The sequence below is a fragment of the Eschscholzia californica genome, unplaced genomic scaffold (genome assembly GCF_041429995.1).
Source record: "Eschscholzia californica isolate CP2 unplaced genomic scaffold, dmEscCali1.0.p SCAF_2, whole genome shotgun sequence".
Taxonomy (NCBI): Eukaryota; Viridiplantae; Streptophyta; class Magnoliopsida; order Ranunculales; family Papaveraceae; genus Eschscholzia; species Eschscholzia californica.
The window spans coordinates 48,473,803-48,603,018 of NW_028238309.1; the positions used below are offsets into that span (position 1 = coordinate 48,473,803).

General features: G+C 35.4%; 7 protein-coding genes, 3 long non-coding RNA genes and 1 pseudogene across 20 annotated transcripts in view; 4 read left to right on the plus strand and 7 right to left on the minus strand.

Annotated features, from left to right (window-relative positions):
* The window catches only part of HDA08 (histone deacetylase 8), a 7,648-nt gene extending 379 nt beyond the window's left edge, over positions 1-7,269 (minus strand). Inside the window, exons 1-6 of one of the 6 annotated variants that reach the window (XM_086660328.1) lie at positions 7,216-7,269; positions 6,681-7,085; positions 5,837-6,417; positions 4,600-4,909; positions 346-701; positions 1-253 (exon numbers count right to left, since the gene is read on the minus strand). The exon at positions 1-253 is cut by the window's left edge and continues 379 nt beyond it. In XM_086660328.1, the coding sequence (XP_086516454.1) occupies positions 1-253; positions 346-701; positions 4,600-4,909; positions 5,837-6,417; positions 6,681-6,963 (1,783 nt within the window). In that variant the 5' untranslated portion in view covers positions 6,964-7,085; positions 7,216-7,269. Of the gene's footprint in view, positions 254-345; positions 723-4,599; positions 4,910-5,836; positions 6,418-6,680 lie in introns of all 6 variants that reach the window. The other 5 variants (XM_086660326.1, XM_086660329.1, XM_086660331.1 and 2 more) reach the window with 5 other exon arrangements.
* Positions 7,270-15,907: 8,638 nt separating this feature from the next.
* On the minus strand, positions 15,908-18,574 carry LOC147558601 (aluminum-activated malate transporter 2-like). The gene is made up of 5 exons (XM_086660332.1): positions 18,209-18,574; positions 17,836-17,976; positions 17,335-17,747; positions 16,734-16,880; positions 15,908-16,599 (listed from the first exon to the last, which is right to left on the minus strand). Exons 1-5 carry the CDS (start codon positions 18,510-18,512, stop codon positions 16,057-16,059), a joined length of 1,548 nt encoding a protein of 515 aa, XP_086516458.1. The 5' UTR covers positions 18,513-18,574; the 3' UTR covers positions 15,908-16,056.
* An 18,948-nt stretch (positions 18,575-37,522) lies between these two features.
* Positions 37,523-38,982, plus strand: LOC147558602 (uncharacterized). The gene is made up of 2 exons (XR_015234419.1): positions 37,523-38,863; positions 38,903-38,982. It is a non-coding gene; the product is annotated as an uncharacterized LOC147558602 (long non-coding RNA).
* A 4,405-nt stretch (positions 38,983-43,387) lies between these two features.
* LOC147558603 (aluminum-activated malate transporter 8-like) lies at positions 43,388-46,502 on the minus strand. Its single transcript, XM_086657562.1, has 6 exons — positions 45,923-46,502; positions 45,652-45,792; positions 45,148-45,420; positions 44,794-44,930; positions 44,521-44,664; positions 43,388-44,173 (listed from the first exon to the last, which is right to left on the minus strand). The coding sequence occupies exons 1-6, from the start codon at positions 46,206-46,208 to the stop codon at positions 43,643-43,645; spliced, it is 1,512 nt and encodes a 503-aa protein (XP_086513688.1). The 5' UTR covers positions 46,209-46,502; the 3' UTR covers positions 43,388-43,642.
* Positions 46,503-64,637: 18,135 nt separating this feature from the next.
* On the minus strand, positions 64,638-66,494 carry LOC147558604 (uncharacterized). Its single transcript, XR_015233504.1, has 2 exons — positions 66,411-66,494; positions 64,638-64,986 (listed from the first exon to the last, which is right to left on the minus strand). It is a non-coding gene; the product is annotated as an uncharacterized LOC147558604 (long non-coding RNA).
* A 5,967-nt stretch (positions 66,495-72,461) lies between these two features.
* Positions 72,462-74,666, plus strand: LOC147558605 (F-box protein At4g19940-like). Its single transcript, XM_086657563.1, has 2 exons — positions 72,462-72,644; positions 72,750-74,666. Exons 1-2 carry the CDS (start codon positions 72,615-72,617, stop codon positions 74,322-74,324), a joined length of 1,605 nt encoding a protein of 534 aa, XP_086513689.1. The 5' UTR covers positions 72,462-72,614; the 3' UTR covers positions 74,325-74,666.
* Positions 74,667-82,019: 7,353 nt separating this feature from the next.
* LOC147558606 (uncharacterized) lies at positions 82,020-84,084 on the minus strand (annotated as a pseudogene).
* Positions 84,085-89,002: 4,918 nt separating this feature from the next.
* LOC147558607 (BEL1-like homeodomain protein 1) lies at positions 89,003-93,142 on the plus strand. Of its 4 annotated transcripts, none has more exons than XM_086660355.1 (6): positions 89,003-89,302; positions 89,695-90,832; positions 90,929-91,305; positions 91,747-91,807; positions 91,900-92,449; positions 92,543-93,142. In XM_086660355.1, the coding sequence occupies exons 2-6, from the start codon at positions 89,936-89,938 to the stop codon at positions 92,734-92,736; spliced, it is 2,079 nt and encodes a 692-aa protein (XP_086516481.1). In that variant the 5' UTR covers positions 89,003-89,302; positions 89,695-89,935; the 3' UTR covers positions 92,737-93,142. The 4 variants fall into 4 exon arrangements, with proteins under 4 accessions (XP_086516481.1, XP_086516482.1, XP_086516479.1 ...); XM_086660356.1 differs by having other exon boundaries at positions 89,003-89,134; XM_086660353.1 differs by having other exon boundaries at positions 91,900-93,142.
* LOC147558608 (BTB/POZ domain-containing protein) lies at positions 89,754-96,847 on the minus strand. 3 transcript variants are annotated; one of them, XM_086660357.1, is made up of 4 exons: positions 96,780-96,847; positions 95,703-95,764; positions 94,006-95,306; positions 89,754-91,551 (listed from the first exon to the last, which is right to left on the minus strand). In XM_086660357.1, the coding sequence occupies exons 2-3, from the start codon at positions 95,742-95,744 to the stop codon at positions 94,044-94,046; spliced, it is 1,305 nt and encodes a 434-aa protein (XP_086516483.1). In that variant the 5' UTR covers positions 95,745-95,764; positions 96,780-96,847; the 3' UTR covers positions 89,754-91,551; positions 94,006-94,043. The 3 variants fall into 3 exon arrangements, with proteins under 3 accessions (XP_086516483.1, XP_086516485.1, XP_086516484.1); XM_086660359.1 differs by having other exon boundaries at positions 95,545-95,764; positions 96,780-96,831; XM_086660358.1 differs by lacking the exon at positions 89,754-91,551 and having other exon boundaries at positions 93,836-95,306; positions 95,545-95,764; positions 96,780-96,831.
* Positions 96,848-97,720: 873 nt separating this feature from the next.
* On the plus strand, positions 97,721-99,828 carry LOC147558609 (uncharacterized). Its single transcript, XR_015233505.1, has 4 exons — positions 97,721-97,823; positions 97,935-98,324; positions 98,427-98,833; positions 99,596-99,828. It is a non-coding gene; the product is annotated as an uncharacterized LOC147558609 (long non-coding RNA).
* Positions 99,829-109,939: 10,111 nt separating this feature from the next.
* On the minus strand, positions 109,940-111,628 carry LOC147558610 (E3 ubiquitin-protein ligase PUB22-like). Its single transcript, XM_086660351.1, has one exon. The coding sequence runs from the start codon at positions 111,362-111,364 to the stop codon at positions 110,135-110,137; it is 1,230 nt and encodes a 409-aa protein (XP_086516477.1). The 5' UTR covers positions 111,365-111,628; the 3' UTR covers positions 109,940-110,134.
* Positions 111,629-129,216: the final 17,588 nt, after the last annotated feature.

Genomic DNA, 129,216 nt, shown 5'->3' on the forward strand with positions numbered 1-129,216 from the left:
TAAGCGTGCCCCTTGCATGTATCTGCACCCGCACCCCGTGATCTTCAACCGCTTCATCGAACTCGTCTATTTTCACCTTCAACTTGCCTTTGAACTCTTCAGCAAGACGACCTCGCTCCTCGGCAAGACGAGTCTGCTCATCAGCAAGGCGAGATTTCTCCTCAACGAGGAGATGTTCTGCGTAGTATTTTTGCTTCCACTCGACAATTTGTTGGTCTTGAAGATCTCTAGCATGACCCATGCCAGACAAAGCCTGCAACGGAAGCACATAAAAACACAACGTTAGATAACAAATCAATACGAGGAATGCTGAACACACCTAAGTAAGAAAGAAGGAATACAAACCCGATAAGCCTGGGTCATAGACCAGTCCATGGTCCCGCCATACCCCATCTCCGTAAAGCTTGGCCTGTCCTTCTCCATGAGCAAGTGAGGGACAACCTGTGGCACGAAAGAAGGATCGCGAAGCACTGACGATGATGAAGGCACCTCAAAATGCACCACAATGTTACTGCTACCCGTCGAGGGAGCCGCGGTCATAGGCAGCGGCTCAACACTTGCAACAGAAGGGGAAGAAGCGACAGAAGGCCTGAGACGGATATGTAGAGGATGAGGAGGCGACACTGCCGTACCTGCGACAGCTGCTCCTCTAGCAACAGCAACCTCGGACATACGATATCTCTTCTTCGGCATAACGTCCTCTGAAGGAAAGTAAGCCCATACTGCTTTAAAAACACCAAAGGCAAGAAAACGAAACAACGAAATGCAAGGAAAGTAAGCCCATACCGCTTTAAAAACACCTATGTAAGGCAGGAAACGACAAAACTCACGGAACACCAACGAGCAAACAATAAACACCACTCACTAGCAAGTCTCCATCCCAGAGGCATCCACGACACATCACGCCCATCAAACAAGCTGGGGCCCTTTGCAAAGAAGTATCATTCGTACCATCGCCTCTCGCTGGTAGGCAAGCCTGTCATCACATGGGTCCTACCATCTCAGATGCGAAACTGATACCGACCCTTATCAAGTTTCAGGAGGTCGAATGCAGATACATCCTCTCCATGCAATATCTTACCCGACCCAGCCAACTGGTCGAGATATAACAGAACCCTTCAAGCATTGGGCATCAACTGGGATGGGTGAATCTCGAACCGTCCAACAATGTCATACACCCAGGTAGGGATTGGGAGCCGGAAACCACTTTCGAAGCTATGCTCGTATAGGGCAAACCCAACCTGGTATATCACCGTCTACCAATTCAGACGACCTAGGTGCTCTAAGCTTCACATCTTTAGGTATCTTGTATTTCTTCCTGATTTTCTTCAAACAAGTGTCGGTAATAGTAGATGGAGGGTTTATCAACACCACAGGCCGCCCAACAGGAATACGCGAACTAACTTCGTCTTGTGTTGAAGCCCCAGCGTACCCACTAGAAGAGTCGTCTACCCGTTCGTCCATCCTACGGAGCACACGTCTGAGTAAGAATAAGGTACTCCTACCAAGGATCTAGCCTAGCCCTCGCGGTTGCGGTAGAAGGTCCCACCCTAGCTAACATGGCAACTACAAACCTAACATGATTTTACCCTGTTGTTACACATTTTCTGCCTAGCGTGATTCTACCCCGCCACTACACATTTTCTGCCATGGATATGTTAAGTTCACTACAATAACATGGCATGCAGAGAACATAATTTGGCTGAATCCTACGCCTACTACAAGAGTAAAACAAGGCAAGCATATAGCTACCCTAGCCCACATAGTTATGGTAAGAAATCTCTACCCTAGCTTACATGGCTACTACAAGCCTAGCATGATTCTACCCCGTCGTTACACATTTTCTAGCATGCATATGTCAAGTTCACTATACTAACATGGCAAGCAAGAAACATAATTTGGTGGAACCCCACACTACCATAAGATCAAAATGTGGAAAAAATGCTACAATTGTTGTTGGGAAAGATCGAAATATAAGTATTTTTGCCAACATACGAAGAACGCGAAGACCACCGAAGAAAAATTCGAAGATTACCTCAAGATCTTCAAGTTTCTCTCTCTAAGCTTTCTTCTCCAAAAAATCCTCTCCAAAGGCCACTCTAACAAGCACACTCAAATGACAAGGGTCCAAGACCCCTCATCCCCTTATACATGAGTCCCAAAGTGACTTAAGCGGATCACGTCGTCCGACACATTTCATCGCCACACAGCTCGCCTTCAACCTTCAAAAATATTATGGGCAAGCAACCACCGGAGGAAGCAAAACTTGGCAGAACAATCTTACCCGTGACCAAGCCAAAAATCAAGGTCGGATGAACACCGTCGGTTGTGGCGCTGCCGAATCAACTTATTCGTCGATTTGAGCCAAGAATTCGGGAGCAGAACTTCAGGTAACTCTGATAAATTTACGTACATAATACACATATACGTATATGTATGTACATATATATATATGTATGATAAAAAAAAATATAAGGGGGAGACTGCCTGGGACAGGGCAGGACGCGACTGTCCTGCGCGTCCCAGCAGGGCAAGACGCTCCTGCCCTGCGCATCCAGAAGGGCAGGACGCTCCTGCCCACGCGTCCTAGCCCGGCGAGCCGTTCCTCTTCAGCCCGGTCGACCGGGCGATCTCCCTCCCGACTTGCCACGTCCCGAACGTGGCCAACGCTCTGGCATCCGTCTCTCTCTCTCTAAATTACGAGTCTCCTTGACTCGCTACCCACCAGTTATGGTACCGCTCCATCCGACTCATGTCAAAACGCTTCGGCGTGCCACACGGGAAAACGAAACAACGATACAAAGCCTCTGGACGCGATTCCAATGGTTCCAGCTATAACTACTCCCTAAGTCAGCCACTCACTAACTCAGGGAGTGGGGGACAAACTGTATTAGCAAAAAATAGCATCGGGCCTTCCTTATGCGCCCACCCTCGTGTAACATGAGAGGAGTGCCTTCAGTAGCCTCTATGGTCTAGCAAGGAAGCCCACCGAAATCCCAACACGCCTCGCAAGCCCAGAAAATCTAAGCAGGCTTACACAAGCCCAAGCTCTTGGCATGCCAAGATATGGCTGCCATGACGATCCACCCACACTCCAGCTAGTTTTGCGTACACGTGGCCAAGTTGTTAGAGATTGAGTCAGTCCAATCCTAGCATTCTGCTACACGTTGGAGTCATGGTAGAAAACCGAGTCTTGCGCTACTTTAAAGAAGTAGTGGACCATTTCTACTGCCAACGAACAGGCTAGGGCAACGGGTATCGTAAGGCTACCCTTCCCTCTCAAGAGATCAACGACTACGGAGGCAGTCTAGTGCGATCCTACTATTGCGGATCTAACAAACCTGCGCCCCAAGAGCGGTTACTATCCTCTACACTCTATAAATAGGGGAATCCTCACTCTTGGAAGGGGTTCGGATTCTGACTAAAAATCACCAAGCGCTCTAGAAACTTTATTCTGATCGTTTTATTCATCCTCTACTAAACTCCGGCTACGAATCACCTACTCCGAGGAACCCCTGATCTAAGCTAGTCTAAAGCAAAGGTTCCGGCTAGAAACATCCACGAAACCACATCATAACTTGCTAGAGGTCCTCGTTTCTCTCATACCTCGTTAGTCTACCCTTCTGTAAGCAGGAATCTACCCTTCTGTAAGCAGAGATCTACCATTCCGCAAGCAGAATCCTACTCTTCCATAACTAGAAGCCCACTCTGCTGATCAAGTAGTCCAGAAGCTACCACAACTCATCATTCCGTCGAACCGAGCTCTGGCTACTCTACGAGTCGTGCCACCCCGACGTTACAACGACACTAACGTCATTAGTAACTCTATCTTCGATCTATTTACTTTATTTTATCGAACTAAGTTAATGACTTGACCGTCGGAGGGTCCTTGGCCGACACCATCCTGCCCGACGTTTGCCCACCTAACGATCCCTCTAACCGTGTGACTTTACACCCGTCCACACACCTGGTTGTCCAAGTGATGAACAATGTTGACATAAACTCCAAAATCCTTGACGTCCCAAATTCGATTACCAGAAGATGTGCAATCCAAGGTTATTGAATTTGGTTATTAAAGGTATAAATAATAATAAGTTTGTTGGGCTTTAGGTTCTTTAGTATGTTTGTTGGGCTTTAGGCCCCTTTAACTATTGGTTTAACTTAGGCGGTTATCGTGCTTCTTACATCTTGATGATGTATTAATGCCTTGTAATGACTAACGCAGATCGTAGTTGATTTCTCAAAAAAAAAGTATGAAATGGAAGCTTTATTTGAAAAAGAAGAGAGAGACAAATGAAAAAGAAGAGAGTGAAAAAAGGGGGGACGACAAGATATTAAGTTTTTAGCTTTTTTTTAAAGAAATAATTCCATTTTGGTCCTTGGGGGGGCCAAATCGAACTGTGGGCACTTCTGGGGCCAAAACGGCGAGTTGGTCACAAATTGGGGGCAAAAACGGAATTAAGCCTAAAAGTAATAGAGGGCAAAGAGTGATACTATTGATAATTATACACCAAAAAAGAACTTCTTTCTGATTTTCAAGATATACTAATGTAAGTTCACATTCAACTCAAGCTAGCTGAAAGAGATTAAGTATCTAACCTCTTAACTTCTCTTGATTAAATAATGTAGCAGAGCTTTTCCAGTATTCCTTGATGGAATCAACAACTTTGATCGTCAATGCCTCGTCTTCAGGATAATAAGCAACAGGATCAGATAACAGAGAAACAGGAAGACCGAGAGTACCTTCCAATGTAGCATGAAGACAGTAAGCTGAATAAGTTATATGATATCCACCTTCTTGGACAATTAGTATTCTTCCGTTGCTATACTTATCAGCCAATCTTCGCACTACTCGTCCAATTTCTCGATAACCCTCCATTGTCAAACATTGCCTTCCATTTGGATCGAACTGAAAAGAGGATTCAGAGTTTATTTCAGATAATGCAGCCTTCCTTCGTCATCATTAATGCAAATAACATGGATACAAATATAAAATATACACATAAAAGTTTTTCATACTCGAGTTGAGTAACTACAAATTTTAGCCCCATAAAATCACAAACAAAATGGAAACTTGAATCAGAAAGCTCCCCATGTAAATGAGAACTTGGATGTTTGAAATTATTAATGTTTCTGGGTTCCTAACTCTTCGTTTGTTAAAGCTCTTTGTCTTTTCTCTTTTTGTTTCCAATAATAAGGGAATTTGTAATTATTTGTCTAAGTTTGAGAAAACGTTTTTCCGCCTCAAGGCAGTTTGCTCCAAAAAGCAAGATGCTGCCTTGAGGCATACACTTCGATGAATGAAGGCGTATACTAATTCTTCTAGAAGAAAAAAGTGATACATATTTAAATGGAAGATAACGTAATATAGTCTTTTCACTATGCTACAAGCCTACAATAATATAAAGACCTAGGTGTCTAACAAGCTTCTAGTTTATGTCTTTGAATATAGATGTGTATGCCTCAAGATGAAAACAGACCAAATTGCCTTGAGGCGTACACATCTACCAAATTTTAAAACATGCCATATAATATGTATGCGTGAAATGACCATAATTATATGAAGAATTTGACATGAACTTATGCGTACGTCAGTGAAGGCGGGTTAATGGCACACTACCTTAGTTGCCTAGTATTTTCCACTATCACTACATAAGGTTCGATACTTCTATGTACAAGTAACATGGTGGCATATACATGAAGGAAGCTTCCTTCTCTATCTCCGTGAACAGATTAGACCTTTTTTCACTAGAAAGAACTACAAGTTTTCTCCTTCAACTATTGGTTCACATAAACTTCAATTATAGTAACAACGGCGAAAAAAAGATAAACTTACAGCACTAGAATCTTGCCCAACAACCAAAACCATCATAGAAGGCTCAAACTTTTCAACAGCTGGAGCAACCAATTCATTCATCGCATACATGTAACCTCGATCACCTGTCCCATTCGGCAAAGGTATATTCAAATTAAACCCAATCCCTCTTCCTTCACCAAGTTCATCAATAGATCCATCTTGTGGATGAGATGAACCCCAAGAACCATGATTCATATGAAGGGAAATAGTAAGAACATTATCCGAACGATAATATCCTTCCGCTGTTCCATTACCATAATGAACATCAATATCGATAACTACAACCCTTTCACAGCCAGAATCCAAAGCCAAATTTATAGCCAAACCAGCATTATTAAGGAAGCAATACCCATCAGCTCTAGTTGGCTGGGCATGATGACCAGGAGGCCTAACTAACGCGTAAGCAATCTTTCCATTTCCATCTAATATGTGTTTCATGGCTTTTAGGGTAGTACCAGCAGCAAGAAGAGAAGCATCCCATGAGCCAGGGTTTAAGATAGTTCCAGCACAAAGTTTCTTTCCACCAGCTTTATCAGCTTCAATAAGTTCATTAATGTACTCTGTGATCCAATTCAACAAACAATCTTAGGGTAAATGAAATGAAATTCAACATTAAGCCCAAATCCCCTTAATCAGCAAATGAAATTGTACCAGCCCAAATCTTTGAAAGATAAACAAATTAACTAAGATGCATACTTTCTTTCTATACCTTAAATTTAACAACTAGCTAGGGTACAATTGATATGAACTAGTTACATATTTTCAGGTTAAGGAAATGGATTGTTCAAGTTGATTGAAGTGAAATTATAGAATAAAAATTTACCTGGAGTGTGGAAGGAGAGTAATTCAGGGATAAGAGCTAATCTTCCTGAATGCCAAGAGATGTAAGGAGAAATTGGGCCTTTTTTAAGGATTGAAACCATATTTTTTACCCTATCTGAATTTTCTGGATGTTTTTCAAGGATTTCAAGGAAGCCTGGATCCATCAAGGTATCGAAGACACCAGTTCCAGTGTCATGGTTGAGCATGCCTTCGTGCCAGAAGACATGGATGAGTTTAGTGGGTGAAGACGAAGTAGAAGGAGAAGAAGATGAAGAAGAATCCATAGATTAGTTAGAAATAAAAAAAATCTAGGGTTTTATGCTTGCCACTTTTAACTTGAAGTAACTGGAGCTCTATTCTGACTTCTTATGAGCATATCACATGTAGAAAGAACTGTGCTAGACTGCTAGCTTCTTCTTTTTTTGTTGAAATTGCTAGACTGCTAGCTAGGCTCCTTGACTTAGGTGTAAATAAGAATCCATAGATTAGGTGTTAAAGCTCCAAATGTGTCGGTTGTTTTGATTCATTAGTGGTACAAGTAGCTCTTGAGAGACTCCCTTGGTGACTCTCTCCTAGTAAGACTAGGAGTTTTGTGATCTTTTCACTTTACAAAAAAGACCAAAATGGCTCTTTGTCTTATTCACCAGGTAGGAAGGGAAGTCACACAGGGCCACAGGGGTCACCAAACAGATATTTTTATTGTTTTTGGTTTGGATTGGCATTAACTTCTACAAAGAGCAAAAAATTGAGAAAGCCATAAGTAGTTGGTATTCGGTCCATGTAACTATGTAAGTAAGAAAACTTCGCTTGGAATAGTTGATTCACAGTTGTTGCCACAAAGTAGAAACTGGATTCTTAGTTCTAATGGGGCGTACACTTTCTGGTCGTGAAGTTTCGAAGGCGCCTCTTTTAAGTGTTATTGACATCCCCTAGATCTCAGAAAAATGGTCAAAAGCGCCCCCTTTCAAAATAGGTTCTCTACATTTTGTTGAACTTAAAATCGGTAGAGTCGAGCCGATTTGGTTATAAAATCGGCTCAAGTCCACTGATTCTAAAGACCTAAAAAACTATTGAATACGACTCAGATCGGTGAACTCGGACCAAACTTTGTTACAAATTTCAGCTCCAGTCTACCGAATTCAACTCCAATTTCAACTTAAAAACATTGGTGTTGAATTCGATAGACATTGAGTCGAATTTTGTAACACATTAAAAGGACATCCTTAATTGCTTTAACTTGATATTATAGACACTAAAACGCTTCCGACTTCACTAGAATGCTTCTTTTTTCAAAAATTCTAGACAAACTAGAATATTTTTAAATTACAATTTTATCCAAACACACTTGGAATTACTGAATTCAGAAGAGTGGAACAGATAGACTTAAAATAACTTTTTGAGATGAATTTGGTCATATATATAAGGAAAGAACATGAATAGGTTTTGTGTGAGGAAAACCATGAACCTCCCTTGAATATTATAGTGTTAACAGTTTACATAAATATGTAATTGACATAGATAGATATACATAAGAGAGGAAAGAAAATACATAAAGTAAGAAATAGTATATACAATATATTGGAATATATTGGAAAATTTCAAGTGTAATCTCATCTAAAATCCTTAGTCAATTATTTCACGAATCTGATTATTATTACCGTTATTACCCTCTCGTAAATTGAGCTTTGGGGAGACGCAAAGGTTCAATTTGGGACAAAGCTCCAAGAACTGGAAACAAGATAAACTTTTTATTAAAATATCAGCAAACTGATCATGAGATGGGACAAGCTGAAACTTCACTGATCCGACTGCCACCTTTTCTCGAATAAAGTGGTATCCAAGCAATGTGCTTAGAACGACCATGAAACACCGGGTTGGCAGTCATGAGGACGACACTTTTATTGTCATAATATATACGAATAGGAATAGATAGACGATACCCAATTCCTGAAGAATGTAACCAATCCAAGTTAAGTCAGCAGTAGTGGAGGCAAGGGTCCGATATTCAACTTTGGTGCTAGAACGAGAAACCGTACGTTGCTTACGAGCACTCCAGGTGAGAAGATTTCGACCAAGAAAAATGGATAACCCAAATGTAGAACGACGTGTGTCCGGGCAATGCCCAATCAGCATCAAAGTAAGCATGGAGAAAATTAGAGGGAGAGTCCGCAAAGAACTGTAAACCCATGTGAATCGTCCCCTTAACATTACGCAAAATGCGTTTAACAGCCTGAAAGTGGTCAATTGTGGGAGCATGCATAAACTAACACGCCACATTGGCCGCATCAGCCAAATCTGGACAGGTCAACATAAGATACTGAAGAGAACCGACCACCTTACAATATAGAGTAGGATCCGAAAAAACAACACCATGTCCTGACAACTGAATGCCTGTAGTCATAGGGGTAGAAGCTGGTTTGACACCCAAAAAATAGTTTGAGTAAGTAAAAGACCATCCTTATTAGAAGTTACTTCAATACCCAAAAAATAATGTAGAGTTCCCATATTCTTCATATCAAACTCAGTAGACAGTTGAGAAATAATAGTATCAATAGTTGAAGAATCAGTTACCGGGAGTATAATATCATCAACATAAAGCAACAAATAAATTATACCCACTGGAGTCGTACGAATAAAAAGAGACGTATCAGACTTACTAACACGAAAACCAATACAGAGTAGGTAAGAGCTGAACCTGTCATACTATGCCCGAGGAGCCTGTTGTAAACCATAAAGAGCCTTGTGAAGACAAAAAACATACGATGGATAGGAAGTATCAACAAAGCCATAAGGTTGGGCCATGTAAACCTCCTCGGCCAGATCCCTATGAAGAGAGGCATTCTTCACATCTAACTAAAGAATGGACCATCCACGAGAAACCGCGATAGATAAAATTATCTAAATAGTCGTAGGTTTGACCACAGGGCTGAAAGTCTCATCAAAATCAAGTCTAGGTTTCTGGGTAAAACCTTAAGCAACCAAACGGGCATTATACCTGTCAATAGTGCCGTCAGGTTTGAGTTTGGTGCGAAAAACCCAATAGAACCAATGATGTTTATAGAGGGGTCAGGAGGCACCAAAGACCAAGTACATTGTTTCATAAAAGCTTCCATTTCTACTCCCATAGCACGTTGCCAATGTATTGATTTACTAGCCATATGATATCTCCGTGATTCCGTGATAGTAGACAAGGTAACATAAAAGCTGGAACCAGAAGAACCAAAAGTATCAGAATCACGGGGATAAATTGGGTACCGAGAATATACCGAAGAGGGAGTCGTGTCAACTAGTATAGCATCACGCATGATTGAGTCCATCAACCTGTAACCTTGAGGACCACACTCCGAGATGGAATCTATGAAACCGTCGGAGCAACCCCTCCCGTAATCAAATCCGTCAGAGAACGCATGAGAACCGAAGTAATACTTGTCAAAGAGCGAGTATCCGATACTTGTCAAATAGTCGAGACTGATGGCACCTCCCCAGTCGGTGCAAGAACAGAGGTCACTAATGGACTGACAGGGGTATCATCTAGACGAATTGTGGTAACTAAAGGTGCCTTGGAGGCAGAATCGTCCACCAGATTGGAAATGGAATTGGCTTCAGTGCTAGGGGTAGTGGGGGAAGACGAGACAAACATTAAGGGACGAGTGTCAAGAAAGCTAACTAGATCAGCAGATAAAGACACAAAATTGGACGATTTAAACGGGTAAATAGTTTCATCAAAGATAATAAAGCGAGAGATAAATACCTTCTTGGTTTTGTAGGATCTAAGCATTTGAAACCCTTATGAAATTGACTGTAACCGATAAACACACATGGAAAGCTACGAGGTGAAAGTTTGTTAGAAGCGTAAGGTCGCAAATAAGGGAAACATAGACATCCAAACGAACGCAACATGGAATAGGAAGGTGGCCATACCGTATAGAGTGGAGAAGGGAAAAGCATCCTGGAGCACTACCGTAGGCATTTGATTAATGAGAAAATTTGTTGTTTGAAAAGCTTCAACCCAATAAATAGCAGGTAACCCACCATGAAATGAAAGACTCGGTCCGGTTTCAGTTACATGACGTTGTTGACGCTCTACACAAGCATTTCGAGCAGGTGTATAAGGGCAAGAAATACGTCTGTCAATGCCATTTGCGTTTAAAAGAATTAAAAGTTGGGTATTCTGAAATTCTCCTCCTCCATCTAGTTGAAGAGTTTTAATTTTATAGTCAAATTGATTTTCTACTAGAGATTTAAATTTCACAAAGACTTGAAAAAAAAAATCAGATTTAGCACAAAGTGGATAAAACCAAAAAAATCGGCGGTAAACATCAACAAAAAGCACATAAAATTTAAAACCATGAGAATTAAGAATAGGGTAAGGACCCCATAAATCAATGTGCACAAGAGAAAGTGGAGAAGAAGCTCGTTTATTATTCAAAGTAAATAGAAGTCTATGACTTTTACTCATATTACAAGAAATGCAAGTAGAAGACATAGAATTTTTGGAGACAGACTAAATTAAATTATCCTTAATTAAAATATCTAATACCCTAGAAGACACGTGACTAAGCCGACTTTCCATATAGCAAGTGGTGCTTTGACGGAGACTTAAGTAGAACTAAAAAGTGAGTGAGCTTCATCCAAGATAAACAAATTTCCCTGCCTACTGTCGGTGCCCAGAATCCCTCCTTTCTCCTGCAAAATAACAAAATCATGTTTTGAAAATAGAACAAAACAATGAAGATCATCGACAAGTTTGCCTACAGATAATAAATTTTTAGTAACAGAAGGGACATGAATGAGTCAGGTAAGGTGAGGGCACCATGAGGTGTGAGAAGAAAAAGGGGACCTTTATGTCGAATGGTGAGAGGCGAATCATCACCGATGTAAACTTTATTGGAACCAGAATATGGAGTTAAGTGAGAAAAGTTACGGAACCTAGCGTCATATGACTGGAGGCACCACTATCGACGTACCAAGACGGATCAGGCGGATTAGTGATGACGATAGATTGAAGAGAATCGACAGCAACTTGAATAGATTCATCATCAACAACATCGCTTTCTCGGCGAGGTGATAGAGACAGTCATGAGGGCGACGACGAGATGAGTCACGGGTCCGATGAGGAGAGGGTTCACGGTGCGGTCGTCGTGGTGAATAATGATCACGACGAAGAAGAGAGTCTCTTTGTTGACATCGTGGTGGTCGACCAGTAAGCAAGAAGCATCGATCGACAGAATGGGCATGCTTCTTACACCATTGACAAACAAATTAAACGTCGGTGTTGACCGAGAAGGTTGTTTATCATGGGGAGGGGGAGACCGAGAGGAACGATCATACCGAGAGGAACGATCATACCGAGAGGAACGATCATACCGAGAGGAACATTGTGGAGACTGATATTGGCGATGACCTGAATGGTGGGTAGAGACATAAGCACCTTCAGTAATAGGAGGAACAACCCGAAAGGATTTAATAACACCCTCTTGAGCCTGAAGCATAGGTAAAACATCTTTAAAAGTCGGAAGAGGTGGTTTAGAGAGAATGGATCCGGCTAAAGTTTCATAATCCAGACCGAGACGTTTCAAGAACCAGTATACTTTCTCAGCTTCAGAAATATGATTCCCGTGGTGGCTAAAGTTTCACATGAAACCTATAGTTACGAGCATAATCTGATATAGATGCATTACCTAGTTTAATAAATTGAATTTGTTCTTTGAGCTAAAGAGAGTGCGTGATGCACGGACTAGCATAGGCTTGATTGAGCTGAGCCCAGACATCAGTCGCTCGGGTTAAGCCTATAATATTTGTCATTGCCTCTTTGTAGAGAGAGCTATAGATGATCGAAAAAACAAGGCGATCTGTAGTTAACCAAGATTCATAGAGAGGATTAACAGTTAACGAACCTGTAGGGAAAACAAGTGTCGGTTCAGGTGGAGAGACCGTATTATCAAGATGATGAACTAGACGTTGACTTTCCAATAAAGATAAAACCTGAGGACACCATAGCAAAAAAAAAAATTTCTGAATCAAGTTTTAAGTTGATCATACAGCTGGTGTCGAGGGAGATAAAATAGCACTTGAAATAGAAGAATCTGGTAAAGATTCCATAGCGAACAAACTCAATAATAAAACCTTGTGAATATATTAACCTTGATATGAATCGGATAAAGAAAAATAGCTCCAAAAAAGAAGAAGAAGACCTCGGTAAAGAAGAACCGGACAATATAATAGCGATCTCGGTTGGTGATAACCGGAAAAAAAATCAACAAGGATCGAACTCGTTAGAGACTCTGGATACCGTAAAAGAATATGAATAAGTTTTGTGTGAGGAAAACCATGAATTTCCCTTGTATATTTAGATTGTTAACAGTTTACATAAATATATAATTGACATAGACAGATATACATAAGAGAGGAAAGAAAATACATAAAGTAAGAAATAGTATATACAATATATTGGAAAATATCAAGTCCAATCTCATCCAAAATCCTTAGTCAATTATTTCCGAATCTGATTATTATTTTTGTTATTATATAAGAATCAAATAGATACTTTCATCAGGGACACATCTCTTGGGGTTTCAGGGGCATATCTCTTGAAAATTTAAAATGTGACTTTTCACTTAATTTTAGAAGATTTTGGCCAACTGCATTGAGGAGTGTCAGATTTTGGCTCAAAATATTGGAGGGAATGTGAACCCTTGGATTACCATCACAACAGATCCACCAAGAACTAGCTTATCGACTGATGGGTTCGGCTTTGACGAAGAAGAGGAAGAACCTCTTGATGATGAAGAACTTATTCCTGATGAAGATGAGGAAGATAAGTATTTGAACATTTTGTGTTGAATGCTTGTGTTTGGGAAGAACAAAGAGGAAAACGTCTTTTATAGGAAAGAAAAAGACGATTTGACTGGGAAAAATGTAAGGGCAAAATGGGAAGCGAAAAACAGACGGTAACAGTTTGTGGACGGAAAGGTAGATTAAGGGGCCATCTTGGCATTTTTGGTACTTTAGGGGGGCCACGCGGGAAGCTGGTCATACTTTTGGGGGCCAATCGGGAAATAAACCTAAAATTTTATACTTTCTACCGTTAGACATACCCAAAGTTTGAGAAGCGAAAAAAAATTTGAAGTTAAATTTGTGACAAAAACACAATAATCAATGACGTCAACTCTTTTGTCTTACCAAGTAATTGAAACGAAATATGTTAGACATACCACGATAACTTCGCTAAGAAGTGGGGGAGATGCCTATGGTGGAGGTTGAAGTGATAATAGATAAAAAAATAGAAAAAGAAAGACAAAAAAGGAAAAGAGAAGAGAGGAAATACAAAAATAATGGGAGGCGAAAAGAAAGTCTAGACACAATTGAGTACCAAAACGGCAGTTGGTTAAGTAATGAGGGTAAAATCAGGACTTTGTTATAAATTGAGGGCCAAAACAAGATTATTCTTTATCAAAACCTCAGCACAAAAATACATAAAAGAAGCTAAGGAGGGGATTTGAACCCCTTCCCTCAAGTGCGTTAGGTAGAATTTTTTCTTGGCAGACTACCTCCTATAGCTATCAATACCGTGGTGCGGACCTTATAAGATCATACTCAGACTATGGTCTGGGTTAGTCTACACATAGTTCCCCCTGCCGTCAATAACAATACCACCACCATAAATATGGAACCTATAGTCTTCAATGGTGATGGCGTCACTGAAAGTGAAGTTGTGGGTTACTGGTGCTAAAGTAGTAGTTACAATTATGGTCGTTCCGGATAGAAGTCATCCTAACAACCATAATTCTAACCATCATTCCAACTACTACTTTAGCATCAGTAGCCCACTGCTTCATGCCTTAATGGCTCTTGATTCTAAGGGTCCAAGCATTATGTTCTTGTATTCTTGATTCTCAGTCAACACCCAAAACTCATATACCAATTCAGGTACCAATTCTATAAAAGATTACTTCTTTTATTCTTTTATTACATTCAACTCAAGTTTCAATAGACAATTTGGTTAATTGAACAAGATTTATTATAGTTTAATCTTGTCTTTTGATCAATTGCAGAAAAAAGATAAGAAGATGACTGGGTATTAAGCGATATTGATTTCAAATCAGAAAAGAAGAAGAAGAAACAGAGGAGATCTCCATCAAAGAAATGGAGTATACCTCTTTTAGTTGCAGAAGTGGTGGTTGGGTTTATTTTCTTGTTAATATGTTTTTTTTTCAGTAATTATGATTGTGATTAATCCCCAGAATAATGGAAAATATTATATTAAGGTACTAAATAAACTAGATTACAGATTACCCATTTGATGAATTTGGGTTTCCTGATAATTTTGCTTCAAGAATTTCTTGATGTATGTTAAGTGTAAGTAAATTGATTCACAATATAAAGGCGAAACTATTTTTGATGTACTAAAAGTGTTGCGAATGATACAAATGTTGCCAATAAGAATACTTATCACTACACATTTATGTCAACTTTTTGCAATTTTGGCACGGAATGTTGAAATTTGGTAAAAGCGTGACAAAATTATTACTTAGTTTTGTCTTTGACGGAAGGTCTTGACCGTTTGGAAATGTTCTTCTTCAATGGTTGTGTGTGACTATTAGTGCATGAACGTTGCTATCAATGAAGGGAAAGGGAAGCCTTTACCGCGGTTAGGTTCCACGACGACTCCAGTAATATATAATTAGAGTAGGTGAACGATATTTTTAATATTCACTCCGTTCATTTTTTTTGTTTTACTAAGAGATTTCGTACTTTAGTCGATAACTATAACTGTTTAGACTAGACAAATAAATGTACTTTGTCTTTCTTAAAAAGTAGATTTTCTTGGTCTGCGAATAACGTTGATAAACAATAACCTTGATTCAAAGCCTTTCATGTGCTAATACCATTATTCCATGTTATTATATGAAGTTTAGACTATACATATATTCATTTCTTTATGCTCAGCCACTGCGTTATAACTGTAAAGTTCATTTTAGCTTGGTGAACATGTGTGTCAGTTTAAGAAACCAATGTTCGAAATTTTACTGTATTTAAAAAAGATCGTTATAACCGTTTTCGTATATTAGTTTGGGTTATGAGGAACCATGGAAAAAACCATATAACTATCTCCAATATGGAACATTATAAACAACTAGTATAAATTTTGTGCACAGATAGTCCCACATAGAAAAGAGAATCTCATAACCAAAAATAGCTAGAACCTCTCATCTTACAGACAACTAATTTTCAGTTCAGAATCCCTCAATCACAAAAAGTTATATTTTCTTTTGGACTTGATTACACCACTCACAAAAGTTCACACCTTCATAAAATTCTACATAATCTTCTTTGATCATTTGTAGTGTAACAAATTTTAGTAACATATCTTTAACTCAAACAAGATCATCTAAACTTTCACTTTCACCCATAGCTGTAGCCAACATAGAAACTGTAATTAAAGCATCGGTTGCATCGATATCAGCTTGATTTTGTTTTATCGTTCCTCGTCGGAGTAACTGTGGCCCGAATGATCTTTCCCGTTGTGGTTTTATGTTTTCTCTACGAAGTAATCGTCGTTTTGGTTTCTCGGGCGAGTTTAGGGGTGCAAGATCATAACCTTCAAATTTAGCTAAGCAGGCAAGCTCATTAACAGATTCAGCGATATTTTCTATGAAAGCTATAGTTTCGATTAGAAGAGATGTAACTGTAGCAGCTGGTATAACGTCTTCTAAGATGTTACTGTTTTCTAAAGTAACGGTTCTTAGGGCTGTTTTTAAGTTGTGGGCAGCCGTTTTCGAGTTGGTGATGTGTGTTAAAACTGTGCTTGGGTATGTCATGTTAGTGATCGATGTCGAAAGTCCATGCAATGCCATTCCACATTCGATGCTAATCTCCATACATGCTTCTCGAATTATCTTCTTGAATTCGGATGGTGCCTGCAGTAAAAGTAAGATCGCATTTAGTTATTTCTCTCGCTATTTCCATCATATAAGTTAGGAATTGTTTGTTCACATAGAACTCATACTAGACTAGCGAATACAAATAAGTTAGGGTTTATTATGAAACGTACTTGAATTTGTGGCGAGGTGATGCAGTTGTTAAGAGCTTCCAATCGGTAGGCGCATTGCCTAGTAAGTGTTCCAACTTTGAGATAATGTTTCCATGGATGACCAAACCTAAAGCTGCCATGAGGTGGTTCCCATCTCGCAAAATTGGCCTGCAAACATATATATTACTTAATTAGAAATTTATATTTTTCGTCTCGATTAAAAATCATTTTACTAAAAGAATGGGCCTTGCCAGTTTGCACATGCAAAATATTGTAATTTATTAACCCTAGAAATGATGCTAGTAGCAAAAAGATATTAAAAATCATTTGCCACAAATGGGATGTTTTTTCTATAATGGTACGGAAATTCACCCTAATTCAGTAACCGAGTAAAAACGAGGTAAAATAATATTTTCATTGTTCTATACCACGTGTTTGTGATTTGAATATGTGGTATAAACAATGTCATATGACTAAATAAATTTACTAAATATTTTCGGGTAGGACTCGAAGTAGTGTCTTTAGTGGAACTACCGGATCGTTGTTAAACTAGATGAACAACAACCCATGTTTCTTCTAGATCCAAATTTATCGAATAAATACTTTTCGAGATTGTACTCACCAATGATTCTTCAGCTGCCTTAGAATTAAGAACAGCTCTATATGCATGAAGAAATGATTCATCTCTGGTGCCAGAAACCACATCATTACTCTGACTCTCATTTTCCACTATCTCTTTCCCAAAATATTCTTCTCCGAATCCTTGTAGAAACTTTGAAAGTTTTTCAATGTTGTTGGCAATATGTTTGTGTAGATCTTGACCAGCCCATACAGGGAATACAAATATAGATATTAGCACACATGAGATGCAACCTATTATAATTGTTGATACTCTTTGATGAGCTAACTCTATGATTTTGTCTACTCGATATCCCGATACTGATACTAAACTAAATGTTAGTATAAATATCAACACCCCGTAATCATATCGTGCTTTGATGCCTGGAAAGAACCGAGAGAACGAAGCAGTGGTCGCTGCAACAAAAAAAATGCAAGAAAAAATAAGCCCTTAGCTTATACAAAGAAAATGAAGCAGGGTAACACAAAAACTAAAGATTTATACCTAAAAGGAAGACAAAGAACCAAAGAATCACAGGATGTCCTTTATCCCCAGCTAAAATAGCCAAGTGATGAGCACCAAGCCCTAACGCACCGGCTAATAATGTTGCTGCTGCTCTATTAAACCCTTTTCCAAGGGTGGCTCCTACAAAAAGGAACAAACATTATTGAAGCAACAACTCCATTTTGTTTAAGAATGAAACAAGATTCTATGAACTTCATTAAACAAATAAGATTAATAATTAAAGCGAACACTTTCGGTTTTTAATTTCTAGTATTGTTCGGAAGAATTTTTTACTGATATATATCTTGTTGCTACGTCAGAATCAAAGCTAAACCTGGTATTAGTATTTACGAAGATGGTTGATCAAACTTACCTACACTAAATTCGAAGACGACCACGACAGTTAAGATAGCCCACATAGTAGAGGAACCAAGACCACCATAGATAGGTTTAAAGTAATATAGAAGAGTAACAAGAGAGAGTGTGAATCCTACTTTGAGTGAATGAATTACCCTTCTTGGATCATCTTTCCCTAACTTTATTGTCTTTCTTGTAATTTCTACTATCTTGTCAATGAATCTACCAGGCAAAGCCACAAGCCACCACCACACACGTTTGAACAACCCATCATTATTGTTATTCTCTCTGTTCATCACTGACTCATGATCAATATCCATTGTAATAAGAGCTCCAGAGAGAGAGAGAGAGAGAGATGGGAAGTGAAGAAAATATATGTAATGGGATTGGGAGACTGATGTCTGTGAAGATATATATAGAAGTGAAAGTGGGTAGGAAAGTACAAGGAAAGAGAAACTATACTTTAATTAATATATACCATTAAATTTTGTTCTTGAAATGAGATGTATGAAAACAAGCCAATGGGGATAGAGAGTTTCTTTCTCTATGTTCCAAATATGGGACAAATTAATGGGTCACCTGTAAAGTGAATATTTGAAAGTAGAAAAGATGTACTGTCTTTCACTTAGCCTTGTTTGTTTTCATGTGCCAGTTGGGACAGTGACCATGGTTGGGTTAGGTTAGGTTTGGTTGGTATATTGGGTGGGCTTGGGCTGGAATGACAAAATGACAATTGTGGTTTTGTGGGCCTTAGTTTGATTAGTGATATCTTGACCTTTCTTTTGACTTATCGGTATATTTATTTTTCTCATCGAAATAGATAGAAGTCTTTATCGACACGTTATTATTTTTGTTTACGTTGCCATTACGCAAGTTCAGAATCTTAAGATTAATATGTTTTTGCATCATACCCTACTCTTTTCAAGAGTTCCATTTCATTTTGATAGTTAGGACAAGTTATCAATAAAATATGAGCTTGGGAAATCGAAAATGTAATGCACTTTGAGAAAACATTTTTTTAATGAGTAAGCCAACACTGTAACCACTAATAAAGCTCTTCTAAACCACCTCCAATAAGAATTAAAATATTCTTATTCTTTAACTACCAATTGTTATTAGGTAAGATAGATTTTCTTAGTGAAGTGTTAGAATAGTTTTATATGGGAAAGGGTGATGTAATAAGTAAAATTATAATTTCTAGGTCTTTCCTACTCCTTGTCAATTGAATTGAGTTGGGTGACAACAAATTTAACATGTATGGTATCATATTTGCGTCCACATGTAATAGGTTTAAATGTCACACGTGTTCCACGCCACAAAAAAAAACGTTAGATTCAAAAGAATGTCACACGATTCTATATGGCAAAACAGTAATCTAATAATCAAGAATATTATGTCTAGGCCCCCTCAACTTATTAACAATTGATTTAGAACAAAAAAAAAGCTTTAAACGTACACAATATATAGTAAACAAATATTTTAACAATGCTCTAAATTATTAAAAGAAATTATGTAGGAGTATCTTTTTCTTCAACAAAGTTCTAATCTAATCTCGTCCAACAAAAAAAAAAAAAAAAAATCTCGTCCAAGACACTTTACATGTTACGATTAAAACCGTAAGAACATCTGCAATGCAAGACTCAACTTGAAAAACTCTAAGTACACCAAGCTACTGACTCGTGTAGTATCATAGAAACCGACTCAACGACTGACTCGTGTAGTTGGCTAAGACTCACTCGACCGAGTTCACCGAGCTACTCACTGTATCGAGAGTTCGGCCAACGATCGACTTGGGCTCCTCCCGAGCCCGAAACAACCCCAAAGTAACCCGGTTATCGTCTGAGTCCGATTGCATAATTATGAAGATAATTTCATATTTAAATCCAACATTGAAATCCAACATTGGGTGAATGATAATGTAGGGAGCTTTTTCAACAGCAAAAAAAGAGAAACACCAATTGGACCATTCAGATAAGTTAAAAGAAAACAAACATTACCTACAACACAACATTCTATTGTGCACATGCCAAATCCTGCAATTAGGGGTGGCAATGGGTACCCTTTTACCCGAGAACCGAACCGACCCCGAGTCTTAATGGGTAGGTACTGGGTATAGGTTTTAGATCCATTAAGGAAATCGGGTCTTAAATGGGTATACCCGAAAGGACCCGACTAAGAGGCGGGTCCTTATCGGGTATATCCGTCGGGTACCCGACGGGTAATGGGTACCCGAGATAATACGAAAAAATACCCTAGATTATATAGTATTCTTGTACGTCAGGGTTTTTCTCACCAAGTTACCAACTCACCAAGTTATGAAATTTCTCAAATCCTCTTTTCCTTGGTTGAAAACTAATTTATAAAACACAAAAGTGAGCGAGTTAATATAACATAAAGGTTCATTTCTTCTTTCTTGATTCCCCTAATCTCTAATCTCTTATACTCATCAACTATTGTACCCGAGATATTTTCTTATTTAAGGATCTATGTCGTTTATGATATTTCTTTTCACTAGATTCATGCAAATTCTTCTACTTTAAGAAATATTTGATATACTTTTGTGAATACCCAATGGGTACCCGATACCCGATGGGTACCCGAGAATTTTAAAGGTTCCGGTTCTGGATCCTTTGATTGAGGTACCGGTACCGGAACCGTCAAGAACCGAAACCGTTACGATTTATAGGTTCCGGTTCTGGATAGTTAAATACCCGAACCGGAACCGACCCGTTGACACCCCTACCTGCAATACAATAATTCACCAAACGCGGAGGAATCAGGTGAGTCTATTTGGTTACTCTACATTGACTTAGATCTATTGATTTTGACCTATTTCAACGACAATTCCACATATGCAACGTGACTGAGTTCAATATTATACTGCCGAATCGTCTGAGTGCTACCAGGCAGATCTGCATTGACTGTTGAGCTTGACAATGATCTGACTCATTTGGATTAAGCTTTCGTCTGTTCATATAGATATCTTTTGATTCATGTAGAATAAGAACAAAAATTCCTTAATTTAGTATTTAATACTTTATATTTTTTATGATTCGTATCTCGAAAATGTTTGATTTATTCATTGAGAGCTCCCCCAAGACTATACAGATCTAGCTACCATGTGTTGGATTTTTTTTTGTTGAAGTATACCATGTGTTGGGTTGTTCAATTAAAAAGCTTCTGGAAAATGTGACTTATAATTATAAGTAGACTTTATAATAGAGAAATGTACATATATCAAATAATTGGTGGGGCTAGAGGAAGTTCAAAAAAATGTGGAAAAAAGTTTATAATATAATAATACAAAAATAGGTATTCTCAAACAGATTAAAAATTTTGACAAAATTTATCAATGGAGTAGTTTAAATTTCTCGAGAACTCTTTTTCTTTTTGCAATGGTAAGCGAGATTTAAGGGCCCCCTTCAACGAAACAAAACCAAGATCACTTACAAGCATTGCAACCCAAAGGAGCAACAATCAAACAAAACTACAAAGAATTGAAGAAATCAAGTAGCCTTAGGCCAATGTCTTCGGAATTTCTGGAGAACTCATTATCAAGTAATACAACGGTATCTTAACAAATAAAAAAAGTAATACAACAGTGATGGTATGTCCGGTCAATTCTCGGCTGAATCCTGACGAGGTGACGTGGACGGTCCAGATTTAGAGATAGAAGAGAGTTTTTCATTTTTTCTCTCTAAATTTGGCCCGATCACGTCACCCGGTCGGGATTCAACTGGGAGACTAGTCGGGCATACCATCATTTTTGTAAGTAATAACATCTATAATAATGGAGATAACTGAAGAATTCTTTTTAATTAATTCAATGGAGTCAACTATCAAGTGAGATTTTTTTTTCTACATGAAACTCAAGAAAAACTCATTATATTAAGTAACACCACTCTCTTCACCAAAAAAAAGTAACAACATTCCAATTGGATACTCGAGAAAAAATCTAAAAATTTTTGTTTGTAGTTTCAATTGAGATTCTCTTTTCTATGGGGCAAAATAGAGATCGTCTATATTTTTGTTTCTCCAAGATTTCTAAAATAACTCTATTTCATGCACATGTTATTTCTAATTTAATATGAAAAAATAATATGAAAAAATAGTTATGAAAGAAGGTTCCCTATATGTAAATTTAAACTACTAACTATCATATATTTTTTGTTGTATTTACTCTCCCAGCTATATGTTTTACTAAATTCACTACAAAAATCCGGCCCTTTTGTAACGCCTATTTGTAACGGCTATTAGTTTGCCGTTATAAAAATTGGCTTATATATAACGGCTCCTCCCTTAGGTAGCCGTTATAAAAAATCCAATTGAGTTGGCGCGGAAGTTGGCGCGTACATTTTTGTTATTGTAACGGCTTTTGTAAAATAACGCCGTTATAAAAAAGTTGTAACAGTACAACCCTGGGACTTTGTGTTATAACGGAGACCGAGCCGTTACAATATCGTGTAGTTGTAACGGCCTTTCTATTTTCTGGCCGTTATAACATCTTTAAGCCCTAATTTCTAAAATCAGGAACTGTTCCCTCTCTTTCCCGTTCGTTTTTGCAGAGAGGGAGAGAAAGCGAGAGAGAGAAAGAACAACTGCAAGGAGGAATCGATCCCACCACACCAGCAAGGAGGAGTGAGAGCAAGGATTTCTCGTGAGTTTTTTCTGCCGATTCTGGTGAGTTTGAACTATCTCTCTCAAGAATTTCTGCAGGGCAACTAGGGTTTTATAATAAATAGATTAGATCTTAAATTCAATGAATAACTTGAATTTATTCTCTTAGAAATCCCCTTTTAGTTCAATGAATAGCTTTAATTTAAATTCAAGATTATTCTCTTGATTTTTAGGGATTTTTATTAGGGTGACTTCTACAAGACACCACACTAGCAAGGAGCAGGGGGTTTGGTCTCTCTCGCTCTCTCATCTTTACTTCATCACTTCTTCGTAAAGTCCGATTTTTTTTATCTTACTTGCTTAAATATTGCTGGTAAGGGTTTTCAAGTCAATGGTATCTAAAATTTCTTATGTTCCTTCTTTATTTTATAACAGCAAGGAGGAGTCGAGCAAACAAAGTGAAGTGAGCAAAGAGTACCATGGGTTAACTTTAATCTCCACTAGGGTTTTGAGTTTCTTCCGCTACTTCGCTCATTCGGAACCCTAGGGGTTCTCTTCTTCTTTTAGCTTCCGAGAGTTCAGCCTCAGTTTATCTATTTTGCAGGGGCTCCGAGCTTTATCAGGTGCGTTATCAACGCCTCGTTTGATCTTATTTAGAGGTTTTATTAGCATTTTACATCAGGGTTTGGATTATGTTTGATGTAAGTTTAATTATGTTCACAATCTATATTCCGATATCAGTTTTAACAATGTACTCCTTACCCATTTCAGAATATGTTTTATTCAACTTTTTTGTTCTTATTCCTTAGGTATTCGAGATTGTTCAACAGGCACATGATGTTCCGTTCAGATCTTATTTTGAGGTAACACATTGTCACAAATGGTTTTTTATCTTTTTCTTTCATATCTAGCTTTCATTTTCAGGTTCCATCTCCTTGCTTGACATATACAAATACGAGTAACGTTGATAAGTCATGCTTTGAGGTTTATTCTTTTTCATTCTGCTCAACGTTCTCCATTTTTTAGCATCTACGCTAACGCAATGATCTGCACTTGTAGGTTCAGAAAATTCAGTCTTTGACACCAAATATTGGGGTTGTATACAGATTGCGTTTATGTACTTGTATTTATTTGTTAAGAAAGTTTACTTTAAAATCCTTATGTTATTGACGAACTAGTAAAGCCTATATCACACTAAACATAACTATTATTGGTAATCTTGCTCTCCTCTGCAGTGGTATGGGGCCTGATTCCAGAGTTTTGGTACGACAAAGTAGGAAGCAGGCGCAACAATACCACATATTATACAAAGTACTATGCTACTCCCTATGGAGTTTATTTTTCCTTTAGTATGATGTTTAAGTCTCTGAGTACACTTGCCATTATTTACTTTGTACGTGTTATCTGCTTGTCAATTTTACATCATTGGTGTTCTGGTCTTTGCAGGAGTTCACTCAATCTGGGCAATGAATAATCATTTCCTCATCTTTGTGATAACAAAATTTCATCAACCGATATAAACTAAGGTATCCAAGTTATTTGCGTTTTTACCGGCATACGTCCTTAGATTCTTGTGCTTCCTAGATTTGTAGATAGTAGTATTTTGATTCGTTGTTACCTAAAAGTAGACGCTAAATTTGGTTACAAATACTTCAAGACTGTCAAATGTCTCCTTTATCTTGTGAAGAGAAGGCAAATAATCTGAATTTGAACTTTCCATAGCAACTCAACTATGTAGAAGAAACTAATGACCAAGGCTGCAACACCCTTGCATATAACACAAGTAGTGAATGTAATCCCTCTCTGATGTCAAAGATTTGTCTTGAAAAATGTAAATAAAAAAACTAGTAACTAAACATTGAAATGCAAGAAAACAAGACTTTTTCGATAGAGATCTTCAAATGTTGGATATAATTACCCTTAGATACTTTTACTCCATCTTAATGTCACCCACTTTTATATGTTGTAATTGATTCTCTTTTGATTCATCTACATTTATGCTATTATGAAGATTTTGATATGTATTCATCTCGCAGGTAGTTAAGAGAGGCAAAGAGAACAGCGGAATCCAATAGTGGAAGATGAATACAATGGAAACCATGTAGTTTCAATGGTTACTTTAGGTTAAAAACTTAATGTTTTCTATATATATGTATATGTTTGGTTTGGAAGTGATGAACTTGAAACTTGTATTAAGAGTAATCAATCAATGGAATGTGTTTTGTTTGATTTATTGTGTTGCTTTGAGTTTTCCTTTTTGGCTTTTGGATTTTCAAATAAGGACAGCAGTAAGAGCTGCAAAGAAGAATTTTGGTGTAGCCTGATTTTTTTTTTTCAGTTCAGTTATTTGTAACGGCCAATAGGATACTAGCCGCTACAAATGGTCATGAACATTGGCACCCAGTAAACTTTTTTGTAACGGCCTATGTACTAAAGGCCGTTACAAATGATCTTTTATAGCGGCCTATAGCCGTTACAAATGTATTAGCAACGGGGTTTGTTGTAACGGCTTAAATTTTTTTTATAACGGTTTTAAGCCGTTACAAAAGGCTATTTGTAACGGTTTTTCAGGCATTTATAACGGCTTCAACCGTTACAAATGTGACGTATTTTTGTAGTGATTGTATCTTTTCGTTGATAACAAAAAATATTAATAAAACAAAGCAATATGATCCAAGACCACAATTGATTCAAATTAATATGATTTCGTTATCGGGTGACGTTAGCTAAAAGAAATCTACTTCACTCGTAAAACGAAGGGGGGACCTAGTTTACGTAAAACTAGTTCATTTAAATCATTTAACTGGTCTTTCATCTTTTGGTGCAGTGGTTGGCCACTCCCTCTCAAGCCCACGAGGTCGTGAGATCGAGTCTCAGTGGAAGTAGTTTATCATCGAGAGTTATCCCATGTAAGTTAGGCAATAAATAAAGTATGTAGGAATAGATAGACTTTCAGGCCCCTGGGATGGCCCTAAGGACCTTTATATGACATTTAGGACCCCAAATGTCTTAATTGGCAGTTATAGTGCTAATCCAACTTCATGATGTATTACATATTATAATCATGATTTATCAATGTCATTCAAATGTAATGACTCTTTGAATCCAATCTAGAAAAAATTAGTTAAACTAACTTTTCAATCGTGTATAGTTAATATAAAAATTATTAGCTACTATTCTTTTCAAATACTGAACAAACAATGTAATTTAGGTAATAATTCAAGTAGGTAGGAATAGATGGGCTTTCATGCCCCATAGGATGACCCTAAGCGTTTTTATACGAAATTTAGGACCCAAGATGTCTTAGTTGGCGATTATATTGCTAATTCAAATTCATGATGTATTACATGCTATAATCATGACATGGCATATCAATGCCATTCATATGTCGTGACTCTTTGAATCCAATCTAAAAAGAAATCATTTAACTAACTTTTCAATCGTGTATTGTTAACATAAAAATCATTAGCTACTTTTCATTTCAAATACTAAACAAACAATGTAATTTAGGCAATAAATAAAGTAGGTAGGAATAGATGGGCTTTCAGGCCCCTTAGGATGGCCTAAGGGTCTTTATATGGCCTTTAAAACCCAATATGTCTTAATTGCCGGTTATAATGTTAATCCAAATTCATGATGTATTGCATATTATAATCATGACGTATCAATCCCATTCAAATCAATGACATTCACATGTAATGCCTCTTTGAATTCAATTTAAGAAAAAAAAAAATCACTTAACTAACTTTTCAATCGTGTATAATTAATATAAGAATCATTAGCTACAGTTCTTTTCAAATACTGAACGAATTTGACCTTATCATAATTTTCGTGAAAATAGTCTAATATGTGGAGTGATTCATCTATACTAAGTTATACATTATAATGTATCTACGTTATCTACATCACCTTTCAACTGTCACATGAAAATTAACGTAGTAACAATTTTCTCAATTGGACATCTCACCCAAAAACACAAATTAAAGAAGAAGAAGATATTAGTGAAAGAGAAAGACTACCCTATCCTAGTGGGGTGGCTCAGATTTTGGAGGTCCGGTGCGAAGTTTTAACCGAGATCTTTCATAGAAAATGAGAACGGAAAAAGTATATAATACGACGTATTAGATGAACATTCAAATAATTTAACAGGAAAAAAAATATATTTATAAAAAATTATTAACGCTAAGTACATGATGCCAATAAGAATATATATGAAGTATAGTCGATGTACTTTTAAATCCAAGAACACAATTTAACTGAATATTTACAAGACGCAGTTACATGATTAAAGAAGTATTTATATAGCAAAACTATGATTTCGAAAATCCGATTCAACAAGTAAACTAATAATTTTTGCGTAAGAAACTAGTTGCAGAATAAATTAGTTGAAAGTATACACAATTAGAAAAAATACGTACAACCAAATCAGATTTAGTAGCTAAAATAGAGCATTTTAGTAGTTAAAATTGAGAAAAAGAAACGAAATAAAGAGAGGATCAAAGAGAAATAGAGAGATTAGGAGAGAAAATAAACGAAATGATAGAGACAAAAAGAAAAGAAAATATAAAGAAGCAAATAATAAAGAGATTAAAGGTGTTTAGAACATCTACTAGACCATAAATTCATAAGAATGGGCTTATATATCGGGCTGGAGCGCCCTTAGATATTTGAAAGTCTATAAAAACATTATAAAAATATTATCTAATGTTGTTGTTAGAAGGATTCAAACACAGGACCTATTGAGCACGCGATTAAGTTCAGTACCAACTCACCCCCTGGCTTTTTTAGTTTATTCTAACAACACTTATCAATATGTAGATATTACACAAAATCATCAAAAGTGGGGCCCTGGAAAGAGGGGGACTCCATGCGACGGCATAAAGCCTAACTAACATTCAAGACATAAAGCGTGAATAAGTAAATGCGTGAGAGAGAAAATAAATCAAGCAGACATGGATCCTAGTATGACCCCTGACCTAGAAGATCTAATCTCCTTTGATTTCTTGTTGTTTCACCTTTTAGTTCGCCTAGATCGCCATCTTTGAACCTCCATTAATTTCTCTCACTCGAATCAGGATCCCACCCTTAAGCTTGTTCAATAGACTTATAGACCCCAAACTCTAATTACAAGACTCAAAAGATGCGCAGATCGTATAAACTGGAAATTAAAATTAATTCAACTTGCACCCATCCGTGCTTAAAACAAGAATGAAAGAAATAACTTTCTATGGCCATACTAGTTCCCGCATTCACATCACATGCATTCATATAATATTTAAGGCTAACAATTATATATGCATGATAATCCGGAAGATACTTTTGTCGACATCTCTATGTCACATACTCACATTACGGACCTTAAGTCTATATTTGAAGAATTCGACGAATGGTGCGTTTCGGTTGTATCTTTTATGATTTCCAAAATCAAGTTTAAGAAAAACTCTGTTTGGGCCTTCGGAGGGCCCGGGTCAATTTCGGAAAAAATTAGTAGGGTTCTTAATGTTTCCAAAATCAATTTTAAGAAAAATCAGTTTCGGGCCTTCGGATGGCCCGAGACAATTTCGGTTAAATTTGGGTAGAACCGGGAGAAAAATTTGACTTCGTCGAAAACTCCCACTCGGGTCAAGACCCGAAAAACGAACCCATAACCCGAGACATATCTCGGAATGGCCCAGAACAAGCCTTGGAGAAGGCACGAGACTTTCTCGGCCCAAACCCATGAGCTTGTCTCGGCCAAGGCCAAGGACATGCATTGGAACGGGTCAAGCATGTCTCGGCCATGGGCCATCATTATCTAGCCCGTGCTAAGTGCACTTTGGCCTGGGCCAAACATGCTCTGGCCCAAGGGGCTGGGACACGACCCTGGACGCTTCCTGGTTGATGCCCAGACGCGACCTAGTCTGACCGGGACAACAACCTTGAAGTTATAGAAACTTCTAAAACGTCAAGTTGCCTTTTTTTTCTTTTAGCTTCTGAAGCTTTTGTTCTCTTCTTTTAGAAACTTCCGACAAGCTCAAATTTGATTATCAAAAACTTTTAAAATCATGAAAAAACCACAACTCTTCAAACTTTTAGGAATTTCTAAAACTCTATTTTTGATTTTCAACAACTTCTAAAATCATGAAAATCACAACTTTTGAAACTTCTAAAATTCCAATTTTGAATATCAAACGATTTCTAAAATCAATGAGATCAACTCTTTTGAAAACTCTTTTCAATACCGAAATCAATCAATATCGAATCTTTTGAAACTCTTTTCAATCATCAACTTTGAAATCAATTTAAAAACTTTTAAATTGCATTCAAAATCATTCAAATTGAAGTCTGCAACACTTTTAGACATAACTATCTATCTAATTAATCATGTATTAGTCCAAAACTTAACAAAAATTAGCTATTTGCAAGAGCTCTGACGCCACTTTAGGGTTGTAGTGTCTCTTAGTGTTCTAAGCGGAATCTCAGACATCTCATGTCTAACATTAGTAGGTCCCAAAATCACCATGCATAAGCTAATAACTAAGTAAGAGTTTTAGGATTACCTTAATCGTTAAATTTCCCTCCAACCTTTCCAATCGAATGTGAAGACCAAGAGCTCCAAGTGTTGCTCCTCTACTCAAGACACCCGAATGATCAATTTGATCTCTCACCTTTTTGCTAGCTATAACTCTAATGGTGGTTTGATTAGAAGAACTCCTTCTTTATGACTAGTTAGATAGCTTGGGAATTAGCTCTCTCTCTTTCTCTACTTGATGTTGTAGAATAAGAAAACTTCGTGAGAAATTTCACACCTTATTCATGTCCCTAAGAGACCTTATATAGAGTCCTAAGTGAGATTTCAACCCTAATTAGGTTTCCTAAAAGTCCATTTTGAATAAGATTAAGGGAATAGTCAAAAAATCATTAGTTGTGGCCGTCCAAATCAAGCCCAACTGGGGAGATCTAACCACCCCATTTAGGGGAACCGACCAGCCAAGGTCGGTCCCAATCCAGGCCTTAAATCATCACTTTTAAGCCCCAGCCCAAAATATCTTCTTTCGGGCCTTTTGTGTTATCTTTGCCTAAACTTCGTTTAGTCCTATGAGACATGTTTATGGGGCTCTCCCATGATTATATGTCTCATCCCATTAGTCATATCATCCAATCAAACTTCGAAGTCAGCTGCAAATTACTTCATAATTCGACGATCGTAGTTGGTTTCTAGCTAAATACTACGACCTTTAAATCGTCCGGACTTGGTGATCTTCTTCATCAATTGTCATCCGACAAATTGCTCGCATTGCATCTTTGGTCGAAGGACATCTCCTTCAATTGCTCGCCAGAATACAATTTAGTTTGTTGAAAATAATGACTGTTGAGAAAACAAAAGTTGATGAGAGAGAAAAGGGAAAAAACAGATCAAACTTGTACCTTTTTTTTTCCTGAAAAGACTTCGAGAATCCATTAAGAACCAGATCTAATAAAACATATGTAAAGGTGCACAAAATTAATTTTAAGTTACAAAACTCAAATCTATTAAGAACCAAAAACGATTTGGTTGTGTCATCTTCAAACCTAGGAAAATCAAAATCATAGTTGAACATGTTTTAGTTGTTTTAGTTTGAAGATGAACCTGTTTACTCCCATGGGAGAAAACATGCGAAAATCAAATCTTGAAACAGAAAATAAACATTGTTGGAGAAGAAGACGAACTATGATTTCCGTTGGAGAAAGAAAACGTGATTTTCTGGACAGAGAAGATGGGTTAGCTAATGAGGAGAAACCTAAAGGCTTCTTTTGGGCAATGGGATATTTATAAAGGGATAAAATAGGATTTTCCGAAAACAAATAGAGTTATTTTAAGCAAATCACCTGAGGGTGGTCGATCCGTGAAAGGGGGGGGCATCACCGGTAAGGGGTAAAGAAGTATAGAGAAGAAAACCGGCAAGGGAGGCCGCCTGCTAAGACTAAAATCCATTTTGATTTTGGTTATAAGCTTGGGTCCAAAAGCATTTTTACAATTTTATTTTAGACTATCCACCCATGGCCCCGAGTCTTATCTAGTGTTTTGGTAAATAAGAAGAGTATAAAGTCTACAACATCATAAGCATAAAGATCACTTCTATTGCTTGTACAAGTGTTGTACACTATTTTAGACACAACAAAAATATTGAGAAGTCTTCAAATGTCTACGGAGCTAAATTGTCTTTAAAGGTTTGTGATATTGTGTTTCACACCAATTTCAAGCATCAGAGAACATTTTAGGGGTCCACGGGTTTTAGGCCCGAAATAAAATTTAAAAAGGGGTTAAGGTCCAATCTTCTCAGAAAATAGGATTTTAGTCATTTTCTCATTTGGAAGAAACATTGTTGATACATAATGTGTTATGTATGACTCGTATAAAAAAAATGAAATAAAGTATGAAACTTTAACAATAAATAACATGTTATTTATGAAACAAAACAAGAATCAATAAACAGAAAAACACTGTAACTTTGACATCTAGACATACTTTAACTATACTAAATGTGTTTTGTTGTAGAAATATTCTTAATTAATACTAAATAACGTGTATATTGCGAAACAAGTAGTAAGTTTGAAATCAATCGAAAAAATTTGAAGAAAAAAAGGAGAATTTTGAAGATTGGTTTTCAAAAGTAAGGTTTTTCTTATATAAAAGGTTATAATGAGTATTATGATTAAATAGAAATGATAGAGATCTGTTTTTTCTATAGATTTTGGTCAATTTGGACTAAATGTCCATTATAATTATTATTTTAGCTTAAAATTCTATATTAATATTAAGGTGGACTAATTGTGTGTTTAGGTGTAGATTTTTGGACCAAAAACCGAAAAATTAACATTTTAAATGTCATAAAATACCTCAGACTGGGAGACACTTCTAGTGACCCAAACCAATGCCTCAGGCCAATGTTTTGATCAACTCCCCTCTAAAATTTCTGCTTTTTGGATGTTGCAATTCACTGTAGGAGATTTTTTTATACACTTGCCATTTTTATCAGCCACATTCTCAGCTCTTTTGACTTGAACCAAGAGGTCTCATCAGAGTAAGAGAATCTTATAGGCACCTAACATAGCCCACTCGTGGTTATATGGGGACCCTTTTACGATGTGCATGTGGCCATCTTGTTTGTGTAATTGTCCTTTGATTGTGGTGCACAACATCTTATTAGTGCCACCCATTTGGCTGGCCTCAATAAAATCGGTTTCACCCAAGTAATTGTAACTCCAGTAATCACAGAGTTGAAATAGGTGTTTTGTGTAGTAGAAGCGATTCGACCCAACAGATTTGTTAGTATTGATATTAGGGTTTAGTCGACTTTGCGATTTTATAGTTTCAAAGATTAGACCTCCTGCTGCATATTGTGGAAAATTTAGAGAGAGATAGAGGGTTCAAAGATTACCCAACTTCAGAAGTTTCAACAATTTATCACACAGAGAATCAAACTTAGAGCATCTCCAATGCAAAACTCAATCTTACAAGAGTGCCACATAGGATTTTCTGAGTTTTTCTTAAAAAATCATCTCCAATGCAAAACTCAATTAAGATCTCAAAGATGTGTCGAGAGGGTAGAATATAGATGTCTCAAGAGGATACTATAGAAATAGAGTGTCCTCTTGAGATATCTCTAATTGTCCAACTCATCAATATTTAAATTTCAACCAATTGAAATCAAGTCTTCGTATATTTCTAAAATAACTAATTTTTTTTTTAAAATAAATGTGTCACGTAAGTAAAAGAAACCAAGTTTAGAATTTTGCATTGGAGACGTACAAAATTTGAGGGTCTCTATTTTCGCCACCTATGAGTGAGGATCTCAATTAGAACTCCACAAACATGACAAATAGAGATTTTTTTTGAATTTTGCCTTAGAGATGCTCTTAGAGAGAAAAATAATGTTTGTGATTTTAAGATTTGTAGATCAAAGTGTTTCACGCTCTTCTGAAATCGGTTTAAACACACCAATTTTGAGTTAAGGAGATGAGGATGAAAGTGCTTGTTTTGAGGGTGAGCTTAATGAGATACGTGAGTAATAATGGATAGAGATCATAAACCATTACTCGTTGTCTTCGAGTTTTATTCATTCCGTTTTATTCAAATGTAACAAATCATCCCATAGTACAATTATGAAGATCATATATATATATATATATATATATATATATATATATATATATATATTTGTGGATGTAGGTCGAGATTAATATAATAAATCCATTGTTAGTATCTGACAAGTTTCAATTTTAATCCTGATTCAAGCTTCCACAATTTTTCCATAATTTGTTGTGATTTATATCATTGTTTCAATCATTGTTGTTAAACGATAATAGAGTTGCCAGAAGAACAAGTGTTGTCAAAGAACAATGACGAATATTTTTTTCCAAAGGAGGTTAAAAAGAGCCAATTTGATTTTCAAGCCATTTTCGAGGACGCTCGTCTGTGTTCAAAGCCATTTTCTAAGACGCTCGTCTTAGTTCAAATTGAGCCAAACCGAGCTTTTTGACACTGCATATGATCCGTGCTCCAACTTGTAGGATGGCAGTAGGAGAAATCCCACAATCAAAACAAGTCCAAGATATTTGACAATGTTTAAAGATATAAATTCATACATTGAGTTGGGTCTTAGAGTTTAATTCATTCAACTACTTTCCTAGATCAGTAACTAGACAATCCTAATTCACTCTATAAATTGAGTTAGCTAGGTCCTCCTAGAGTTTAATTCACTCAACTATTGTACAAAGTAACAGACATCTAATAATTTACAGTTATGGAGTTTAATATAATAAACTCATTATTGATTTCTCTATAGACAGTGACGTGGCTGAGATTTTGGAGGGCAGGTACAAAATTTTAACTGGAGCCCTCATAGAAAATGAGAACGGAAAAAGTATATACGTACGACGTATTAGATAAATATTCAAATAATTTAACTGAAAATCAGATTCAACAAGTAAAACTAATAATTTTTGCGTAAGAAACTAGTTGCAGAGGAAATTAATTGGAAGACAAAAAAGTATACACAATTAGAAGAAAAAAAAAACATACAACCCAATTGCATTTTAGTAGCTAAAATAGAGCATTTTATAGTTAAGATAGAGAGAAAGGAAACGAAAACAAAGAGAGGATCAAAGAGAAATAGAGAGATTAAGAGATTAAAGAAACGAAATGATAGACACAAAAAAACAGAAAATATAAAGAAGCAACGAAATGAAGAGATTAAAGGTGCATTTAGAACATCTACTAGACCATAACTCATAAGAATGGGCCTTATATGTTGGGTTGGGACGCCCTTAGATATTTGAATTCTACAAAAACATTTTAAGATTATGATCTTATGTTGTGGGTAAAAGGATTCAAACACAGATCCTATTGGACACGCGACCAAGTTCAGTACCAACTCGCCCACTGGATCTTTAACTAACAACACCTATCTATACGTAGATATTACACAACATTACTAAAAATGGAGCCCTAAAAAGGGGGGGGGGGGGGCGGGGGGGGCATCGACTGCACCCCCTCTTCCACGCTCCTATATATATATGTCGAGATTATAAACAAGATCTTCGACTGAACTATGTTGAATATTGGTGTCCATTATTTTCCGTTCATTTCTCTCGTTCTCACCTAATAGCAAAACTTAACAACTTTTTAACAACGTATTCGGGGTGCCAGTAAAATAATCTTCTACCAGGGCAGATATGACTGAAACAAAAACTTTACAAAGGCGACCCGTTCAAAACTAACAAATGCTTTAGAAGGAAAAGAGTCCTCATAATGAAAATTGAGCTGATCGGCCACTATAAAAGTTAATTAAGATAATATATGTAAGTGGTTGATTTAACTCTTTGGGTCTGACATAGCCATCTTCAGAACATGCACATACCTTAATTAGAGATTTAGAGTATACATACAATCAGGGGCGGAGCCAGGATTTGGTTCTACCTAGGGCTAGCTTAAAATTTGCATATTGAATTTGTATTCAAATGTATTAGTGCTTGCAAAAGATAACGACGTTTTTTATTCAAATACAATTGCTTTGTACGCTTATTCATTTTATGATAATATTTTCTTATTTTTCTACTAATAGACATACCTAGGATTTGAGAAGCGGAGAAAATTTTTTGAAGTTAGATTCGAGATAAACAAAAAAAAAGATATAAAATATTATGTCTTACCAAGTAAAAACAAAATATGATAAATATACTACGCTACTCGTATACAACGACGAAAAATCCGAGAAAGAAGACTCTACATTTGGCCGTAGCAACTAAGAGAAAAAAGGAAAGTGAAGGAAGACGAAGAGATAAATACGAAGTATACGAGAGAGAATTATAAAGTATACGAGAGAGAAAGATAAGAGAAAATAAAAATGAAAGAAGAAAAGAAATTAAATACAAAAGATATAGGGCCCAAAAAGAAAGTTTTTGACTAAACCGAGTGCCGAAACGATAGTTACATTTGAGTTAAGGGCTAAATCAGAACTCTGTTATGAATTGGGGACCAAAACTGAATTATTCCTTTCCAAGAGAAAGGAAAAAACATTTGGAAAATCACACTGTGAGTGGATTCGAACCCATGATCATGTGTGTGTAAGGGACTAACTTTAACCAGCTGGGCTAAATCCCACTAATGTTGGCCTTGTGGGCTGAAACTATTAGTAGCTAACCCAGGCTATAGCCTGGGTTAGTCTACATATAGCTCCGCCCCTGCATACAATCTTCATTTATGTTATATTATTTGATCAACTGTTCATTCATGCATGTTTCTTTTTAGCTGAAATTGAGAGAGAGAGAGAGAGAGAGAGAGAGAGAGAGAGAGAGAGAGAGAGGGAGATAGAGTGATATCACAGTTCACCTTTCAGCTTTATGATCACTGATCACAACTTTTTGCTAATCTTGATCAGTGTATGACTTCAGCTTACTTATATTGTCACTTCATGCACTTGAATGTTCATTTTTTTTTCTTTTAAAAAGGTTCCAAAATTGCAACTTGGTGTAACTGAATATTCTCCAAAACACATGTTGGACGAGTAGCATCCCTCCATAACACTTTTACTACTTTTAATACTTTAATCGAAACAAAAAAGGCGGTCTATTAGAATAGCCATATAGTCGTACATCGTACCATTGTTAAAATTTATCTTTTGTTAAACTCTTTATAAAGATCTTATGTAATTGTTGAGAATATCAAGTCAATTCAATACAATTTTCTTTTCTTTCATGGTACAAAGGTTTGGGTTTTTAGGGATAATTAATCAATTATTGTCTTTCGCTTAGCTGGCGGCAGTGGTCTCATTAATGACAACCGTCGGCCAGACTTTCGCTGGAAGTTAATTTATGTTTTTAGTTTAGTTTTTATCTCTAAAGGAGACAGTATTTGTGCTAAAAATACTTAAGTGCTCAAATGAGACAGCAGAAATCTGATAACTCATATAGCATATTTGCTAAAAGTAACATAACTGCTAAAGATGGAATGATACGAAATAGATATCTCTAAAAATAAGAAAATTATTCAGATCTTCACATAAATTGAGTTAGAATTCTAACTAGCAACTTATGTAATATTATATGTATGTGATTGATACTAGCAAATGGATAGCAATTAGCTTGGTGAGTAGGTTAAATTGTGTGGCTCTCACAATTGATGTGTGGGGAGTGTAATTTTTATAAGTTAAAAGTAAAAGAGTGCTAATACTTGGTACAGTTGTAAACTCATCACATGCATGCATGAGCCATGATGTAAGAAACTTTTCAGATTGATTTGGGGTAAGTAGGTGGATCATGGTTATATTCCATAGTCCTTACCAAAACTTTCCATTTTTGCATATTTAGCAAGTTACTTTAACATTGTCCAAACAAACTTATAATAGTTACATACAAGTTACTTTAACATTGTCCAAACAAACTTATAATAGTTACATATTAAGATTTTGTTCGATTGTGTTGCCTTGACCCCAATCGTGTATTTTCTTAGGGTGAAATTCTTCATTTCACAGAACAATTGTTGTGTGTCTACGTGTCTTTTTCCTGTTAACTTATTTTGTCATTTTTTAAATTCAAGATCTATGACAAGCCATCGTGACCACACGAATATAATTGTTGCATAACCTTGTTTTCATTCAATGTATCAATTCTGAATTAGTATGAAATTTATTTATCTATAAGTTATTTCAATATGCAAGAAGAACGAGAGATCATGCACACATTTATATTTCTAATTTCCAATAAATTTGTTAGTGTAAAACATATGCATTGCTAGAAAAACTTGATTTGACATCCAACTAAAAAATAAACAAAATGCCAACAACTGGTAGTCCAGTTGGTTAGTGCATTTCTCTGCAATGCAGAGGTCCCAAGTTATTATAAAAATATATTATGTAATAAATTTTTCGGGCTTTAGGCCTCTTTCATCTTGTTGGGCTTTAGGCTTCTTACATCTTGTTGGGTTTTTAGGCCTCTTTCATCTTGTTGGGTTTTTAGGCCTCTTTCATTTCTTAGTTTAACTTAAGTAGTTATCGAACTTATCACAGCTTTGTGATGTACCTTGTGATGACTAACGTAGAACGTAGTCGATTTCTCAAAAAAATAAAAATAAATAAAAATAAAACTTTAACTTTGACACGATTCATCATATGAAAGTTCTAAGAGTCCCCCGTAAGTGGTAAAAGCACCTCTTTCAAGGCAAGTTTGAGAAGGAGCTTGTGAAGAAAGTAGGTGTAAGAAAAGAGAAATTGTATTGATTTGTATTGATATTCATAGTTATTACATAAGATCATTATAAGGAGTAGTACAAGAGAAAAGTTTAAGCAATTGAACAATGTGGGACTATATTGAACAATATTTCTAACATTCCCCCTCAAACGAATGACTTTTGCTAGTGAAAAATTCATGAGTTTGCTAAACAAATTTGTAGATTTTGACTTGATGGAGGCATCATTGTGAGGTTGCTATGTTGTTGTTTGTTGTTGATTTTGCTTTTCTTCACTTGAAGAAAAGTTGGCACCATTGCCAGGTTTTGATGTTGATGTTGTTGATGTTGTTGATTTTGCTTTTCTCCATATGAAGAAAAGTTGGCACCATTGCCAGGTTTTGATGTTGATGTTGTTGATTTTGCTTTTCTCCATATGAAGAAAAGTTGGCACCATTGCCAGGTATTGACAATTACTAATCATTGCCCGGTTGACAATTACTAACCATTGCCCGGTTGACAATTACTAACCATTGTCCGGTTTTGGAGATCTTCCTACCTTGGTTTTTAATAGCCCTCACACATGATTATTACTCCAACATCATCAATCCAATTCAAGTTTTTGATCTACTTGATTTTATGTGTTGTTGAACATAAACACTAGCAAGCATTCGATCTTGACCTTCCCACTTCTATTCTTCATTTATACTCTTTCTCATGTCTCCTCTTCTTTTGATCTTATAGAAAATATAATGGAACCAAGTAGCTTACTAAAGTAACGAACATTTGAGAGTTCTCATCTTGGATATAAGAAGTATGAGCAAATCAATTTAAGAGAATTAACTCTTTTGCCATAAAGGAACCCACAAACATGTTTTCAAAAACATCAAAAGAAAACCATCTTTGAGAATAAGCATGATTTCTTTCATACATTCTATCAAACACTTCATGTGCATCATATTGTAAATCAAGATTTTGGAGAACTATAAGTATAGTTTCAAGATAAACATGGGGTATATAACTATTCTAACAAAGAAATCCATGAATTCTTTTCCCCCTCTCTAATAGCTTTCCAATTTCTCTCAAAATATAACTTCATGGACCATGGATACACATAGATTTGATGTTGGGGAAGACTTGACATTTGAAATGCTTGAGATCGTTGAAGAGTATATCATGTGATTTCTTCAACAAATCACTCTTCTTTGGATCTTTCATCTTCTTGTTAATCTTCATCATCTTCAAATACTATTGAGAAAAGTATTGAAGAATGATTAGATCTTAACACTAGAAGAGAACTACTCTTATTTGAAAGGAAAAAAAAAAACACTAAACTTGAACTAAAAATCGATAAAAGTCCGGCGGACGGTAGCCATTAATGGGACTACCGCCGCCGGCTAGCGGAAGACTATAAACGACTAACCCAAGAAAGAAACCTAGAAGCTCTTATACCATGTAAGAAAAGAGAAATTGTATTGATTTGTATTGATATTCATAGTTATTACATAAGATCATTATAAGGACTAGTACAAGAGAAAAGTTTAAGCAATTGAACAATGTGAGACTATATTGAACTATATTTCTAACAGTAGGCTTCTCCGACACTTGCGAGAGCGCTTTTGAAACTTCACATTCATCATATTAAGTTTCAAATTTGTTTCCCCAATAGAATTTGTCTTTGTATAAAAGTTGTTGGATCTCAATTTTATTGTATAAAAGTTGTCGGGTAGCTATGTAAATGTATTTTTAAAGCTTAAAGGTGAAAAAAAGTTAGGGAAAATGAAAATAAAAGAAAAAGAGGATGAGTTAAAAGGTAGAGAAATGTCGGTTATAAATCCAAGTGTTGTTATAGTTACTCGACAATTTACAACTAGCATAGTATATTCTTGTCCCTCCAAGAGAGAAATACTAATATTCCTTAGAATCTTTCGATTATTCAAAAGTAATTATATATTCGAGACACTTCTTCCATTTGCACGTGCCACATGATAAGCTAATCCTGTTAAGTAGTCATATGGTTGACTCAATCTAATTATAATTTAATTAATTCATCTTTAGGAGGAAGAGATTGTGTCAATAAATTATTCATTATCGTTTTCTTGATCATAACCTAAATTTGAGCCTTACATCCGAAAGAAAGCGATATATTTGTTAAATGTGTTACAAACTCTTCTAGAGTATTATTGATCATTATATGTGTTCAGGACGAATTACTCTAGTAGTTAGCCAGCGCACTTTGTATTTGTGCATTATGAGTATGTAAAGGACACTTCAAAGGCTCTTAGGATTTCATCACCTCAAAAATTTGGCAAGAAGCCTTTCTTAGAACACAAAACATGTTCATTGTGTGGAGGACCCCGAATAGAAAATCAAGCAAAAACATCAAACTTACGGCAAGACTTGTTGAACCACTTTTATGACAGGGAGATGTTAGAGTGCCCAGTTTTTAGCCCATTAAAATGTCCAGCTGATGTGGAATTACTAAAAGACAAGGTTTTTTCAAAGTTTGACTACGGTGAGGACCGCTTTTATTTCCAAATGAGGAAATTTGGGAATTTTAATGGGCAAAATTGCTGAGCACTCTATCATTTCCCTTTATGACATCCTCCGCTGTTTTTGCAAAGATGCACCTAACTTACACCAAATATTTGCAGAAAAAAAAGAAAAAGAAAACTTAGAACAAGTAAATCACACTTGCAATGAGTCACACAAAAATAGTTTCTCTTATAGAGAATATGTATGTTATGTTAAGTGTGTGGTCATCTCATTCAAAACTAATTGACAATGAGCGGAGAGGAGCAGAGGACCTAGACATTATATTTTCGAGTACTAGATTACCCTTCTCCTACGTGTCCCCTTATGTGTGGTATTCTTTGAGCCTAGCACGTTTTTTTTTTCTTTTCAGATGAGGTGGAGCAGGTGTGGCTTATTAACCTTATTATGTGTGGCTATATATTTGATACCATGTTAAGTTTGTTGTCAACCAATTCAAAACCAATTGACAATGCGAGAGGAGATGACCTAAACATTATATTTTTGGTTACTAGATTACTCTTCTCCCATGTGAGATTGTTCTCACATTAACCACTAGAACTTGAAGGGATACTTTCCGGATAAAATTACAATAGTGGTTAGAGGAGTATTTTGGTTTGAACTGATGCGTGTGGTTGGTATGCAAACTACTTCACCAATATTGGACTAAAAATTACCAAAGGAGGTTCAATACTAAACACATTTCAATTTGAGGGAAGTCCCAATATCGCTATATTGTCGCAGTGTTTAAATAATCAATTAGAGAGGAGAAACACCATCTTTTTTTGAAGGCTAACAACAACTCCAATCCAAGGTGGCTGAGACCCAAAATTCAAGATAGTCTCACCCTCTTGGGTCCAACTTGGGGCGATTGGGGCTCATCTGAAGTTCAGGTCCAAATAAGCCCTTAGTCGACTCTTAATGAAAAGTCGATTAAGGGCTTCTCCCCACATGACCGTTGGGGTTCCAACGGTCATGTTGGGCGATTGGGGCTCATCTGAAGTTCAGGTCCAAATAAGCCCTTAGTCGACTCTTAATGAAAAGTCGATTAAGGGCTTCTCCCCACATGACCGTTGGGGTTCCAACGGTCATGTGGGGATTCCCCGTAGCCGTTGGATTTGCTCCAACGGCTAGATCTTCTAAACTTGCCCGTTGGAGCAAATCCAACGGCCAAAATTGAGTCAAGCCTCTATAAATAGGGGTTCAATCTGTACTCAACTTACACTCTCAGATTCTCTCTATAATTTTTCTCATTCGCTCTCATTTTCTGTCTATGATTCTCATAATTTTCTCATTCTCTCTCATTTTATCTATGTCTTTATATAATGGATCCCCAAGATGTGCCAACCGAGGAAGGGTTTATGAAATTGATGTCTCATAATCTCGTCTATTGATTTAGAAAATAATGATACCGAGGAAACATCACCACACATTCCTTTAATATTTGATAAAACTTTTGTTGATTCTTATGACACGACTACAACCAAAATAGCTCCACGGATACCGTATGCACAAGATGAAGATATTTATTTGTTAAAGAAAATTCTAAGTGTACACATTTTTGGGACAAAATCCTCAACTTGATGAGTCACATGGGTAAAAGAACGGTATAGATTAAAGTCAAACTTTGAAAAAACTGTCTTTTATTGAAAGTGAGTCATTAAGTCAAGGATTTTGTCATTGTAGCACGACCCGTTAAGTTTGTTGTTATTTGAATATCACATATGATGCGGTGACGCCGTGACGGGAAGAAATAAAAAATATAAAGGTTTTTTAAAAAAACCATCTGATGAATATAATGCAAAAGCAATCCGAGAGTGTACATCAAGGAGTTGTAAACCTTGGTTCAACGAGATAAACTTTGAATGTCAAAGATTTATTTCTATTTTGAGGATAGTAAATAAAATACATAAAAGCTAGAAAAATGATTTTGATCGGGTAAATTATTCAAACATTTCATCTCTTTATTTCTATGTTTTTTTACTTCATAATATAAACTTATAAGTTTTGTTTCTTTTAGTTCGAAAGAGCACTTCAGGCGTTTACAAAAACAACAAAGGAAAAGCCTTCAGATTCGAACATGTTTACAAAATTTTGATGACACACAACAAGTGGATGCCGAAATATTGCCAGGCGAGACAATATCCGGCAAAAGAGATTCTAGTTCCAATCCGAACGCTGGAAATCCTTTTCGGATCCATCAGAGGGGAGACTAATTTTTCGTAAACAAGCCAAAGCAAATGCAAGAGTTGGAGAAAATTCTACAAAATCTACTTCTAAAGATAAAGAAATCATCTTCTTAAAAAAAAAAGCAAAGAAATCAGTGGTTCTTCCAAAGCTTTAGTTGATGGGTATTGAGAAGGGAGAGACGAAGAAGCACATCGGAGAACAATTACAATGGATGAAGTTGTGGAATTACAACGGACTGCACGAGTACAACAGGAACCTCTACTGGTTGAACAAGAAAACCTACGAGTACTACAAGACAAGAACCACAAAATGAAATAAACTAGAGATCAATATGGTGTGAACTTTCAACGAAGATGGTAGCTGGAGATGCTTATATGGCTGGTCTTCCACGAGACCCAAGAAACCCCTTCTAGTTATCTTTAGTCAGTTGTAATCATTGTTGTTTATTTGTACTCAAGTAAATTTAAATTTTTAATCAAATATTTGTAATCATATTCAATTAATTGGTTGGGTACAAAAAGTGGTAAATTAAAAATCTGAACATTTGAAAATAAAAAATCAAAGATAGTTCACACCAACTGTCCCTCTTTATCTGAAGAAGCCGGGTGATTTTTCAAATCTGTTCGAGAGAGCTCGATCGAAAGAGCATGAAAGAGCTCAGGAGGGCGATCGGTCTGAGTTTCAAGTGCTCGCTTAGCTTAGATGGTTCATTATAATGCACAGATGCTCCATGCTTAAACGGATTGGTATTAAAAATGCATGTCATAGGGATGAGAGGAAGAACATGTAGCTAAGCAAGAAGTGCCTTTCAAGGCTCGCCCCCCTCCCGAAAGGAGGCCTAAGCTGTGCGGGAAAAGCCCAAAGCCAATCCCAGGGAACAGTGTTCCGCACATGTACAAGATCGCACCCGTTTTTCGCACACCTACAAAAAACTCACACACACGTTTGACACAGGCATAATTTTTAGGCCTAAGCCCCTCATGGATTGGAGTTGATTTTTTTGAGGTTGAACCCCTTAATTTAATTTTAGACAGAAAAAATGGTTTTTTAGGCCTAACCCCCTCTTGTGTTAGTTGCTCTAAAGAGGAATAGTCTTTAGGTATAAAAAATAAAGATGGTATATATGATATGGATAAGCCATGGGATTTTTGGAGAATTCAGAATAAATAAGACATAATTTGGTTTTTAATTTAGATCAATAGCTACTATTTCATTACAACAATGAAGAGTAAACTAGTAATTCTTACAGTCAACTAACCAAAAAGAAAACTAAGAAACCTGTACATTGATCATTGATACTTAATTTCCCTCTAAATCTTCTCACTTGCTTCCCCTAATTTTGGATATTTGAGTTAAAACACCAAAATTAACTAATTAATTGATTTAGTTAATTAGTATTATCATCATTCTCTTTAGTAATATTTATTAAACCTCCAGGTCATGTCTTCCCTTCATTGGCAATTCCTTATTTTCATTTTCGGTCAACAACGGCACCGGAGCCGATAAATGATCACCTGTTTCAGATAATACAGTAATACAAACATGGGGAGGACTATCTTCTCCGATAGAGTCGAAAACCGGATTAATTGATCCACGATGAAGTAATTGAGGCTTCTCAGGTGAAACAGTTGGATCAATCTTCTGGAATTTTGCTTGATTTGCAAGTTCATTTACAGCATTTGCAATTTTCTCAGTGTACCCAACAATCTCAACTAGTAATGAAGCCACGGTAGCCGCGGATATGACATGTAAGAGGTCAGTGTTCTCGAACAAAGCGGTTTTCAGGACGGTTTTCAGTTCATCTTGGGCGGTTTTCGAGAACTCGACGTGGGTTTCAGCTAGTTTTGGGTGTGTCATTTTTCTAATTCCGGTAGCTAATTCTCTTAAAGCTTTGCCTGATTCCATACTCATCTTTGTACATGCTTCTTGAATTTCCTTTTTGAATTCTGGTGGTGCCTGTAGTAATTATAATGTAAACCACATTAGTTAATCATTCAAGTGATTAGAAAAGAATACTACTGCAAGATTAGTGGAAAAGAGTCATTAGAGTATCTTTTTTGCTAATCCCCATCAGCTGATGGGATCTAACCTTTTAGTTAAAGGGACCATGACGTTTAGCTAATTAAGTTACTTTTCTTTAATTTAATCACTTTCTTTTTATAACTTTTTAATGGTTTTGTTTACAAAAAGAAACCACTTATGTAATCGTGGAAGGAACCTAATTAATTAATCAATATTTTGAATTTAGCAATAGAAGTGGGAGGAATTATATAGATAGGAGAGAGGGAGAGATTGTGTCGTACTTGGGTATCTGACTGAATGCAGCTATTGAGAGCTTCGACTTGGTAGGCACATTGTCGAGTTAAAACACCAATCTTCAAATATTGTTTCCATGGATGACAAAACCTGAAACCCCCGTGACATGGTTCCCATCTAGCAAAATTAGCCTGCAAAATTTAATTAAGATTAGTTACTTGATAGTTGAGATAATACATTATGTTAACTAGGAAAACTTCTCTTGCCTAACCAACTAAGCAACAAAACAAACAAAAATTGATGTGAAAGATTGCCCTCACCAATGATTCCTCGGTGGTCTTAGAATTGAGAACACTTTTATATCCTATGAGAAAAGACTTGTCATGGTCTTCTTTAGTTACATTTGAAGTGGGACCCTCTCCTTCCCCTTCTTGTCCAAAATATTCTCCACTAAATCCTACAAAAACATATATAAAATGTCTTTATTGATTTAGTACATTTTTTTTTTGTTTGTTGCAATATTTCGATTTAGTACATTTTTTTTTTTTTGTTGAAATATTTCGATTTAGTACATGTTAAGGCAATAACAAAAACCCTAAAAATATTTAGAACTAAGTTAGTAGAGCATTCCTTCAACAAAAAAAGTTAGTAAAGCATTAAATTATTTATATTACCTTCTAAGAAATCTGCAAGTTTTTCCAAGTTCAATGCAATTAGTTTGTGAAGATCTTCACCAGCCCAAACAGGACACACGAAAATTGAGATAATCACACAAGATGCCCCTCCCACAAGTATAGTCGATATACGTTGTTGAGCAAATACTAATATCTTCTCTATTCTGTAACCCGAAACTGAGACTAAGCTAAATGTCAATATGAATATCATCACTCCGTAATCATATCTGGCTTTTATCCCAGGAAAAAATCTTGAAAATGTTAATGTTGTCGCTGCATAATCATTAACAAGATATGTCAATAATATTTGATTAATTTGCTATCCAACATTGTAAATTATAAGTTACCATAATATATATATATGATTAATTTGCTATAACATTTGATTACTATAATATATATATATATATATATATATATATATATATATATATATTATGTTTGAATCATGCATGCATTTTGATTAATACTTGATTTTTCTATTGAAATAATGAGATGAAGTACCAAGTATGAAAACAAAGACACCAAGGAGAATGGGTTCTCCTCTCTCTCCCGCTAGATTTGCCAAGTGATTAGCTCCAACTCCTAAAGCACCAGCCAAGAATGTTGCAATTCCTCTATTTATACCCTTACCCAAGGTTGCTCCTGCAATTATTCAAATGTTAATGACTTAATGGACATAATATATATATATATATATATATATATATATATATATTATGCATGCAAAACCATGCATGCATACATATATGTATTAAGATTGATGATAACTTACCAACACTAAATTCGAAGACGACGACAACAGTTAAAACAGCCCAAATAGCAGCATCACCAAAACCATCATAGAGTGGTCTGAAATAGTAAAAGAGAGAAACCAAGGAAAGAGCTAAACCCACTTTAAGTGAATGAATTATTCTTCTTGGGTCATCTTTTCCTAACTTCTTTGCCTTGTTAAAAATGTCTAATATTTTCGAAATGAACCTTTTAGGTAAACCCATTATCCACCACCAACCTCTAGCAATAACCCCAACTTTCTCATGACTTGATGATCCAATTTCCATTGCTTAATTAGACAACACCTAATGGGTATATATAAAGCAATTAATCTTGAATTCACTAATGAATAAAAGAAGTATTTAGCTTAGCTAGAGTGTAATTACTTCAAATTAAGTTCCTAGCTAGCTAGAGGAGTGTCTTAATTATGAAGTGCTTATTGAAGTGATAAGTAGTAGAGAGATGGATGATTACTAGAGAGAGAAAGATTGAGAGTTAGGAGGAAGGTATATATAAGGGAGGGAAGGGAATGATAGAGAGAGAGAGAGAGAAGACAAGAGATGGTTGGGGTGAACATGCATTTGGAAGGAGTAGCACCGGCCTGAATTTATAAGGTGAAGAGGTGGAAAATGAAAATAATATTATAATAGACACGTAAGATGGTGCTTATAGTACGATGATCACTTTTTGAGATTTTTCCTCTCTCTCTTCTTTCTCTCTCTCTCTCTCTCTCACTCATCAAGTAAACCACCATGAGTGGGTAACAATTTCCTACCCAAGAGGAAAATAGGTAGTAACAAAGTAATCACTGTAAAGTTAAAAAAGACATGTTTCAGCTGTATCCCACTCTTTACTCTCCCAATTCTACTTTCCTCAGTGGGTAAATGTTTTTGGGATCTCCATTATTTCTGAAATTGGGTTGACTCTGTTCCTAACCTAGTTTGAGGACAAGTGTGGTCCAGTGTTGGGCTGGGAGGAAATCGGAAAGTCCGACATGTTCGGCCGATATCCTTTCATGGATGCGCGAAGCTGATGATAGGTAACACCTACCAGCCCATTACATGTTAGTTTGTGTATTAGAGGTTACCTAGATTTTGCTCAAGCCCGAAATGATCTGAGCACAAACCAAACTATCCAATTCTACGTATATTTCTTCTTATCTGTTTTGTCTTTCAATCTATTTGAATAGGGAAATAACAAGTGTACAAAAAATTTTGACTTAATTTGTAACATGCTGATACATCCAGGTAAAATAACAAGTCAAAACGTAGTAAGACTTTGAATTCTATTGTTTTTTAGTGAACTTAGCTCACCCGGGTAAAATAAAAATTCAAATAGTAATAAGACTTTGAATTCTTTGGTCTTTCAGTGAACTTGAATGACCCTGGTAAAAGAACAATTCAAATCGTAGTAAGACTTTGAATTCTTTTGTATTTCAGTGAACATGAGTCAGCGAGTGAAAAATTAAATCAAAATATTTTGTACACATACAACTCCAGATTTGAATATATGTATTTTTATATAAGATAAGTTGTTTTTTATGTGGTTCAACAAAAAAAATATTGTTTTTTTATGTTAACATTTAATTCCATGAAAGATAATTTTGGCGATGATATTTCATTTAAAGAAAGAATCAAAGTTTAATATTCTTAACCATCCAATTTGTCTTGTAGCATTTTAACCAAGTACTTTTGTTCCTCCTTTTGCTAAGTTGTAGTTCACATATAATATTTTGGAAGTGGTAAATAAAGAAGTACAAGAATTAAGTTAAGAACATTATGAAAGATAATTAGCAAAGGTGTAAACTAACTTTCTTTTACTTCATTTTATGGGTATTTATCAATTTTTTTCTTATTTTTTAAAATAAACCCTATATCCAAAACCGGACAAACAATTGTTTTGTAGGCGTGGGCTGAGGATGAAAGATTTTTAGAAACCTTTTCGAGTGAGCTCGAATACCCTAACTTAAAAAAAGTACCCAACCGTCCCCACGATCCACTACTTGTGGGTGTCCGTACCTGTCTGATTTCCACATTTAAACCTCAACCCAGTTGCTTTGCTCAAGGGGGTAATTTATTAAAGAAGACCTAACTCTGTAATTCACTTCAAAAACAGGAGATTAATTTTACAAGAGCTAGGTTGGCATCTGATAGGCTCAACTACCTTACAAAAACTACCATGTTAGGCCTGTAGAGAGATGGAATCAGTTGCCACAAGTGAGGGGGCATGTGAGAAAATTAGTCCTACATAGAAAGAAGAGTATTCCCATGTAACTAATGGGGTAGGTAAGTCCTCTCTACTCAGTGCCGTTTGACTGCTGTTATAACTAAAAGTCGCGGAAGCTATCGAACCTATCCTAGAAATTGATCCGATTATGAAGATTAACCGAAAAGCTAAGCCAAAATCAAATATGCAAGCAGAATTTAACGAGGTTCGGCTTTAAAGCCTACGTCCTCGGGCGAACAAGAAATCTTTATTGAAGGATAGATGAAGACGACTAACACAACCCGTAAGTTCGTCCCAAGATGGTACCGTATAGAATTAAACCGCCTACAGCCACAAGCAAACCACCATCCAATTTGTCCACCGACAATTGACTCCCACAACTGCCGTAATAAGATATCTTCTAGAACTTCTCATTTTAATGGACTAAATTATGAGAATTAATCACTTTCGGAAAATTTGGTATGTTCTGAATATGAATCTTTTTAAATATAATTTTTCAATACAAAACAACATATCATGTCACTCATACACACTAAATAGAGTATCCCAATACTTCTTTTATCTCCAAGTCACTTTCATTTTAACAAACTTTAACATTAAGTATCTCATCAACATCAAAAGAGTCTATGACCTAAAAGCCAAATAACTATTTGATTTAAAAAAAAAGTAAGTACAATTTCTTTTTGCTAGTGATAGTAAAAAAAAATCCATTAAACTTTTAAAGTCTAAGGGGTGATCTTAAGGACTTTTTTTTATGATTTTTGGTGAATAAATAGTAACTTTTAAAGGGTAAATTAAATTCAAATTAGAAGAATATAATAAGGGCAAAAACCAAGCTGACTAGCTCTTACTTATCCCACCACACAAAATTAACAATTAAGGAAGAGGACATGCTGACACAGATCAATACTATTTAGAAAGTCTACCCTTAATTTCTTTATTACTTCTCTTTTAGCTTTTTTTTCCTTACTAACATGAAATGTAAAAAGAAAAGTAGAAATGCAAAATTTATTCCTTATCAGATCTCATCTTACCCCTCTCATGATTTACCTTTTTAGGGTTTACATACTAAACATATAAATTAACAGACTTGGCACCAACTAACTCATGTCAACAGCATAAGTACATACTGAGAGTGACTAGGATTTGAGTCAACCATTTTTTTAATATTTGTTTGTTCTTGATGGAAACTTGACTTTTCTTTTACTTACAAATTTATTCAATTTTATAATGTGACTCAACTAAGATGGAATTCACTATGGTAATTAAATTAACAGTATAAATTTAAATGTACTAATGCAAGTGTAAATTTCATTAACCCTAAAAGAAATTAGGGTTATTGCTTGTAGTAAACATATAGCAAAGGGGTACAAGTTAAAAACTTATATTCTATTTCCCTAAATATATCGTTCATTGGGTGGATTTATGTGACACTCTGTACTACTAAGAGCGGTATTTAAGTTTGTTGTTTGCAAAAAATATATCATGTACAACACTAAGCGAAACTCTCGCTTCTCTCATTCCACATATGCAGTGTAATATTGTAAACAATTTATTTCACGTGAGCGAAACAGTGAGGAAGCATATGTTTAAGAACTTATAATAGGGATGGACCAAATATCTTCGGGTTACTTTTGATAAGGGAATTGGAACACTAAGAATCTGTGTTAGGAACTTTCAATTTCTTTTTTCCTCATTTTCTCATCCGAACCTTTTTATTTTGTTCTTTTATAATTCGATCTGTTCTCACCAACTAGGAGTCGGTCGATTTGATGGTCCAAAATCATTCTCCCTTCACTTTAAATCTCTATATAGCCATTCATTTTCTTTACTAAGGTACATGTCAGCCACTTTATCCAAGTGGTACATTTTGTTTTGGATCCCACTACTAATACTTCTATAGATTTTATCCATACGGTGTATAATTCAAGCCCAATTCATATATTAACTTAGCATATACTTCATATTCAATCTGGGTATGAATTACATACTAACTTTGCATAGACATTTTTTTTTTTTGATGTATAACTACAAATTGCATACACATTTTTACCCAACTCATAGATAGTTGTAACAAAATCATGGATAACCCGCATATGCCAATTTTATATTCCTTACAGCTAAATATGTCGAAAATGAACTATGAAGACTTTAATTTATTCGGGCATATTGTATTTTTGTTCCCTTTAGAACGAATGGTGAGGATGAAGAATGAGAAATATGGAAAAATTTGATTTTTGGCAAGTAATAGAGAGAAAAGGCATTTATCATATGATTATTTTCGTATTCTTTTGCTTTTTTTGTAAGGGAGATTAGAGTACATAGATCAATTCAAACAGAGAATCTAATACTCACATGTTCTGGATACTTATTTTATTTAGGCTCCAACTTGTGACTAATTGGGTCGTTTTCGGCCTCATAAGGGTTCCACAGACTAAATTAGCCTTCAAGGTCTAAAAGAATTCCTACTTTTCTCGAAAATACTTTTAGGTGAAAGATGAAGTGAGGAGAGATGGGATGAAGTGGAAGAGAGAATGAGAGATGATGGGGATATCAATGTTTTAACATTTTTTTTTTAATTTTTGCATTTGGCTCCCTAAGGGTGTTTCCAGAAAAGGTTGAAATTGTTTTGGTTCTTGGGGGCAATATCGAATTGCTAGACACTTATGGGGAAAATTGGGCAAGTTGTTTGACGCCCCAAGCCTTAGCAGTTAGCAATATTATCCCCCGCATTTGACCCCTCAAACCTAAGGCCACGCATACAAAGTTTTGTTCTTGGCGAAGACTCCACAAGCTCACTCGAAAGGTCTCGTTACTCACTAAGCTTAAGCATGTACCTATAGTCAAAGCTTCGGACACTCACACGAGCGATGTGGGACTATCACAAGTTGATCACAAATTGGAGATCAAAACGGAGTTGGACTTTGTATCTTTAACAATATCCTATAAGAGAAAACCTTATAAAAAAGAAATTAAGCGTTTTTCCTCGTGAAGAAGTGTCTCTACTTTTAAATAGACCTAATATACTATATTCTTGGTCCATACTAACGAAAAAATGACTAATTGAGTCGAAGAAATAATTCTTGATAAATCAGTTAAAAGAGGGTTAAGAGCATCTCCAATGGAAGGCTCAATTTCTAAAACCGAGTGTCACATAAATTTTTTCAAGTTTGTGAAAAAGAACATCTTAGAGATTAGAGTGTCCTCTTGTGATATCTCTAGTTGTCATAGTTATCAAGAAAAATCTCTAAAATAACTAATAAATTTTTAAATAACTATAAAAAATCTTTAAAACAACTTTAAAAATCACGTTTTCATAAATTTTTATAATAACTAGTAAGTGTTTTACAAGAATGATCATGTCTCATTAGTATATAAAACAACTTGAGAGATTTTATTGGATGATCAGATGATAAGAAAATTTTGAATGGGACTGAACAGATGATAAGACTAACAATTTTTTTAAAAAAGATTTTACATAAAAATATTCTAAGCCGCGACATTGGAGAATAAAGAAAAATTTTCTACAAAATTGGACGACTAAGATTGGCTTTTTTATTTCTATTTGTTGCTATAGGGCATCCAATTTTGAGATTTTAAAAAAATAAAATTTTTAGAGATCTAAACCCTAACTCCTTCCAAATGTTTCTTCTTTTCTTCACTTCTCCTCCAAAGTTTTGTTTTTTCTAATCACTAAACCATAAAAACATTAAGAACAAACCTAATATGTTTAAAAGTGATAAAAATTTGTTTTAAGGTTTAAAATTTACTGATTTCTAAGGTTTAGAATGTGTTTACCTCTCTTAGAGAGGATTAATGGATGAACTAACTTGCTTTGGAAGTCCCATGAAAGATATATTAAGAGCTTCAAGAGATTTTGTCTGATGATTTCTAGAGTTTAAAATGTTTTTCCCTCTTTATCTCTTTAACTTCGTTCCTGATTTTAGAGAAGTAAGGGTAGTAGGGGTTGGAGATCGGGGAAAGATAAGTAAGAGAAGTAATGGAGAACGAAGAACACAAAGTTTAGCTAGAAGTCGTAGAGGAAATGAGATTGATGAATTTTTCTCCATAGAAGAAGAAACAGAAAGGTGAAGAAGAAAGAGGGAGAAATTACTTCAAATAAAAAAGCTAAACATTTTTCTTTAAAGTAAATTTTGTAGATTGTAATTTTTTTTTTGTATTCCTATAAGAAAATATGCCCTCTGATTTTACAAAAAAACATGGATTCTCTTGAGATTTTTCTTTATTCCTCAAAGATGCCACCATACTCTAAGATCCTAACTTTTACCAAAAATTTCACCTAGACCAAGTCACGAATTTAGGTAACTAGGTACTTTCACTACCACCTCAACAAAAAAAAAAAAATACTCACTACCAACCATACACCTTAGTTAATCAATTTGAACCTTTAGGGGTGTACCGAACTTAAGCGTAATAAAACAACAAGAAATGGGTTGCGCCAAAAAGCAAGTTTACTATATAATGGGCCTAAAATTGGTTAGTACTTTTTGTAGGCCAAACAATGGTTATTAGTTAGTGACTTTTGGATGGTACTCATTGGGTTGTATCAACCCATCTTCTAAATTAATAAAATTGAGAATCTCATTGTGCAACCCCATATTGTCCAATAAAAAGAACTTCTAAGATTGGTACATAAATAGTTGTATATGTCATCGCATTAGATTTTTTTTGCGGGACCAATTCCTTGCAGAAAGTATGCACAAGAAACTTACACTCCCATTTTCTCTCCAGACAAATGAAATTAGGTTTCTCGAAACACTATGGATTTATTATTAAATCCAAAACATTCCAATATATGTCCTTTTCAATATAAAAGCACTCAAAATCTATAACAAAAACAAGGTTATGAGATTAAGTGCATTACTTTTCTAATGTCCTCATCAATTGAAGAGGACAGTCTTAATCTTAGCTACTATATTTGAGCTAGACTTTGACGAAGACATGCATCATCATCCATACATTGTACCCGTTCGATAATCTCATCACACAAATCTCGAACTTGTTTAATGGCACAGATGCAGCCTGTGACAACGAAGACTTATAGAAGCACTTTCTTGTGGTGTAAACCAATTGAGTAGTCATGGATTCTTTGAAAAAGCAATTGGAGGTTCGACTTATCATTCTTTCAAATGGGTTCCACCTAAGAGATCCACTCGTGCTGGGGCTGGCCTTATGGTTGAGGTTGTTCACTAGTAGTAACTACTAACTAATATGAAAGCTTTAAGACTTCAATTTTCTTTATTCTAAGTATATTAATATTGAAAGCATGGATTATATGTTTTCTTTTGTCAAACCATAGGGTTCTATGAACTTTTTGGCACCTTTATTGCTCTTTTGTTAAGTAGAATTAGGGCATTAAACAGCTGTAGATGTTGATGTTGCTCTCTTGTGATACTTTATAATATAACCAAGACATAAACCTGCCTAAAATACACATTATAAGACTTAAGGTTGTCGGTTGGAAGCCCCTAAAATAATTATTGAACCCAATATTGATCAGAAAGAAGTGTAATCCACAGTCACTAAATATGTTTATAGAAATAATATTTTATTAGGTAAACCATATAATATTCTCATTGACCTTGGAACGTCTTAATCTTTGAACATCATGTTAGGATTTATAGTTTAGGGGATATTAGGTTTCCTTCAACAAATAAAAAAGGTGATATTAAGTTTTATTGCTAGAAACATGACTGTTTTAAAAAGATAGGTCTCAATTAATGTTGTATATTCCTAAAAACACAAATAAGGACCATCAAGTACATTCATTGGTACTTCCATTACCGGTCGAAAATCACATATCATCTACGAAAAGGTCAAAATATGTCACCAGGAGCGCTCTCAGAAATTTGCGGTTAATGGGCCTACACAGTGACTCCTTCCGTATATCCATTGAAGAGACGTTACAAGTCATTCAAGATTACAATATCCCGAATATACCCATTAATGTGTCATGATACCTGTAATTATTGTGACAGCTCCATACTTTACCGCATTGAAGACGACAGCTCACCGCCAGGTGACAGTCGACCAAGACACTATAAAATGACTGAGAAGAGAATGATACTGATCATCCAAGAACGAATTAAGTCATCTGGTGATCGACTAATATATTTGATATTCGCCTAACACTACGATCGATTATCTGAGATCCCGATATCTAAACATCTAAACCACTATAGCCTTGCTTTTTCATAGAGTTCCGCTCTCTCACATAATCCTGCTTTTTCCAGTACTATTCCGGTCTTTCACCAGGACATTATCAAGTATTGTTCGTAGAAGGTACGTGACCCTTCAAATGAAGGATATGTCCTTTCGGTCTGAAGGAGATGTCCTTCCGATGGAGTGTCCTTCGACCAAGATGATAATGCGCTCAATTTGTCAGATAAGATAACGATGATCTTATCCGGAAGTTCATCTAGTCTGGTCAAATTAAAGATCTTAATGCTTAGCTAGAAGCCAACTACGATCCTCGGATCACTTTGGTAATCCGCGACTAACATTGACCGGATCCTACAATGGGTTACACCAAAGAGTGGTGACTTAATCGGAGATAGTTGACTAGAGGAAACTAGACAAACAGATGGATTAGATCCAGTTTGATAAGTCCAAAAATATCTGGAAGAGTCCGAGCCAAGATAGGAAGAACCGGGACCGAAAGAAGGCCCGGATAGAAAAGGATATGGCCGGCCACGATAAGTGGGCGACCATGCCCAACCCATTAAAGGCCTGCACTGGCCGGCCAGAAGAAAGAAGTTCAGATGGGACAAAAATCCCATTCGGAGTCTTGCTCAGAAAGGGTTTCTGAGTCTTATCTTTTTTGTGGTTTGAATTGAATCCTGGTTTGAATATGATTCTAACTTAGGGTTTTCTATATAAGGACCATTATAGAACAGAAAAAATGTGGAATTTTCTCTAGAGAAAATCAATCTCTACAATGTCAAGTAGAGATGGAGTTTAAAGAAAAAGCTCCCAAAACCTATCTATCTTGTCAAAGAAGAAAAATTATTCTTCTCAACCTTCAATAAGGTCCTAGCCGACATTAAAGAAGGGAGATCAAGTCAACTTGCTCGGGTGTCTCAAGTAGAGGAGCTATAATTGAAGCTCTCATCTTCGGTATAAAGGGATCAAATTTACTTTGATAGGAAAGCGATCAAGGTAATCTACTAAACTATTCTAGTTTATCTTTAGTTCTTGCATGTTGTGCGGGTAGCTAGTGTTAAACATGGTAGATGTTTGAGATTCCGCTTAGAACACTAGGTGACACCAAAACCCAACATCAAGTAAATTCACCAAGGTACAAGATCTTATCTAGGACCTTATCAAATACATGACGCAAGCATCTATTTTCTTTCTCATTACAACTACTTTATCAACAACGGTTTGCTTACTTTATCTCTTCTAGGGGTTAGACCTTTTCTACATCACCCCACGTGATTATCTATAAGGTCAGACCCTTAAAGCTCTCATTTATTTACGGTGCATACTCCTGAACGAGGCAAAACTCACTAGAAGCTACTTTATTCAAGGGCATACCTCATAGGTTGTCATGTATCTCTCCAAATAAGCTAGTCTACCCGTAGAGATCGAGCTTCGGCCATTCTACGAGTCGTGCCAAACTCCCAGCATCCCCTCGACGATAACATTCCAAGGATATCATCCACGTGTTTATTAACCAATTCACAAGCTTACTGACTAGACCGTCAGAGTTTCTTTGGTCGACACCATCCCAGTGTCCCCCAAAGATCTTACCGTCACGTGTGTTCGTTTCTTGTCACAGGTTAAGACCAAAGACATCACCGGTGCCCATAAAAATATTAACAGATGAAGGCCTGACTTCCAGTCAAAACCTGGTCCACTTGACTTCTTGAACCGCGATTTCAGTCCCTCACAATCTATATTAATGAGATACGTGTATAATGTAACAGATAGAGATGATGAAGATCTGACGTTCAACAATTCAGCAAAAAATTTAGATATTTTAAGATCCAGAATATTTAGTTTAATGTATTTAGAATATCTCTTGTATTTATCCAATATTGTTATCAGCTAGTTATTATCTACAAGAAAACCTTAATGTACTCTATTGATACCATTTGGACCAGTATCGTAGAGTTTTATTGATTGGGTTAAGTTTGACTAGTGTAATGAATCGAACCTGCAATTATAGTGATTGTTAACAAATCTATTAATTCTTGGTTTCTTCGTAGGTGTGGGTCGACATTATGAGGAAACTTCGACGGGACCACGTTAGTCGTCATGTCGACTATTTCAATATATCTCTCAGATTATCAACTAATCGTGAATGAATCACGTATCTTCAAAGGAGAGATTACTTAATTTTTGTTGTTTGGAGTTTTGTTAGGTAGAATAAAAGCGATTACTATTTTTCTTGGGCATAGAAAGATTTGCATGGGAAAAAAATGTGAGGGGTAAATATTTTTTGAAAACCAAAAATTGAAGGTTTCGTTTTTAAACTCTTCTACATCCACTCCGACCACCACCACCATATTTTTGTATTTTCTTCTCCTACTCCTCTTCATGATATTCAAGCACGATAACCGCTGAATTTAAACCATAATGAAAGAGGCCTAAAGCCTGACAACATGAAAGAGGCCTACAACCCGAAAAATTTATTATATTATTTACTTTACATATTGCATAAATTACATTTGATAATCTTGATGGTAAACTGCTTCCACCAAGACTCGATCCCACGACTTCATAGACTCAAGAGGCGTGTCCAACAGCTGCACCAAAGGGTGGTGGACACCACCGTTTCTTTATATGTTCATTCAGGTTGGGTTTCACATAAAAAAGGTAAAAAAAAGTCATTGTTCTTTATTTATCTATTTATTTATTTCCTTGCTTTAGATCTCTGCCATTTTTTGTCTATTTATCTCTAGTTGTTTGTTTGCAGATATTTTGTTTTCTGAGTCGATTATCATCCTAATGTGTCTAACTATCAATTACAACTTACTTTTTATTAAGATATATTTTTTATTTTTTATTAAATATCTCTAAGACTTTACTAAGATCTATTTTTTTTATTTTTTCACATGGATTCCAAGAGTCATTACATTCACTATAATATGGACCATATTGCATAAATTACATTTGATAATCTTGATGGTAAACTGCTTTCACCAAGACTCGATCCCACGACTTTATAGACTCAAGAGGCGTGCCCAACCGCTGCACCAAAGGGTGGTGGGCACCACCATTTCTTTATATGTTCATTCAGGTTGGGTTTCACATAAAAAAGGTAAAAAAGTCATTGTTCTTTATTTATTTATTTCCTTGCTTTAGATCTCTGTCATTTTTTGTCTATTTATCTCTAGTTGTTTGTTTGCAAATATTTTGTTTGCTCAGTCGATTATCATCCTAATGTGTCTAACTATCAATTACAACTTACTTTTTATTAAGATCTATTTTTTATTTTTTACTAAATATCTCTAAGACTTTACTAAGATCTATTTTTTTATTTTTTAACATGGATTCCAAGAGTCATTACATTCACTATAATATGGACATATCATGAATAGTACGAAACCACATCATGAATTGAATTAGCCCATAACAATCATTACTGACTCTAAAGGCCATGTAAACACTCTTAGGCAATCCTAGGAGGCTTGAATATCATTCCTACCTCTACTTTATTTGTACATTTTAACACAAGTTAATAAATGATAGATTTTACCTCCACGATGAATCGACTGTGGCATTCAGATTTCGGGGTAGACGCACAACCAACTGGTCACGCAGTTGTCGGGCATTAAAGAGAGGTGTAAGGATCAATAAAAAGTCATACGATGAGCGATTTTCAAGGTGCTAAAATAATTTAAAGTATTATGAATGTTAGCTTCCAAATTATCAATTCGCCTGTAAAAAATAAACTAAAAATACTTGTTCGGCAATTAACATACAAACAACTGTATCCACAGTAGAATTTGCCTCCTCTAAATTTAGTTATACGAATTGATTTTTTCTTTCTTACCGCTTTAATTTATGCTAACCGTGCTTAATGAAACATTCTTGCACTACCCTTGATTCAATACATCCATAATACTTCATACTATATAATGTATTTGTGTTAATAATTTTTCTTTTGTTAATTATTGTGTTTCCAATCTTTTCCATTTGGTGTATAATTTCGACTACCTAGAGCTCCAATCCTGTCTCCCGAATCTCTCAATAGTGGTCGAAACACTGGTGGTGAAGATAGAGAAGAAGGGCAAAAAAACAAATCTTCCACTTTGTGGATCTGACATCAAAAAGATTTGCCCGCACTTTTTTTCCACCCAAATCGGTGAAGGGAGATGCTAGAGTGACTTAGAGATGATATAATGACGTGGAATTCACTAAGAGATAAAGTTTTTTCAAAGTTTGATTACGGTGGGACCGCTTTTGTTTCCAAATGAGGAAATATGTCATCCTCTAAGTACCAAATTCTAAGTCACTCTATCATTTCCCATCGGTGAATGCCCAATAACCAACACAAAATTCTCATAAGCGGCGGCAAAACCAAAATTAGGAAGAAAATTTGATTATCTAAATACACACTTTTTTAGTCACTTAATTGAGAAACCTAATGTAAAATTTCAACTACAAATCCTTTCTTATTTAAATTTTTCTTTTAAGAAAACCAAATTTTGTTAAAGGTCCAATTTTTATTTTTATTTTTGTTATAGTTAGAAATAATTGCTCAATATTTTCTAGTCTTCAGCTCCTTAGGTATTTTCGAAATTGACAACTGATTACAAGAAGTTTGTAACTTTTACAAAAGGGTTGCAAAATATTGAAATTTGAATTGTACGAAAAATAAATATTTGAGTTTTTAACCAAATACAATACAAATTTTGGGTAAAAACCTCAAAATCCAAGCACTTAGTACAACACCAATAAAAAGATGAATGTGAGATAGATTAATTTAAACTATTCATTTGTAGACGAATCAAATTATAGATTTAAACAATAAAAAAAATGAACCAATCGTGTAACTATGCAAATTTTTAAGACAAAAACACAAACTTAGATGTTATACTAATCGCCTCTTAGTTTTAGCCTTTTAGGGGCGAGCCAACAATTTGTATAGAAGAAAACTTATTAAACTTAAACATGTTACTCTATTTCATAGAAGAAACATCAGTACTTAAATATCGACTAAAAATAGAGTTATTCAACTAGCAATTTGCCCTGAATAGGCCAAACTTGTTGATGAACTATTGATCGGTTAGTGTCTATTGGCTTCTTTTTGTTTAATGGAACAGTTCTCTTTAAAACAAAATAAAAATTGCAGTTTGCCCACGTATGCTTGCGTCATTCTTTCATCATATTAACTTTTTTTAGAAATTTGAGAAAATTATATGAAACCCTAGAAAAGTATTGATGAAGTAGCCTAGTTAGATAGTTAGATACTCATCTCATTACAAGTGGGAGAAGGGGAAAACTAGAACAAAAGTAACTAGAGCTCTTTTTAGACCACAGCATAAAAACAGAATGAAGCAAAGCTGTACTAGGAGAAATTGGAGAAAGAGTTAAATAACAACTTGAGAGATGACTCGATATAGCTGGTTCATGAAAGAGACTCTTCAATGTTATTTTGCAAAAGAAGTTTCTATTCAAGGACTTGTGATGATTGAGAACTAGAAATAGGTAACAACTTAACACAACAGTGTCATCTTCTTGATATTTTCTTCACATTGGATAAGAATGAATTTGGGTGGATCCTTACATGAGCTTACCAAAATGGTATTAAAAGTTCGAAAACTTTCGATATAGGTCGACCTAAATTAAGTTATGTGAGGCCCTATCAGAGCTCATAAGGAAAAGGTGAAATCATTGGAAGGAAGCATGGAGGAAAAGAAGGATGAACTGATTCAGTGGATATTCTTAAGAAACTAAAGCAGTAAGCCAAGTAAGATGACTTTGGCAGAATCCAAGTTGATACTCTCTTTCTTTCCAAGTATGATTTGACGAGTTTAGCACTCACGAGCAGGGACGGAACCAGAATTTTTGTTAAGGGGGCCAAACCATTCTAGTCAAACTAATTTAAGAAATTCATTATAGCAATTCCATTTAAAAGATTAAACACAAATAAGAGAAATAACATGAGAGTACTACGCCCAATAGTTTTGAATCGTATTACTTAATTAAAATACATTCTTATTTGAGTTTGAGCTGGGTTAGGGGGTTCCAAAAAGTCCCAAAGTGAAAGTTTTGATTTGTTTTAATAGAAAGTAGTGGCCAATGGTTAAGGGCGAGGGGCCATGGGCCATGGCCCCTCCTGGCCCTTGCTCAGGAGACATCACTTGATACTAGGTCATAAGAGCATCTCTAAAGGGGCACTCAGACTCTAAAATTTAAAGTTTTATACAAAACTTTTTAGATATTATGTTAAAAAACAATATCCAATGATGCAGTCTATTAGACACTCAATGGTGATGTAAGAGTAGTTATTTAGAAACACTTAAGAGGACATGTTAATTTAGATCGAGTGTCTTCTTGAGTGTCTCTAATTGTCAATTCATCTAGCTGCAAAATTTAAACCAATGAGAAAAAATATCTTATAAGTATTTTTTCTAATAATTACGATTGACATGTGTATTGAGTGAAATTATTTTGGAGATCTGTGTTACATAAATTCTGAGTCACTTAAGAGAGAGAATCTTAATTGACACTTAATACCTAAGATTTTTGGAGTTCTTGTTGAACGCCACTTTGCAGATGTTCGAAGAGAATCTAAAATGCAACACTCGATCTTAGAAACTCTGAATACCACATATGATTTTTTAGAGTTCCTTTTATAAAAATCATTTCCAATGCAAAACTCAATTTGGATCTTTAAGATGTTGTGGAGGTAATTAAGAGCATCTCCAATGCAAAACTCAAAATAAAAAACTCTATTCGTCCTATATGTCAAGTCTCATTGAGATTCTCATTCCTAGATGACACTCTTAAGATCCTCTAATTTTTGTATGTGTCCAAGATGAAATGGTTTTATTTACTTATGTGACATGATAATTCTTATAAATAAATATTTAGTTATTTCAAAGATATGCAAAGAATTGACTTCTATTAGTTGAAATTTTAAAAATGATGAGTTGGATAATTACAGATATCTCAAGAAGACACTCTAGAAATAAAGTGTCCTTTTGAAATATCTCTAATTGTCAAATTCATCAATATTTGAATTTGAACCAATTAAAATCAGGTCTTAATATATTTTCAAAATAACTAAATTTTTTTTACAAAAATAATTATACCACATAAGTAAACCAAAGATAGCTTGACAGGGCATAAAGCCAGGCCCAAGGAAGATCAGCCATATAAAGGGTGGGCCGGCCAGACCAAGTCTATTAAAGGGTTGAACATATCGTCTACACCATTAGGGGAATCCGAGATGGGATAAACTTCCCATCTCGGAAACCCAATTAGAACTGGACTCTGAATCTTTTTATGTTTGTGGTCAATATTGAATCGTGAACTGAATGAGATTCTAACTTCAAGGTTTCCATATAAGGACCTCATTAAAACACAAATAGGTGTGGATTTTTCTCAAGAGGATTTCTATCTCTGCCTCCTTAAGTAGAAAGAGAGTAATAGGGTCTCAGTTATCTATATAGTGCAAAGAAGAAGGTGTTCTTTTAGAGTTATTAGCTAACTTGAAAGACAGGAGGTCAAGTCGATTGCTCAGGTGTTTCAATTAGAGGAGTTGCGAATTGGAGCTCTTGGTCGTCGAGATAAAGGCGATCAATTTAGTCTGCGGGAAAGCGATTCAGGTAGTTCTCTAACCCAAACTAGTTCATCTTTAGCTTATTCATGAGATCTTAAAAAACTAGTTTTAGACGTCTGAGATTCCACTTAGAAAATTAGATGACTCCAAAACCCTACAGTTTTACCCATAACTTCAATTTGCCAAAAATTTCCGGAAAGCACAACCGAGATAGACTTTTGTTCAAGATATTGGCTCATTAATTATGAGAAGAAAATTTAATCAAGAAAGATCTAATCGTTACTTTTTACCAGAAAAGTGGTAATCAACCTCAATATGCTTGGAATGACTATGAAACACTGGATTTCCCGACATTATAGGTGCACTTTTATTATCACAATGAAGCAAGGCATGTCGAGAGATTTTAACACCAAGTTCGGTTAAGACATAAAAATCCTACCCAAGTAATGTTTACGGCAGCTATTGCAAGGCCCCAGTATTTAGCTTGGAATGAGATACTAATGCTACTTTCTATCACTCCAAGTGAAGAGATTACGACCCATGGATAGAAAAACTATAGGTGGCAAGACAACCTGACCAGTTAGCAATGCGAAAGCAACTGGGCATTCAGTGTGCAACGAGATCCGTCTAATTGGTATATATCCTTAACAAAAATGATGTTATGCCCAGCCAGAATCCTGACCGGGTTGGCGCTCAATCCGGGCATAGTTGCTGAGTGTTAGGGTGAGCGGATGGGTTTTGGTATCAAGTTTTTATTTGGTCCTCCAATTTTACATAATTTCATATAAGACCATTTATAAAACATGAGAAAATAACCAACGTGTTGATTTGTTTACTTCACTTCTCTCTATCATTTTCTCGAGTTAAGCTAGGGCACCAACAACAAGGGTTTGGGGGGATTTGGAGCTCGGTTTTTGGGAAGGTTTGGCCGGAACTCATCACCACCTAGGGCTTCATTGTATTGATGTCAGTAAGAGTCAAAGAGGGTTTAGGGTGATGTTTTCCAGCCAAATCTTCCCAAAAATCGAGCTTCAAACCCCCCCCCCCCCCCAAATCGTCTGTGTCCTAGCTGAAGTCGAGAAGATGATAGGGAGAAGTGAAGTAAATAGATCTGCTCGTTGGGTGTAATCTCATGTTTTTATAAATGAACTTATCTGAGATTACGCGAAATTGGGGACTAAGTCATAAATTCATTCCAAAACCCATCCGCTCACCCTAACACATCAGCAGTTATGCCCGGTTAGAGCGGCAACTCACCTGGACGAGATTCGACTGGACTTAGCATCATTTTTGTATCTTTAACAACTTTCTCCACTTTCGTTTCTCGCTTACTTCCTTTCTCTCTCATCTTCCCCTTCATTTTCTCACCACCTCTACCACCATAGATGCTACTATATGTTTATGATGTACTTGAAACCCTTGATTTACCCTCTTCGGTGGTTTCTCACTTCAAAGAGAGAGAGACGGGGGAGAGAGAGATGATGGCTACGAGCTTACGACGGGGGTGGGGATGAATATAAGAGAGAAATATAATAGGTGTTGCCAGCCATCTATCCGTCTTGTTTTCTTTCAAAAAGGTGTCTATTTGACTAGCATGCTTTTATCTATGTGTTACTGTGTTGACGAGTAAAAATCTTGTGTGCCTTTTATCCATGTATACCAGTTTACAGGTGGGACTCGAGCCAGGTCGAATGACCAACGGTTTACTCGGTCATTAAGTTGGGTCGGTTGCGCTATGGAACTTATGGTCACTCGGATCCTCCCAATAACCTTAATGGACACAAAAGACCTATACAAATATGGGGTCCTTATAGAATTCCACATATGTTGATAAGTGGACCTGTATAACAATTTTAGTGTGTATTTAAAGGAAAATTTGAGATACACTTACGTTTTTGCCTCCCACACTCACGTCTCTTTTTACTTGAACTGAAAATACCTTAGATTTGAATGTAAATAACAAAAATAGTGAGTGCATTTAAAATTTCCCCTATTTGAGTATTTCCATACAACATACCCGTGACTGTGCTTATAGATTTCCACAGGATTCCATGTAGAAAGGTATGTAGGCGCACTCATTGTTAGAAAACCCACAAAGACAATCTACTTCACTCAGTTCATTGATTACGACGAAGTTACTATTTTTTTTTTTTTTGTTGAAAATGACAAAGTTACTTGCTGTATACACAATAGGGGCAATAACAGGTTTCCAAAGAAGCTGATAGTGCAGTATCTCAATTTGTGTCTTGAATTTACTTGTATTTGTTATTCATGAATGACACCTAAAATTATTTGATAAAAGTATTTGTATTTGATATTCGAAATTTTTAGTTATTTTGAATACAAATGCAGATGAGAACAATATTCGATTGTCATTATAGGCCTAATATTTGGATGTCACGGATGCCAAAGGGGTCCTGTTTCCCTTTCATCTTCTTTCTCTGCAAATCGTAAAATAGTGTATGAACTAAAAAATGTCTCAACCCGATTCTTGGTATGTGTTTACCCAGTGTGGGGTTTGTGACGCCCCGTGTTCCGAATCACGGTTTGCCCGGCAGTTTATAAAAGAAACTCGGTCTAATACTAATCTCAAACCAGTTTCAAATATAAACCCAAGCCCAAACTCTCATCACGGGTTACAAATCAAGAACAAACACAGCGGAAAATCAAATATAGTTTAAACCTTTTGAAAATATGCTCGGAAAATATGTAACCCAAAATAGTTTTCATAAAGAGAAAAACAACTTGAATTCATGTTTATAAATAGTTCACAGAAAAGACTGAATTTGGACAGAGTCTCCTCTATAAATTGAACATATCAAACCTGAAAAACCTGTCAAACATTCATACATATCTCACAAACTTCTAAATAACAATAGAATCAAATAAAAAGTGATAATGTGCATACTATTTACATGTGTACAATCGCAAACAAGTGAGAGAACGATCCTAACTATTCTAGATGATACATATATAATATTAACGTTGTGATTATGTTGAAAATATAATAGAAATTATAATCTTACATAATGTGAGCCGTCGAAGTAAACTATGTCACTCCGGGTCACCAATACCTGCAACTGAACAACAACAAATAGGAATGAGATAACCCGAAGGTCAGCTCAGTAGGATACCTAGACATCCTACCCGCACCACACACATCAACATTTTAATACATTAATAGTTATAAGTGTTACATATATACAGAGATATCAATATGCACACGAAGCAAAGCAATATAGCAAGATAATTCTTCTAGCTTACCAAGATCACGACTGAATACGCCCTCAGTCGGGGTCACCTACTATTCGGCTAGGAAGAACCGTTCGGCCTTTGTTAGTGCGTAGGCAGGCGGCGCCTTATCGAACGTTTGACTACTGCAGTGTACACATGGATCCACGTAATACCCCGGTAAGAGCTTCCGTAACTCTCCCTTCGTCATCATCGCCCATCGGGCTGGCTTGTGATCTCGATACGCATCAAATAGTAAATCTCACCCAAACAATGATACGCTTAGAATATGTCATGACTTACCCAGACGACTATAAGAGCATCGTCGTGTAGCAGAGCCATATACCCACGGCGATACAATTATCTCATCTTGAGGCGCGTCCTATCTCCGGCCAGATCTGACGCTTCCTCGCAAGGTAACTCATTGACCATTCGAAGAATATCCAAACATATGCATGAACCTATAATAGTATTAAATGATCTGATAGGCTCCCAAAGCTACAAGAACAGAGCCCTCCTAAAGGTCCCATCAACCAAAAGGAGAAGAGCGTTCTCATGTCTCAAGGTAGGGTAAACCCTGTTTAAAGCCAAGCTTTTATAAGTGTCCACTTTCAGGGAATTAGTATTTTCTTATTAAGAAAACTCGGGTAAACACCCTCTCTTATTTCGGTGAAAACATTGTAAGTATCATTCACAACAGAATTCAAACCACACACACCAGTGGTTTAGCAGAATAAATAAACAAGCATGGCATTGGGTCAGTCCCCTAATCACTCCAAGGGTCGGAATACCCCAACTCCCATCCTCTCCGGACCCCATTCCGGGTAAACTAGAATGGTCGTTACCAAACGGCTGGCCACGCACCGAGTGTAACCCTTGACATAATTCATGGCTAATCCATAACATAAAATAAACAAGGGGACCAACCAATGCCCTTCGGAAAACAACCATTACACATAACACAGATCAAGCGATTCCGCCTCCATGTTATACACGCAGCTCAAGCGATTCCGCCACCACGTGTTTACAATTCACACAAAACGATCACACAGATCAAGCGATTCCGCCTCTATGTGATTATTTTTCAGAAAAAACCAATTTGTTTTGAAAAGAGAAACATCCATAACATAGAGTACACCACATACATACATATCATACCATATCATATCATAAATTGAACTAGAGAACTATAAAAAGAAGAAAAAACGACTATATATATATAATGGTGAAACGGGGAATACCCGTGCTCCAAGAAAGATTCGTAGGATCCTACCTCTTCTTGCGCTTCCAATGGTGCTCCTGACTAAGCTCCACTTCTCCTCGAACTCCCTATTGCAGTTTATTAGTCCTACTGAAATATGAAAGGGCAAAACGGTCATTTGACAGTTACATAACTGTCAAGACTCCTCTTGCAAAGCAAGAATGCATAAAATGAATGAAGCTATACTAGAAATGTCCTATCGGCACTAAAGAGATCACCGAGACGTCCCATCGAATAACTGAAATACAAACAAATCAACCAACCAACTTCCCACAAACTCTATTTTACATTTCCGATATCCCATAAGCTGGCAAATTTTATAACGAACCAAATACTATGAATCTTGAACTATCAAATCATAAAATGAACCTAATGTTATGAATCCATAACTCAACCTATCCATTTATGTTAACGGCAAGGTTCGGGTAACCATCTCTATTCCAATTCATTATAAAAACTGATCCAAATATCAAATTTGAGTCGTAAAATAATTCGGCAGCAACCCGTCTATATATGAACACCCCAAAATAGTCTACAATCTCCTAAACATGTTCTGAACATAAATCATTCGAAGAAATATAACTATAACTATCCCAAATAGCTCTAAATTACGAACCCAAGAGATATTAGACCCAACTATACAGTTATCGAAATAACTATCGTAAACCCACCAAAAACGGACGAAATTGAAAATTCTGAACGGATAGATATGTAGAACAAGTCGAATGGGATTACCTGAAACAAGTTTCATTGAATTCCGACAAAAACTCGCGAAGAAATCAACGAAACGAATCGGACCATTAAACCACCCAATATTCTCTCATCTCTCGGTTTTAAGTATCCCAAAATCAAATAAGTGAACTGACCCTTTCAATTTACCAAAAGTGGATCCAAAATGTTAAGAAGTGGGTCCACAAATATAATAATATAAAACTACCCTCCACAACGCGTCACCCGTGCATGCAAGGCAGAAACTCGGTTGGATTGTAAATGGGGTGCCACATGTCGTGCTATAAAGTGGCCAGGTTAGTTAACTCATTTTAAGTCCTTCATTTATGTACCCATCACGAGCAAATCCCTTCATATACATATCTCACTAATTCAACCTTCATTAATCATTTTATGACCCTCACTTTAACCTTTTCTTTTCTTCCTTCCCCCACAACTAACCATGAAGAAAGTACATGGCTCCTATCAATCCGACAACGAAGAAAATTATCGAAAACAAAACGATACCCAAACCATGTCCGGTGTTTACGTGTGACCAATCAAAATTTATTATTTCTCGAAATCTATCTAGTGGATCGTCTGAATCAACTGAAATAAATACTCGAAACCAACGCCTCAAAAATTGCTAGCTTGTTCGACGATCTAACTCGTCCGGTTCTCCGACTCGAAGGTCTGGGTGCTACAGGGTTTGCAATTCTCTTCTTTCATGTAATAAAACTAGGTTCCCACCGCGTCCTACGGACGCGGTAGATCCCTTTTGGCTGCGCCGTCGTGTTAAGAATATTGTAACAGTTAAATAACCATTTTACATTTAGAGAAAACAATAATTATACATTAAACAACCAAGAGGAGCAATCAAATACTAAGCTATTTACATTTAAAAAAAGAGAACAACATTTAAAAAAAGAGAACAACATTTAAAAAAGAAAAATAATATTTCATTGTTCATATTAAAAAAGATAATTACATTTAAAAAAGAAAAATAATATTTCATTGAAGCCTAAACTATAAAATAGATGTGAGAGATTGTTTTTTTATTACAGTGAAAAGATATCAGTCTGGCAAGAGTCCTATTTATATATTTTTCGAAGTAGTTACTTTGAGAAGTTTTTCATAAAAAAACAGATCAAGAATGTGGAAGAGAGATTTTCTCCCCACTAATTTCTCATCCTCCCACGTTTTTCTACTGAAAAAAAAAAAAAGAAAAAATATAAGGGTAGTAGTTACTCTAACCAATTTTAGTTGATTTACATAGATACTCTTCTTTTTGGAGTCTATTTACATAAAAAAAAAATTATATCATCCGTCGGATGTGTTCCCAACCAAATCTCTAAAAAAAAATGGACGGTCAGACTTATCTCCTGGATAACCGACTGACCTGTTTTAATATAATAGATGGCTAAAGTTAATAAGCGCCATCGGTCCAGAGCTGAAAGCCTTCTAACAGTAGATGTCTATGGCCGCGGCTTTGGGGAATAAAGAAAATTCTACGGGGAATAAATTCTCGAGGGGATCCAGATTTTTTTGAAAATTCTCCGAGGAATAAATTTTTATGGGGAATACAGATTACATTTTTTTTAAAGTTCTCGTCCATCTCATCTGTTCTCTCTGCCACTTCATCTTCTCGACACCTCATCATCTTCTCCGGCGAAAGTCGCCGGCCGGCGACCTCCAAACATAATTTTTTTTTTCTTTTCTTAATTTTCTCTCTCTCTCTCTCTCTCTAGAACAGATCTAGAGAGAGAAAGTTTGTTCTCACGAAGAAGATATGCCTGAAGTAGTTCCTGAGATTCTAGGGTTTCCAATACGCTCTCTCCTTCCTCCGTTCTCACTCTTCTCTTTTTTTCTTCTCTATATTTTTTCAGAGCCCTCGAAGAAGATATGGCTGAAGTAGTTCTTGAGATTCCTCAAACAACTACTACCGAAGAAAACATGGAAGTAGAAACCGAAGATCAAACCTCAAAACCAAACGGTGATTCAAAACGATCGAGAGAAGAAGAACAAAACGGGGATGAAAATCAAGAAGAAGAAGATGGTGCTTCTAAGAAACAAAAGGTCGAAAAATCGGTTGAGGAAGAAAGGCTTGAAAAGGGGCAAGGAACAAAGGAAGAAGATGAGAAAATGTCTGAACCTGTGAATCTTGTACCGAAGAAATTTAATACTTCGATTGAGATGTTTGATTATTTTCACAAGTTTATTCATTACTGGCCTCCTAACCTTGATGTCAACAAGGTATAATTTTTCTCACAATCTTTTACTAAACCCTAATTCGTTATGAGTATTTTATAATTCATATATCAATCTGTTTTTTTTTTTATATTAAAGGTGGGAACTTTAGCAACATAGGAATCTAAGGTTAGGGTTTTGATGAACTTGCTTAATTTTAGAGAGAGAGAGGAGAGAGAAAATTTAAAAAAAAAAAAAATTATGTTTGAAGGTCGCCGGCCGGCGACTTTCGCCGGAGAAGATGATGAGATGTCGAGAAGATGAAGTGGTAGAGAGAGGTGATGAAATGGAGTAGCCTTTTTTATAGCATCTTCTAAAATTAGAAGCCCCTTAGCAATAAAAAGAAACATAAAAAGTCAATCTTATTTGACTAGTTTTAAGAAAAGTCATTATTCCCCGGAGAATTTTTTTTATTCCCCAAAGCCGCAGCCATGTCTATAGGCCCTTCAGTACAACTTCACTTGGTAGGTCTATGTATACGGCGGAGTATAATGCTTTTAAGTTTTAACCCAGGGCGAGGACCTCAAGGCGCCTATAGAATTTTCATATTTTTCCATAGTGTGCCAATTTGAGTTTTTTTTTTCTTTGGTTGCAAAGTTAACGAATTGGGAGGATAATTATAAAACCCAAAATTTGGGGATAATAGGAAATTAGGCTCAAATCTGAATAATATTGTAAAAAATCTATTTTGTAACAGTACAATTTTATCTCTGAAATGAAATTTCCCGAAATCAACGTGAAAAACAATTTTGAAAAGTTCCGAAACAAATCCCAGTATGCTGTCAACAATTTTGTAAATTTCTAAACAAATTCGTTGTTGCTCAAAATTTGTTTTGCGAAAGTGTTTCGCATTTTTTCTTTTTCGATTTGTCTTGTGAAGAAAGAAATGGTTTCCGTATTTTTTTGTTTTGCTTTCGACAAAAACATTTTTTTGTCTTGTGAGAGCGATAGAGAAGGAGAGAGGGAGAGAGAGAGAGAGAGAGAGAGAGAGAGAAGGGGGGAGAGAGAGATAGATGCAAATGATGATGGTGGTGGTCGGAAAAATAAATATGAGAGAGAAAGATTTGGAAAAAAAATTATTTTAAGGTCACCGTCAATGGAAGATTGGCAGTTTACCGGCGACCCTTGTGGGCATGGAGAAAAAATGGTCAACAAAATATTATTCCCCATAACAATTAGAAAATATTGGTCAATTAAAGTTGACCAGTTTCTTATAAAGTCTTTGCATCCCGAATATTTTTCTTATTTCCCCAAATCAACGGCTTCTGAAAAATTCGAAAAATAATTTTTTTTTTCGCATTAATTTTTTGTAGCGGTTTTTTTTGGCCGATGCTTAGGGGAATAAAGAAAATTCTCCGGAGAATAAATTCTCGAGGGAATCCAGATTTTTTTGAAAATTCTCCGGGGAATAAATTTTTGTGGGGAATACAGAATAAATTTTTTTGAAAATTCTCCTCCATCTCATCTGTTCTCTCTGCCACTTCATCTTTTCGACACCTCATCATCTTCTCCGGTGAAAGTCGCCGGCCGGCAAATTTTCCGGCCGGCGACCTTCAAACATAAAAAAAAAACATTTTTTTTTATTTTCTCTCTCCTCTCTCTTTATAAATTTTTTTTCCTTTTCTCTCTCTCTCTCTAGAACAGATCTAGAGAGAGAGAAGGGCTGTTGAAATCTGAACATGCCCAGACTTGCTTAAAACACTAATCAATCTATTGAAATCTGATAATTCTTGTTTCATACCAAATTTCTTCTCCATTTTTTTGGAATGTTTCAATTGCTTCATGGGGTTTTCTAGCTCGACTATATCTTCGTTCGATCAATCCGAATGTCTCCCTGGTCAATAAACCTTTAACCTTCATAGAACCAACTATATCACAAATCAATTTGAACGGTTTGATTTTGCCCAGACCTTCAATCAGGGCATTGTAAGTATCAGTAGTGTGTTTGAAACCTTGTTTCTTTTCAGCCTACCTGAAAAAAGACAGAGCTAGCAAGGGCTCCAGCATTACTGAGTTTCTTCAATACTTGCTCAACCAATTCAGGTGAGATTAGTTCCACACCAGAATGATCTAGGGCTGCCTCTATCATATTGGAAGAAGTACTATTACTACAGACTACAGTGGTGGTGATTCATGGTAAGAATTTTACAGAATTTCTCACAATCTAAATCAAGATTGGTATTACCACTACTTCTACTACTAGAAAAGTTGTCATCTTTATCAGTAATAGTAGAAGAATGTGAAGTTAGGGTTTTGTGGCAAACACTGCTGATGTCCTCCTCAATGAATATGTGAGGATACTTTTAGGTAAATCACCATGGATTGATCTGAAAAGGAAATGAGGGAAACCCATAACCTGATGATGAAACCCGTGAGGGTTAAGAAGAGATGGGTGGTTTGTTTTGGCATCTTCAAACGTATAAAAAAAAAAAATTAGAAAGAGATAGGAGAGAGAAAAAAAGAAAACTAGATGTGATCATTGCTTTCAACACGAAATCATTGATCTTACCCACATTATAAAAATGATTTATAATTTCCCCAAAAAAATGTCTTTACACAGTAACAAAACCAAACCCATACATACTAGATGGAACCCACCAGAGTTTCCCTGGTTGAAAATAAATGTAGATGCATCCTTTATCAATGTGAATGAAATTACAGGTACGAGTTTAATTATTCATGACTCGGGTGCAAATTTCATAGAAGCTCATACAGCGATATCCAGGAACAGAAATAGTGAAGAAGGCGAAGTTGTTGCTATCCTTAATGGCCTCATCTGGGCAGCTGAACATAACTATCAAGACATCATCATTGAAAGCGATAACATTAATATTATCAAACATATTCAGAATTCCAAAAGGGAGATACAATGGCAATCTAGAGTTCACATCAACAAAATCCTTGAAATTAAAAGCCGGATAAACAGGGTGAAGTTTAACTACATTAACAGGAAATTCAATCTGCCAGCGGACAAGTTAGCGAAACGTGCGAGAAAGAAGAATAGATCGGAATCTTGGCATAGAATACCTTTCTTTTTAATTCCTATGTACTGTAATAACACTTTGATTTCTTAATGTTACTTGTACCTCTTAACAAAAAAAAAAAACAAGAGAAAAAAAAGGACGCCTAGGGCTGGTCAGCTGCCTATTTAATATTTATGAGAATAACAAAATCAAAACCCTATCGTCTTCCTCCTTCCTCTCTCTCCCCCTGAAGTGCAAAATTTGACAATTACTGGTTGAAATCAAGAAACAGAAACACATGGTGCTGATACGCGAGCCTGGTTTTTCGGTAATGTATAATCTTAACTACATTGTCTATTAGTTTATAATTGTGTTTAGGGTTTCGTATTTGTATTGATTTTCTTTCTTATTTTCCTTTGTTATATATAATAAGTACTGGCTTATTATAGAACAGATTCATAAGAGGTGGTTAGAAGATAGTGTAAAACCCTTAGAATTTTATAAGATTGATGGAAAGAAAAAGAGTGTTCAGAAAAAGAAGAAGAAGAAAAATAAGTTAATTAAACCTTTTGAATCTAACAAAGTAGAGAAAAAGGAGAAGAAGATTCAGAAGAAGATCAAGTGGGTAAAAGGGGAACCTTTTAAATTTGAGAAGGTGGTGAAAAAAGAGAAGAAGAAGAAGAGGAAGAAGAAGAAGAAGAAGAAGAAGAAGAAGAAGTGTGATGGTGGTAGGTTTATCCACGAAACGATATCAACTGAGATACTAAGCAGACTTCCAGTGGAATCACTTATGAAATTCAAGTCTGTTTGTAAAAGATGGTGCTACTTAATTGAACAAGATACTATATTTATCGATTTACATCGTTCCAGATCTAAACAACCCCGTCTCTTTATCGTTGTTCCACAACCAGGGCCAAGTTCTATTACTCAATTTTCCTTGGTAGGGGAAATCAATTTTCTTAATATGGATTTTGTTTTAACAGCCGACTTTTATTGCGAAAGATCAGTATCATTCATTACCACTGTATGTAAAACTTCTTCGTGGTTCTATAATAGTATTTCGAAACCTGTAAACGGATTGATATGTTTCATTGACCCAAAAGCATATCATTCCGTTCGCATATACAATATCGGCACTAAACAAGTAACACCATGGATTAAATCAATAGTTCTTCCTAAAGAAAAAGAAAAGAATATTATAGATGATGGGCTAAACTGGTTCAAGGGCAGCTACCAACTTGGATTTGATCCTTGTACTAAGGAAAACAAGTTAGTTTGTGTAGGGCGTATAAGTAGAAAAGGGGGTAGACCGACAGATTATAATGTTTGTGAAGTCTTGACAGTTGGGAATAATACATGGAGAATGATCGAAGATGTCCCACCTTATGCATTAGTAGGATCAAGTTCTATTTATGTGAATGGTTCTATATATTGGATTACTAATGCGGTTATAGAACTCAGTCTAGATAATAAAGATAATCCTGCATGCGTAGTGGCATTTGATATTGGAAGTGAGAAGTTCAGAACAATCACAATTCCTGATTTTGTTTTTAATGAGCCTGTAGATCATTACAAAGATGACACGCGCCGTATGAGAAACAAGCCTGATCCGTATGCTTATTTGATACAAGTGGGAGGTCGTGTCGCTTTGTTGATTAGAACGAGTGATTCTATTGTCAAGTTATGGATATTTGAAGATGATGATAAGATAAATGGTGAGATGAATACAAACATAAATTGGAATGAAGTGACTATTACATTACCTTTTGGTTGGGAGCGAAATCGTAGGGTTTATTTTCATACCATTGAAGGTATAGATGACGAGATAATCATAAGAACATGTGAACATGGACAGTGGCGTTTCGATTACTATTTCTATGATTGGAAGAAGAAGAAATTCAAGGATTTTGAAATTAGAGGAACCCCTTGCCCAATTTATGATCTTGTCCCTCCTACACAGTTTGCAACGTTCGTGGAAACCCTTACACCCGTTAATCCGAGTATATAAACTCAATATCCTCCTCCTGTTGGAGTAACTAAGTACAAACTTATTGTGTTTATGTCATTTTTTTGTTTAATTATACAGTTGTTTCCTCTGTCTTTCCTCGTAGTATTATCGCTTTCTCGCTTTCTATATCTTGTTCCCCTTGACAACCAAAAAATAACCACGTTTTTTCAGCGGCATTGTAGCTAACTTGCTTTTCCCTCATTACAAGTTTTTGCTGCAAAGCTAATTTGAAAGATCAGCATAATGTCTGATAGAGGTCTTTTCTTTTGTTTAGGTTGCCTTCTAGAATTTGTTTGAGATTTCTTAAGAAAGTTTTATTGAATGAAACCTAGATTTTGTTTATTATCGATTGGAAAGAGAGAATTTGATCATACATATGTGAAGATTCCTATTTTACATCCTATTTTGTACGATGTTATGCATTTTTAGTTCACGGACGCCTGATGTGTCAAACGTCGAGTGACTATCCTAGCACTGAAAAGGGAGCAAGGGGGTCCTTACTCAGTTTTTAAGAAAAAGTGACAACCAATTGATTCTACATGTGTAAATCTGATGTGAGCATTTGATATTCGATTTAATAAGCTCGAAAATACCATGAAACTATCCAAGGAAATAATATGGAGACCATACAAAAATTATTCTATGGGTGATGAAATATTGAAATGGGTAACTAGTTCTCACTCGACCAAAAATATATCAATGATCTAAATTTTTCTGAACTAATTTTAGTTTAAGGCAAAATTATCAAAAAAAAAAAAATCATAATTTACGAGAGATCTAAAATCAACTTTTTCTAACCAAAATACCCCTCCGGTGTAATATTCTGTGAATTCTCATAATGCATAATGATTGTTCATTATACATTATTACAATCATATATAATGCATTATGACAAAATCATACTTGTTCTTCACAAAATCGTATTTCTTCCTGAACTAATTGTGTTTCTCGTTGTAATCCGTAATGAATAGAAATAATATCTTATGAACAGGCAAATATAGTTGTTCATAATACGTTACGAGTGAAAAATGAATTCGGACTAATGTATCAAAATAAATTTGTCTTCTTCCATTTCCGTTTGACAAAGTTTTCAACACTTCGATTATCTACTAGAGATCAGATTTACCATTAGTTCCTCATTAATGTCATTTTTAGAAAAGAGATATCGAATGGACAATGGACAAAGCCTAGTACGGTAGGGGGCCAACTGATCCTTGCTAACTGGAATCTGTCAATGACACCGAACATACGGGCACCCAAATCCTGTTGGTGGCATGGACCAACAAATGGCGAGGTGCTTATAATCACTGATGGTGCTTTCGACGATTCAGCTGGGGGTTATGGAGCAATTATTCGAAATTCAGAGGGAGAGGTACTTGTGGCGGCAGCAGCTAGGACACACCGAGTTTCAGTATTGAAGCATGAGTTACAGGGTGTTTGTTTGGGTCTTCAATTAGCAATCAAATGTGGGCTGAGAAGAGTGGGAATTGCCACTGATTCCCAACTAACAGTAGACATTCTTACTAACAACAACAAAAATCCGCCTTGGCAAACCAAGCGGCCGACTATCTGTCGAAACTGAGGACACAGGAGGGAGTGTCAGAATACACGACACGTGATCTTCCTTCCGAGTTGCAGCAAATAGTGAGAGATGATCAAAGGGGTGTAATTAGAATTCGGTATACTTAGGGATTGTGTGTTAGTGATGCTTTCCTTATGATTCTTTTGTTACTTTCGTGTTCTTAGTTTTTTTGTTCGGGGTTGGGCCCTTTACACCCGTTGACAAATTCAAATAAAAAACTTCATTCGTAGTTTCTCTCTATAAACAATAGTAGTTACGTGTATCAAAACCAATTTTATTTTTCGTTTGACGAATTCATTTGTCTATTGATGGTATTTAATAGACAATCTTTGGAATACCTTTTGACATATGGTTTCACAAAATTTTGCTTCTCTTTTGATCGAAACGATCATATTCTTTTTTAAGGATTTTTTTTCTCTCCAGAGATCCCGTATTTTTCATAACACATTTATTACCTATTATACCCCGCTTGAAATTTCATGGACGCGAGAGATGCATAGATAGGAGGGAAATTGTACAGCGGATACATCGTTAAAAGTGAAGCAATTAGATGAACAAGCAACGACAACTATGAGAGACAACAACGACAACTATGAGAGACAACAACGACGTTGAATCAGATGAAAAAGGAGATGAAGGGAAAATTATGGAAGGGACTCGAGGAGGAAGAAAGTGGGGAGGAATTAACAGAAGCACATAGGAGTTCAGTGAAATTATTAAAGCTCTTACCTCTCATATTGCCGCTCTTATGATGAGATGACGAAGAGAAAAAAAAAATTGCAATTCATTTTTCTTTTTAAATTCTTTAATGAAGGAGGTGAAGAATGTAGACGATGGAGATGAAGATAGAGGACTGAGGGAAACAGTAAGAAACATAAGGGATGAAAATAAAAATAGTGAAAGAAAAAGACGAGCAATGTCGAAAAAGAAATTAAGGTTGTCTAGCTTTTCATTCCGTGCATAAGAGATTGAAAACTCATACCAACTCGACATTTCTTCTAACATAGGTGGTCACCCAGTAAGCTTGTAATACTTTAGGGTCAATCGGAAAATAATATTATAATTATTAATAACTACTTGTAAAATTAAATTAGTTTCATTTTCTCACATATTATCACTTTCTTTGCTATAAAATGTCCTACAACACATGATCATGCTTTTAAAGCATGCATATTGTGCATGTCATGATCCAACAAAAGGTTATTAATCAAATCAATACAGAAATTAAAAATACACAAGTTTGGTAGAACCAACCATATCAATAAACCTCAAACCTTATTTTGTTGATAATTTCATTTAATAAAAGAAAACAGAAAGATAGATTTCTTTTGATTATTTAATAAATGGGATTGGGATTCAAATGATTTCCTCATATTTAAATGGGTATTATAAATTTGCAAAGGAAGAGTATTGACACCAATTATAGAGGAAAGTGCATGGCCATACAGACCACCTTGAAAGTGAAACCTTTATATCTAGCACTACATTTTGCACGAATAAAATCTTTGGGTTTTGTCTATACTTTCTGAGGCACTAAGTTCCCAATACTCATTTCAACAAAAAAAAAAAAAAAGTTCCCAATTCTCAAACACTAATAAAATATAGAAGAACATGATACCACAAAAGAGAGATCTAGTTTTCTTTCTAGTCAATTTTTCCCCAGATATTTTCTTTGTTTTCTATGCCATGGTTCTTCTGCAATAATGGTAAAATGAATCAGTATTATTTAAATTATGAAGAAAAAATTATAAAATTGAATTAGTTTGCAATTGGTCCTCTAAATTATGACTAGTTTCCCGTGTAACCCCTTAAACGGGAAAAATGTCGAACTGACTTCCTTTTTAAATTTCCATCCGTTTGACCGACAGGTTAAATTTAAGTCAGTCTGACTTATATTTTAGTTTTCTTTTCTTTCTCTCTCTCTCTTCCCCTCAACCATTTGTGTCTATTTCATTATATTCATCCAGTTCATCTTCATCATCAACATGACCAAAAATTTAATTTCTTCCGTCATCACTACTTCAAATTTCATCTTCTTCATCTTATTCATTTCATCAGCATTCCCTCCAAACTTCAAAATATTATTGAGAAAACGAAAACTTCGTTACAAAAACTTAAGAATATAGGAGGGGTGAGAACCCCTCTCGAACGAATAAATTTGTTCGTGGGAGGGGTTTCTCCTTCCACTAACATATCTTGTTTTCGGGGGGTTCTCAAAGAAACACATCTTGTTCGTGTATGGGTTTTTCCTCTCTCCCGCAAATTGATCTTGTTCCTGGGAGGTTCGTGGAAGGGATTTCTCCTTCGTTCCGCAAACGAATCTTATTCGTGGACGGAAACCTCTCCAACGTAACCCCATGAACATGTTTGGATTTTTCATGAATTGGATTTTCAAGTTCTCTTAAGTGTTGTTTTATCGTCATTGTTGATTGGTCTGCATTCATTTTCTCTTCATAAGTTGATTGATCTTGAGGTTGATGGACACGAAACAAATTTAGATTTTTAAGAACGCTTAGAAAAGAATTTCTCAACATTTGGGATGAAGATGGAGATAGAAATTGTTGAGGGCAAGAAAGAAAAGAAATAAAAACGAGTCAAAATTAACTTAACTTTCGACCTAATGGCTAAATTAATGATTTCTTTTAACTTAGAGGACCATGCGAGAAACACATCGTACTTTAGGGGGTCAATCTTAAAACCTACTAAAACAATTACAAAAAGATTTGTATTATACCCATGAGAATGACAAGGTTTATCAAATAATAGTAGAAGATTGCAATGGAAAAGATTGACACTTACATTCATTATAATGCTCAAACACTAATTCTTTATATGTGATGTGGTGATGGGATCAACAATTTTATATGTTAGATATTAAGGACATTGCTATTTAATATTAAACTAACATCAAACTTTCTCTTGTAACTTCTTCATAAATAATATATTCCTTATCATATCTTTAATGTTACATAAGCAAATGGGGAACAACTCATTAATTCATAGTCACTAACTACACAAAGATTTGATTTGTTTGTATTGTACGGTCATTCAAAAAAAAAAAAAAGAATCAGACTGGTTTAACTAGGGAATTTGAGTCGGTTCTATAGTGACAAATTTGGTGACTATAGGGTGTCCAAATCATTAATAAGGAAACTCGAGCAGTCCAAATTAATTAGACCTAATTGTGATTGACACGTATGTATCTCCTCTGCCCGACAATGACGGGCTCAAAAAGTTAAGCCTTTATTGAGATTGGTTGATGGCTTGACTCATTAGGCACGTGGGGGCCCAAGGGCTCTTTAAGGGCTAAAAGAAAAGACAAATCATTAAATGAGAAAGAAGGGCCCAATGAGAGGAGATGATATTATATCGGGCCACATTTACCGGCAAGAGCTGGTTTTTGACACGTTTGGTGGGAAAGTAATAGTGGGGACCCAAAGCCCCAACAAAAGTCCAACTAAGAAGTCATCAAAAGCACTCCAAACGCTTTACGTTAGCTGGCACGTGGGACAATATTAAGGTGTAACGAGGGCCCACCTTCAAACCCTGCCTAACTTCGTCTCGACTACCACAGCACCTCTACGTGTCAAATTCTCATCCCTATGGCCGACTTGTTCTAGTGAGGGTGTCTTTCGTGTATTTTTTGAATTTTTTGAGTTTACTCCCTCCATACATTAGTAAGTTGAGTTTGCATCTTTAGAAATAGTAAATCATGTTTGACGTTAATGGATTGAATCACAAGTTAAATAGTGTATGGATAAAATAAGTCTTACGAATCACATTCTTGACTAAATCTAACACATTGAGGTATTACAATTACTAAAATCACATTATCTGATCATTCTTCTTGATAATCATATTCTTTTTCTACACAACGTCAAACATTTTCTTAGTATATTTAACAAAAATAGTAAGTTGAAGAGGGTAAATTCAATTAGTATTGAGGGGGTAAACTCAAAAAACCAAATTTATTTTATATAAATAAATAAATTGCAAACCCAAAACTGCAATTATGATTAACAATGTACCCGTAGGGGTTGCATGAGGTCTCCATTATACAACTACTATCAACTAAACCAGTAAAACTCAATCAGTGAGAGAAACAAAGGACCAATAGGGAGGGAAGGGTGAATTAGAGAAAGGGTGTTCTCTAACATCTTCATTGTGTAAATAGAATTCATAATTCCATTATTACTACTAAGTTAGAAGGAGGATCCTCTAAGTTAAATTCACGGATTCCCGACTCAAAAGTTTCATATTTCACACTAAATCAGTCTCGTATATATACTCATATGAACTAAATAACATATCTTAACAAGTTAATGTCAAATTCCACCAAATGCCCTTACTACAGTGTTTCCCATAATGCAGGAATTAAACATTTATCCCTTTGTCGCCATTTGCAATGAAATTTCCTACGCAGTCACATCATGTTTGTAATTGATATGTAAATCCTTATTTAGTCGGTCGAATGCATTTACATCTTCGTCTCACGGGGCAATAGCATATTACGTCTGGTGTGTCCCAAATAATGTCCCAGCCATGTGAGTCATTATTGTCACGACTCGGAACCACTTTGTGACTTCCAGGGGACACATTCATTGTGGTGTATCTTCTGAGTAAGTCCAATCTCATTCGACAATTAAGGATCTGAAGTCACCCAAGTATTAGATCACAAATCGACCTCACTGATTGGTGACATTAAAGCCATGGTGTATTCCTTAGAATCTCGAAGACTCCTTAAATTTTGATATATACGACTTAGTAGTCATCCACCAAACATTTATACAACTTATATTGCGACGAACTTTCTCAATGAGCTAAAATACATCAGTCACACGAACTAAAGGTCTGACCCTAAAGACGGGGACATGTCTCAACACTAAGTGATTGTCCTGGTGTGTCATGGTCTGTTTCAATCGACACCACGAGCCGCGTGTAGCATGAGGTCTCCATTATACAACTAAGAACATCTCCAATGCAAAACTAAAAAAACGCAAATTGTCCTATGTGTCGATTCTCAATTGAGATCTTTCTTATATGTCAATATTGAGACCCTCAGTCCTAAACACGTCCCCAATGCAGTAAAAACTTAAAAATTACTTAGGTGTTATTTACTAGATGAGTAGTTTTGTACTTAATATAGAGTGGCCAATTGAGATTCTCAATAGAAAACTCAAATATTGAGTTACTTCTTGAGACATCTTATAATTAAATGATGCCACATCATGTTAAGACTCAAATTGAATTTTGTATTGAAGATATTCTTTTGTAAAAATTCAAAACATTCTAGGTGACACTTAGAATTTCTCAATTTGAGTGTTGCATTGGAGAGGCTCTAACACAAGATCATGAGTTCTTTATTGGTCAACGACAAGTGATAATGAATGGTGTAACGAACATCAATCACCTACTGTGAAATAGTACTAAGGTAGATCAGTGAACTACTCAAGAAGCAAGTTAACTTTTACTGGAAGAGTTTCTTATTGTTTCACAAAACAAAGTCAGGCTTTTATAGAGCCTATACAATGGATGACTAATTGAAAAAGATAATAAACTAACAACTTCCCTCACTACGTGGGATTCACCATATCTCATAAAAAAAAAGTGGGATTCACCTAAGAAACATTCAAACTAAGAATTGTTCAAAGACTTCCTGAATCTAGGCACTTCTTTGACTAAAACTAAAGTAGTTAACTGAAATCTTCACATCCTCCCTTAAATTATATCCAGTTTAAACATGAACTTGAAAGAAACCCGAGCAGATTTTGCAACTTCAAGAAAACTTCCAATTTCAATGGTTTTGTAAGAATATCAGCTATTTGTCCTTGACTTTGACAGTGATCCAATTTTACCACTTCTTCCTTTGTAAGGTCAAGAAGAAAATGAAATCTAACGTCTATGTGCCTGCTTTTTCTATGCATATAGGATTTCGGGATAACTTGATAGCTGAACGAACTATTATCACAAAATATTTGAGTAGGCTCACATTGTGAACAACCTAACTCCTCAAGTAATCTCGTCATCCAAATGCCTTTCCATGCACATGTAGCTGCAGCTATATACTCTGCTTCGGTTGTTGATAGTGTGACAACGGGTTGTTTTTTCGATGATCAAGCAATAGCCGCTGAACTAAGCATAAATACATAACCAGAAGTGTTTTTTCGGTCACCCAAATCACCAGCATAGTCCATGCTTCTTAACCCTCCTTGCTTCTGATTTTTTTTTTTGTAGAATAATCCAAAGACGATAGTCCCCTTAAGATAACGTAGAATTCTTTTTGCTGTTTAGAGATGGAGTTCTGTCGGCGATTCCATAAATCTACTAATCAGACTTATAACAAACATCAGGTCAGGTCTCTTGGCAGTAAGGTACATCAAACTCCCAACGATTTGTTTGAAATAAATGCTATCAACCTTAACTTCATCAACATCTTTGGTAAGTTTTGTTCTTGATACAATTGGATTTTGTACAGAATTACTATCACTCATTTGAAATCTTTCAAGAACTTCTTGAGCATATTTCTTCTGTCCAACGAAAATACCATCAGCAGCTTGGTTTACTTCGATACTTAGAAAATAATGCATTTTTCTTAAGTCCGTCATTTTCATAGATGTCTTAAATTCATTGCACATGACCTCACTGTTTCCTGTAAATATAAGATCATCCACATAGAGACATATTATTAAGATTTTACCTTCTTTTCCACACTTGATAAACAATGTATGTTCATATGGACATTTCTCGAATCCTTCCTTCAAAAAATATGACTCAATACGGCTGTACTAAGCTCTAGGAGCTTGTTTCAGTCCGAATAGAGCTCGATTTAACCTGTATACTTTATGTTCTTCTCCCTTCTTTATATAACATGGAGGTTGATCGATGAACACTTGTTCATTTAGTTCACCGTAAAAAAAGCCGACTTCACATTAAGTTGGTAGATAAACCAATCATTTTGAGCTGTCAAAGATACGATCAATCGAATCGTATCATGTCTTACCACATGTGCAAATAATTCTGAATAGTCAACTCCATACTCTTGTTCATAGTCATTTGCCACTAATCTCGTTTTGTGCTTGTTAATATCTCCTTTTCCTTTCACACATAAACTATTTTTGTTCTCTAGCTTGACACTTTCTCTGAAAGTTTCATCAAGATATTTGCATAGCCTCGTGTCTCCACTCATATGGTTACTACAACCAGAATCAAAATACCATAAATTCTTGGATTGATCTTCTTTGGCATCCACATAAGACATCAACAACATTTCTTCTTCGTGCTCAATGAAATTTGCATTGGTATCCTTTTCTCTATGAGGGTATTCATATGAAAAATGTCCCAACTCATAACAACTATAGCACTCTATAGTATGTTTTTTAATATGAACCTTGTCGTCCTCGGCCTCTTCCTCTAAATCCTCCACGACTTCGTCCTCGCGTAGGGGATTTATATTCCTGACTCACCTTCAATGCTTGTTCTTCCATTACATGACCAATAATTCTTTGTTCATGAACAAGCAAGCTGCTCTGCAGTTCATCAATCGAGAGATCATCTATCTCATATGATTCTTCAGTGGAGCAAACAACATAATCATACTTAGGTGTGATTGATCTCAAAATTTTCTCAATGACCATCACATCTCCCATCTTTTCTCCATGAATCCACATCTTGTTGGCTATTGTTAGTGTTCGTGCAAAATAGTCGTTAGCAGACTCTCCTTCCTTAATGTGAAGCATCTCAAACTCTTCGCGAAGAGCCTGCAGCTGCGCACGCTTAACTCTAGTTGTTGTACCTTGATACTTTCTCTTCACTAATTCCCAAATATCCTTTGTTATATCCTTCTTCAAGATAGTCTCCAATATAGATCTATCTATAGCTTGAAATAAATAGTTCTTGGTCTTCAAGTCTTTCAGATTTTGGTCTTCCAAAGTTTTAACTTGTGCATCAGATAAAACAGGTCCTACAAGATATTGCACGATCCCACTTTCAGCCAAACTCCAGTACTCTTTCGACCTCAAGAAATTCTCCATTAACATACTCAATGGTCATAATGACCATCAAATTTTGGAATTGCAGGTTGTACAAAGTTATTCACTTCTGCTGCCATAGTTTGCTCTGGTACCAAATGTGAAACAGTACTAAAGTAGAACAGTGAACTACTCAAGAAGCAAGTTAACTTTTACTGGAAGAGTATCTTATTATTTGAGAAAGCAAAGTGAGGCTTTATAGAGCCTTTACAACTAGCGACTAATTGCAAAGAATAACAAACTACAACTTCCCTCACTAAGTGGGATTCACCTATTTCAAAAAAAAAAAAAGTGGGATTCACCTAACAAACATTCAAACTAAGAATTGTTCAAAGACTTCTTGATTTCTAGGAGTTTATGTGACTAAAACTAAAGTAGTTCACTGAAATCTTCACACTTACAACGTACAGTGGACATAAGAAAGAAAAACCAACTACTAAAAATCAATTATAGCTTAAGAATTCCTTTGAAGATAACAGTAACGATAGGGATTATTAGCGATACGCGATCCACATTTCTACTTATGATGTGCACACGCCTATATATATATACATTCTCTTCGCCTCTTCGAATATACTTCCAATTCAACAAAACATGGCAAATAAAGTTAAAAGTTGGAATAGGCTTAATTTCTTCACAAACATGGAGTCCAAGCATTTGAATAATACATATTAGTAGCTGATTGAACTTTCTTATTAGTACAAAGAATAACAACAAAAAAGTGTAGAATAAAATCCTAAAATTCTTACCCTGAGGTACAAATAAAGATGGCTAATGGATAAGTGGTGGTGTACTACTTGAAGGTTTGATTTTGTGGCCATTAGTATTTTTCTTTTGATGAGATTGGCCATTAGTATTTTAAGATGGAGAAACCAAATACAAAAATTAAAACAAGGTTGCGTCTGTGTAGGGACTTTGGCATGAGTATAAGTGAAAGAAGCTAATAATTACACCCAAATTTGATTCCTAATTGGCCCTCTCTTCTACCACTTTCTCTTCTTTTTTGTTTGTCCTCTTTCAACCACAGAATAAAATTCCCCAAAAGTAATACAACCATCAGGCTTTCCCCTGTTCAATAATGTACACTTTTTTTTTTAAATTGAGTACGATCAACAATAGTTATTACATTGATACATCAAAGATATGATAAGTTCGATAACCACTCATTCAAACTCTTACAGGACCGGGCCTATAGCCCAACTAAACTGTGACCTAAAGCCCAAGTACATTACTTATACCTTAATAATCTCAATTCAAATAACCAAAGATTCCACCTTCTCAGGGCGCCCAAACATTTAGGAGGCCCCAAGTGAGTTTAAAAATTGGAACCCTATACGCTTAGAAAAAATTTGTAAAAAAATACTTATAAGTGGAATCGATCCCGTGACTTCTTACACATAATCCAAAGCCTTAACCATTAAGCGACAACTTAAGATATAATTAAAAATAGTTTAGAATGTTATTATTGTTTGACAAACTGACATACAAATCTAAAACATTAGGCCCTCCGTCACGTTGAGGCCCAAAGCGGCCGCTTTGGCTGCTTTGGGCCCGGGCCGCCCCTGCACCTTCTATGGGATTCGAACCTGGGAGCTCTAGGTCTTTCTGGAATTTGTGTCAACAACTTGGAATCACTTGGGCTACCAACTGTTGACAATAATGTACAGTTAAATGGTCATTATTCGTATTCAAAATTGGTCTGCGTTTTATTGTTTCTAAATTGTCAAAAAAAAAAAGTTCCAGGTCCGTAATATCCTTTTTTTAACAAGATAAAAAAAAAATATTTCAAACCTTGGTTTTCTTTTCTTAACATTTACACGAAATTAGAAGCTTAGTTAGAGCTTGATTCATACGTTAGGGCTGGACGTGTGCGAATGAAAAAAAAAAAATTGTGAGTAACGTCCAAATATTTCTCTTTCAAATTTGTCCAATGTGAAGGATTCATGTTCCATCCCTCTTTCTTTCAATATCCAGACTTCTAATTATTTGACTACTACATTAACAAACTATTGAGATTGATTGATGGACTTATCTATCAGTATAGTACGAGAAAATACCTTTCTTACATCAAGATTTAAATTGGTCTAAAGTAATAAAGTATTCAATGAATGGGACGATGTTCCTTGAATAATATCTTACACAAAAGAATCAAAGGTTGAAGTTAACCCATATAATCCCTTCATGTTGTGGGACTGAGTGGTGGTCACTCTATAAGTGTGACTAAGAAAAAAACTCTCCTTTCCTCAACCGGTTTTTGGAGTAAGAGAGGCCGAAGAAAACTTCGAGTTTGACTATGTCCAAGACAACAACAACAGTCCCAATGTCCCGCCTGCACTTCCCCGAAGATACTTTTTTGTGTTAAATATGTGGTCATCCAATTCAAAGTAAATAGGCAATGAATGAAGAATACCTGCCCATTATGTATTTTGATACAAAATAATCTTTTTCCGTGTGGAACTATCCTCACACGCCTCTTCAAGTGGGGCATACTTTGAGCCTACCACGACTCTTTTTTTTTTTTTTTTTTCTTTTTTGCGGCAATGAATCACGTGTAGCTTTTAAACCTATTGAACGCGAGCCTAACTCTGATACTCTGTTAAATTTGGAGTCGTCTCCCTCAAAATAAATTTGCAATAAGTGACAGAGTTGTGTGGTGGTTTGGGGTGTTCCCCGTTAAGTTAATTAATCAATAGTCAAAAAGGTCAAACTTGATAACTATTAAACATTAATTTCTAATAGTATAACTAAACTTCTAACCAGGTCACTCATAATTTAGAAAAAGTATTGGTTGCTATCGAATAAATTAAAGGTGGAATCCTAAAAGGGGGTTTCAAATGTGCTCTCGCCCTCGACTACATTCTCCGTTAATCTCTAAGGAGGAGTGACATGCATGTCAACTCAACCAAATTGAGCTACACAAACATAATCGGAGGCCGACTTTGGTGGGATCTAACCCAAATCTCTTTTATCTATTTATCTCTCCTTGTAATGAACTTTTTCTACATTAAATTAACATACAATAATAATGAAAATATTAGTTTATTAGCTTTTGCAACATGTAATTGTTAATGACTTTCAAAGTACATTGATCACTACCCACATTTCTAACTACTGTCACCATTTTTCTTATATATACAAAAATTTAATATAGATATAGACATATATTGTACAAATCTATTAGGAGTGAGTAAAGTAGTAGTGGAGAAAGAAAAGAAAGCATGAAAGTGTAAGAGTGGATTATAAAGATAGAGATAGCTACCAAGAAAGAAGTAAAAAGTGTGGAAAAGGGACTTATTAATACTTTATGTGTATGAGTTCTGACACAACATGTCACATTTACACGTTTGTGGGCTCACTTGATTTTCCATGAATACAACATGTCCTATTTTAAATTGTTCAAAAATTTAGATATCAAAACCAAATTTGTAGATGCTTCAATAGATGAACATATTTAGCCATACTTTTATTTTTAATATATAAGTTTTCTCATCCTGTGTGCTGTATCATGCATTTTGGTGGTGCACTTTAAATTTTACTTCGTTTTGTGCTAATCCAGTGTTCAGCATTCTCTTTTTCGAACACTTTTGTAATCAATACCAATTGACTACTTGCTACGACCTGGTAGCTCTTGTATATATAATATATATATATATATATATATACATATGAAAAATTATGTCATCTTGTGTATGTATACATCATTGGATGACCATGGTGTCATATGACAATAGTTACGTGTGTGTATATTTTGATGAGTCACACGAATATTCTCTAAAGCATTTCTAATTGGGAATATGATTTTTTTTTTGTTGAACAATTGGGAATATGATTACAGTGGGTAAAATAATTGAACTAATAAAGGATAACTTTTTGAAAATAAGGGGTACGTAGACCATCTACATAGTCTTACATAGAAGAAGAACAAGATCTTATTAGAGATCCTAAACCCCATAATCTTGAAAAACTCAGACTAAAAGTTGTATATGCTTTTCTAATGGATTTGAGACCGAATTTTGAGATTATTTATGTGTAATTCATTTGTATAATTTTCAGCGACAAAAAAAAAACTTGTATAACTCATTTTTATAATATTCAATCTTAAATAAGTTTATTTTCTTAAGTTCAAGCTTATGATTAAGTGGAAAACACAATAGATTGGAGACAAAGAATTATTTGAAGATCTAACTTAGTTAGACATTTGAACAAAAAAAAACTTGGTTGGACAAGCTAAAAACATGCCAAAAAACTAACATTCCATAGATAATATATTTCATTTTGGTTATAAATTGTTAAAAACCAAACACAGCCCAAGACTAAGACCAAAAACATTTACCATTAAAATCAGTTTTTTTTTTGTTTTTTCTTATTTCATCTTTGAAAATTTAATGTTTGTGTATGGGGTGGTTGATTATGTTGCTTAGGATTCCAAATCAATTTCATTATCTTTCAAACTCAACCAGACACCACAAAAAATACTAAAATTTTTAAAATAAAAAACAGGAAAAAGTTATAAATGAAAAAGATGGATTAAATTTCAAACTTGTTCTCTGTCCTTTTATTTCATTAAATTTGGATAGAAGTAGACATTTCCTTGGTCTGTTTTCCTATGACCCCACTTTTAAAGATAAACTCTCTCTCTCTCTCTCTCTCTCTCTCTCTCTCTCTCTCTCTCTCTCTCTCTCTTCAAAGTTCTTTGTTTATCATCAAACTATTTGAAAAGGAGAGTCAAATCAATGAATTGTTTGCTCATGTACACACTACCCTCTCTATAGAGAGAGAGAGAGAGAGAGAGAGAGAGAGAGAGAGAGAGAGGAAATTGCAGTGAAGGATAAGAAATGTTGCCTAACCTACACATACCCCAATCCCACCAACAAAATTAGATTCATTGATGAAGACTTAAGGGGTGGTTTCAGTTTTGATATTTCTAAAATTGAGAAAGAGATAGTACAAATAAGTGAAGAGAGAGAAAGAGAAAGAGTGTGAGAGAGAGAGAGATGGGTATCTTTGTATAAGCCTTTCTTAGTTTAATCTCTCTATATCCCCTTACCCTTTGTTTTCTATTCCATTTCAGCAAGAAAGAGTTGCAGAAATTTTGTTTCTGACAATTTAAGAGATATACCCAAAAATCATATCTCTATATACCCAAACCAAAACTTGTTTTTATTTCATCATCAAAGAATCACACAGAACTGACTGTGAGGGTACTCCTTTTTTTTAGAGAGACAGAGAGATAGATTGATGAAAGATATTGTTGATTTTTTCTCTCTCATCAACTTAAATTTCCTCCATTTGTAATTGTATTTTAGCTATAACTATATAAGGTTCTTCTGTCTCTGCTCACAAAGATCTTTCATGGGTTTTGTGCCACTGTAAGTATAAATCCTTTATTTTTCAGTTGATCAATCAATCAATCACGTGTATTTATATTTCCCAATCACATAATTTATTTCTCTTTTCCTACAATATTTTAATCAAATCCTGTCTCTCTCTACCCTTGTCTCTCTCTACGTACAAATACTGGAGATTTGCTGTTTGATCCCTTTCGTACGAGACCGATATTATCGGACATTCCTAAGACATTGGCAATCATCATTATCTTGTGTTTTCAATCAATCTTATGTTAACTTGGGGCAGTTAGATAAATCATAAGAACTTTCAAGTTATGTCCAAATTTTCGAGTTTTGGGTTTATGAATTTAGAGTAATAGAAATGTTTCAAAAACTCTGACTTGCTTTACAAATTCATCATTGGTTTCTTTCAGGAATTTTCTGCAACTCAGATCTGTTCAGAGTAAGAATTTTGATGAATTTCAACTAGAAATTGAGCTGCAAATGGGTTGAATTAAGATTCAATAAAACTACTGTAATCAGAAAGAAAAGAACATAATATTAACGGAGTCTAGATACAGAGAGTAATCTAAAGATACAAGTAATCCATCCAAGATCGAAACTTTGGCCTAGTCTCCTCTTTTCAGGGTTCGATTTTGATCTTTGAGGGAATCAATGGCGACTTACTTTCAAGGAAATTCAGAAATCCAAGCTGATGGGTTGCAAACACTTTATCTGATGAACCCTAGTTACATTGGATATCCTGATACACCTCAGCCACCAATACCAACCAATATGGTTTTCTTAAGTTCCACCGGAAATACATTAAATCCGGCGAGTTTATCTCAATCCGGCCAAACCCACAATCAACAATTGGTCGGAATTCCACTTCAACCAACTCATCCATCTTCACAACAATATCCTATTCGTCCAACATCAAACCAGCAAGAAATCCCAGTTTTACATGGTTTCAGTCCTGTTCAGTATAAATTATGGTCGTCCATGGATCAACAGATACCTTCACCTTCTGTAACAGGAAACAGTTCCGTTGGTGCTACCGACTATACATCTCAATTGGGTCTTAGAAGATCGTCGGTAGTTCAACACGCTCAGCAAGGTTTATCGTTAAGTCTTTCGCCCCAACAGACGGTTCATCGTAATCACCGGACGGAATCTGACAACCCAATACCGGTGTCTGAATCAATTACAGCTCCGGCAAGTGGAAATGAGATGAGGGTATCAGGTGGTTCATCTTCTTCTGCAGTTTCTATTGGAACTTCAAATATACAGAGTGCTCTGTTGGGTTCTAAGTATTTGAAAGTAACACAACAACTTCTTGATGAAGTTGTTAATGTTGGTAATGGAATCAAGACTGAATTATCAAAGGGTATTGATAATAATAATAAAGGACAGATTTTAATGAACAAAGATCAATCGACTTCTTTGACTGGTGAAGGCTCTTCAATTGGTGGTGGTGGTGATGCTAGTGTTGGAAAAGAAACAGAGCTTTCAACTGGTGAAAGACAGGAGCTTCAGATGAAGAAGGCTAAACTTGTTACCATGCTTGATGAGGTATAAACATTGTTGTTTCATGTAGAGAGAGAGAGAGAGAATTTGAATCTTTCATGTTTTTCATATCCTAATTTTGTTATTTGGGGAATTTTGAAGGTGGGAGAAAGGTACAAGCAATATTACCAGCAGATGCAGATTGTAGTTTCATCATTTGAACAAGCAGCTGGATTTGGTTCTGCAAAGACATACACAGCTCTTGCTTTACAGACGATTTCGAAGCAATTCCGATGTTTAAAAGACGCTATTTTAGCTCAAATTCGAGCTACAGGCAAGAACTTGGGTGAAGAAGATTTCCTTATAGGAGGAAAAGTTGAGGGTTCAAGACTTAGATTCTTCGACCATCAAATTCGACAACAACGAGCACTTCAACAACTTGGAATGATCCAACAGAATGCTTGGAGACCACAGAGAGGATTGCCAGAAAGATCTGTTTCCATTCTTCGTGCTTGGCTCTTCGAACACTTCTTGCACCCGTAAGTAGTCCCAGAACTTCATCAATATTATAATGGTGTTTACTTTCTCTGACTGTCTAATGTTATTTCGCCCGAGTCTGAGTCTGACTTCTTCCGGTCAGGGGCACAATAGTCATTTCAGATTATTTTCACACAACAGGATATTAATCAAGACTTATTTTATGTTTGAAATGAACCCAAAAATAGTTTGAGAACCATTCAGACGAGTCAGACAAACGAGTAGACATGTAACAAACATCCTGAAACCTGTATTAAGTCAATTCAGATTGTGAGTCAGGTTTGGATATGAAATTGATATAAAAGAAAAAAAAACACAACCTTAGTATATTTTGATCACAGAATAGCCAACTATGAAAAACTGAATCCACAGATTTATATCATAAACTAATTATAGAACTACCCTTTGTTTGTTGTTGATTTCTCAACTTATTCGAGTTGCAGATATCCAAAGGATTCGGATAAACTCATGCTTGCGAAACAAACAGGTCTTACTAGGAGCCAGGTAATGAACAATTTTTTTTGTAAATTTGTTGGACTTTTCTTGTTTCAATTTCGAAAACAGATTTGATTATACTCTGAATGTTGAAAATGCAGGTATCTAACTGGTTCATCAATGCTCGGGTTCGTCTATGGAAGCCAATGGTTGAAGAAATGTACATGGAGGAAACTAAGGATCAAGAACATAAAGAATTTGAAGACAAATCAGACAAGAACAAACCTAATGAAACATCGGGTTCAAAGTCCACCGAGAATAGTCCCAATAGTGCAGACCAAACTAGAAATCTTATCTCTAAACAAGATAAACCTACCGGTTCAGATGTTGGTCCTTCAGTTTCTAATTCAACAATTCTCACATCCATCATTGAAGAAAATATAAGAACCCAAGCTTCAGGATTCTTCCTTGGTGGTACATCAAATGGAGAAGAGATTCTTCAAGGAAATTCAAAGAAACAACGAAACGAATTGCAGAATTTTGGGAATCAATCAATGGATATGGAGATAAAATCGGGCGAGACAAATCGAGAACTATGCATGAATTTCGGGAGCGAAAGACAGGATAGAAATGGTTATTCAATGATAACAAATGCTGGAAATCATGGAGGAGGATTTGGAACTTATAATCATCAGATAGGAGAAGAGATTGGTAGGTTTGATCATGACCAATACCCGCCGAGGTTTTCTAATGGATTTTCCCTCACATTAGGCCTTCCTCATTGTGAAAACCTCTCTTTATCAGGTACCCAACAGACTTATCTCTCAAACCAGAACATTCAATTTGGGAAACGGCTCGAGATGGGCATTGGCAATGAACCAGACGAGTTCGGTGGGGTCAATCCTCCACTTTCTCACTCGAAAACACCTTATGAGAACATAAACATGGAAAACAGAAAGAGGTTTTCAGCTCAACTTCTACCAGATTTTGTGACTTGATACTCAATCAAGTTCAACTACGATTCAACTTGATGTGTTTCTTCATCAAAGATTGATTTAAGTATATAGGGTTAAATTATTCAACCCATAGCAGAAGAAAAGGAAAAGAACCCACAAAACCAAGAAGATATTATGAGATCTCTCTCTAGTTAGCTCTAGTTAGTCTTTGATCTTTATAATAGATCAATTCTATTTACGTTTTTCCTACTTTAGTTAGGAAAGGAACAAGTATAATTGCAGGTTTAGTGTATAAAGAAGAACAAGCAAGGTTTGGTTTGTAATTGGTATACAGGTTTATACTAAGAAATCATTTGTGGTTTCTTCTTAGATTGGGTTAATTAGGAATTGATCATGAGATCATACAATTAATGAAGATTGTATAATATTTTGATATTTCTCCATGAAATCATGGAATATATATACATAAATATATATATCGCTCAAAGATTCTAAGTTCGTAGACACCGACTAGTCTGTACACTTACACCTCTCACACAGGAGGTATGGGAGGCGGGTTGTGGCGAGCAAATTACAGTTGAAGCTAAGGCCCACATAATTGACTTGGAAAACCAACAATAGTAAACTTAGCTTATTCGATCACATCAATTTTAGTATGAATTTTACCTTTAGCTGCAAAGTAGATAGATATCCTCGAGATATGCACATCACATTAGCAATTCCGAGTAGGTAATGTATCATAATTACCATAATATGTGCTATAAAGGAATTTAATTATTTTGTTCGGCAGCCATACATGGTACTAAACTGTTGTTTTTGGCTACTCTAATTAATTGTAAATGCATTATGGCCCCACTTAACCTAATTCTTGGGAAGGGTTACAAATTAATCATATCTATTATCATATCATTTTGTAGCTTATACTTGGAGATTAGTTGTTAGCTTACCAAATATCTAATAATTTAATAGTTTATAATCGTTAGACTAATATATTGCAATTATTGACCTTCTAGAATGAATTTTTTAAACTATTCATATATCTAAACGTGTCAAATTTGCATTATATGGTATAGTACAAATATATCAGAATAAAATCCCTGCACCTGTTGGGCTTGGGCATCGGTAATTGTTGGGGCTTGGGTGGTCACATGATATTTCACTTAAATTGAGCGTTTGGTAAAGAAAAGTTTCAGCAACTATACTAACAATGCTAGTGGAACAAAATTTACAATTTGACATTAATCGACGAAGGATAATATACAACTGTGCCAAAAAAGAGAGTAGCTAATATTGTGGAAAAGATGTTCATACCGTTCCTTGCTCGTTCAATCATACTTCTCCTTGATCCTTCAAGATGACAACCTCCTCTTGGCGACTTTAGACCTGTAACACCAAACTTCAAATGCTTCAGTCAAGTCCGGATACTGAATATGTTCACTCCCCAACCACTCCGTCAAAATCACTGCCTGATCTCCTGAAGGTAAAGCAAGAACCATCGAAACAAGTACAGATTCCAAGCTCTGCCATATCTCATTATCCACCTTTAATGACGGAGAATCGTCCCCACAGTTGCTTGAATTTATCAAAGGTTTAGTTAGTCTCACGAACGGGACCCATATTTTTACCATATGAAGTCTCTTCGATGTTGGAAGTATCACAGTTCCATATGCAATTGCTTCCAAAACTTTAGCTCCCACTTCTATAACCTTCACCCTTATAGCAATCATGTCGTCATTACTTGGAGTTGAATCAGTGACTGTTTTTACAATCTTTTCTGAGTTGTCCGTCCAACTACTAACAAATTCGTGCATGATTTCCATTTTTGTCAAAATCTGACAAGCCCATGAGAGATCTGAGATAATTAGTTGTAGTTCTGCTAACCTGTCTATGTTTAAAAGCAAATCCAAATTATCCAACAAACCATAGAATCCTGTTAGTAGATTATTCATGCATTTTTTCACTTCGGATTTTAACTCATCATCTACTATTAGTAATGGAGGATCATCGTCTTCTGTGAGCATGTACTCGAGTTGCTCTTGAGCTGATGATTTGGAATCATTCATATCTAGAGGAGGGCATGACGTTGCAAAATGGAGAGTTGACAGAAATATTCGTCTAATAGCTGTAGGATCGACTGGTTGGAGTCGAGCAAGGATTGATTCTGCTTCTGAACCTAACCCGGGTATACTTCTTAAGATCTCTTCCTCTTCAGCCTCTTCCCACGGTACTGCTTCTAAATAATTGACACAGCCAAAAACTATCTGTGGGCAGCCGAGCTTCATACCAACTTGGAGGATTCCAAGAGCATTTTTAACACCATTCCATGTATCAGGTACTGAGTCATCTAAAGCAACATAGAGTAGGCGTAAGGCAGTGACATGGTGATCAAACTCGGACTCTTGACAGTAAACTTCAACACAGTTTCGTGAATCGATGATCTGGCATGTGGGCCAGTCTTCTGAGAGGCGGTCCGCGAAATATTTGCACTTTTCAATGAGAATTGTTGAGTGACAATAAAACCAGTCGTCTCTACCTTCATGTGTTCTTATACGAACAACAACATCACTAGTTGATCGATCACCAATAATGCATGGAACTGTTGTTTCTTTATCCTGGAGCAAAGGAAACAATATTGGTATACGGAATGGGGAATGAAATGAAACTTTACTCAAAACATTGCCGATAAAACCTCATTCTACAGATATTCTTGCAAATTGTAGTTAGGAAATGTGTCACATACTCGTCTGAGAAAGAAACGACTAAACATAAGAAATTTAACATTTCAATTCATTAACCAAAAGAAAAAAGCTACTCCTAGAGTTAATTTGCTACTACATTTTGGTTCATTACCAGTTCCTTCACTACTGCAACAAAGTCCGGTTCCATTGACAAGGTGCAAATTGAGATCAACAAAGAGGGGATTCTTACGATTACATATTTTGGTTGATGCAAGAGAACATTTATACTAGTTGCAGAAATATAATGAATGGTCAAATCAGCAAACTCACAGTCTCACTCTCTGTTGAGGCACCAGGCACTAATAACAACATCCTTTATGCGCCTAAAAAACCTGTAAAATAAGTGACAATTAAGAAGATAACAAATTTTAGATGTTGGCATTTACATGCTAAAACTAATTAACAAATTTGATCTGAACCAGATTAAAACACATGACATGTTTCTTATTTGTTATTAGGAACAGCAGGTTATGGTAATTGGATCGTTTTATAGGGTGGGATAATATTAGAAAGGTTGGGGGTATTTATCCCAGATTCTATCATCAGCGTAGAGCCGTAGAAATCAAAAGAAGGAAACCTTCGACGAAGCAATTTTGTGCGTCGTCTATGTACCTCTAATCAAAGACATTATTACGACTGGAAATACCACAACGACTCCTGTATAAATGCATAGTCAATAGATTGAAATGCAAGTAATCATACAAACAACTGCAACAAGCACAACCCGAGGATCCAAGCCAAAAATTTTGATCAAGAATAAAAGGGCATATGTTAGACTCTTAGATTTCGGAATGTGTTGCAATCACGGGGTTCGTTCTTTAGAGTTGCGGAAATGCAAAATTAAATGCTAAAGTAGATTGTTTGAAGTTTGAACTAAAGTTTGATTAAATTCCTTCAAATTATATGGGCTAGAGTTTGAAAACTAACTACAATTGGCAATTATCATGACTACCCATGAATGTTTCTGAACAATTTCAAATTGGATACTAGTTCATCTCTGCTAATTACATCAAAATTCCACACTAAACAAAAACTATAACCATTTTTAAATGAGTTCATTCATCTCTGTTGATTACATTGTACTGAAACTTTCTCATTTACCCATCACAAAAAAAAGTTGGGATCATACTTCCAATTTGAACAGAAAAATTCTTTACTTACCCTAATTTTTGAACTATTTTATTGAGAAAGAGAATCAAGAAAGCAAAGGTATAACTTATACTTTAGCAAAAATTTGCAGCAAGAGAAGTAGATTGAATTGATAGATCGAATTTAAAGGAAATAGTTAATAAAGAAAGATAAGAGTGAAACCCTAATTTGAAAATGAAATCTTGAAGGGGATCATACCTTTCTGATCTACCTTCTCTTCTCGTTTGCTGTAAGTAGGTGTTTTGATTCTGATGTTCACAGTAGTCAGTAACTGGTTAAGCTAGATAGATGGGCTTCATTGATGGGCTCAGGGTATGGACTCTATGTATGGGCTCCATGGATAGGAGGGAAGTTAGTAAATTATAAGCGGACTCCAACTCTTTTTTTTTTGAGAATTCGACTAGGACATACGTTAGTCGTTACAGGGCATTGATGCATCATGAAGATGTAATAAGCACGATAACCGCCTAACTTAAACCAAGAATGAAAGAGGTCTAAATCCCAACAACAAAGAGGCCTAAAGCCCGACAACAAAGAGGCCTAAAGCCCGACAAATTATTACATTATTTATAGCCTAAATTACATAGGATAAATCTTGATGGCAAACTGTTTACACCGAGACTCGATCCCATGACCTCATGGACTTAAGAGGGGTGTCCAACCGTTGCACCAAAGGGTGATGGACAAGCGGACTCCAACTCTTATAAACTCTGTGAAAGGCAAAAGAGTGGTTTACGAGAAAGAAAATGAAAGAGTAGGAAAAAAAATGAAGATAAAATATACTCCTCTTCTTCTACGATGGATATTAAACCAAATTAAATTGGAATCAATTGCTTTTAGTTGAAGATAATGGTGGAAGATGAAACATTAGAAGTTTTATGTTTTTATTATGCACTAAACTAAAATATTTAAATCATAGTATTAATATATTAGTAGTTACTTATGTTATGGTATTTAGAAAGTCAAAAGTCTTTGCATTTACTTAGAAGTAATTTAGAATTAACTTGGGCATCTATAAATACCGGTTTCTACCCGCCTTCTCGAAGTACGTATTACTCAAAAAACTAACATAATTCAATTAATTTAGAATAGATCTTGTAACATTTTTTGTTCTATTTCAAAACTTTGCAGGACTTTCCTCTAGCTAATGAGCTGGATCCTAAAAAAATAGTGAGATTACACAAGTTCAGTAACAAAAGAACATATTGAGAAAATTCTAAGTGGTCTAACACAGTAGAAGAGGTATTAGTCTAGTATTTCTTAATCTGAAAATTTCTGGGTTTTGATAGACAAACTCAGAAGAAACCGATTTAGGTAGGATTTTGTACTGAAAATGTGAAGCTAAATGTGCAGGCTTTGGAAAACAACAAGTTATTCGTATTATATCATCATGATACATTCATCCCATTCTAGAACCGTATAAATACGACAACAATTGAAACTTACGCGTCAAGAACACTATTATTGAAAGAGGATGGAACCTTTAAGTCTTCAGCTATTTAGCTGAACTTGGTCTACCCAGATGTTGAGCCATATGGTGCTGACAAGGTCCATAGACCGGCTCAAAAAGGGGTTAAATGTTCAATCTGACAGACTACCAAAGCTTATGCAGCTGCGAATGACTTTGGTGTTCATTAATACATCAACTCATAAGCCATTGAAACTACTTTTGATCTTTACAGAAACTTTGAACACTTCTTTTATTGATATAAGCGGCAAACCCACACAGTAATCGACCCATTTGTAAGTTCTACTAATAGACAACTAAGTGTTCTTCACCCCATTCATAAGCTTCTAAAACCACATTATTGAGTTACAATAAATAACAATGCTTTGGCTTGACAGATTCTCATTAGTGTTGGTGGTGCCGATCGAACTGTATTTCCGGCGAAATATGCTATGGACTTGTCTGTTCTGATCTATACAACTCAGTGGGTTTTCAAAGAGTAAGCACTTTCTGCATATCTCATTCAGAGGTAATCAGGAAAACCCTAAATCCATATATTTATAGATATATTTCAAAAGGGGGAAAGGTATGTCTTTCTAAACTGTGTTTCCTTAATGAATGGAGTTCTTTTTAAATAAAACTAGTTCGACAAATTTATTATTAGATCATGTTCTCTTTATTTAAGAGTTAGAGCTCTAAAGGGAGAAAGGTAACTCTTTCCTATTTAATACACGAGCTGGTCGGATTGTTAAGCAGCCAAGGATGATGCTAATTTGAAGTTTGCGAGTAACCGTAGTTCAGTGAAGTAAGTGTTTGTTTGAAGTATCACTTCTAGTTAAACTACTACTTGTTTATTGAAGTGTAAACCTTTGTATAACCTTTCACATATACGTTATGCGTCTATATAATTTCTTGTACACGACTGTCATATTCATGGGCTATTTGCATAGGATCTTTGTGGCCAGATTAGTGGAAATGCCATTTATTGAGACCTGTCATATTTATAGGCGGCAAGGAATGTGCGGCAGCTCCTAAATGCAACTGGATCAATATGTGTTGAAAAACCCATTTTTAGATACAACTACATTATTTATGTTATTTCTTATAAGGTCTAACTTGCTTTACTCAAAATTCCCTTTACCAAACTTGCCATGAACACGTGCATGATTATATAAATGGAGTCTTCAATATGAGTACATTTTAGAACTTTAGGGATTAACCATGAAGAAATAGATGTCTATTTTGGCCATGCTTGACATCGATGCAATAGAAATACTAACCACGCATATGTGTAGGTTGAATGCCATACTACTTCACAATTAAAAGAACAAAGATGTGTAGGTTGTATTTCACTTCATACATAAGATTGGGACTTCAGTGATTTTTGCATGTGACTTGCTCTTATTAGTTAATTTTTCGTCAAGTTCAAAGCCTATATATTTAGGTCAATTACATTCACAACTGAAGTAAAATTGCATAGTACATAAACAATTATTTTATTTGTGAACACAAATTGTGAGATTATCTTTTGCAATATGTTTCATCTTAGTCATGTGTCATATGGCAGGGAATCGCTCATTATCACTTGTTGAAGGCCTTTACAACTATTTCAGCGAAGTTAGAGAAGATGGATATGGTATCTTGTTGCTTTGGATGATCTTTATGATGGCGGTTCAAGGGAATAGCATGATTACATGTATCTTGAATGTTTTTTGTTAAGATTTGCAAAATACTATACTGTAATTGGTGGATATTATTGTTGATGTATAGTTACACTTGGTATATGAACGATTATGAAACATATCTATACAGTGGGGACAGATATTCTTCATAGCAATTCTTAGATGCTCATTAGGGACAGTTGCTATGAAGAATATCTGTCCCCACTGTTAGCTAGTGGATATCTCCGTCAAATTTTAAGGGACAATTATCAGCCGTCCCAAATATTTCTGACTATGGGTACAGATTAAAACTGTCCCTAAAAAACATTAGGACAGATTGTATCTGTCGCTAGATTCGTCCCAAATACTATTTGGGACGCCACATTCAGGAACAGATATAATCTGTCCCCAATACAGTTTTGGGGACGGTTTTTTATTTTTGGGGACGGTTTTTTACCGTCCCTGATAGACATGTTTTTTGTAGTACCCAAACTTGTAATTTGTTCAAGCAAGAAGTGAGAAAGAAAGTTCAACAAAAAAAAAAAAAAGTGAGAAAGAAAGTTAATAGAGTAAAGAGTTTTAGTCATCTCCTTTTCTTATCTTTTGTTATTTCCAACAAAGTGGTACCCGTACGAGGTTAAAAAAATTGAGTGAGAAAAAAATTGAGAGAAAAATTGTGAGAAAAAATTGTGTGAGAGATGTCAACTAGTAGTAACAACATGGTTACACTAATGCCCCGTTTCAATGGAGAGGATTATGATTCCTGGAGCGACAATCTAAAAGTGTTGGTTAATCGATGGATTTATGGAGTTTTGTTGAGGAAGGTTTCACCATTCCAGATGATGAAGCGGCTCTAACTATAGTTAAAAAAAAACGTGTTGAATGACAAGAGAAAAAAAAAATAACAAAGCATTGCTCCATTTTTATCAAGCAATTGAGAAGTCGTGTATGAAATGATTGCTAAAGCTGAAACTTCAAAGCAAGCATGGGAGATTATTCAAATTGCTAAAGGTGAAGAAAAGGTAAAAAAGGTACGCCTCCAAAAATTGAGGTCGGCATTTGAAAATTTGAAAATGAAGGAAAACGAAAATGAAAATGTTTCTGATTATTTTACAAGAGTAAATCATGTCATTAATCAAATGGCATCTAATGGAGAAGTTTTGAAAAATGAAAGAATTGTTGAAAAAATTCTTCGTTGTTTATCACAAAATTTTGATTTTGTAGTGGTAACAATTGAAGAATCAAGAGACCTCTCTTCACTTTCTTTAGAAGATTTACGAGGAATTCTAAAAGCACATGAGTTTAGAATTAACCAAAAAAATCCTACTCTTCCCGATCAATCTCTTAAAAGCCAAATTACAGATATGGGAGACCATGGTTCTTACCGTGGTCGTGGTAAAATTTTTCAAGAAATAGGTTTTTCGTGGTAGAGAAAGAGGTAATTTTTACTCAAACAACACTGATGCTAAAGAAGTTCCTGAAAATCAGTACTATAATAGAGGTAGAGGTCGTGGTTATCAAAGAGGAAGAGGTAGGTGATATTTTGAATGTTATAACTGTCAAAAACCTGGTGATACTGTTAAAGAATGTCGGTATAAACAAGATAACTATGATGAATCTGATTTTATGCATGAAAATAATGATGATGCAAATGAAAAAGATCATCCAGAAACTTTGTCACTTGCATGTTATCATGATACTGATGTAACTGATAATGTTTGGTATTTAGACAGTGGAGCTAGCAAGCATATGACAGGTAACAGAAATTTATTCTCAAAATTAATTGAGTCAGACAGTGGACATTTGAAAATTGGAGATGCTAGAACCTATAAAATAAGAGGTATTGGTGAAATTTCTTTTCACACAAAATCTGGCAATATTAAAAAAAAATGTCGGAAGCTTATTATGTTCCTGGCTTGAAAAATAATTTGCTTAATATTGGTCATTTGTAAAGGAAAGGATACGATATCCATTTTCATGACAATACTTGTTTCTTATCATGACAATACTTGTTTCTTATCATGAAAAGATCAACTTGTTGCAAAAATTAGAGTAACACCAAATAATATGTTTTCTCTCGAACTCCAAATTGCTTGTTTTTCAGCTATTCATAACAACGGACTTTGTAAGTTGTGGCATGATTGGTATGGGCACTTGAACTATGGAAGCTTGAAATTACTAATAGTGAAGCATATGGTTGATGGGTTGGTTTATGAAACAAAAAAAGTTTGTGAGGAATGCCAACTCGATAAGCAACATAGAGAATCATTTCCAAAAAAAACACTTGGAGAACAAAAAGGTCATTGGAATTGGTACATTTATATTTATGTGGACCATTTCCTGAGTCTAATGGAGGTAACAAATATTTTATTACTTTCGTTGATGACTTTTCAAGAAAAGTTTGAGTGTATTTGTTGAAAGAAAAATCTGAGTCCTTTCAAGCTTTTAAAGAATTTAAAGCAGAGGTAAAAAAAATTTCTGGTTTGCAACTTAAAATTTTAAGAACTGATAGGGGACGCGAGTATCTTCATATTGAAACATATTGCAAAGAATATGATGTAAGGCATGAGTTGATTGTACGATACACACCACAACAAAATGGTGTGAGTGAAAGGAAAAAAAATCGTACAATCATGGAAATGGTAAGATTTATGCTTAAGAAAAAGCATTTGTAACAAGATATATGGGTTGAAGCAGTTTATTGTGCAGTTTATTTGATTAACAAGTCTCCTACTAAAAGTTTGAAAATTGCACACCTCGTAAAACATGGTATGGTGTTAAGCCAAATGTTGGTCATTTGAGAACTTTTGGTTGTGTTGCTTATGCACACATTCTAGATGGACTAAGAAAAAAGTTGGATGATAAATCAGAAAAATGTATTTTTGTAGGCTATAGTGAGAGGGAGGAGCAAAACCTATAAATTGTACAATCTGGAAACAAACAAAATAGTGATTAGTCGAAATGTTCGATTTGATGAAAGCGGTACTTTTGAATAAAAAAATGAGGGTCCTAATTGGTTTATAATTGAAGATTAAAATGGTAGTGAAATCCCTTCATCTTCTAATATTCAATCAAATAATGATTCATCTCAAAGTACACCACCAAGGAAGTTAAAGAGTTTGAGGGAAATTTATGACTCAACTAATTTTATTGATCCAGATAATGCTATATTTTTTTTCTTTCTTTGTAGTTGGAGATCCAATTTCCTATAATGAAATATCTAAAGAAGAAAAATGGCAAATAGCCATGGATGAAGAAATAAAATCAATTGAAAAAAAATGAAACATGGGAGCTTACTGATTTGCCTCCAAACAAAAATTTAATTAGTGTGAAATTGGTCTATAAAACAATGATTAATCCAGATGACTCTATCAACAAGTACAAGACAAGGCTTATAGCAAAAGGTTATAAACAAAAAGAAAGAGAAGAGATTATACTGAGGTATTTTCTCCCGTTTCTAGACTTGATACGGTACGTTTAATTATATCTCTTGCAGCTCAAAAGAATTGGAGCATCTTCCAAATGGAAGTAAAATCTGCATTTTTGAATGGTGTGCTTTATGAAGAGGTTTATGTTGAACAACCTCTTGGTTTTATAAAGAATGGAAAAGAAGAGAAAGTATACAAGTTGAAGAAGGTTCTTTATGGGTTGAAGTGGTCACCAAGAGATTTGCATCATCGAATTAATTCTTACTTTGAAAAAAATAGATTCAAAAAATGTCCAAATGAGCACACTATACATCTAGGAGAGTTCACATAATTTCATCATTGTAAGTCTTTATGTTGATGATCTAATCTTTACTGAAAATAGCTTGAAGATATTAGATGATTTTAAATTGTGTATGATAAATGAGTTTGAGATGATAGACTTGAGAAAAATGCATCACTTTCTTGGTATAGAAATTCATCAATCTGACAAAGAAAATTTTATTTCTCAAGAAAGGTATGCAAAAGAAATATTCAAAAAACTCAGGATGGAAGATGCAAATCCAGTTTCAAGTCTGTGTGTTACAGGTTTGAAGTTAAACAAAGATGGGGAAGGAGAAATTGTTGATTTCACCATGTTGTGAAGTTTGGTTGGAAATTTTGATGTATTTGACTACTACAAGACCCGATATTGTGTTCGCGGTAAGTTTGGTCAGTATATTTATGGAAAAACCATATACTACTCACTGGGAGGCAGCAAAAAAAAATTTACGATATGTAAAAGGTAGAATTAACTATGACATTTTTTATGAAGCAAATATTTTCGTTAATCTTGTTGGCAATACAGACAGTGATTTGGTAGGAAGTTTGGATGATAACAAAAGTACTTCAGATTATGTTTTTAGTCTTGGTAGTGGACCAATTTCATGGTGTTCAAAGAAACAACATGTTATTTCTCTGTCTACAACCGATTCTGAATATATAGCTGCTGCTTTGGCAGGATGTCAAATTGTTTGGTTACGAGATCTTTTGGAAAGTCTAAAGCATGAACACGTTGTTCCAACAACATTATTTTGCGATAATAGTTGAAACTATTTATGTCACTAAGGATCCAGTACTTCATGGAAGAACAAAGCATATTCGTATCGCCAAAAACCCTTGGTCGGAGTGGTAAGAGGTATAATCTTCCACCTAGATATCAAGGGTTCGAGGCACACACTGAACAATTCAAAAAAAAATATTCGTATCAAATATTATTTCTACGGGAGCTTGTAATGATAAAATTATTCAGGTCAAGTATCGCATGACGAATGATCAATTGGCAGATGTGATCACAAAGCCTTTAAGTGGAGAAGCTTTCAAAAGAAATATTGCAAGTATGGGAGTTACAAGAAAATTTGGTTTATGGGAGACATTGATATTAAACCAAATTAAATTGGAATCAATTGCTTTTAGTTGAAGATAATGGTTGAAGATGAAATAAGAGAAGTTTTATGTTTTTATCATGCACTAAATTAAAATATTTGAGTCATAGTATTAATATATTAGTAGTTACTAATGTTATGGTATTTAGAAAGTCAAGAATCTTTTGCATTTACTTGGAAGTAATTTATAATTAATTTGGGTATCTATAAATGCCCAAGCTTGTAATTTGTTTCAAGCAAGAAGTGAAAAAGAAGGTTAATAGAGTAAAGAGTTTTAGCCATCTCCTTCTTCTATTGTCCTTTGTTATTTCCAGCATTCCATTATTGGTTTGATAAGTTTTCAACGCTTCGATTATCTATTAGAGTAAGATTTTACCATTAGTTCATTATAAATGTTATTTTCAGTAAGAGAGAGATTGAATCGAGAAAGAAATCAAGTGAATCGATCAAGCTTCATTGTAGTTTCTCACTCTTGAATAATAATTGTTACTTGTATCAAAACCAATCTCATTTTTTGTTTGACGAATTTGTTAGTCCATTTATAACATTACTTAGACAATCTTTGAAAGGCTCTTTTGATATATATGTATAGTTTCACAAAATTAGTTCTCTCGTGATCGAATCAATCATATTCCTTTCCAGAAGTTCAGTATTTTTCATAACACATTATGAGCTATCATACTAGTTTAATGTTTGTTCCTAATACGTTTCTTTCCCATCACGTCATTTTTCCCATGCGCCATGTTGAAATAGGTGGAAGGATAAAAACGTTAATTCCACCAATTGGACCTCCAGTTTATTTATTTCTGAGTCAAAATCTCTAGCCCATTTCCTGATCATAGAGTGATTTAAGAGTCAAAGCGTTGTACTTATGTTATACTCCCTCCGTCTCATATTAAGAGTCCCGCTTTGGAACTCCAATTTTTTTCGTATATTTTGTTCTTCCATGTATACCCTTATTTATTGTAAAAAAAAAAAAGTCTAAAATTCAAAAGAGCCTCATATTCCCACTTCACCAAACATTTAAGTGTTTTTTTATTGCAAAAACTAATTCCAACAAATTATAATTGACTCAAGGTAAGGGCATTGTGGAAAAATAGATGGATTTCATATGATAAAAAGGAAGTGAGACTCTTAATATGAGACATCTCTAAAAGAAAAGTGAAACTCTTAATATGAGACGGAGGAGTATATAATTAAATAAAGGAGTTTGATTAAAATTTCGTACAAGCCCTCCTTTGCCAAAACAAAACTTCCCCACAAAAAGTCAATTTCATCCTTATTAGACACTGATATGTGCCAAAGTAAAGAGTATTTTTTTGAATTTTGATGGGGAGTTTTGTTTGGCTAGACTACTATTGGGAAGAACGTTTTGATTGGTTTAAGAAAAAAGGGTAGACCCAATTGACCACGAGTTATAAAATCCTGGTCCTATTATTTATTTAAACCCACCAAGATGTCCAAGACCAGCAGCCTTTTAAGAAATGCCCAAACAAACCATGGCCCATCTTTTAATTAAGTTCAAACGTTAAACATACTATCTCTAATTAAATCCATAATTCACCGCCGGTGTCACCCTTTCAACCACCAACTAAATTAAAGGTCAACTTCCATTAACTAACATAGTTGTAAAATACAATGGACTCGGACATTCTTTGACTTTACAAGGTCTTCTTTTTTGGAAGTTTTAAAAGTGTGCAAGTGTTAAAAGAGATCTCCTTCCTAACTCTTCTTGAGATTTGCCTCAAGGGAAGCACCTAAAGGGGTGGGAATCGGTCCGGGTCGGGTCTGTCGGGTCCGGGTTGGGGCGATCGGGTTTTGAAACTCTCTGTCCATTCGGACTTTCGGATTTAATCGGACGGGTTATTTAAAAAATCTTAGTGTCCAAAACCCGTCCAAGTCCGTCAAACTTTTCGAGTTTCTCGAGTATCGGACGGTCGAGTATCGAATTTTCACCAAAGTTTCAAAAAATCTAGTCGAAATGACCAAAATATTTCTATTTCGATAGTACCGAAAAATCTCTATCGAAACTAAAATTTAACTAAGTTTCTCTTAAAAATGTTGTGTCAAGGGCACTCCGCATTTGGACAACAATATAAGTATATATATCTATATTATACACTTCAAATACTTTAAAAATATATCTATATATATGTTATACATGCATACATAAATACATACAAGCAAGCATACATATAATGTGCAAAGATATTATCGTATAAATGGATGACATTATTAAGCGGGTTATGTCGGGTAAAGATTATCGGGTGGGACGCCGGGTAGCACTTCAAAATCCCTACCCGACCCGTTGATTTCATCGGTCGGTCGGACTAAACCCGCCTTCAGATTTCGGGTACCCGCGGACTCTAACGGACTCGGGTACCCGTGACGGATTTCGAATTTGCGGACTTTTTTTCCAGCCTTAGGTACCTTTAATCCTAATAAGGGTATCTATAAAACTTCTTTTTCTTTTAACATGGCAAGTCAAATTAGGTTGGTGTTAATCTCGACTAGTCCACGAGATTCTAAAATGTAAATGATCTAATGCAACTTTTAGTTCAATAGTCTAAACTACTATGACTTTTTTATCATACTAAGGTAGGTTTTGATTCTGTTTATGAGTTTGAGGTTTATTCAATTGTTAGACGTATTTCTCTTACCGGTAGTAGGTTAATTTTATCAAATTAAGAGTGAATAATTGTTTGGGCTGTCAACACTTGCTTGCCCAAGTGGTTGAAAGTGTTGACATAAACTCTAAAATTCTGGAGGTCCCAGGATCGATTCCCAGAACGAGGTGGATATCGTGCTTATCACATCTTCATAATGTATCAATGTCTTGTAATAGTTAGCTTAACTTAGGTTAGGAAGTTTCTTCTTTCTTGTAACTACTAAAACGGTTGATAACATTCACCCACATTGCCATTACATTTTAGGGTTTTTAGTATAGGGAGAGCATTATCTAGTAAAGGTAGTGTATCAAAGAGGAAGGACAGTTTTTTTTTTCACATAGAGAGAAATATTTCAATATGTTTTTGTAAAACTCATGAAGCTATTGTGATAAAGAAAACAGTATTTCTTAGGCTTTAAAATCATATCCAACTAAAACGAGGTGGATAACTCTTAACCTTAAATCTAATCTAACAGTAAGATATGAGTGACGTTCGGTCATCAATTTAGCTTCTTTGCTAATTCATCTTGCCATCATTGTTATTAATAGTATTTTGAAGACGCAGGAATGAATTCTTTTAATTTAAGAGACTCATACTTGCCATCATCTTCAAATTTCAAAGTGTCACATTTGGTTTAAGCAATTTGTTCATGTTTCATTCACATGATATTGAAGCATTATTACTTGTAACTAAGCCATTAACGATAATAAATCACGTATTTTGTAGTGTTTGTCATGTTAATGATGGTGTCGGTGGTAGTGATTGATATTAAAAGTAAATTTGGGAGATGATCCCATGTGGGACTATTCTCACACGCCTCCTCACGTGTGGGCTTCTTTGAGCCTAACCCATGTGGGACTATTCTCACACGCCCCCTCACGTGTGGCGTTCTTTGTGCCTAACACGTGATTTTTTTTTTCTTTACGGGTGACGTGGACCACATGTGGCTTTTAAGCCTATCACGTGTGGGCCTAGCTCTGCTACCATGTTAAATTTGTGGTCATCTAACTCAAAACCAATTGGCAATGAGTGAAGAGGACCTATACTTTATATTCTTGGTTGCTAGTTACCTATTCTCCCATGTGGGACTATTCTCACACTTTTTTTTCATTAAGTCTTTATACTAAGAATTACTTACTAAATAATTCCTATAAGGCTCTCCTCAAAACCAATTTGGTATAGGAAGCTAATGCCGTGTTGTACCAAATACCGTTTTTATTTGTAGTTCAAAATTTGATCACATTGAATGAGTTACTCAAGGGCCAAGCCAATAATTTCTATCTTTTTTTTTTTTTTTTTTGTTGAACAATAATTTCTATCTTAGACTATTAAAGTTGTGACGTTATACTTTCGGTTTTTATACATTGGTTGTGAAAGGGGCAACGGGTGAATTAATAAGGGCGGGAGAAGCCTTGTCCCTCAAGCTAATTATTGGGGTGAGAGAAGCCCAAGATCACCCAACATATCTGTATGTAGAGAGCAAACGCCGAGTCATAAACTACTTCTATTTTTAGTTATAAAAAGAATTAGAATAAGATTAGAATAAGGTCTACAACCAGTTAAATGTATATTACGGAATGGAGTAGAGAAATTATGATTTATTCAACATCTTGTTGGGAGAACAATTTATGCATGTGAATAAATGTATTCCTATAATGGAATCCGAAGAAGGTAACAGGTAGGAAATCTTTCACCATATGTACATCCCTCCTGTCATTGCATGGACCATTTGGTTAGAGCGGAACAACAGAATAATGAAGAAAAGTAATGATCGATGAAGAGACTTCCATGAAGATATAATCACACTAGGGAAAAGTTTGATGCATCATTGGCCATTTGGGCTTGTAATCAATAATAGGATAGTATTACTCCTTTTAGCCTGCATATTAGGAATTGAGATGTCTTGAACAAGCTTTAAGCCTCATATATATGCCCTTAGCTTGCTCTTATTTTGGTGCTTTGGCTGGTTAACCATCTTCGATTCTACCATGGTTGTGTTTTTAATATTCTTATCAATAAAAATCTTACCTTTTCTATAAAAATGTATTGATGTAGTGATACTAAGAAAGAAATTTCCTCTTTTTTAGTTTGTATTATCTTTTAGATCTATAATAAGAAAATTCTGAAGTAGACGGAGAGGAAGAGGCGAGGAAGATGAAGACTCCATTAACAACAATCCCATCGTTGGGTGGTTTCATCACAGCATAAAGACGGTTTTGATGAGACTTTCTCACTCTAAAAACGGATTCAAAGACGGTTTTGAAGGTCTCATAGTCGATCTATACATGGTTGTGATTCGTGGAGAGGAGAAGATGGACTTCGGATATGGTTTGTATATGAACAACAACAAAGATCTGGGTTAAAAGAATAAAATCAAACGACGGGAATTGACTAAGTAATCTCTTCATCGGATTGGTATTAATACTAGTATCATCATATTACTACTTCTAGTTTCAATTTTATTTGTATAATAGTTCTATATTGTCGACCTTTAGGGTCTTTAATTCTCGATTTTCAGGATCTCTTTTTGTCGACTTTTAGGGCCATTTTTTTAGTCTGTGTCGTGTCAATTCCTTTCCCTTCATGAGGCACTTCACATTCGAAAGTTCTTGAACTTATCTTATGTAACTCTCATTAAGTTCTCAGAGGAATAACAATTATCTACCATGTAACTTTGTGATTGTTATCACTTATGAATGAAAGTATGGTTTTGATGAAAAAAAATATTCAAATTAAAGAGGGAAAGCTTTGTAAATTATGTTTGAAATATAATTGCAACATTTTCTTTGTGGACATGATTTCATGCCCATGGTGTATCTAATATTATACTTTTCATCCAATCATTTACACAAAAGTAATAAGAAAAAGAAACTGTATATTTTTTTTTCTCAACTCAATTAACAAGTAGAGGTTATTAAGGAAGCAAATTAAGATGGATATGATGAGAGCAAATTAAGAGGAATGCAGTTTGAACTTTTCCAAACCCTAGAATGCAACCTAAGGATCTCTTGAGCCTTATCAATAGTTTTTGTTGTAGAATTCACTTGAAGAACCAAACATAACTTTGATACTACACCAACTTGCAACATCTCTTGAAGAACACTAGATGTTGCTGAAAACTTCGCAAGGGAGTACAGAATTTTCACCGCCTTTTCAGTTGCTACATGTGAAACCCTAAGAATCTTCTTCGAAACAATGGCTATTCCAGCACCGTGTGTAATCAACTCGGCTCGTCCTTCTGCACACCCACATAATTGTTCTAACACCATTAGTATCATCTCGGAAGCTCTCTTTTCGGTTGTATCAAGAAGAAGTTCTATCAAAGTTGATACTGCTCCAGCTTCGACTGCTTTAATCCTATTTCTTCCCCATCTACATGTCTCAACAAAGATTTGGATTCCGGCTTTTGAAGCTTGGTTTGAGATACGATCACGTAATACCCGAACAATTTCAACGAACAATTCGGACTTTAAACTGATTAAACGACTTGGATCAGCTACTTCTAACATGGGTTTCAATAATAATGCAGCATAAACCCTAGATTGATCATGTCCATGACACAATACTTGTATCAAAACCTCAAGAAAATTCCTGTTTTTTTCAAGTAAAGTTTTTAAACTTGTATGTGAAAGTTGAAGATAATAAAGAATACTTAGGGCTTCATCACCAACCCTAGTAAACTGATCAACTACTAATTCACTAGTACTTGTTCTATTCTCAATACTATTACTCACAATTGAAGCCAAGAACTCAACTGCACCAGAAGACTCCATACATCTTCTATTCCGATCACTCTCCGAAGCGATTGACCTTAAACTTCGAAGCGATATCATCTGAGATTGAATTGTTTTAGTGTTCTTAAGAAGCTTCAATATTTGAGCCTTATCGACGGGTGGTTTCGGTGTGGGTATTCGTTCGATAGCGTTAAGAGTACACCAAGCTTGAATCAAACGTCGAAGGGTATGATTTGGTGTTAGATCTGTTTCTAACAAGACTTGTTTAGTGACTGGACATGTATTGTTCTTAACATTAAAGAACCATTTTTCTATGTTTTCACGATCATATGTGATTCCTGTTGACACTGTAACTGGATCTCTCATGATTTCTAATGAGATTGGACATAGAAAGTATGGAGGAATATCAATCTCATTCTCCATTTTAGACTATAATTAGGGTTTGGGTAGGCTTCAAACTTGGGTATATATCAGGATTTTGAGTTCACCAGACTTTGGTGAGAAAACTGACACACACAATTGAAGAGAGAAGTAGATGTGGGTATTTGATAGAAATTGAAGAAGAGGAGAAAGAGTTGATGTTCTTGGGAGTTGAATTAGATCTGTTTTGAGTAAATGTGAGAGAAGAGAAGCTCTTACTTTTATATGTATTGAAGTTAGAAAGAGAAAGAGAGAGGTAAGAGAGTAAAAGTCATCACACGGATTCTAAGAGATGCCTAGAAGAGAGAGGAGAGAGAAGAGAGAGAGAGAGAGAGGTGAGAGAGAGAGAGAGAGGAGAGAGAGAGAACAATGTATGACTTTCCTCCTACCTTTCAATCCTGCTCATTTTTCATTATTTTTGTGAGAGAACCCAAAGTAGAAATAATCAAAAGTGACAACTTTACTTAACACTTCCACTACTTGCCCTACTTGTCTGCCTCTGTTCTGATCTCAATGCCCATTCTCACCTTTGACTTTCTCTCTCTAAAAATTAACTCCATCTTCCAATGCCATGCTACCAGCTCATCTCCATGCATTTCTAGGTCACACACTTCAATTGTTAAATACATAGACTATCCTATTAGTTAGGCCTTTGATATTAAAAAAAAATACTTAGTAGTTAGGCCTTTGATGCATTGGTTGGCTCATTCAATATCATAAGGTCATCTGACCACAATTTTATGAACATGGGCAGAATGGGAAACTTATCAAAACCAATTGATATAGAATTTTCTCATAGATGAATTTGAAATTCTTATATATAACAATTTTGTATTGTATAATAGTGTAATTGTTTTTAACAAAAAGTAAGATTCATGCAATCCTAGTTCTTAGCCTCTGGATTCTCTTTACAAAGCTTTCCTCATATACATTGTTGACTTATCGATTGTTGGACCAACGTACATCGAGAACCAATCAGATCTGACGGAAATTATTTATATAATATTGCATAATGCATTAGTAGTTCAAAATTATTAGATCGAGAAATTTTTTTACTGAATAATATCGAATCTCAAGACCTATTTCAAAACAATAATGTGATAAAATAGTGTATTAGATAATAACACATATTCAATGCACGAATTTTCTCGTTGTATATTATAATAGGAAGTCCACCCTATGAGAACAGTGTTTGTGATTTCCAAATTTTATTGATTATTTTATAAAGTTGTTTGGCTGGTTGGGAGGAAGGAACCGATTTTTTTTTTCTTTTGTATTACCTAACAGTATAACATCATAAAATTCTCTTGTGTTTTAGCTTCAAATATTTGTAAAAGAAAAACATTGATTGATAATCAATACATTACCGGGAATATAATTTTAAAAAACCGATCTGTTGAAGGTGGTGCTTACTAAATAGTTTAAATAACAGGTTGTAAGTCCAGAAAAAACCAATCATATATCGCTTGGATTACTAGCTTGCATTGCCTACTATTTTCGAAAAAATCATAACTAATTTAAGGGATATTTGTTATTTTATAAGTATCTAACAGAAATGTTCTTTGGTGCCAAAATTTAGAGTTGACCATAGACCAAGAGCTGATGTTGTCCTATGCCATTGGCCGACCCAGTTGGAGAAAAAATGCAGAACCACCACATCAGCCTTTGACTTGTGATCGACCCAAATTTCAAGCCAATTAGCATTTATCATTATCAAATTTATATTGATAACTAAAATATTTGGCCAATTTATCATTTTTGTATCATGAATTAGCATTGAGATAGTCCGATAGAGACATAAAATGGGTCAAGATCTAATAGAGTTGTATCTAGTTTGACTTACTAATAGGAAAATGACTGAATTGGACTGAGATGGATTTAAGCTGAAAGTGGAGGACCATTACAAAAATAGAAAAGGATAGTGGCATAGTGGGGAATGATCATGTCTATTTATGTCGGCTAGGGGACGGTGCTTACTACGTCAAAAGTTGTGTGCCTTTTACAAGGTGATGAAGCGTGGGATCAGGAACAATTGACCTTGCTAATTCCAAAATAGTCCTAATATTTGATTAATTTTCTTTTTAGGTTCTCATATTTTATCAATTAACCTATTTGCCTCTCTAAATAATAATCCCTCCAAATAAGTATAATTCAAATTATCTTCTCTCTTTTTTTTTCATTATTTAGTTGTCATTTTCTATACTCTTTTGTTTAGAATTACTCTTTTAAGTTTTAAAGAAGATAAAAGATGAGTAAAATGAAATAGGATCATGGAAAGAATATACTGGAATAAAAAAGCTAAATTAGAAAGAGTTGACACAGAAATAGAGAGGTCAAAGTTGACCTTTCTTCATAAAAAAAGGCAGGCATCGGTCGTCTCTCTTTGTCAAAGAACGACCTCCTTCAGTAGTATATCTTCTTTGTAAATGTTTAGTGAAACATTTCAAGAAAAGTGTATTAAAACAACAAGTTATAGAGTCAAATAGTCTATCGATCAAAATATGTAGCACATAAACCAAATGTTGGCCTATTAAGGACTTAGCCCTTAATAATGGTACATAGTGTTTCTCTGTTTTTTTTTTGGTATATTTTTTCATAAAAAAAAAAAAAAAAATTTGTTGTAGTTTAGTAATTGGTCATTTGTCTCACAAAAATTCTTATGATCTTGATTAGTGGTACCAATACATTTTGTTCCATTAGAGTAACTAGGTGTCCACGGCATCCTACGAGCGCGGTAGATCCCTTGTGGCTAACGCCTTCGAGATAGAACGTCGCAGTCAACTACGTCTTAGTGGTGCACGTATATTACGACCATGTTTGACTAAACTTAAAGTAATGAAAAATTTAATTTTGATTGCCTTTTTATTTGAACTTAAATATTAATTCAAAAGTCAATATTTTTGTTTTTGTGAAAATTCAAAAGTCAAGTTTTTTTTAAAAGAAGAATTCAAAAGTCAATTGATAGTAGTACATCCTCAGGTTTTAGAATATTTTGGCGTAAGTAAGATTGGGGCTTTCGGGCATCGTAAAACATCTACGATTAAAATCTGGTTGGAAAAATCTTCGATGTATTGCTTTTGCCGACGTTCGTTTAAATTTCTTTTTCTCTCTTTTTATATTTCTCACTCTATTTTTCTCTCTCTCATTGTTCTGCAAAGGGTTCTCTAAAACACTAAAAGTCTAGGAGGGTTTCCTCAATGGTTTCGTGGTCGGTCGACCGACAACAGGATATTCGTGGTCGATGTTTGTGGCCAACCGACCACTAAATCCTGGACTGATGTTTAGAAAATGGTCGGGGAGGGTTGCAAGTGAAATTATCAACGCATGGATTCCGACGAAGGAAATCTTTCCTCTCGTGGAACCGTGATAGGGATGGAGCGGAAGACAACAAGGAAAAAAAGTATTGCTGATAGAAGAAAAGAAGAAGACCTACATTTTGTCAAAGAGTCGATCTGGATGATAGACCCCGGCAATCACAGTCGGCCTACAATGACATTATGTTGGTGACTCTTACATGCGTGAAAGAAGAAAAGGTGGTAGAGTATGTCGAGTTAGGGGTGGGAATCGGGTCGGGGAGACCGCAGACTTTCCCTCTCATCGGGTCGAGGCGGTCGGGCTCTATAATGTTTGTCAATTAAGACTAGCTGGCAAACTCGGGCGAGTTATTTTTAAAATTGTAGTGTCCAAGGGTATTGGGTAGTAGGGTCTCAAGTTTTCACTATTCAAGAAGAGGACATTTTTGCGTTCTACTTGAGAGACGTCCAAATGTTATATTTATATATCTACTTGAGAGACGTCCAAATGTTGTATTTATATATATATATATATACTAGCGTATATCCCGTGCCCTAGGACACGGAAATTTGAGAGAGATTTTAATTAGTTATTATTTTATTGAGAGAGAGATTTTAATTAGTTATTAATTTTTGTATTACTTTTTTTGTTTATTTTCTCTTAAATTAGTTATTATTTTATTGAGAGAGAGAAATTTTTATTTCTTTTTTTAACCCTTGAAATTTATTTTGTTTCTTTTTTTATGACATTAGAATTTTTATTTCTGAGAAGGAAAAGATTATTGTTGTTTAAATAGGTAACTTTATTTCTACGAAGGACTATATTTTAAAATTTGAGAAGGGCTTCTAGACAAAATCGTTTATTAGAAAAGGATGTTTGTCCCAGTCATCGTTTTCCCTTCTGTTTTATATAATAGACTAGAGTATATCCCGTGCCCTGGGGCACGGACACTTGTATCAATCAAATGTTACGAAATTTATTGTTATATTTTATTGAGAGAGAGATATTTTTATTAGTTATTATTTTTTTTGTTTCTTTTTTATTAAATTAGTTATTATTTTATTAAGAGAGAGAGAGATTTTAATTTCTTTTTTAACCCTTGAAATTTATTTTGTTTCTTTTCTTCTTAAATTAGTTATTTTATTTCTAAGAAGGAAAAGATTATTGATTTTTAAATAGGCAACTTTATTTCTATGAAGGACTACATTTTAAATTTTGAGAAGGGCTTCTAGACAATATTTTAAATTTTGAGAAGGGGATATTGTCTAGGGTATATCCCGTGTCCTAGGGCACAGACACTTGTATCAATCAAATGTTACGAAATTTAACTGAGAGAAAGAGATTTTTATTAGTTATTATTTTTTTGTATTACTTTTTTGTTTCTTTTCTCTTAAATTAGTTATTGTTCTATTGAGAGAGAGAGAGATTTCAATTTCTTTTTTTAACCTTTTGAAATTTATTTTGTTATATTTTATTGTGAGATAGATATTTTTATTAGTTATTGTTATTTTTTTTATTTTCTATTAAATTAGTTATTATTTTATTGAGAGAAGGATTTTAATTTCTTTTCTTAACTCTTGAAATTTATTTTGTTTCTTTTTTTTTCTTAACTTAGTTATTTTATTTTTAAGAAGGAAATGATTCTTATTTTTTAAATAGGTAACTTTATTTCTATGAAGGACTATATTTTAAATTTTGAGAAGGACTTCTAGACAATATGCATAATTAAAAAATGATGTTTGTTCCAGTCATCGTTTTTCCTTCTGTTTTATATAATAGATATATATATATATATATATATATATATATATATTATAATAAAATAGGTCAGTCGATGGTTATCCAGGAGATAAGTCTGGTCGTCCATTTTTATTGGGAGTTTGATATAGATTACATCTGACGAGTTTAATATAAAATCTTGTTTTTTAATTCTACTAAAAATAAAGGGGTAGTAGTTAAAATATCTCTCAACACTTCTGTCTTTCTTTCTTACCCTCTCTCATTTTTCTCCCCTTTCCTAAACTTCTAAATAACTTTTTACTCTCCATTTTCAACAAAAAAAAAGACTTCTCCCCTTTCCTAAACTTCTAAATAACTTTTTACTCTCCATTTTCAACAAAAAAAAAGACTTCTTTTTTTTTTTGTTAAGAGATTTAATCACATTAAGAAATTAAAGTGTTGTTACAGTACAAGGGAATTAAAAAGAAAGGGATTCTATGCCACGATTCTGATTTGTTCTTCTTTCTCGCACGTTTAGCTAACTTATCTGCAGGCCGATTGAATTTTCTGTTGATGTAGTTAAACTTCACTCTATGTATCCGGCTTTTAAGATCCATAATTTTGTTGATGTGAACTCTAGATTGCCACTGTATCTCCCTTTTGGAATTCTGAATATGTTTAATAATATTAATATTATCGCTTTCAATGATGATGTCTTGATAGTTACGTTCAGCTGCCCAAATAAGAGCATTAAGGATAGCAACCACTTCTCCTTCTTCACTATTTCTGGTTCTGGATATATCTGTGTGAGCTTCAATGAAATTTGCTCTCGAGTCGTGGATAATTAAACTTGTACCTGTAATTTCGTTCACATTTATAAAAGATGCATCGACATTAATTTTTATTCCGGGAAAAACCGGTGGGTTCCAACCAGTATGTATGGGTTTGATTTTGTTACTATGAATAATTATTTTTTTGGGAAATTTATGAATCATATTTATAATGTGGGTAAGATCGGTGATTTCATGTTGAAAGCAATGATCACATCTGGTTTTCCATATTATCCATAGAATAGTGGATAGAAGGTTGTGGTTCGCTGGCTCCTTGTATTGAGAGTCGAATTCCCAAGAAAAGATCCAATCTGCTACATTCGTAATATTTACGGAGATAATATTGAAATAGAACCAAATATTCTTAGCTAGAGGACAATGAAGGAGAGCATGTTCTATAGTTTCAATCTCATTACAATTAGGGCATATAAGGTTGTTATCGATGAATTTACCAATTCTCTCTCTGACCGGTAAAGCTCTAGTACAAATCTTCCAAAGAAAGACTTGTATTCTGGGAGCATTCTGGATATTCCAGATGAATTTCCAGTTAGGGTTGAGATTTATGGGAGAGTTCTTACTAGTTATAAGGTGTTTATACATGGATTTGACTGTGAAATTGCCTGATTTTGTGAGAGTCCACATCCTTTGATCGTCTCCTACTGGATAGATCGGAATAGATTTAATTAGGTTTTGAGTATGTGGGTCAAAAGTATTATTAAGAGATCCTTCATCCCATCTAGAGTTATTGATTAACTGATCCACTTTCGTTAAGGGACTATCTCTGGGAGAGATTTGAGAAGGAAGGGTATCCGGGATCCAATGATCCGACCATATATTAATCTGAGAGCCGTTATGGACTTCCCAAATAGTTAAATCTTCGATCTGATATAACTGTTTACGGATAGTCTTCCAAAGCCAAGAGTGATGGGGTTTCACTGGACCTGGGTGTTCTATGTGAGGGAAATATTTCGCTTTAAGGAATTGAACCCATATCGCTTTAGGTTCCGCCTTAAGCCTCCAGGCTAGTTTACTAAGCATCGCTACATTATCTAGCTCTGTTTGGTGGATCCCTAACCCACCCAAGGCTTTAGGAAGGCAAATGGAAGACCACGCTTTCGTACAGATACCCCTGGACTTACCCCACCAGAACGACTTTTGAAAAAAAAAAAAAAAAAAAAAAAAAAAAAAAGACTTCTTACTCTCCCTTTTCAACAACAAAAAGACTTCTTACTGTCCCTTTTAATTCTTGATGCATATTATCTTTTTTCTTCTTCTTTCCCAGAATTTTTTTAACCATCATCATCTTTATCTTCTTTCTTTAGATAAAATGTGATCTATAGGCGTAGCCAAGAAGGATCTGCCATCTCCTACGACTATATATATGCACGTAATATATATGGTCTAGTATTGTTGCTATGATTATAAATTTTAACATAGTACAAAACCATTCAATAATATCAAAGCACATTTGAAAAATCTCATAAAAAAAAAAGCACATTTGAAATGTAAGGGTTTTTTTAATTTATTATCACACATCTATTTCACCGGGCCACCTGGGGGTGGGAATTGGGCGGGTATGGGCGCCCATGGGCACTTGAAGCATCGGGCTGGGCGGGTCGGGCACAAAATTTCAATGGCTATTAGGGTAAGCGGGTTAATCGGGCGGGCAATTTTAAAATTTGCCTTGTCCATTACCCGCCCAAGCCCATTAAGAAGCTCGGGTAATTCGGGTATGGGCGGGCGGGTAGCGGGTAATCTCATGACTTGAAAAAATTCACTTTTTCCTCTCCTTTTATAAAATCTCCAAACACCTTTCCTGATTCTAAAGAGACAATGTGAGATTAAAACTAGACATTATTTGTATTGTTTCTTTTAGGAATTTAATCTCACATTGAAAACTAATGAAGAATTCTCATGAGATATAATAAAACTTATCCCACTTTTTGTTCCCTCAAAGCCAAAGACTACTTCAGTATTCAACTAGGAATTCTCTTGGGCCACTGGAAATGCATTGGGTTCGTGTGATTGCCCTTAAACATATTGTTTACCATCTCAACTAAGCCTAGCAACATGGACGGTTGGGCTTCATCAACCCATAAAGTTGATGTAATTTGGTTGGTTATCAATGGGTGAGCTTAAGTGGGTGCGGGCATGGGCGGGTGCGCGGGTAGAGGTTTTAACCCATGCCCGCCCACCAAAATTTGGCGGGCTGGGCGGGTTGTGCCCGAGACGGGCGCGGGCGTCCATGGTCCTCGTTGGGCTCGGGTGCCCGTGGGCGGATTCGGGCTTATGGGCAAAATTCCCACCCCTAGGGCCACCAGTATACACCAATCACATCCAAGGTTCACTACCACATCTATGGGTATTAGTGTAAATATTTTCAAATGACCTCCTAATTTATGACCAGCTTGTCACGTAGACCCCTAATTTATCGAAAATATTCAAATGATTTCCTTTTTGTCATTACAGTCCATTGATTGTTAAGATCTGATTTTCTATTATTTGTCCTTGTTTTAAATCTTTCACATCAACTTTATTTCTCTCTCTAAAAACTCACTCTCTCATCATCTTTGGTTCTTGCAACTTAGAAGATCCAAATTTGGACAAAATAAAACTATATTTAGATTAAGAAAACAAAAATATAATTATAGGTATTGAACAGAAACTAAGAAGAAGAAAAATGAAAAAATGAAAAATTAGGGTATATTTCAAAACGGAGTTGGAGCTTACAATTATGAGTTTTAGTTATTGTGACCATCAATTAGATAAATAAACACTCCAACAGATTGATTAGATCTCTTTCTCTAATGGAGTGTTATTTCTCTAGAATGGAAGGAAAATGAAAGGCCGAGTTAGAGAGAGAAAGATAACAAAATCGGGAACATATCAGTCAATTTATCTTTGAACAGATCATCACCCACCACTCCCATCATCATCATCAGAAGTGAAAGATAATAGAAATAGACCAGTCAATTTCTCTTCAAAGAGATCAGCATCCACCACCGCCATCACCATCATCATGAGTATAAGAGGAAGAAAGGGTTTCAAGAAATCGAGGTGTTTCAGATCAGTCGATTTTTGGCAAAGTTAAATCCTTACTCCGATTTTGATTCCTAACCCTGCTTCTTCTTTGAAGTACGAGAAATCCTAATTAGGGATTCCCCCAATTTCGTTAAATTCCAGTTAGACATAGATCAGATTTAGAGCATTCCCAATGGTTGACACAAAAAAAATCATTAAAAAGGAATCTTCACCAAATTATTGTTGTTTTCAAATTCTTGAACCCAAGACAGAACACCAAAACTCCCACCAAATCACTATTCATCACAACAAACTTCATTTTTTTCATTTTTAACACTCATTTTTTTTTAAAATAGATTAAACTAATTGAACTTACAAGACTTAGATTGTATGTCTCTGAAAATCCGAAGTACACAAAATCGATAACGGTGGAGATGATAATCATAATACTCCGATTATGTGTTATTAAGGGTATAAATAAAAATATTTAACGTAGTTTTTTTTCGAATATCTTAATGAAATGTTCAATTTTCAGTTTTATTATAATTTAATTAAGCAATTAAAATTTTTACGGGACCAAACACACAAAAAGAAAACACTAAAAGGGTTAAAATGTAGAAAACAAAACAAAAAAGGAGTAAAATTAAATACAAAAAATAAAAGAAGGATCAACAAAAAATTAAAATACCCATGGCCCACCATCCCACCATTTTGGCGGGAGTGAACAGTGACCGACCATATTTGGTCGGTCACTGTTCGCTGCACGAGAGATCTTTGGTGATCTCCCGTGCCGTTGGGTGGGGGAGGCACTAGATATCACCAAAATTTGGTGATCTCCAGTGTCGTTGGGGATGCTCTTATAAGGTTTATTGCGGTTGGGTATTTTTGATAATGGCAGGTTTGGTTTCTCCGATTCAGAGAAATCCTGATTCCTAATCTTGTTTTCTTCCTGTTCTTCTGGTTTCTTGCGGTTGTGTTCGTTAATGAAAGGTGTTGGTTTCTTGTGGTTGGGTAGATTCATAGGGTTTTCAGTTCAGATTTATAGTGTTTTTATTTCAGATTTTGCTCAATTTACTACTGCTGCTTAGGAGCTAGAGATAAAGGTTCCTGGTTCGTTAATGGCAGGTGCTAGGGCTTTCCAAAGTGCCAGTCCTGAAAAAAATTTTAGAGAGAAAGAGAGAGTATGCTTCTTCTTCTTCTTTTCAATCTCCAAATTTTTACGGCTAAAGATTTTATGGATTAACCTAGTAAGGTGGTTTGATGAGAGATAGAGAGAATATGTTTTGATGATGAACATCTAGATTGATGAGAGAGAGAGAGTGAAAGAGCTTTTAAAGAGAGAAACAATTTGAGAAAAATGAACCATAAAGAATTTTTAGAGAGAGAAAAGAATTAAAAAGAAGGATACCTTCGGAACAAAAATCTAATTTTAATGGTTAATGGACGTTAACAACAAAAAATTAGTCATCTGGATATTTTTGATAAACTAGGGAGCTACGCGAGAAGATGGTCATAAATTAGGGGTCCATTTGACAAATATCCCTCTTATGTATTACATGTGTATGAGTATAATATTGTGTATTCAATATATACTATATACTATATACATACGCATTATCTAGTACATAAATCGCATTATCGTTTGAGTTAGATGCTAGGTAGTACTTCAAAATCCGAACATGTCTATCTATTTCATTGGGTCTGTCAGATTGAACAACATTCAGAGTTCAAGTGTTTATAAATTCTAGCAGACTGGAGTGTCTAAAACGAAATTCTCAACCTTATGCATAGATAAAAAAATGTTTACTATCTTAAAATTTTGGATGCCCTAAGAAGTTTTCTAGGTACCCCCAGTGGGCGGTCTCAACAGTCAACAATGTACGGTTGGGGTTTAAAAAAGAAAACACAATATACAGTTGGAAAATGGATGGATGAGGTGCGAATAACGTGGAGAAAGGTCTGGCCATGGTAAGGCGTGGACACCGTGGATATAAATCCCAACTTCCCCCTTGCATATCCACACACACATGACACAAGTAGCAACTTTTACTAGCACGTGCACTATTTACAAACTTGACCCCATAAACTAGTTATTGACACATTGTGAGCCACACAAACAAGTTATTAGTCAATCACTAATTAAATTACGGATCAAATCTCATCCAAAAAGTCCAACTAAATCGGTTTTGTGGGTTGGGTTGGGTTGGGTTGGGTTGGGTGAAAGTCAAATCACTAATCAAATCTTCCTAAAACTCCAACTAAATCGGTTTTGTGAGTTAGGTTTTTTTTTTTTATGAAAGTTAGGTTGGGTTGGGTTAAAGTGTTTTCCACATTTTGAACAACAATGGTGAAATTAACATTCTACCCTGATAAGACAAATAATGACAAACAACTGCGACAAATAACTGCTTATCAGTTAGTTGTGTATTTATTTTAAAAATTTGAAGGCCACAAGTGTAATTTACACTGAAAATTATACTCTAAGTAAAATAAATGTAAGAATGAACTTTTATATCTCTAAGATAATCTTAAAGGTGTTTACGTAGATTTTAAGACTCTAAATGTCTATTCAATTCAAGCATTTGTTAGTGATGTGTGCATGCCTACCTATTGTAATGACTTTTCGAGTCAATGTCAAAACTATTGCAAACTTTATCTAGGTAATTGAAGTTTAAAAGAACTTCATTAACTTTTTTACAAAATAAATATTTGCCCTATTAAATTTTGGCTGATCTTTTTTTTTGTTAAATATGGTCTAATTGATTACAACAATGTGTATTATAGAATCATATCCACTGGATTCATATCCAATGAAGTCGTAAATGTAAGCGTAGCCTCATATTTTTGAATGGTTCGTCTGGTCCAATCATCCCACTTCAATCTATAATTATAATTCCACCTAGATATAGGGGTGGGAATCGGGCGGGCTCGGGCGGATCGGGCTCGGATAAGCCGAGCCCGAGGTATTGAGCCGGGCGGATCGGGTCGGGCGAATCAAAGACTTGAAGTGCCCGTAGCCCGTCCGAGCCTGACTACCCGAACGGGTTTCAATGGGCTCGGGTCGGGCGGGCTCGGGTTTATTGAATTATTAAAAAAAATAAAATAAACAATAATTTAATAATAAAACAATAATTTAATTAAAAAACAATAATTAATTAAAATACCAACCATTATATATATGATTATCAGATTATATCATAAACAAAATTACATAATCACCCATTTTAATAACAAAAAGTACATTTCCCTCCCTCCATTTTAATAACAAAAAGTCCAAAATATAAACAAAAAGTTACATTTCTCTCCTTCATTCATTAATCGAGCAATCGAACTTAAGAAATGCTAGGACTAGGAGTTGGTTCGGGAAACCCGTCGTTTAACGGATCAAACTCCTTCAAAGTAACATTAAGCTCATGTTTCCACCAATCCTTAAGACAAACACAACACTCCAATATTTCCGGAGTTAGGCTACTCCGATAGTCCCCCAAAATTCTTTTACCTAGAGAGAAAGCCGACTCGGAAGCAACAGTCGAAACCGGGACAGCAAGAACATCACGGGCTATTCAGGACAAAATCGGATACCTCTTCTCGTTCTCACTCCACCAATCCAAAACATCGAACTTTTCAATATTATCGACCGAAGGATCTGGCTCAGACTCATATCTAGATATTTCTTCGGAAGCGGTAGCTATAGGGTCCTTACGAACTCTCTTAATACTTCTCCAAAAAGCACCACGCCTAGACGGTCCATCGAGCTCACTCTGGGGTTGATCAACAGCAGACGACGAAGAAACGGATGTAGGCACACTCAAATCAGCCGTATACTCTTTAAATAATTCACGTAACTTGCCGATCATGGTGGCAGATTGCTCAGTAGAACACTTGATAACATGAGCCGAAGTATCGAAACAATTCTCAAGTTCGGTTAAGAGCATATCAACTTTCATTTTGATCCTTGGATCTAAAATACATGCAACACCAAACAATACGGGAGTTTCACCCCAATACTTGCAAAATTTAGCCTCCATGAAATGAATAATGCCCGCAAACATAGGATCATGACGATTATCTAAAAATACCATCCCAATATCAACCAAATACTCCAAGACGGAGTTAGAAGTCACATAATCAACACCAGAAAAGAAGTTGGTTTCCTCATAAAAAGGCTTCAAAAACTTGTACAACAAATTGGCGTGCTGCCAATCACTACTCGATAAGACAAAAGGCGGAGATCTATCAGATAAGAACGAGTCAATCGGATCCTTAAACGGAAGGGCACTTCTCAACATAAGATAGGTTGAATTCCAACGATGTTTTACATCCAACTGCAATTTTTTAGGAGAATAGTTCTTTGATTCACAATGTGTTCGAAATTGTGCATTTCGAGTCTCCGATGCAGAGATATATTCAAGACAACCTTTCAGCCGAGTAAGCATTTCTTTAAACTGGGGAACTTTAAAACCATCCTGAACAACCAAGTTCAAGATATGACAGCAACATCGAACATGAAATAATTTGCCTCTCAATGGTAAATGAGGCATTAACTCGATTAAACGAGAAACAGACACAGTATTTGCACTAGCATTATCCATTGACAAGGAAAACACTTTGCCAGATATCATCCAATCATTAGTTAGCTTATCATACAAAACATTGGCAATGTGTTCCCCAGTATGAGGCTTGTCCAACAGAATGTAAGAGATGATTCTCTTTTGGACACACCAAATTTCATCAATGTGTTCGAAGACCAGATATCAGAAGTAAGAGCAATTCGACCAGGAACACTAAGTAAAACATTTCTGAGTGCATCTTTTTCTTCCTTAAAGTATTTAAGGATATCATTTCTAACAGAGCTCCTTGAAAATGACTTGAACCCAGGATGGAAGGAATCAGTAATATAAAATTGAAAGAAGGGGTCCTCCACAAATTGCATCGGCAACTCGCGAAGGATTAAAAGCTTGATAGTGTTTTTGCGAGCTCTCGCTTGACTAAACTGAAATGAACACATATTTCTACTCAACGGATCCTGTACCAACTTTGATTGAGTCAAGTCAATTTTTAGTGCTCTAGCACACTTAAATGTGTGTCTCTTGAAATGTGTTGTCCCGTTAGAAGATTTCGAATTTCGAGAAACGCCACAAAAGTTACATTTGGCCATTTTAATGATCTTGCCTCCATTTTTAGGATCAAGAGCATCATGAAAGGAATAAAAGTCCCAAACCTTAGAAGTTCTGCCTCTCGAACAGGTTGACGTTCCAGTCAGCACATCTACTTCGCCTGCGGGAGAACCAGCAGGAGCAGACACACCAGGAACAGGAGGATCAGCAGGTGCAGCAGGAGATATTTCTCCATGAGCACCACTCTGACTCTCCGTCAAATCAACCTAAGTAGAACCACAGCCAACATAGAAAGTCATTCTACTAAGCTGAGTTCATGAGAGATCTAAGATAACGAAATTCATCATCGGTTTGTAGGAACATCAATATTGGTTCGGACATTCAATTTCTAACCAGCTTCCTTGAATCACCCAATTTGGTTACAGTGTTCTAACAACAAAGAAGTGTCCACAATTGGGAGAACCATTTAGGTTCTTCATCAATTCGGTCCTTCTAAGTGTTTAAACAACGCCTCCAAAACTGGAATGACAAGTGATCCAGTCTGAAATCATGAGTCCTACAGAGAAGGTAAGAAACATAGAAGTTAGAAATAGACAAGTTCAAAAACAGACAAGTTTAAGAACTTAGAAGGTAAGTTGTTTTAGAAATAGAAAGTAAAGAGAAGTGAATGTTAGAAAATTTGTTTTAAAAAAGAAAGAAAGAGAAGAAGAAGAGTAGTTTTGAAAAACAGAAAAACAAAAGTAGTTTTAAAAAAGATTTGTTTTAGAAAAAGAAAGTAAATAGAAGTGAAGGTTAGAAAACTTGTTTTAAAAAAGAAAGCAAGAGAGAAGAAGAGTAGTTTTGAAAAACAGAAAGAAGAGAAGTAGTTTTAAAAAAGATTTGTTTTAGAAAAAGAAAGTAAATAGAAGGTTAGAAAACTTGTTTTAAAAAAGAAAGAAAGAGAGAAGAAGAAGAGTAGTTTTGAAAAACAGAAGAAGAGAAGTAGTTTCAAAAAAGATTTTTTTAGAAAAAGAAAGTAAATAGAAGAGAAGGTTAGAAAAGATTTGTTTTACAAAAAAAAGTAAAGAGAAGGTAAGAAAATCTTTTTTAAAAAAGAAAGAAAGAGAGAAGAAGAAGAGTAATTTTGAAAAACAGAAGAAGAGGAGTAGTTCTAAAAAAGATATGTTTTGAAAAAGAAAGAAAGAGAGAAGAAGAAGATTTGTTTTTAATTGTCCTGAACATGAAGGCAAGATCATCATGTTGGCTCAGATCTGTGATGTCTGACTGAGTTGTTTGAAAAAAAAATACTTTAATCTATGATCAAGTCTCACTAAGTTGTTTAAAAAAAGAGATCTAATGGTTCTAAAACAAGAGAACTGTAAATATTATTAATTACCTAATGGTTCTAAAACAGAACACTCAGATCTGTTTAATCAGACAGATCGATAGTCAGATGACTCAGATCTGTCTGATTAAACAGATCAAACTCAATGTTTGTGTTCTGTTTTAGAACTAAAAAAAAATTATTATCTATGAACTATGATATATGATCTTGTATCAAAGAGATCTAACGGTTCTGAAACAGAACACTCATTTGAGTTTGATCTATTTAATCAAATGAGTGTTCTGTTTCAGAACAAAAAAAAAAATTCCACTATTTTTTGTGTCTGTACATGGTACATCTTACATCGACTTCAAGTCATCAATCACAAAAAAAAAAAAAAAAATTACAACAAGAACAGACCCTAATCCGATCTATTTGATCAAACAGATCAAAGGTTTAGAACTCTGATCTGTCTGATCAAACAGATCTGTTAACATTTTAAGATTGAACTAACTATCTAAGATCTAATAACAACATAATATAACTTTTCACAAATCAAAAACAAATAACAAGATCATAACAGAAAATAAAAATAAAAAACCTATCTAAGATGAGTTCGAAGGCTTAACCGCTTCATTTGATCTTAAAGATCATCAGCGTATACCATTAACCGAACATCATCATAAGTCAGAACTCAGAAGTAGATCCCTTTCTCGGTTTCTCCAAAGTCCAAACTCGAAACCCACATCGCATGCATCATTAGAAACAGTAGAAGACTAAAAGTAGAGAGAAGATACTAACCATTTTTGTAGATCCTATATGTTGGATGATGAAGGTAAGATGACCGGGAACTTTAATGTTTCGTTTAGGGCTTTAGGGTTACTTAGATGAAGCTTTAGGTTTTCGTTTAGGGCTTTAGGTATTAGGGTTACTGGTAGAGAGAGAGAGGCGGAGAGAGAGCTTCCATTTTCGTTTATGGTTTTAGGGTTACAGGTTACTGGTGGTAGGAGAGAGAGAGAGAGAGGCGGAGAGGGAGAGAAGACTTAGGGTTCGGCTGTGAGGGTTTTTATAGGGTGGTCGTTTTAATCCAACGGCTGAGATGTGATTTGAAGGGGCGCCCTATCTCAGCCGTTGGATTATAAAATGACACGCGGATTCTAACGGGTACCCTCTCGGGCTAACTGTCGAGCTATGTTGTCGGGCTCTGTCGTCGGGCTTGTAATCGGGCTATGCATCGGGCCGGGACTCGGACGGGCTTAACGGGCCGGGACTCGGAATTGAGAACCTGTCCGAGCCCGGCCCTATTAGCCAGTTATATCGGGCCGGGCTAGCCCGTCTCGGGGCTGCTTCGGTCATCGGTCTCTCACGGTTCGGGCCGAACGGGCCGGATCGCGGGTTTCCGGACCGTTTTCCCAGCCCTACCTAGATACATTTCATCAGCAGTGAGGTTGTTCATCCTCCCAAAAGGATGCTTTTTGTCTCTAGATGGATAATTTTCCCATAATTTTACGAAGTTGTTTTTTGAAAACTTATATTTTAGTCATATAACTAAATCGTTACAAATACACATAATGAATGAGCACAAAAGATGCAGAAAGATATATAATATAGTTGAAGCAAGCCACATTTTTCATTTGTAACATGAAATTAGAATAACCCATCTTAAAATAGCATATCTCATTGTCGAACATGCTAAGAGAAATGCTAATCTCGAATATATCAACTCCTTGTTTTTATTGCAAATCGAATCAATCAACTCGAAGTAGTATATATAAAAAAACCAAACTCAAAACTTCTAGGGAAATTTACATAGGTTTATCGTCCCACTTGACAAGAAACCTACTATTTACAGAAAAGCGTTTTTGTCACTATTGTTTTTTTAATATCATCTAATGGGACTATAGAAAACCATAGGTAGTGAAATCAATTACCAAATATCCGACAATTCAAAATATTAAAAAATACCTATATAACAAGGAGGGGTATATTTTTTAGAAAATACCCTCATTTTTAATTGGTAAGATTACGCCTCTGAAAATTATTTCTAAGAGTTGAGATTATTATTCCAAACTTATTTCTGAAGGTCGATATTAGAGCTTCTAAAATTATCTTTAATGACTAAGATTTCACTTTTCAAACTTATCTCTAACCGTAGAAAATGCAAATGCAAGTTTGTCTTGTATGAAGAAAATACATCTCTGAGTTAATAATATAGGAAGTTCAAGAATTTTGGTATAACATAGAATGAATCCTAATGGTACGTCAATTCAAGGCAATAAAAAGCCCAAAATGGCTGCTACATTTCCTCACTTGTTAGTTTCACATTTGCTATTCAATAGAGGTGACTATTTTATTCTCTAATAATTTTATTTTAATCCGGTTTTAATTTCTGTTAAGAAATTGATGACTATGAAAAGTTTATACTTGGATGATGGGACATACAAACCATCTATTGACTATTATATGAGTATGAGAAAATTAATGCTCCTAGTCCTAGATGCTAAGTTGGATGCTGACTAAATTGGTCGCATCGATATATGATAATGACCAGGTAGCTCATTTGTTAGCTAC

What these genes read in the sequence shown, in the direction of transcription:
- LOC147558610 (XM_086660351.1), bottom strand. Translation starts at nt 111,364, where the DNA reads ATGGAGAATGAGATTGATATTCCTCCATACTTTCTATGTCCAATCTCA.
- LOC147558607 (XM_086660353.1), top strand. Translation starts at nt 89,936, where the DNA reads ATGGCGACTTACTTTCAAGGAAATTCAGAAATCCAAGCTGATGGGTTG. An exon ending in TTGTTACCATGCTTGATGAG is followed by an intron (nt 90,833 to 90,928) that starts GTATAAACATTG and finishes GGAATTTTGAAG; the next exon opens with GTGGGAGAAAGGTACAAGCA. An exon ending in TTCGAACACTTCTTGCACCC is followed by an intron (nt 91,306 to 91,746) that starts GTAAGTAGTCCC and finishes TTCGAGTTGCAG; the next exon opens with ATATCCAAAGGATTCGGATA.
- LOC147558603 (XM_086657562.1), bottom strand. Translation starts at nt 46,208, where the DNA reads ATGGAAATTGGATCATCAAGTCATGAGAAAGTTGGGGTTATTGCTAGA. An exon ending in TGTCTTTGTTTTCATACTTG is followed by an intron (nt 45,421 to 45,651) that starts GTACTTCATCTC and finishes ATGATTATGCAG; the next exon opens with CGACAACATTAACATTTTCA. An exon ending in AGACCACCGAGGAATCATTG is followed by an intron (nt 44,665 to 44,793) that starts GTGAGGGCAATC and finishes TAAATTTTGCAG; the next exon opens with GCTAATTTTGCTAGATGGGA.
- LOC147558608 (XM_086660357.1), bottom strand. Translation starts at nt 95,744, where the DNA reads ATGTTGTTATTAGTGCCTGGTGCCTCAACAGAGAGTGAGACT. An exon ending in CCTCAACAGAGAGTGAGACT is followed by an intron (nt 95,307 to 95,702) that starts GTGAGTTTGCTG and finishes CCTTTGCTCCAG; the next exon opens with GATAAAGAAACAACAGTTCC.
- LOC147558605 (XM_086657563.1), top strand. Translation starts at nt 72,615, where the DNA reads ATGGTGCTGATACGCGAGCCTGGTTTTTCG. An exon ending in TACGCGAGCCTGGTTTTTCG is followed by an intron (nt 72,645 to 72,749) that starts GTAATGTATAAT and finishes ATATATAATAAG; the next exon opens with TACTGGCTTATTATAGAACA.
- LOC147558601 (XM_086660332.1), bottom strand. Translation starts at nt 18,512, where the DNA reads ATGGATATTGATCATGAGTCAGTGATGAACAGAGAGAATAACAATAAT. An exon ending in CGTCTTCGAATTTAGTGTAG is followed by an intron (nt 17,977 to 18,208) that starts GTAAGTTTGATC and finishes TCCTTTTTGTAG; the next exon opens with GAGCCACCCTTGGAAAAGGG. An exon ending in TCACCTCGCCACAAATTCAA is followed by an intron (nt 16,600 to 16,733) that starts GTACGTTTCATA and finishes CTTTTACTGCAG; the next exon opens with GCACCATCCGAATTCAAGAA.